This window comes from Lotus japonicus, chromosome 1, assembly GCF_012489685.1.
Source record: "Lotus japonicus ecotype B-129 chromosome 1, LjGifu_v1.2".
Lineage (NCBI taxonomy): Eukaryota > Viridiplantae > Streptophyta > Magnoliopsida > Fabales > Fabaceae > Lotus > Lotus japonicus.
The window spans coordinates 2,320,167-2,442,062 of NC_080041.1; the positions used below are offsets into that span (position 1 = coordinate 2,320,167).

A 121,896-nucleotide genomic window follows, 5' to 3' on the forward strand; every position below is an offset into this window, starting at 1 on the left:
GGCTTACTCACTATTCTTATTATTTATTATTTCACATCCCAAAGAGATTACGTTTATTGTCACCAACAAAACAAATCAAGCAAAGATAGTTCTTTTCTACTCCTCATGGTGAAAAGAAGCCAAACGCTTGAATAACTTTTTGGCACTCTCAGATTCTGGCTTTAACCAATGATAAATATGATCCTCATCTTCCTCTTCAAACAACTCCAGTTTCCCTTGCCATCCACTTTTCTTCACAGCTTCATAATACCAAATAGCTCTGTCCTTAAATCTATCCTTGCCAGCAACACACACAATGATTCTAGAGCATCCAAGTGTAGCCAGACTAGGTGCACCAGGACCCACAGGGTTGAGCTTGGGATTATCAACACCACCTGGTGCAGATGGATACACCAGATTCCAAATCTTGTGGTCAATGTTCTGTTCAGGCTCTATAATGGGTTCTGATCCAATTGGGTATGAACTGTTGAAGAAGGGATGAACTATAAATGCTCCTGAGAGTTTAACATCACCTGGTAAAACCTCAATCCCTGCACGCATGGCGATGTTATGCGCAATGTTACCACCAGCACTATCACCCCCTGTGGAAATTTTAAGTAAATAATGACATTAGTTCTTGAAACATGTGGTATCACTCATATTAAAATGTATGTGAAAGAGCTTATTTGAACTGATTAAACTCATAACAATAGCATATGAGTTAACTATTGTTGGTTATTTTAAAATTAAAGTATGGGTAGAAGAGAAGAACGATAGCAGAGAATTGGGAGCATAAAACATATTTTTATTCAGCAGCATAGCAACTGGTTTTATACAGCAGAATCACCAACATAAAATTCAAATTCAAAAACATAACAACTACTAGATGAAAGCCTAAAAAATAGAAGCTGAAACAGCTCTATCTTATCAGTCAATAAGACTGTTATTTTCCTAAATAATAGCATAAAATTAATCTTCTGCTGTTTGTTTATTTCAAAGTCAATCAATCAACTATTGGCATCAGAGCCCTCTTCTTGAGGGACCTGTAAAATGAATGCTGGATCAAGCTTCTCACATGTTGCTACTCCTGTCTTTGATGGGGAAAGCTATGACCTTTGGGCTGTGAGAATGGAGTCCTACCTAGATGCTTTAGATCTGTGGGAAGCCGTGGAAGAGGATTATGAAATACTTCCGCTGCCGAATAATCCTACCATGGCTCAGATCAAAAGTCACAAGGAGAGAAAAACAAGAAAGGCAAAGGCAAAAGCTTGTCTTTTTGCTGGCGTTTCAAAAACGATCTTCCCCAGAGTCATGACACTCAAAACTCCCAAAGAAATTTGGGACTACCTGAAGGAAGAATATGCAGGAGATGAGAGGATTCGAAGCATGCAGGTGTTGAACTTGATGAGGGAATTTGAGTTACAAAGAATGAAGGAGTCAGAGACAATTAAAGAGTACTCAAACAAATTGCTCACCATTGCCAACAAGGTAAGGTTGTTGGGCACTGAATTTCCTGATTTCAGGATTGTACAAAAAATCCTTGTAACTGTCACCGAGAAATATGAAGCTTCTATAGCAAGCATGGAGAACACAAAGGATCTTTCGCAGATCACTTTGGCAGAGGTGTTACATGCATTCCAAGCACAAGAGCAAAGAAGGCTTATGAGGCAAGAAGGAACTACAGAGGATGCCTTACAAGCCAAACTGCAAAACAACAACGGTGGAAGAAACAAGAAGAAGAAGCAGAACAATTTCAACAAGCCTGGAGGTTCTAACAAGTACCACCAGAAAAACAATACTCAGGTTTCTCCACCTTGTCCTCACTGCAAAAAGACAAATCATCAACCAAAATGGTGCTGGTGGAGGCCAGATGCAAAATGTCTCAAGTGTGGCCAGCAAGGACACATGGAAAAGGTATGCAAGTCTCATCAACAACAAGGAGAAGTCAAGGTTGCTGAGGATCAACAAGAAGAGGAACAATTGTTTGCAGCAACATGCTTTGCTGCCAAAAGCTCCACCAAATGGCTCATAGACAGCGGCTGCTCAAACCACATGACTTTTGACCTTGAACTCTTCAAAGAGTTTAAAGAAAAAAATTCTAAAGTCAAAATTGGTAATGGAGCTTATCTTGAAGGAAAAGGAAAAGGAACAGTGGCAATTCAAAGCCATACAGGTCTGAAATTAATTTCAGATGTTTTATATGTTCCTGAAATTGATCAAAACCTTTTGAGTGTTGCTCAGTTGCTGGAAAATAGCTATAAGGTGTTGTTTGAAGACTTGCACTGCCAGATCAAAGATCCAGAAGGCAAAGAAGTGTGCAAAGTTCAAATGAAAGACAAAAGGTTTGTCTTGGATCTCATGAACCTAGAACATGCTGCAGTGCACAAAGAAGTTAGCAACAATACAATATTTTGGCATAAGAGATTGGGTCATTTCCATCATGACGCTCTAATATTCATGAAGAAGAACAATCTTGCAAAAGGCTTACCGGAATTAGAAGAAGATCTTCCAACATGTGCTGCCTGTCAATATGGAAAGCAGTCAAGACTCCCATTTCCACAAAGTATGGCATGGAGGGCTTCACAAAAGTTACAATTAGTTCACACAGATGTTGGAGGACCCATAAACACACCATCATTGAATGGCAGTAAGTATTATATTGTTTTCATTGATGATAACACAAGGATGTGCTGGATTTATTTTATGAAGCTTAAATCTGAAGTTGCTGACATCTTTTGGAAGTTCAAAGCCTGGGTTGAAACTCAGAGCAAGTGCAAATTGCAGATGATCAGATCTGATAATGGATCTGAATATACCTCAGGAAAATTTAACAAGTTTTGTGAAGATGCAGGCATAGAACACCAGCTGATAGCACCTTACTCCCCCCAGCAGAATGGTGTTGCAGAAAGAAAGAATAGGGCAATTATGGAGATGGCTAGATGCTTACTTCATGACAAAGGGCTACCAAAGAAATTCTGGGCAGAAGCTGCAAATACTGCTGTATTTTTGCAAAACAGGCTGCCAACAAAAGCTTTACAAAGAAGAACACCGTTTGAAGCATGGTATGGTTACAAACCTGAATTGCTTAATTTGAAGACATTTGGCTGCTTGTGTTTCTCTCACATTCCTCATGTAAAGAGAGACAAACTAGACAAGAAAGCAGAATCTGGGATTTTTGTAGGCTATAGCTTAACTTCAAAGGCCTACAGGATCTATTTTCCACATCAGAATAAAATAATTGTTAGTAGGGATGTTAAATTCATGGAGTCAGATAGCTGGAGTTGGGAAGATGAAAATAAATCTGAATTCCAGGAGGAGAATGAAGATGTGGATGATGAACAAGTCAGAGGAACAAGATTACTTTCTAAAGTTTATCAAAGGTGCAATCTTGCTGTCATGGAGCCTGCTGGATATGAAGAAGCTGCAACTGATCAAAAGTGGATAAATGCAATGATGGAGGAGCTGAAAAAGATTGAAAAAAATCAGACATGGGAGTTGATGGACAGACCAAATCATAAGAAAGTCATTGGAGTCAAGTGGGTTTATAGAACCAAGCTTAATCCTGATGGTTTTGTGAACAAGCATAAGGCAAGACTTGTTGTCAAGGGTTATGCCCAAATGTTTGGGGTGGATTTCTCTGAAACATTTGCCCCAATTGCAAGGTTGGATACAATAAGGCTGCTGCTTGCACTTGCTGCACAAAATGATTGGATTGTACACCAATTGGATGTCAAATCAGCCTTTTTGAATGGATACTTAGAGGAAGAAATTTTTGTTGAACAACCAGAAGGATTTGTTCTTCAAGGACAAGAAGATAAGGTTTATCGATTAAAGAAGGCATTGTATGGCTTAAAACAAGCACCAAGGTCTTGGTACAGCAGAATTGATACACATTTAGAAAGCTTAGGCTTCGTGAAAAGTCTAAGTGAGTCTACCTTATATGTTAAAAAGGTGGATGAAGATATACTTGTGTTATCTCTATATGTTGATGATCTATTTGTTACAGGAAGTAGCAAGAAGATGATTGACAAGTTTAAAAAAGAAATGGAAGATGTCTTTGAAATGACCGATCTTGGAAAGATGACATTCTTTCTTGGTATGCAAGTGCAGCAAAAGCAACATGAAATATTTGTGTGTCAGGAAAAGTATGCAAAGGAAGTCCTCAAGAAGTTCAACATGGAAGAGTGCCATCCAACAGCTACTCCAATGAATCAAAAGGAGAAGTTTTGCAAAGAAGATGAAGCTGAAAAGATTGATGAAAAGCTGTACAGAAGCTTAATAGGATGCTTGATGTATTTAACAAGTATCAGGCCAGATATCATGCATTCAGTAAGTTTGCTATCAAGGTACATGCATTGTCCAAGTGAAATTCATTTTCAAGCAGCAAAAAGAATTCTTAGATATGTTAGAGGAACCACTGATTATGGAATAAGATACATGCAAGTAAAAAGTTTCAGCTTTCATGGTTATTCTGATAGTGATTGGGCAGGATGTGTTGATGACATGAGAAGCACCTCTGGTTATTGTTTTACTCTTGGTTCTGGAGTTTTTTCATGGTGTTCTAAAAAGCAAGAAATTATAGCTCAGTCTACAGCGGAAGCCGAGTATGTAGCTGCTGCTGCTGCTGTGAATCAAACTCTTTGGATTAGGAAAATCATGGCAGATTTGCATATGGAACAACATGGTAGCACTCAGATTTTGGTGGACAATCAGGCTGCAATTGCAATATCCAATGATCCAGTGTTTCATGGAAAAACAAAGCACTTCAAGATAAAGCTTTATTTTCTAAGAGAGGTTCAAAGGGAAGGAGAAGTGAAGCTAATCTACTGCAAGACAGAAAATCAAGTAGCTGATATCCTAACCAAGGCACTTCCAAAATCCAGATTTGAGTTCTTGAGGCAAAAGCTTGGAGTTTGCAGTTCCAAAGTCAAGGAGGAGTGTTGATTGATTGACTTTGAAATAAACAACTATAAGCTAGCTTCTTTCAGCTTATTTTGATATATTTCTTTAATTTACTTATGAATAAACGTTTATACCTTTGAGTTTATTTCACTGAACTTCTCAAATAAACTTATAAATCAATGTTTATGTGATAACTGATAAAATAACATAAGCACTTAATTAAGTCATGTACTCAAACACATTTAATCTTAGATTGTATATTTAAGGGACCAATCTAATTACTTACCGATGAAAATTCTGTTTAAATCACCATGGTCAATCAACCATGGCTCTGGATTGCTAAGGCTCTTGGTGGAATGGGAGGATACCCATTGGAGTGCAGCCCAGCAGTCATGGTAACAAGCAGGGAGAGGGTGCTCAGGAGCAAGCCTGTACTCCACACAGACGACCAAAACGTTTGTTTGTGGAACAAAGGTTTTGAAATGATCATGACATGACTTAGAGAAAGCAGATTCCAAGATGAAAGCACCACCATGAAAGTAGACCAAGATTGGTACTTTCTCAGTTACATGATGATCTTGGTTTAGCTTTTTTGGAAGGAAAAGGCGAGCTGAGATTGTGGGGTGGTGAGAGATGGTGATGTCTTTGGTTGAGAGCTCTGTTTGTGGATCATCAAGTGACGAACACACTGTCGCGGGTGCGTGTCAAAGTATTTTTGCTTTAAATGCAGTACAAGGTGATGAACACCAGGATCGTTCTCACAAGGACTTGATAGATTATTAATTGATATTAGAGTAAAACAAAAGCAAATAAAAAGAGGGTTTTTTTGATTGATTTGGTAGAAGGTAACAAGCAATAATTAAATAGATTAAACAGAAGAAAGAAAGTGTTAGTCCTCGGATTATAACATTCAAGTGGAACAAACCTTCATTGGTTACAAAAGATTAATTCTTCCTTATCAATTCCCTAATTCGTGAGAACTAATTAACTAAGCGGAAATTAATTCACAGTTTCCTAAACTAAGCGATTAAGAAACAGTTACGAACTAACATGAACTAAGCGAACATGCATCAACTCTTATTTCTAAAACTAAGAAATTAAGCAAACCCTAGATCAGAAATAGATATGAAGAGAATTAATAAAGAATGAATTTGCATTAAGAACAGAACCTCAAGTTTGCAAACACAAGAATATTAAAAATCCTAAGACTAACTATAGAGTTTAGCAACTCATATTAGAAAAGAGGGAAAGATATGAGAGGGGAGGAGGTGATGTGGTGTAATGGTGAGGTGGTGAGGTCTAACAAAAGCCTAAACTCACTTATTTATACTAATAAATAAACTTGTTCATCAAGTAACAATCTTTGTTATATAAATCTTTTCTAAATCTTCACAAAATCGTGCCCACATAAAGGAGTAAGCTGCTGAACAATCAGGAATTCGCGGGTCCCACAAGAAGTCTGAATCTTCAATTGAGGTAAACATGAGACTTGTAGCTCTTTAAGTCAGCTTCGTGGGTCTTCAATCGGATCCTAATTCGGAGTTCTGTAGCCCAAGATATGATCATTTTAGTGCAGACTGTTCCAGATTCGCAGGATTAGCGACAGCAACTTTGCAAGGAAATTATGACCAAGTTAGAGGCTGATTCTTGAATTATTCTGAACATGAAAGTTGTAGGGCATCGAGTTATCTTTCCAATGACATATTATTCGCCCAATTTGGATATTTGTAGCTCCAGGTTCAACCTGTTCTAGCAAAACAGTCACAGAAACTAAAAGTGTAGAATTAAGCACTTTTCCATGAATAATCCAAATAAACACTAATGGTCAAAACATGGCTAAGTTATAACAATTAAGCACAAAAATGTATATAATGAAGCTTAGAAAGACACACGTAAAGTGCATCAATTATGCGCTTATCAAATACCCCACACTTAGTCTTTTGCACTCCTGGGCAAAACTTAACTTCAAAGAAGATTCAGAAAATCAATTATGATAACAAGTACTTCCTAAAACATAAAAACTCAGCACACACTTATCTTTGAGAAGTAGAAATTCAGATTTATGAGCAAGAAAACAACCACTTCATTTTTCACAAAGATTAGACAAATTAGATTTCATCACCTACATTCCAAGTCAACAAGAAATTTCAAATTGAACATCAAAGTTGGATGCAAGTGTTATACTCTCTACTCTCAAGTGTTTGGGCTTGTGTTTAATCATGCTTAAGCAACTCTCATCATCTCATGAAAACATGCATCTATCATAGGCTTGATAAGATTCTAACACACCAATTAAATTGAACAAATGCATACAAAAATCAAAGGACTTTTGAAGGTTGTAATGAGGCTAAGGTCAAGGAAGGATTTATGAAAGATATTCAGAGTTAAAACCTTATGAAAAATAAGAGCAATGGGGAAAATTTCAAATTAATCTTACTCACAACCCCAAGAATTAACACATTCTTCCTTTTACAACTTCATTTTTTCAACTTCCACTTCCTTTTCTTTCTTTAGTACCTTTCTTCACTTTGTAACTTCTCTTTTTTTCTTTCTTTTTCTTTTTTGACATTTGCATATTTTTCCTTTTTTTTTTTCTTTCAACTTCTTTTCAACTTGCTTACAATTTATCCTCAAGGAAGGCACCTCTTTTGAGCAACTTAGACCATGCATTCAAATAAATCACCCCCGCACTTGTTGAATACTCATTCCCAAGTCAATTCCAAAGCTCTTACATTTCCTAAGGTAAGGTATCATCATTGTTTTTCACTTAGGCTTGTAATGAGCTACAAAAGAATAGAGATATTAGGCTCAAAGGGGTTAAAACAAAGGTTAAAACATGCAAGGTAAGCTTTTTAGGCCAATAGCTTATTGAAAAAGAATGCCTTATCACATCAAAGTATGAAAATGAACAACAATTTCAATCAGAATCAAGTCAAGTTCTGCAGTGCATATAAACATGAGGAAATCACACAAGAAAGAAGAGAATCATGGCAAAGATATTACCATTCAAGTGTTTGGTCCAAAATCTCACAAGGTAATCTCACATGACAAGCATATAACACAACAAATCCAACATATCAATTCTCAGTGCAAATCATGATGAACTCAAAATGCAAGCAACTTCATCCAAAAGAGACATGAAACTTAATAGAAAAGTGATTATATTGCTCACAAACTCAGCATCTCTAAAACTCATTGAAAAAGTGTGAACTCTTTTATTGAAAACAATAAAAACAAAGCAAATAAATTGAAATTGCAAACTATCCTAACTGAGGTTCTACTACTCTAAATAAGATTCCCACCCCCACACTTAAATCACACATGGTCCACAATGTGTGGCACAAATCATCAAATAAATTAGACAAGTGTAATAAAAGAGAAAGGTTAGGAAAAACCAGGGATCAAGGGAGCTGGCGATACATGAAACCTGGTAATGCTCTGAATCTGCTATCACCTGGGTCCGGTGGAGGCCTTGCATTAAGAGGAAGCTCATAGTCTTGAGGCACAACAACGACAATCCACAAGTCAGGTGGCTTTGGAGGGATCTCATCTGCAACAATCTTAACAAACTCAAACTGTTCTCTAGCACCTTCAGCATGACTCATGACAATGTTCAGTATGAGTGAAATTTTTTTCCAAGAATGTGTACCACCTGAAATAAGAGTAAATGAAAAATTAGTACATTCAACAATCAACTCTTTGTCTGGAGGCTTTGGCAAGGGTTTCAAAGAGTAGTCCTCCATGGAAATTGATTGGTTGCAATCAACAGACTCTCCAATAAGCACGACTTTTCAAAAATGTCTAGATTAATTAAAAGCGGCTTATGTGGAAAAATTGCTAATTTAGATCCACGTTCTACATCCATCTTCTTAACTTCATCCCTTGCAAAACATTTCTTGAAATCATCCAACAACTTATTTTCTTCTTCACCAGGGTACATCTTCTCACTCTCATAAGTTCTATGTGGAAGAGGGAGATGTATTTCTTGTTGGTTGGCTTCATCATTAGAATCTGCAAAATCAAAACACATTGGACTATCAACACTAGTATCAAAAGCAACATTGACTTCAAGCTCACTAACATCACTAGAACCATCAGTGTTAGCATCAAGATGAGTATCAACATAAGAATTAACTTCATCATCTATCTCCGCATAAGCTTCATGTTGCAATGTGGGAGCATGTGCAACTAGCTCGTTAACTGGAGCTTGTAAATATGCAGTATCTTGTAGGTGTTGATCGACATTTGCATTGAGATTTGCAGACATTTGGTTCAACATGTCTTGAATTTCTTGCAATATGGAAGGTTCCTCGTGTCGAGGTTGTTGAAACTGGGCTTGATTTGCTTCATATTGCTTTGAAAGGTCTTCCAAAAATTAGGGTGGATCATTCCAAGGTTGATGGAATTCCTCTTGAGAATTATGTAGATCATGAAAAGGATATTGAAAATCCTCTTGCGGATAGTAGCATGGTGGTGCATAAATAGGCTGTTGGAATTGCCCTTGTGGATGATAGCAAGGTGGGTCACACCAAAAATTTTCAAAATTCTCTTGTGGATAGCATTGAGGTGACTCAAACTGTTGTTGATAGCTCTTGAGCAACATTTGTGTAACAGAAAATTGTATCTCGTCGAGTTTGGCTTCTAGCTTATCAAGTTTAGCTTCCATCACTGCAAAAGCTTCATAAAATAACACTTGTTCCCTTACTTTCAAAAAATAATTCCACTAGAAACAAAGATAATAAAAAAACAAAAGGATAGAAAAAAAAACGTTAGTGGAAAAAGAAAAGAAAAGAAAATAAAAATAAAGTTAGTAACGAGATTATATAAAAGAAATAAAAGGAAAATGATAGAAAACGAGAAAAGAAAAATATTAGTTAGCAACTAACGGAAAAAGAGGGGAAAAAAAAAACATTACAAAAAAAAAGTAAGGAAAATCTAAACGAGATCTGAAACAAACAAAAAATGTTAGTAACAAAAGAAAAAAAACAATCTAGTAATAATAATAAGAAGAATAATAAAGGGAAAGAAGATAGATAAGATAGCACAATAAAATAAAAGAGAGAAAAGATAGAGAAATAAGAAAGAAGATAGTGATATAAAAATAGAAGATAGGAAAGAGAAATAGAAGATAGAGATAGAGATAAAAGATATGAGATAGAAATATAAGATATAGATATAAAATAAAAATACAAGCTAGAATCTAATAATTAAAAAAAATCAAGTGGTGTATATAATCCCTGGTTCCTATTTTTTTTTGTTTTTTTTTTGTTTTTTTGTTTTTTTTAAATAAAAACGAAAATAAAATAAATTAAACAAAAAAGGAAAAAAAATACTCTAAAAACAATTAATAATCAACGAAGTCCCCGGCAACGGCGCCAATTTGACGAACACACTGTCGCGGGTGCGTGTCAAAGTATTTTTGCTTTAAATGCAGTACAAGGTGATGAACACCAGGATCGTTCTCACAAGGACTTGATAGATTATTAATTGATATTAGAGTAAAACAAAAGCAAATAAAAAGAGGGTTTTTTTGATTGATTTGGTAGAAGATAACAAGCAATAATTAAATAGATTAAACAGAAGAAAGAAAGTGTTAGTCCTCGGATTATAACATTCAAGTGGAACAAACCTTCATTGGTTACAAAAGATTAATTCTTCCTTATCAATTCCCTAATTCGTGAGAACTAATTAACTAGCGGAAATTAATTCACAGTTTCCTAAACTAAGCGATTAAGAAACAGTTACGAACTAACATGAACTAAGCGAACATGCATCAACTCTTATTTCTAAAACTAAGGAATTAAGCAAACCCTAGATCAGAAATAGATATGAAGAGAATTAATAAAGAATGAATTTGCATTAAGAACAGAACCTCTAAAGTGCATCAATTATGCGCTTATCATCAAGCAAGGGTGGAACTGCTGGTGCTTGTAGCGGTCGCTCCACTGTGCCATCATTGAAGATTCTGAGAAAAGGGAGGTATCTCTGCAACAAGCTCTTTAGTAATGTTGGTGGTGGTGGAAGCCATTTCAATTATGGGACATAAGAGCTCGCTTTTTTGCATTATATATAATGCTTGATCATCTAGATGGTGATAAATTTTGTTAATCAATTGGTGTTTGAATCTTCCAAATAGAAAAATCAATTGTTAGATGTTTGAATATGGTTATTCAATGTTTGAATTGATGTTTGAATCTTCCAAATAAAAACAAGGCTCCACCTAATGTGGACTAGTAAAAAAGTAGTCCAATTTTGGACCCACACTTTTGACTGGCTATAGAAATTAACTTACTAATTAATATAGATTAAATAGATTAAACATTGGTTACTCCATCCTCACCCTTATCATCATGATCATAAATGCCCTCATCAGGCTCTAAATCTTCACCATTTGCAGAAGGCTTTGATATGTAAATAAGTAACACAAGAAAGGGGGGGTTTGAATTGTGTTCTTAAAAATTACTTGTTAAAACTTTAGTTCATGAAAAGAAGATAAGTTCTTAAGAAAATTGTTCTGGTGACTTTTCAAAAACTGTTTAGTGCAGCGGAAGTAAGTAAATGAAGCAGAACGATCAGCACACAGGAATTTATACTGGTTCACCCTAAACGATTGGGCTACGTCCAGTACTTGGCCACCACCAAGATTTTCACTAGCAAGTATCAAGGACTTCTCCAATACAAGTATTAGACAGGACTTCTCCAAGTATTATCACGGACTTCTCCAAGTATTGTACAGGACTCCTCCTAGTATTATCACGGACTTCTCCAAGTATTGTACAGGACTCCTCCCACAATCAACAAGATTGTTTGGCTCTACAAGAAATCTCTTCTCAAAAGAGTTGGTGTAGACAATTTATGGCACTGGAACTCTCAGGTGTTTTGGGTTCTGAAAGGACGTTGGAACACACAGGAGTTCAGAATCTAAAAGAGAAGTAAGAGAAGAGGTTTGACTCTTTTAAGTTTTGGTATTCTCTCTTGATTTAGCAGAGGTATGAGATCGGATTTGACTCTTAGGAAATCTGTTGTGAGCTTTTAATGCTTTGAAGAATGTTTTGATTAACTGCTCTGAGTTCTTTCTTTTCTTGCAATAAATTTTTCTCTTCTTCTTCTTCAATCTTCAGATATGTCCTTTATATATGATCTTGCTAGTTGTGTAGCCGTTGAGACACAAAATCTGGCCGTTGTTTGTAGCCGTTGTGAGTGTCATCTAACCATTGATTCAAATCTCCGGTTGGTAGCTTCATTAAATGCATGCTGCTGTTCAAAGCTATCCTTTAGCCAAAAAGGTGTACTTTGTCAGCTAGTAGGTGGTGATAGCTTTGGGCTACTTTGCAGAAGAGAGACATTTTGGAAAAGTGATGTTGACGTGTTGTCCTTTTTCCTCTTCATTGGTCATCGAGACTTCTCTCTTCAAAAGTAAATCAGTTTGCACGTGACCAGATTAGTTTCCTTCTGACTAAAGCATGGGGCAAATAGTTGAGATACAATTTTGACTTTCCCGCTCAAAGGCATCTTCTGAAATTCTGAGGTATGACGTGGCATGAAACGATACAGAATAAGTGTCTTCCTTGTTTACTGGACGATGCGGTCATATCTTGCGTAAACTTCTTTTTCCTTATAAGGCTTAGACATATTTGTTGAAGCATGCGACCTTATAATATATATTTCCTGAAAAATGTCATTAACATCTGGAATTAGATTTTAGTAGAGAAAAGTATTTATAAAAATTGTTAGGATCAAAATAAGATTGAAACACGTTGTAACACGTTTGAACTTAACAATCTCCCCTTTTTTGATAATGACAATTTTTATTGAAAAGGATAATGATCAAGAGTAAAAAGAATTTATGCTCCCCCTAAATTGGGTAAGATAAATGTTAAAAACAACTTATTCAAAACATATTACTCCCCCTGAGTTGTATAAAACTTTGGTGTTAGGTTAAGGAAACAACCTTGAACTTGATCTTAACTTTTCTATAATTCCTAATTCCTATTTTCTCCCCCTTTGGCATTATTAAAAAGAAAGGGAAAAGAATGTAGTAGAGAGGTATAATATGCATAGTAAACATGGCAAACGTTAGTTATAAAACGATAAGCATGATGGAACGATAAAATATGCATAATCAGTGAACAATTGTCTGAAAACATAAAAGTAAATGCGAATTGTTCAGGATAGAGAGTTGGCCATTAGCCAAAGCGTGTCAGCAGCTGATCGATTTTCTGGGCAAGAGTCATGAACTGCTGGTTGATGTGGTCACGGTGGTCTTCAAAGTCTTCTCTGGTGACAAATTGAGTCGCCAAGACTTGAGCACTTGAGCTTCCACCTTCAGTCTTGAAATCAGCTTGAAGTCCCTCAGATTCATCTTCTTCTTTTCCATCAGCAGAACTGTTCATTTGTGACTCTGTATCTTCTGCTTCTTCAAGCATCTTCTCCTTTCCTTTGTCAGCGTTGGCTTTCTTAGAATGAGAAACAACTTCAGGAATGTGAGTGGGTAGGAGTACAAACACCCAAGTTCCAAATTTCAGTGAGAGCGCGGAGGTCCGATTCATGAGAGAATATGGCAGAGTACCAACATATCCCTCAGAGACACTCAATTTCCAGAACTCTGGATCAGGAACTTTGCAAGCGTGAAGTTGGAACAAGTAGTTGTCACCCTCTTGTCGTTTCCATGTGGCGGTGAGCTGATTGCTTGAAGACTTGTGAATCTTTCTTACCAGAAGGTGCAGGTAGCTTTTGAACGATCCCTTGGTAGTCCTCAAGGTGCGTCTGCGTTGGATAGCAGAGGACACTTGCGTCTGAAGGCGCCTCTTTCTTGCTTGAGAAAAATAGAGAATAGTACCGGATCTGCTTGCCTTCTTAGTGCTTGCTTCCGTGAACGGTTTGAGAGTAGAAGTCATATGCTCATCAGCAATCAATGACTTAGGCAAAGATTGAGCAAGTTGGAATGCAGAGGCATTCTCTTGTGCAACGACAGTTTGGTCAGTGATGAAAGCAGTGTTCATGGTAGAGTTTGGTTGAGATGTGAGTGGTTCATTTGTTGTTTCAGTCAAGGGTTCATTGAGGTTTGTGTTTGGTGGGAGTTTTGGCAATGGTTCAGTGTGGTGTTGTGAATGTGTTGGAGAGGAGTGTGGTGTTTGAGTATTGTCAACAAACAGTGAATCCAGAAATTCTTTGTTGGACATTTCAGAAGGAATTTCTTGATAAGGTAAGAGAGAGTTTGCTAACCTTGTGTGAAGGACAATGTCCTCATCAAAGAAGGGCTCCTCAGGTTCAGCAGAGAGAATCTTTCTTTTCTGATATGCAGGTTGTGGTTCAACAGTAACTTGAGGTTCTTCAAATTGCTTCCTCAATCTCTTTAGCTTTTTGGGTTCAGCCTTCTTGATAGGCGGAGAACCTTTTCCTGATCTGGTTCTTGAAGCGATGGGGTTGGATTGAGACTGCAATGGTTCACCACTCTTCACAATCTTGATTCGAACAGACTGTTCTTCCTCGTCCTCAGGGAACGGTGCGATGCGGAGAGATGCAGGAACAGTTCTCTTGGACGGTTCCTTCTTTGACACATCGGACAGTTCTGTCAGATTTTTCTTCCTTGTCTGGACAGTCTGTTCAGCAGATACCTTTTCTTTTCCTTTGGTGGTTTTCCTTGTTCTGGGCAAGAATTCTTCAGGAACTTCAGAGGCATCAAAGGGAATGTTCATTTTTCTCACATCTCCCAGCCTGATCGGTGAAGGAAAGATCACATCTTCATTCAAGCGATCCTCTGATTCCAGAAACTCTTTGATAATACCTTTCTTTTCGAAAATGACGGTCAGCAGCGAGCCAAAAGGAAGGTATCCTTGGCTTTTCTCCAGATAGTTGATCAAGTAGTTCCACATCAAGTGTGCAGGGTTAATTTTCACTCTTTTCAAGATCTTGTACAATGCGTACCTTGCATGCGCATTTACATAATTTCTTGCACCATCCTTTGGTAAGATAACCTTGCTAATCACAGCATTGTTGAACTTTACATCATCAATGAGATTGCCCACTTCCACAGTCAGTGGTTCCTCTTGGTTCTTCCAGTCATCAACTTTTGCAAACCAATTTGGGGAATATTTTTCACCAACTTCCAACTTCACATTCAGTGCTTCAGCCATGTCGTTGAGAGTCACTGAGATGATCTTGTCATTTACTTTGGACTTAATGACTTGTCTGTGATTTATCACAACGGCACAGTCATAAAATTCCTTTACCAAAGGCACATACACTTCTCGCTGAGCCATGGTGTACACCGTCTCCCAGTCCTGATGAAGTAAGTCTGCAAGCCCAGCCATCTTCACGAAGGCAAACACCTTCAGATCAAAGTACCTTGGGGACACAAGAGAGTTGTCACCCAGTTTCTCAGTTTTCACGGCTCCAACCTCCTTGAGTTGAACAGAGCGTTGGCGGTTGATCCTCTTTGATCTCCTCTGGATGATCTCCATTTCTTCAACAGAGTAAGGTGTTTTACCACCTTTCTTGGATGGGGCCTTAGATTTGGAAGGGGCTTTGGAAGAGGTAGCAAGAACTCCGGCCATTTGGGAATGAGAGGAAGTTTCAGAGGAGGCTTAGGGTTTCTTTACTTGGAAGAGAGAGAGAGAGAGAGTGTCAAATGAAGTGAGGTGAAAGAGAGAGAAGGAAATCTTTTGGATATATTTGATTTGGAATAAGGAATGGCAGTTTTGGGTGGTGTGCAGATGGCGGTTTTCTTTTCATGAGAGAGAAACTATTAAACAATTGAGCAGTTGAGACCACGCGCGTTAAAAGTAAGAGAGATAACTGCTTCGCATTTAATGTGATGAGACCTTTCAAAGTTCACTGTTGTAGCACGTGCAAGAGTAATGATGCTTGAACTAAACAATGTCTTTGCCAGCTGTTAACCAAACGATATAGATTTCCTGAGAGCAACTTCATTGAACAGAGAGTTGTTGAACGATTTGATCTACTGGTTGAACAGTGAGGAGACAGAACAGTGCGGATGTTCTTCGAAGAACGAAACCTGCAAAATAGAAACCTTTGTTTCCATACCTTTTATTGAGCAGAGTGCATATTTATCCTTGTTCTTAGATCTGAGAATCTGCCTTCTAAAAGAGGTTTCGTGAGTATGTCAGCAAGTTGATCTTCTGTGTGTATATGAGATATATCAATGTTTCCCTTTGCCACAAGGTCTCTAATGAAATGATGTTTGATCTCAATGTGCTTTGTTCTTGAATGCTGAACTGGATTCTTGGCAATATTGATAGCACTTGTGTTATCACATAAAAGAGGTATCTTGTTTTCATGAATGTTGTAATCCTCAAGTTGATGCTTTATCCATAGGAGTTGTGTACAACAAGAGCTTGCTGCCACATATTCAGCTTCAGCAGTGGATAAGGAAATAGTGCTTTGACGTTTACTTGTCCAGGATACTAAACAGTTTCCCAGAAAGTGACATCCTCCACTAGTGCTTTTCCGTTCAACTCGATCACCAGCATAATCCGCATCACAAAATCCTTTCAACCTGAAATCTTCACCTTTCTCATATAATAGACCAAGATTAGCAGTACCAATTAAATATATAAAGATTCGCTTAACAGCACTAAGATGAGATTGCTGTGGGTTTACCTGAAACCTTGCACATAGACAAACACTAAACATTATGTCTGGTCTGCTGGACGTTAAATAAAGAAGTGAACCAATCATCCCTCTGTACGATGTTGGGTCAACTGGTGAGCTTTCATCACTTTTGTCCAGAACAGTGTTGGGATACATAGGAGTACTCATCTCATTTGACTTGTGCATGTTGTATTTCTTGAGCATGTCCTTTATGTACTTGGACTGATGTATGAAGATCTTGTCTTTCTCTTGCTTGATTTGAAGTCCCAGAAAGAATTTCAGTTCTCCCATCATACTCATTTCAAATTCACTTTGCATGAGAGTAGAAAATTCTTTACACAGTTTATCGCTAGTTGCACCGAAGATGATATCATCAACATACAATTGTACAAGGATGTAGTCGTCCTTCAATTGCTTCCTGAAGAGGGTGTTGTCAATCTTTCCTCTTGAAAAATCATTCATCATGAGAAAGTTGCTTAGACGATCATACCAAGCCCTTGGGGCTTGTTTTAAACCGTACAGAGCTTTCTTCAACCTGTACACGTAGTCTGGAGTGGATGGTTCTTCAAAGCCTGGAGGTTGCTTCACATAGACTTCCTCTTCAATTACTCCGTTCAGAAAGGCGCTTTTGACATCCATTTGATATAGCTTGATGGAATGTTGACATGCAAAAGCTAGGAGTATCCTTATTGCTTCAATTCTTGCAACTGGTGCGAACGTTTCAGTGTAGTCAATTCCTTCTTGTTGGTTGTAACCTTGTGCTACTAGTCTCGCTTTGTTTCTAGTGACTTTCCCGTTTTCATCCATCTTGTTTCTGAAGACCCATTTAGTACCAATGATAGATTTTCCAGTTGGTCTTGGAACTAGGGTCTATACTTGACTTCTTTCAAATTGATTTAGTTCTTCTTGCATAGCCAGAATCCATCCTTCATCTTGTAGAGCCTCTTCAACGTTCTTTGGTTCAATCTCTGAGATGAATGCGCTGTTTGATTCTTCTCTGAATGCTGATCTGGTCTTTACTCTTTCTGATACACTTCCAATGATTTGCTCTGGTGGATGATCACTTATGTACTTCCACTCCTTTGGAAGTGAGATTCCGCTTGAAGTCATGACTTGGTCAGACTGTTCTGGAATAGTACCAAGAGGTGACGGAGATTGATCTTCATGAACTGATTCTGATGGTTGAGCTCTTGTTGTGTCGTCATCTGCTTCATCATGATCTGATAGGTCTAGATTGAGAAAATCTCTTTCTAAACGGTCAACGGCCTTGATTGAACAATCATCGAACTTGACATTGAGAGATTCTTCAACAACTTTTGTTCTTGAGTTGTAAACTCTATAGGCTTTGGAGTGAGAAGAATATCCAAGGAGAATTCCTTGATCAGACTTATTGTCAAATTTTCCGATGTTGTCCTTGGTGTTGAGAATGTAACACTTGCATCCAAATGGATGAAAGTACGATACAGTTGGCTTTCTATCTTTCCATAGTTCATATGGAGTCTTTTTCAACATGGGTCGCATAGATATTCTATTCTGAATGTAGCATGCAGTTTCAATAGCTTCAGCCCAGAAATACTTTGGTAGGGAAGTTTCACTGAGCATTGTCCTTGCCATTTCTTGAAGTGATCTGTTCTTCCGTTCAGCTACACCGTTTTGCTGTGGTGTCCTTGGAGCTGAGAACTGATGGCTGATACCTTCTTGTGCACAGAATTTTTCAAAATCTTCATTCACAAACTCTCCTCCTCTGTCACTGCGAATGGCTGTGATGCAGTAGCCCTTTTCATTTTGAACTCTTTTACTGAAGATCTTGAATGCTTGGAATGTTTCATCCTTGCTTCTTAGGAAGTAGACCCAACAGAATCTTGTGTAGTCATCGATAATGACAAAACAAAATCTTTTTCCAGAAACACTAGCTACCCTAGTGGGACCAAACAAATCCATATGTAAGAGGTCCAGAGGTTTGCTAGTACTGACAAAGTTTTTAGCACGACAGGAGGTACGATGCTGTTTGCTTTGAGTACATGCAGAACATGTAGCATCAGATTTAATAGATAGTTTTGGCAAACCACGTACTAAGTCATTACTTATGATTTTAGTAATGGTCCTTAAGGATGCATGCCCTAGCTTCCTATGCCAAAGCCATGTATTATCCTCTGATGATACTAGACAAGTTACATTTTGATTTGCTAGGTTTTCCAAGTTCGTCTTATATAGATTCCCTTGTCTCTGAGCTTCAAAGATGATTTTGTCATCGGAATCAGTAACACTACACTTCACTTTATTAAAGGAAACAGTGAATCCACTATCACATAATTGACTTATGCTAAGTAGATTATGTTTTAACCCTTCAACTAATAAGACATTATTAATTACTGGAAGAGGTTCCTTACCAACAGTACCTTCTCCAACAATGAATCCTTTTTGATTTCCACCAAAGGTTACACATCCACCATCAGATCTAACTCGAATCTTGGGGAACATAGACTTTTCTCCCGTCATATGACGCGAGCATCCACTGTCCAGGTACCATTGTTGGCGTTTCCTTCGTTCTGTTAAGTAAATCTGCAACAGGAATTATTGATTTCTTAGGTACCCAGATTTTCTTGGGTCCTATAGGGTTAGTTGCACGCTTGGGAGGAATCTTCTTCTCATAGAAGATTTTCTTTCCTTCCCTTTCTATTGAACAGTTCACAACAAATTTAGATTCACTATCAATAGAAGAAGTAAACGATATATCAGACATGGTTTCATTAGACGGTTCACTGCTGTCAAAACCCAGACCACTTTTATCATATAAGTCTCTACTGTTTCCACATAGTTTAACTAAGTTGTCATGCCCTATTGTGAAGGTAGATAAATCATCAATCAAAACTTTGATTCTTTTCTTTAAAGCAGATACTTCCATTGTGGAGTCTTGTTTCTTTAAAAACTCATTTTCAAGAATAATGGAATCTTTTTCTTTTAAAACTTTCTCATGTTCTTTTTGCAACTTGGAAAACTGTTTCTTCAGGTTCTTGTATTTTTCAGATAAAGTGTAAGAATGTTCAAGCAGTTCATTAAACTCTTCTTCAAGGTTTTCAGATCTTACCTCATCATCTTCATCATCATCTGATCCATCTACTGAAGCCATGAGAGCGAATAGAGATTCTTCATCTTCTTCTTCCTCGTCATCTTCAGAGTTGTTCTCAGAATCATCCCAGCCAGTTACTAGAGCTTTCTTCTTCTTGTAGAATGGTTTCCTGACAGGCTTTTTAGCTAGTCTAGGACAGTCTGGTTTGATGTGACCTGGCTTTTTGCATTCGAAACATGTAATGTTGCTTTTGTCTGCAGTTGAGGTGCTTTCACCTTTGTGTGGAAAGGATTTCTTTTTCTGACTTGATTCTCTTTTGTTGTCCTTCTTCAGGCCTTTTCCTCTTTGTTGTTTGATCCACATCTTTTTGAACTTTCTGTTGAACAGTGCTTGCTCATCATCGGACAGTTCTTCTGAGGAATCTTCTTCATCAGACATTTCTTTCGTCTGACTGTTTTTGGAGATGTTAGCTTTGAAGGCGATGCTTTTCTGCTTCTTTAGGCTTTCATCTTGAGAAAGTTCAATCTCATGAACCTTCAGAGATCCCAGGAGATCTTCAAGTTTTAGTGTGCTAAGATCTCTTGCTTCTTGAATAGCAGTAACTTTGGGTCTCCATCTTTTAGGAAGGCACCTCAGTATTTTTGTGATTTGATCAATGTGTGCGTATGTGCGATCGAGATTTCGAAGACCATTGATAATGGTTTGAAATCTTGCGAACATTTCATCAATGGTTTCATTTTCCTTCATTTTGAAGGTTTCATATTCAGCCACTAGTAAACTTACTTTGGCTTGACGTACATTTGCTGTACCTTCATAGGCAAGCCCTAGAGCTTCCCATACTTCTTTGGCAGTTGCGAGTCCATCAACTTTGTCCAACTGAGCTTTGCTTAAGGCACATAAGAGAAATAGTTTTGCCTTTGAATTGAGTTGATAGTCTTTGCGTTGAGCTTCTGTCAGCTGATCTTTCTTGATGGGTTCACCAGCGTCATCTTTATAGACGATGTTGCCATTTTCAATGATATCCCACAACTTGTAGCTTGAGGATTCTATGAAAAGTTGCATGTGCGTCTTCCAGTAGGGATATTCGGTTCCATCAAAGAAAGGAGGCTTGTTGGTGGATGAGCCCGTAGCGATAGCTTGATCTTCTGCCATGGATCTTTACTCTACACCTGTTAAGATGTTAGTTCTAGAGCCTAAGCTCTGATGCCAATTGATATGTAAATAAGTAACACAAGAAAGGGGGGGTTTGAATTGTGTTCTTAAAAATTACTTGTTAAAACTTTAGTTAATGAAAAGAAGATAAGTTCTTAAGAAAATTGTTCTGGTGACTTTTCAAAAACTGTTTAGTGCAGCGGAAGTAAGTAAATGAAGCAGAACGATCAGCACACAGGAATTTATACTGGTTCACCCTAAACGATTGGGCTACGTCCAGTACTTGGCCACCACCAAGATTTTCACTAGCAAGTATCAAGGACTTCTCCAATACAAGTATTAGACAGGACTTCTCCAAGTATTATCACGGACTTCTCCAAGTATTGTACAGGACTCCTCCTAGTATTATCACGGACTTCTCCAAGTATTGTACAGGACTCCTCCCACAATCAACAAGATTGTTTGGCTCTACAAGAAATCTCTTCTCAAAAGAGTTGGTGTAGACAATTTATGGCACTGGAACTCTCAGGTGTTTTGGGTTCTGAAAGGACGTTGGAACACATAGGAGTTCAGAATCTAAAAGAGAAGTAAGAGAAGAGGTTTGACTCTTTTAAGGTTTGGTATTCTCTCTTGATTTAGCAGAGGTATGAGATCGGATTTGACTCTTAGGAAATCTGCTGTGAGCTTTTAATGCTTTGAAGAATGTTTTGATTAACTGCTCTGAGTTCTTTCTTTTCTTGCAATAAATTTTTCTCTTCTTCTTCTTCAATCTTCAGATATGTCCTTTATATATGATCTTGCTAGTTGTGTAGCCGTTGAGACACAAAATCTGGCCGTTGTTTGTAGCCGTTGTGAGTGTCATCTAACCATTGATTCAAATCTCCGGTTGGTAGCTTCATTAAATGCATGCTGCTGTTCAAGGCTATCCTTTAGCCAAAAAGGTGTACTTTGTCAGCTAGTAGGTGGTGATAGCTTTGGGCTACTTTGCAGAAGAGAGACATTTTGGAAAAGTGATGTTGACGTGTTGTCCTTTTTCCTCTTCATTGGTCATCGAGACTTCTCTCTTCAAAAGTAAATCAGTTTGCACGTGACCAGATTAGTTTCCTTCTGACTAAAGCATGGGGCAAATAGTTGAGATACAATTTTGACTTTCCCGCTCAAAGGCATCTTCTGAAATTCTGAGGTATGACGTGGCATGAAACGATACAGAATAAGTGTCTTCCTTGTTTACTGGACGATGCGGTCATATCTTGCGTAAACTTCTTTTTCCTTATAAGGCTTAGACATATTTGTTGAAGCATGCGACCTTATAATATATATTTCCTGAAAAATGTCATTAACATCTGGAATTAGATTTTAGTAGAGAAAAGTATTTATAAAAATTGTTAGGATCAAAATAAGATTGAAACACGTTGTAACACGTTTGAACTTAACAGGCTTACACAATTTGCTAATCCTCTCAACCCTCCCCCTCAAGTTCTGCATCAATTTCCTCTTTTCTTCATCACCTGCATTTCTAGGTTTTTGAACTGTCTGACCATACCTTGGATTCTTTACTGCTTTGACACAACGAAGATGCTTTTTCATAGCAACTTCTTCAATGGAGTCCAAAAACTGAACCAGATCTCTGCTAATCGACCTTTTCCCATCTAAAATCATTGGATCACAATCCTAAATATTGAAAATGTTTAACTGAATTTCCTCGATGATAGCAGATGCTAGCATCATGACCAAATTTGTGACAGATCTGGCACTGAACAGAGCCACGACCACCACGATTTGATCTGCCACCACGTCCACCAGAATTGTTGTAGCCACCGCGATCACCATAGCCACGAGAATCACCAGATCTACTGCGATCATCAGATGCTGATGAGGAGTCAACGTTGCTCGAAGCATAGTTGACTTAAGTGCTCACCGGTAACGGAGGCGCGATGGTCGCCGGAGACGGTGCAGTAGGTGTCGCCGGAGATGGAGAAACCATCGGCGACGGCGGTGGTGCAGTCGCATGAGCAAGGAGCGCCGCCGGTGCAGAAGCTTGAAGCTGACGTGCGCGCGAGCGATCCAAACGCGCTTCATGCGCGATGATCATCGCCACAACATGCGAGATCAAACACTGCTCACTACGATTGTAAACAATCGTCATCAGAGGACTATAGTCATCAGGAAGACCATCGAAGATCGCTTCCAGATGTTCACGATAAGAGATCAAATCACCAATCGCGATCAGTGCGTTCACGATCGACTTCACACGCTTGAGGAAATCCGAAGTACTCTTCGATCCTTTGGTGATGGTTCGAAGCTCAGATCGCAGTTGTGTAGATTGCGCATGTGACTGAGCTTGAAAGAAATCAAGAACAGCTTGCCAAACCTCCCATGCGTACTTGCAATTCACGACGGTGGGAAGCACAGAAGGCGATAGAGAAGAAAGAAGCCATGTGAACAAAGCAGAATCATGTTGCTCCCTGAGTTGATACGCAGGATTCTCAACAGCATTGACACGATCCTGTTCACTGAGAAAACGCAGTGGAATCTCTAGATCTACAAGAAAACTCTGCAAGCGATGTGTCCTGACAATTCCTTCAACATGTTGCTTCCATGAGAGGAAATTGGAGTCATCTAGCTTCAGTGTGAGCTTGTGAACCAGTGTAGATGCACTCGATTGTGACAGAGCCACTGAAACTGGTGCTGGAGTAGGTGTAGGAGTTGCAGGAGCAGAAGCTTCATCAGCCATGGTGATGAAGAAGAAGAAAAAAAAAGCCTAAGAAAAATCTGAGAGAGAAAGGCCTCAAGGACCGTACCCTGCTCTTGATACCATATTGAAAATGTTTAACTGAATTTCATTGATTGTAAAACTAAAGATTACAATTGAAGATCTCTCTATTTATAGAGAGTTACAAGCTTGCATAAGAAGCTAACTAATTCTGTTATGCCAGCTCAGCTTTGACAGCTAAGCTTAACAGCTAAGATAACTAACTTGACAGCTAAGCTAATTACTAGAGTAACTAACTCCATAACAGAAACTATATCTGACTATATATTATACTATAATACTAAACCCAAAGTTTGAAACTTTTTTGAGGGACTAAAAATAACAGATTAACACAAACCAGATCTGGAACCATTGTCACAAAACAACAGAACAACAGTACAAATGCTAGAAATCTCGAACACACTAATCCTTCGTTCTACCCCCTTCATCAATCATTACCTTCCCCTGAACCTCAACGGTGGCTCCTCAACGCGACGCGGCGGAGGGTGGCTTCGTGACGACGAAGACCCATGGCGATGCGGTTCAGCGGCGCAGGCAGCGACTCGGGTCAAGGCCAGAAGGCAACGAAGGAAGGTGGCTCGATCTGAAGCAACAGTGGCTCGATCTGGATCGACGACGGCTAGATCTTATTCTCAGTTTCAACATCTCTATTTCTTTCTTTTCTTCTCTAGCTTTGTTGTAGGTTCGATCTGAAATAGTTCCATCTGGAATAGGGTTTATGGGGAAGGTTTAGGGTTTCATAAATTGGAGAGTTTGGTGGGTGTGGAGGTTGAGGGAGGATTCGAGGGATTCGATGCGGTCGAGGAGGGAGGAGATAGTGGAATGGGTTTGGTGTTGAAGGTGATGGAGGTTGAGGTTGTCGCGTGTGTGAGGTTTGGGGTGGAGTTGAGTTGGAATAAGGTGTGGTTTGGAGATGAGGAGTGAGGCAATGGCTTGTACGAGGTGGTCGTGTGGTGGTGGTGGCGGCGACGGAGAAGGGTGTTGGGGTGGTGGTGCAGCAGTTGCTGTAAGAAAGGTTGCAGTTGCTATAGATTAAATAATTCATATAGATTAACTTACCCAATAATTAAACATTTATTAATTAGAAATAACAAAACTGGTTGGAACCGATTAAAACATGTTCCCTAAAATTAGACTAATTTAAAACTGCCCCACATTAGTGTTCTAGCAATGAACATTGAAGAAAGGTATAGTACCTAGAGAGTGGAGAATTGTGCTAGAGAGAGAATGAGAATGAGAGAGAATGCTGAATTTCATGAGTGATTTCATCAAATGAGCCCAAAGTCCTTTACAACTGATAACTACCTCCTATTTATAGAACTTGGGTACTACCTATTGGGCCTCCGAGATCAAGGCCCAATTTAAGGCCAGGGCCCCGCCTCGGGGCGGGCTACATGCTGGGCGTTGCCCCTCTAGGGGCTCGCCCAGTCCACTAGTCCACAAGACACCGAGCTCGAAGTATGAGAGCTAAGTGTGTCTTTCCTTTACATGTGCTATAATACACTGGGATTTGAGCTGCCAACATGGCTTAAGAAAAGAAAAGCAAACTACGTCGCCAACATGGCGTGAGCAAAAGGAAACTAGCATCTTTAGCCACCTAACCCACTGACTTGGCGAGCAACCCGAGCCGGCAAGTCCACAAGTCCACAAGTCCACAAGTCCACGAGTCCACGAGCGGCGAGAGCGATCGCTCCGTTCTGGCGATTAACTGGAGCAGGTACATGATCGTTCGCCGGCAGGAAGGGTGGCAGGCATTGGTCACGTGCTGATCATCCAACCATGGACCGGCAGTATTCCCGGTCGAGCGACTAAACTTTGTTGCTGGTATCACCTGTCAGGCGATGGCGTTTGGTTTCTTCAGTGGCGAGGCCTTTCGCGCTTTCCCTTATTTCAAAACCCTTTCAAATCCCTAACTGCCCCACGTGACTGCCCCACGTGATGTGTCAGTTACATCAATTTCCCTCTTTCTCCGGAACCGTCACTTCACTTTTCATAACCGTCCCATCGTGCGCAGTAACTCCCCATTACACGCGACCCACTTTCCCAAAACCATCATGACTTCCGACCTTCCACACGCGTCCAACACGCGTCACCCTTCCAGCTTCCCCCCTTTTCCTATAAAAACCCTTCTTCCCCACAATCACCCCTTTCCGAGACCTCTCTTTACTTCCCTAATCGCTTACCAAACCCCCTCTGCCCACTTCCGTTCCGGAGCCGTTGCTTACCACCCTTTCCGCTACCCACTCTTCACATCCTACTCCGGTGAGTCCTACTGTCCTTATCTTTGCATCATACACATACTCATCTTTTCCTTTCTTTCACTTCGCTGTCTTCTAAAAATGGCTTTAAACCCTACCTCCCCTAATCATTCCTCTTCCTCCTCCGGAAGCGACCCTGACGCTACCGCCGGCGGCGGCCTCCGTTTAGAGGTCCCGGAGATCCCTCCTTACCGACTAAAAACCTACGCCACTCTGCCCCTTCCAGTCCAAAAAGCCCCCACTCACGAGGCTATAGACCAACCCTCCATTTTCCAGGATAGTAATCTCATTGTGCAATTCGTGAACTCCCTAGGTGGTCTGTCCAATGATGATGAGTTTAACGCCAAACTCAGGATCTGGATCTGCAGTCCTGGGGATCGCCCCTGGCTTCATAAGCCAGACGGCGATGTAAAGAGATCCCACTTTTTCTTTGCGTATGAATACATGTTTAGCGAGCTTGGAATCAGGCTTCCTTTCTCGCCCTTTGTTCAAACCGTCCTCCGCGACATCAACGCGGCTCCCTGCCAACTCCACCCCAACGCCTGGGCCTTCATTCGGTGCTTTGAAATCTTAAGCGCCGCTGTTGGCATCGCCCCATCCCCCACCAATTTCTTCTACCTCTACGACGTCGACCCCAAGTCCATCAAAAACAAAGGATGGATTTCCTTAAAGGCCCGGGCCGGCCGGAAGTGCTTGCGTCCCCACAAAAGTAACGCGAAGTCCTCCTTCGCGCGGAAGTACTTCCGTGTGGCGGTTCATCCCGCCTACCCAGAGGCATTCACCCTTAGAGACGGGACCGCCCTTTTCCCTCTTTACTGGACGGAGAAGCCCAATGGGATCACCGATCCTTCAGAGGAATCTTTGTCCGCCAACGACAAAGCCTTTCTTAATCTCCTTGCCCCACTTCCCATCCTTGACTGCACAACAGTCCTTGAGGGCGCTGACCTCTCAAGAACTCTCAAATACTTAGGTTGTCCATAGCTTACTTTTATTATCAACATTTCCTTTCTCGTCCCCTATGTTGTCACTGATCCTCTTTTTTATTTTTGCAGAAGATATGAATTTCACGAACGCCGAGCTCCTGAAGGCCCGCGAGAGGAGAATGGCTCGCTTTTCCCCAAAGTTCAACACTGAGGGCGACGTGAAAAAGCGGGGCGGTGCCGAGAACCAAGCTGAGGGCGCCAAAGCTCCCAAAAGGAGAAAATTGGTCAAAGCCTCCTCCGGCGCCGGCACCTCCAACCCTGGCGCTCAGACCTCCACTGCTGCTGCGCCTAAAGGCAAAAATGTCGCTGAAGCCTCCGTCGCTGCGACCACCGAGACAACCACCGTCCCGGCTCCTACTTCTGCCACTGCCGCCGCCGAGTCCACTGCTGGCGCCACAATCGCCTCCTCCGGTGCCATAGCCACCTCCGCCGACACAAACACCAACATTTCCCAATCTCCGGCTGTTGAGAAACCCGCTGCCACCAAAGCTGCCGCGTCTTCCGATACTCCTGCTGGGGAGAAAGAAAAAGAAGATGAAACTCCGAAATCTCCCACCCGCCAGGACGCACCTCCTAGCCCACCCCCAACAAATGATGGGGGCTCCATGCCCTCCCCGCCTCATCAAGAGGAAAGATCCTGCCCTGGCGCCGCCATTACCTCTGAAGCAGCCCGGATTGAGCAAGCTCCTGCTCCTGAGGGCGGTTTTTCAAGTTATTACAATATGCTCCCCAACGCCATCGAACCTTCAGAATTCCTGCTCACTGGCCTCAATCGCGACGCCATAGAAAAAGAAGTGCTGAGCCGAGGCATCAACGAGACTAAGGAGGAAACCCTTGCCAGTCTTTTACGCGCTGGGTGCATCTTTGCCCACGCGTTTGAGAAGTTCAACGCCGCCACCGTTGAAGCTGAGCGGTTGAAGGCCGAAAGTGCTAAGCATCAAGAAGCCGCCGCTGCTTGGGAAAGGCGTTTCGACAAACTGGCGACGCAGGCATGAAAAGACAAGGTCTATGCCGACAAGATGATTGGCACGGCGGGAATTAAGATCGGCGAACTGGAGGATCAGCTGGCGCTGATGAAGGAGGAAGCGGATGATCTTGACGCAAGCCTTCAAGCTTGCAAAAAGGAAAAAGAGCAAGCTGAGAAGGACTTGATCGCCAGAGGCAAGCCGCTGGTTGCGAAGGAGTCAGAGCTCGCCACATTGCGCGCTGAGCTGGAGTTAGTGAGGAAGGCGTTGGCGGAGCAAGAGAAAAAGTCTGCGGAGTCCTTGGCCTTGGCGAAGTCTGACATGGAGGCGGTGATGCAGGCTACGTCCGAGGAGATCAAGAAAGCGACCGAAACTCATGCCGAGGCCCTCGCCACGAAAGATGCTGAGATTGCTTCCCAACTGGCAAAGATCAAAAGGCTAGAGGACGAGCTGGCGACGGAGAAGGCCAAAGCCACTGAGGCGAGGGAACAAGCCGCTGACAATTCCCTTGACAACCGCGAGCGCGGTTTCTACCTCGCCAAAGATCAGGCTCAACATTTGTACCCGAACTTTGACTTTAGCGCCATGGGAGTAATGAAAGAGATAACCGCTGAAGGACTGGTTGGTCCCGACGATCCTCCCCTGATTGACCAACACCTCTGGACAGCGACTGAAGAAGAAGAGGAAGAAGAAGAACAGGAGAAAGAGAAAGAAAACAATGAATAATGTAATTTTAACGTCACTTTAGCTTTTACTGTCACCTTGTAGTGTACTTTTCCGCCATTCATTTATGTTTAAGCAACCCCTCGCCATAACTTTTTATATCGCCGTTGGATATTTTGTAAATCATGTTGGAATGCTTTCGTCGTACATTTTTTGGTCGCCGTCCTCTTATTGCTTAAAAAATTTAAGAATGAGTTTCATAGTTTAACCCCCCAACACGCCGGAGTAGTAAAATACTCAACATCCTGAGTGACCAAGCACTCGCCTTCCACCTTATTCATTCGCCGACCTTATATCTTGCGCTATTTTTCACGCGTCATATGATTGAATTACGCCTAACGATTTCGTGCATTAACTTTAACTAGGACTTGTTGCTTGGTATTCCACCACCAAGACTTTAGACGTTTTTCCCCAAAGGAAGAAAACGGCCTCCATTCTCGAGGACTTCGCCCGGGGCTTTGCCCGCTCGGGGCTTACAATGCTTGGATCCCAATGGCCATTTGGGGTCCCAAGACTTTTGCCTAGTTAACGGCGCTCGTCGTGTTCTGGCGAGACTTACCCAGCACATCGTTTACGGGGCCGGCGATCACGTCAGACTTTCCGGGGGGTGATTCCTAGGCGTCGAAGGCCATTTGTGGAATCGCCGCCACCTTCAGGGTTCCAGCAAGCCCCTTTGGGGATCAAGCTTGTCCCACTTAGTGATCGCCGTAATTCTTTATGTCGATCGGCAATTCCGATCGTCAGGGAATCCCTGGAATTTTTGGACACGAATTTCGTGAATTTCCGTTTTATTTTATTGACGAAGCGCCTCATTAAAAAACTCCTTTCGGAGAAAAAGAGCACGCTTTGTTATTGCAATACATTGGGGAATTTGAAAACACTTCAGAAAATTTTAAAGATATCTGGCTCCGGCGACTCCGCCTTGTTCACTTTCTCGCCTGCGATCAACTATAATAGTAGGGCAAGCTCAAACCATTGAACGACCGAGGTAACCGCCTTCCATCAAGCTCTTCTAAGTGATAGGCCCCATTACCAAGAACTTTAATAATGCGGTAGGGCCCATCCCAGTTAGGAGTAAGCTTGTTCCCCGGGGCTCCCGATCGCCACTTGAGGACCAGGTCGCCGACCTGCATATCTCGGACGCGAACCCTGCTGTTGAACTTTGCCGCCACGCGCTGCTTCATCGCTGTTTCCCGAATGTGCGCCTCGTCGCGCGTTTCCGACAAAAGGTCCAGCTCCATCGCCATGTTGGCCTGATTTTCTCCTTCAAAACCTGGTTGAGTCCGCCATGTAAAGTTGTCAATCTCCACCGGCAACATGGCATCTACCCCATAGGTCATTCTAAAGGGGGTTTCCCTCGTAGTAGATTGCACAGTGGTGTTGTACGACCACAGCACCACCGGAAGTTCATCCAACCAAGCTCCCTTAGCCTCCGCAAGCCGTCGTCTTAGTCCTCGTAGGATTACCCTGTTCGCAGATTCCACCTGCCCGTTCGTCTGCGGATGCTCAACAGAGGCGAACTTCATCTGTATGCCCATTTCCATGCAAAACTCCCTTGTTTGGCTGCTTGAAAACTGGGTCCCGTTGTCAGATACGATCGCCCTTGGAATCCCGAACCTGCAAACAATACGCTTCCAGTAGAAATTGACTATCTTTGCAGAAGTAATCTTGGCCAGGGGCTCAGCCTCAATCCACTTAGTGAAGTAGTCCACCGCCACTAATATAAACTTCATTTGCGCCCTGGCGGTCGGAAAAGGTCCGACCAAGTCCACACCCCACATGGCGAAAGGCCATGGGGCGCTCATCGTTACCAACTCTTTTGGCGGTGCCTTAGACAAATCCGCGAACACCTGAATTTCTTGCACTGCTTCACGAAGTCCATACAATCTTTCCTGAGGGTGGGCCAGTAAAAACCCGCCCTCAACACCTTGCAAGCCAAAGCCCTTCCCCCGATGTGGCTCGCACACACTCCTTCATGTACTTCAGACATTATCGCCTCGTACTTCTCTGGCGGTACGCATTTTAACAATGGCGTTGAAAAACCACGGCGATACAAGTGTCCATCAATGAGAGTATAGTGGCTCGCCTCCCGCCGTTGTTCCTTCGTGCATTGCTCCACTTCCGCCGGGTCCCCCACCAAGATAGATATTATGGGACCCATCCATGTCTCCCCTCTGTTCACGCACGCCATGAGCTCGCCTTCGATGCTTGGGTACGCCAGCGTTTCCTGAATCACACTTTTGTTATTGCCGGGATTCCGCGTGCTCGCCAATTTGGCCAGCGCGTCCGCCCGCTGATTTTCTGCCCAAGGAACGTACTCTACCACGACCTCTTGGAAAAGTGTCATCAAATATCGTACCCGCTCAAGGTACTTGATCAGATTGGGATCTTCGACCTGGAAAGTTCCCTTCACTTGATTCTCCACCAATTGTGAGTCCGTTCTTATCAACAAACTCCCGATCTTCACTTCCCGCGCCAACTTCAATCCGGCGATGAGAGCTTCATACTCTGCCTGGTTGTTCGTTGCCTTGAACTCGAATTTCAACGATTGCTCCAATACTAGTTCCCCCGGCCCTTCTAACGTCACTCCCGCGCCGCTGCCACTACTATTGGAGGATCCATCCACGAAGAGAGTCCATTGAGTGTCCACTCTTTCAAACCGATCTGGAGTCAACTCGACCACAAAGTCAGCTAGTGACTGCGCACCAACCGTGCCCCGCTTATCATATTGTAACCCATACTCTGACAATTCAACCGACCAGGCGACCAATCTACCTGATAAATCCGGCTTTTGTAACACTTGTCTCAAGGGAAAATCCGCCCGCACTTTCACTGGGAAACTCTGAAAATAAGGTCTCAACCGCCGGGCGGTGACGAGGACCGCCAACGCCGCCTTCTCAATCTTCTGGTATCTGACCTCTGCGCCCTGGAGTGTGTGACTAACAAAATAGACAATTCGATGCTCGCCATCTATCTCCTGTAGCACCACCGAGCTCAGAGCGCTATCGCTCACAGCAAAGTACAAGTGCAGCGGGTGTCCCTGTATTGGTTTCGACAAGATTGGTGGTGACGATAGGAGTTCCTTGAGGCGAACAAAAGCTTCCTCACACTCCGTCGTCCACTCAAATGCGACATTCTTGCGAAGACACTTGAAAAAAGGGAAAGATCTGTCACCAGACTTAGGAAGAAAACGAGATAATGCTGCTATTCGCCCTGTTAAACGTTGGACCTCTTTCACATTAGAAGGGCTTTTCATCTGCTGAATCGCCTTGCATTTATCCAGGTTTATCTCTATCCCTCTGGATGTGATCATGAATCCCAAAAACTTGCCACCCTGAACACCAAAAGAGCATTTCTCCGGGTTGAGGCGCATATTGTGCTTCCTTATCTCGCCAAATGCTTCCTCCAGATCTTGATGATGGTCCAAACCACGTACTGATTTAACAATCATATCATCAACGTAAAGCTCCATGTTTCTTCCCACCTGCCCAGCAAAAACCCTATCCATCAATCTCTGGTAGGTCGCCCCAGCGTTCTTTAGTCCAAACGGCATGGTGCGATAGCAATAGTTGACTCTGGCGGTCATGAAAGCTGTTTTGTCCTCGTCTGCCGGGTGCATGCGGATTTGATGGTAGCCAGAATAAGCATCCATCAAGCTAAGCAGTTCATTGCCCGAGGCACCATCAACAAGGCTATCGATGCTAGGAAGGGGATACGAATCTTTTGGACATGCTTTGTTTAAATCTGTGTAATCTACACACATTCGCCATTTCCCGTTTGCCTTCTTCACCATTACGACGTTCGCCAACCACGTCGGAAACTTCACTTCCCTGATGAACTCTGCCGCCAGCAACTTGTCAACTTCCTGTTGCACCGCCTTCCCTTTGTCGCCACCCAAGCGCCTCCTGAGTTGTGAAACTGGCTTGACACTTGGATTCAATGCTAATCGATGGCAGATGAAGTTTGGATCAATTCCAGGCATGTCTTTGCAGCTCCAAGCAAACAAGTCTAAGTTCTCCCCAAGCAGTTTTGTCAGGCGCGTCTCCTGCTCTTCCGTCAGTCTGGTCCCAATCTTCAAAGTGCGATCGCCAAACTTTAGCTCCTTCGTTTCCTCAATTGGCGTGGGCCTATTTACTCGCCCCTCGCTCCGGGGGTCAAGATTTTCATCCGAAGCTTCGATTTCATAACATCTATGACCGACCAACGCACTCTTCTTGCCGTACAAGTTAAGGCAATTATTGTAACACTCCCTCGCCATCTTCTGGTCCACCTTCAGCTTTCCCACCTTTCCACTGCTTAGCGGATACTTGACCGCCAAGTGGGCTGTTGAAATTACAGCAAAAAGGCGATTCAATGTATTTCGCCCAATGATGACATTGTAAGATGCCCCCACGTGGAGAACCAGATACCTTACCTTCAAAACCCTGGCACACTCATCTTCCCCAAATATTGTGTCTAGATCAATGTATCCTCGCACCATTACTTGCTCCCCCGCGAAACCTACCAAGGTTCCCGCATATGGAGTCAGATCATTGTCAGTTAGTCCCAACTTGTCAAATGCATCACCATAGATAATATCAGCCGAACTACCCTGATCCAGGAGTACCCTTCTAACGTTGAAACTGTTCATCATTAGCTGCACCACGATCGGGTCATCCTTATGAGGCTTTATCCCCTCAAAGTCTGCCATCGAGATTGTTATGTCAGGGTGTACGAATCCAAAAGCGACCTCATGAACGGAATTAACGGCACGAACATGGCGTTTCCGCGCCGCATGGGTGTCGCCACCGCCGCCAAATCCTCCGGCGATGGTGTTTATGGTCCCGACGGGCGGTCCTGAGTGTTGAGCGAACGTGTCATCAGCCCCTCTTGTGGCGATAGCCGCTGATTCTTGCTTTTTCTTGCCCTTAGTGTCCGCTCGCTCCTCCTCCCGCTTATGCGCTTTGTTTTGATCGCCACCGTTGCGCCACGGACCTTGGCGATTCCCTTGATATCCCGCCCGAATCAACTTATCAATCTCCCGCTGCAAAGTCCAACAGTCATCCGTATCGTGCCCGGCGGACCGGTGGAACTCACACCACTTCTTGGGATTGGCGTCCCGTGGCTGATATTTTGGGGCCTCCGGTTCATCCACTAGATTTGTGTCCCTCGGCCCTCGGAGCATATCCGATAAATCTGTGTTCATCACCATATCAGTTTCCTCCCGCTGGCGATGAGACTTAGATTGCCAAGGCCGACGTTGTTCATAATCATCGCGTCGTGGATACAACTGTTCCTTGGTCGGTTTGAATACCGCCTTCCCCTTATCTAGTCTCTGCTGCTTGCCATCCCCCTTATCTTCGCCACTCCTATCTTTTTTCGCGCGCTTGGGCGACGTGTCGCCCTTTTCCAACTTCGCGCGCTTTCGTTTGAAAGCGTCGTCCTCCTCATCAAGAATATAAGTGCTGGCGCGAGCACGCATCTCTTCCATCGAGCGCGCCGGCTTACGTGTCAATTTGTTGTTCAACCCACCCGGTAGCAAACCGTTTTTAAATGCTAGAGCACAAGCTCGAGGCTCCTCGTCCTCTACCTTGACCGACGCCGCATTGTACCTTGCCATGTACTCTTTCAGTGACTCCCCTTCTTGCTGGCGAATATTGTATAGGTCATTGATCGTCACCGGCTGATTCTTATTCGCCGAGAATTGCACTAGAAACTTGGATGAGAAGTCTCTGAAATTTGAAATCGATCCGCGCGGCAAAGTTGTGAACCACGCCATCGCCGTCGATTTGAACGTCGATGGAAACATCCTGCACGTCACCGCATCTGACGCCGCAATTATCACCATCTTCGTATTGAAATACAGAAGATGATCCTTCGGATCGGAATCTCCGCTGTAAGAATCCAGAACTAACGTTTTCATATTATCCGGAATCGCCACACTCTCAACATCCTCCGAGAACGGACGGAACTCAGCCACGGAATCTGCTTCTCTGCTTCCATCATCTCGCTGCTCGCGACGGTAGAAATCTAACTGAGCCTGTAGATGCTCATTCCGCTGCTGGATGTTGCCAATGCTGCGCATCAAATGGCGCCATTGCTCCTGTGTTACCGCCGGTTGTTGCTCCGGAGCAGGTGAATTCTCTGGTGAGCGCTCCGGAGATCCAACCTGTGAAGGCGATGGAGGAGGTGGTGGTGATGGAGGAGGAGAAGGCGGCTGTACTCCCGCCGTTCGTATCGGAGAATCCAGGACCACACGATGAGGCCGCCGAGGCGGCGAAATTCGCTATCGCGTTGGTGAATGATTCTGCCTCCTGCGTCGAGTCTCCATCCAAACTAGGAATGACGCAAACTCGATCGGAAAACGAACACCGGTCACAGAATCAAAATCAGAAAACCAGAGAATTGCCTGATCGCAATCAGAGATAACTTCCTGCACAATCAATCCACGTGAATGGGAGTAGAAAGTTTACAGTCCCCACAGACGGCGCCAAATGTTCTAGCAATGAACATTGAAGAAAGGTATAGTACCTAGAGAGTGGAGAATTGTGCTAGAGAGAGAATGAGAATGAGAGAGAGAATGCTGAATTTCATGCGTGATTTCATCAAATGAGCCCAAAGTCCTTTACAACTGATAACTACCTCCTATTTATAGAGCTTGGGTACTACCTATTGGGCCAATTGGGCCTCCGAGATCAAGGCCCAATTTAAGGCCAGGGCCCCGCCTCGGGGCGGGCTACATGCTGGGCGTTGCCCCTCTAGGGGCTTGCCCAGTCCAATTAGGCATCACCTAAAAACAAACAATTAGTGGAAGTTTGGTTGGATTGTTATTTCATAATTAATTTTAGTGATTATTCATTATTATAAATTTCATGTCATGATAATTAATGGAGTTTTAAAGTTTGTAGTTTAGCGATTAATAATGGGAGGACAACACAACTTTCTTGATTATAGAGTGCACGAGAAAGTTCCTCGGTTTAGTTTCATAATTTGCAAAAAATTAATGTTTTACTCGGAAGCTAAGACCGGTACTTTCTACTAATCCATAATATATACATTCAGGGGTTTTTCTAGGTCCAATCATCGCCTGCGTGGCACCTCATGATTGGATAAATTCAATAAAAATCCTACATGGCCTTCATTCATTCTTTCCTCTTAATGTACACCATTTTCCTTAACCTACACTCCTCTCACTTTAAAAGCTTATATAAGACTCTTATTCTTCATTCATCTCTCCATTATTTAAATTTCTCCATCATCTTATTTGCACAACTCTCAACCTTTCTTGGTCTCCGGAACTTTCAGCCATCTCCTGCGTGTTGTGATTTTTTGAGTCTTTCTACATGACTTCAAGATCTCCTTTTGTGGTTCTTCATGACTATCCAAAGGTATGTCATTATTCTCCTCTGAAATCAATTTTTCTTGTCTTTGGTGTGTTTTATTGTAATCCAATATCATTTCTTCAAAATTCATGTATTACTGACCCTGATATGTGTTTCTCCTCATTCCCTTTCAATTTTTTTTTACAAGATTATGGTGTCATTAGACCTATAGACGCAAAAAATAACAATTTCATGGATATGGATCAAGGGTATTTTTTTTATTATTGATCCCGTGAGTGTTCATAACACAATTGATTTCGTGGTTTTTTTTTTCCAGGTATTACCTTCTCAAATCGTTCCATTTGTTTAAGTTTTGGAACATCTCCCGTTCAACTTTGTACTGGTGTGATAGACGACATCCCCTACAACGTGCTTTCGTCAAAACCTACTGATGCGCGTATAGGATCTGCTTGGCGAAAATTCTGCAAGAGAATGGAAATTAGAGCCGTTGACATAGTTTGTTTTAGATTTGAAAAAATAGCAAATAGAATTACTGAAGTTAAGGTGGTTTATGGAAATATTTAATCAGTTGTTATTCATTCCAAAATTTAATTAGTTGTTGTTTTGTCTTGGATCACTTTTCGTTATTTTTTTTCTCAATCTACATGAGAGGATTGTTCTCATGATTTACTTTATTTATCAATAAAATTCATTTCAACAATAAAGTACAAGATTAATTGTTATATGCAATTACAGATTTCTTTGTTGTATTAAGTTTATTTTTTTTCAGTAATATAAACATACGTCATCTAAAATTTATATTCAATTAGTCATTCGCTATTTTCGTAATTCATTCTGGAATTTTTTTTTTCAAATTTATATATAAAAAAAACTTTAGTCAAATACCAAAAACACGTTTTTACCTTACCTTTTTTAAAATATAAAACCGTTTTTAATTACCTATTTAAAGTTAGTCTAATATCAATAACATTAACTGCTAAATAATTCTCTTTTATAAATTGAAAAAAAAAAGTTTTTATAGTGAGCAATTAAATGCATAATTAGTCAATGTTAAAAGCAATTAATTACATTTCCCGTTTTGTTTCTTTTTAAAATTTACGTGATTTGTACAATTATTAAATAGTTTTTTCATTCATTATAAAATGCTTTAAATTATTGACGTAATTTGTATTCAAATCATAAAAGACATTAAATGCTATAAACAATAAATGATATAGTCAAATATTTAGAAAAAAACATACCGAATTAATTTTTTTTTTTGTTACAAGAGGAAATCAATTAATTACTTCTTTCCTTTAATTTCCTCATCTAATTATTTATTTAAAAAATTAAAATTCGAACTTAAATAATTATTTCCTTTAATTTCCTTATATAAAAAATTAATAACATTTTCCCGTTTTGTTTCTTTTTTAAAATTTACATGATTCATTCATTAAAAAATAATTTAAATTAGCAATAACATTAACTGCGAAATAATTTCCTTTTATAAATTGAAAAAAAAAACGTTTTTTATAATCAACAATTAAATGCATAATTAGTCAATGGTAAAACCAATTAATGACATTTTCCAGTTTTGTTTCTTTTTAAAATTTACGTGATTTGTACACTAATTAAATAGGATATTCTTGCATTAAATAATGCTTTAAATTATTGACGTAATTTGTAATTAAATCATAAAAGACATTAAATGATATATGTAATAAATGCTAAAGTCAATTTTTCAAAAAAAAAACTGCGCAATTAATGACTAACTTAATTATTTTTTGGTTATAAGAGTAAATCAGTTAATTACTAATTTAATTCATCTAATTATTTATTAAAAAAATTAAAATTTGAAATTAATTAATTATATCCATTAATTTCCTTATATAAAAAACTAATGACATTTTCCCATTTTGTTTCTTTTTAAAATTTACGTGATTTGTGCACTTAGTAAATACTTTTTCATTAATTAAAAAATGCTTTAAATTAGCAATAACATTAACTGCTAAATCATTTCCTTTTATAAATTGAAAAAAAAAACGTTTTTTATAGTCAGCAATTAAATGCATAATTAGCCTATGGTAAAAGCAATCAATGACATTTTCCCGTTTTGTTTTTTTTTTAAATTACGTGATTTATACACTTATTAAATAGTTTTTTCATTCATTAAATAATGCTTTAAATGACTGACGTAATTTGTAATTAAATCATAAAAGACATTAAATGCTATATGCAATAAATGCTAAAGTCAATTTTTAAAAAAAAAAACCTGCCGAAGAATTAATGACTAACTTAATTATTTTTTGATTAAAAGAGTAAATCAGTTAATTACTCATTTAATCCATCTAATTATTTATATAAAAAATTAAAATTCGAAATTAATTAATTATTTCCATTAATTTCCTTATATAAAAAATTAATGACATTCTCCCGTTTTTGTTTTTTTTTTTAATTTACGTGATTTGTGCACTTAGTAAATACTTTTTCATTAATTAAAAAATGCTTTAAATTAGCAATAACATTAACTGCTAAATCATTTCCTTTTATAAATTGAAAAAAAAAACGTTTTTTATAGTCAGCAATTAAATGCATAATTAGCTGATGGTAAAAGCAATTAATGAAATTTTTCCGTTTTGTTCCTTTTTAAAAATTATGTGATTTGTACACTAATTAAATAGGTTTTTCATTCATTAAAAATTGCTTTAAATTATTGACGAAATTTGTAATCAAATCATAAAAGACATTAAATGCTATATACAAAAAATGCTATAGTCAATTTTAAAAAAAAAACTGCTGAATTTATTAATTACTTTTTTTTGTTACAAGAGGAAATCAATTAATTACTTATTTAATTCAACTAATTATTTACTTAAAAAAATAAAATTGAAATTAATTAGTTACCTCCTTTAATTTTCTTATATAAAAAATTAATGACATTTTCCCGTTTTGTTTCTTTTTAAACTTTACGTGATTTGTGCACTTATTAAATAGTTTTTTCATTCACTAAAAAATGCTTTAAATAAGCAATAACATTAACTGCTAAATAATTTCCTTTTATAAATTGAAAAAAAAAATTTATAGTGAGCAATTAAATGCATAATTGATCAATGGTAAAAGCTATTCATTACATTTTCCCGTTTTGTTTCTTTTTAAAATTTACGTGATTTGTGCACTTAGCAAATATTTTTTTCATTCATTAAAAAATGCTTTAAATTACAAATTACATTAACTGCTAAAAAAGACATTAAATACTAATTATAATAAATGCTATTTTCGATGGTAAAAATAATTAATGGCATTTCCCCGTTTTTAAATACATTAATTTGTAATCAATTCATAAAAGACATTAAATGCTAATTATAATAAATGCTATATTCGATTAAAAACCCTTTTTAAATTATTAATTACTTATTTAATTCATTAATTATTTATTTAAGGAAATTAATACATTATTTTGGAGTCAATTAATAAAAGAAATTAAATGATAATTATAATAAATGTTGTATTCGATTTAAATAAAAAACCCTTTTTAAAATAATTAATAACTTATTTAATTCATTAATTATTTATTTAAGGAAATTAATTACTTATTTAATTCATTTTCTTTTATGAATTATAGAAAAAAGTTTTTAATATGTGTTTTAGTCATTATTTCAAAATTAATGTGAGTCAAATATCAATAACATTAACAGCTGAAATCATTTCTTTTTATAAATCTAAAGAAAAAACGTTTTAAAATAAATTCATAATTAATCAATGGTAAAAACAATGACTACTATTTATTTAATGATTTTTTAATTAATTTTAAAATTTCTAAATTTTCATTACTTATTTAGATCAAAATACGACATGTATTACACGATGATTAATGAATGATCGTTGTATTAAATTAATTTTGTTATTTATAGTATATTATTAAAAACATTAATAATTTTATTTGATTAAGATATATTTTATTCAATTACTAAATAACATTAAATAATATTAAAAATTATTTCAATATCATTTATTATTTAAAAAATTAAAGTTTGTCAAATATCATTAAAAGTTAGTCAAATATCAATAAAATTAATTGTTGAACTCATTTCCTTTTACATTAATTGTCAGAAAATACAAAAATATAACGGCTTGTGTTTCTTTTACTTTTTTAAAAAATGTTTTCAATAAACCAAATTAAGGTATCTAAAATAATTAATTTCGTGTCAATGATCAAAACATTAAGTATTATATTCTTTTGATTTTTAATAACTTTTTTTGCAATACACCTATTTAATGGTTTTAAAATTTATTAATTATTGGTCAATTAATAATAAAAACCATTAACTACAAATTTTTGTTCCTTAAAAAGAAAACGTTTTTTGCACACCAATTTAATGTATTTTAAATAGCTTAATTTTTGTCAATGATGACAAAATTAACTATGACATATCCTCTCCGTTTATTAAAAATATCGGTTTTTGTTCTCAAAAAAAAATATATCGGTTCAAATACACAAATTTTAATGGTTTTGAATGCAAAATTATTATAACTTTTAAATGCTATATTAATTTCTTTTTAAAAAACGTGTTTAGAATTCAATGTCTTTTAGTGTTAGTAAATGCATTAATTTTTATTCAAGGAAAAAAGCCGTAAAATTTAATATCCAATTTAGTTTTAGAAAAAGTGATTAAATAAACTTATTTAATTGTTTTCTAATAAATGAATGCCAATCAATCAATATTAACATTAACTACCATGAAAAAAACTACCACAGTCATTTCCCTTTTTATAAATAAAACTCATATTTAGTATACATGTTCAACGGTTTTTCAAATAATTTGATTTTTAGTCATTGATTTTCAGACAATGAAAAAAACATTAATTACTATATCTCATTCATTTAAACAAAATTTTAATATACAAATTTAAGGATTTTTTGCTACAATACTTTTTAGTGAATTGATAATTGATAATTACACGCATATTATAATTTTTTTATAAATTAATGATAAATGGTTTCAAATTAAAATTTAACTTTGTCAATTTTTTCAGATCTATATATTGAAGGTGACAAGTTGCAAAATTTGTGTTTGGCTGAGATAGAAAAAATACTACAACGAAATGACAAATTTCTAAAGGATCATAGTTGCCTGCCCTACCCGATATTTGATAATTTGGAACAGTTTCAAAACAAGTTCATAGTAGATGAGCTTAACTACAACAAACAAGAAATGACAGCTAAACAAGCATCCTACCTAACAATGATGACAGCAGAACATAATGGTGTATATTACAACATAATGCAGTCGGTGTTGTCTGACAGTGGCAGATTTTTCTTTTTGTATGGATATGGAAGAACTAGCAAAACTTTTTTCTAGAATACTTTATCTGCAGCCATTCGTTCAATGAGTATGATTGTTCTGAATGCTGCTTCAAGTGGTATTGCTTCTTTGTTGTTGCCCGGTGGTAGAACAACACATTCCAGATTTTGCATTACATTGCAGACTGATGAAACAACTACTTGCAACATCAAACAAGGTAGTTTAAGAGCAAATTTACTGATGTGTGCCAAATTGATCATTTGGGATGAAGCTCCAATGTTAAATATGAATTGTTTCGATGCACTTGATAGGATTTTGCGCGATATCATGAGACAGGAAGATGAAAGCAACATGGATAAGCCATTTGGCGGTAAGGTAGTAGTTCTTGGTGGTGATTTCAGGCAAATTATTCCTGTCATTCCAAAAGGTGGAAGGCAAATTCTTTACATTAATTCACGAATATACATTGATATGAAACTTCTTCATTTATAGGGACAACCAATCCATGCACAGTGTAGGCGCAACCTTCCGAACGCTTTGTAAAAAGAATCAGCGAAGGTTTGGTATATTGTTTTGAATATTTCTGGTTATGGCATAATTACCGAGGTCTTAGTGCATCTAGGCATATCTACAAGATACACTTGCAAAATCAAACAAGAATGGTTCAATATAATGAAAATTTGATTCCTATGCGTGATAGGATGTTTGACAACGTGCATGATGTTTGACGAGCGGTTCTTGGTTGACAAGTAAAGACCTTCATTTAAATAATTTCACATACACCAACACTTACAGGTGTTTACATCACCATTAAAACAGATGTGACAGGGTGCTGACGAAAAGCAAAGAGATTGAAATCGAATCTCAAGGGTAACTTTGCTATTAGCATTAACAAATTAAAAATATTACTTTCTCTAAATAGCGAGGAAAAAATTTAATCACTATTATTAAATTTCTTTTTTTCCAGCAAAAATTTAAATGTTTTTTATACAGTTACATCGTCGACAAATTGGATGCAATTCTAAATTGAGAAGACAACAAACATGTTGTTATTATCGTATTATTGGGAGTAGTAACAAAGCATCAAGGTACATTTAATTATTTTGGTCAACAACCAAACATAAACTTTTATACAATAAACTAACATGTACAAACTCTGAATAACAATCGACGACTAAATTTTTTTCCAGGGAATATAAGCTAACTGTTGGGTTAAACTGCACTACAGTAATGTTCAATCCTAACATTCCACAAGTAGTGTGTTATAGACACAGGTATGTATGTAGTGAGGATTTCATATTACTTTGAACAAGTTTAGTGGACAATAACAACATAGTTTTTGTTTGTGATTATTTGAGTGTGAAGCAGTTCCTACTCAAGTAATGAACGTTTTGATTGAAAGATTAAAAGTTGTTGAAGAAGGTGAGTTCCTAAAGCTTTTTCCAAGCACAAAGATTAAAAATTTTGTTTCTTGCAGATCAGTATGTTTTCCTCACTTTTAATTTAATTTATTAGACATTGATTTTCATTCAACAATTGAATTAATTAAACCATTAACTATTATATTATTTAATTAGTATTAATGATACATTTATTAATTTAGTAAAAAACTTATAATGTTAGCATTACATGTATTAAATAAAAAAAATGGGGATATAAATTTAGATACACTAACTACAAAATTAAATAATTATTAAATAAAATTAATAATGAGCTGTTTTTTTTGACGTATAATCACCTATTCAATACTTTTAAAAATGCATTAAATTGATAATTTATTAAAGGAAAGTAATCACACATTAAAATTGAGATAAAATACGAATAATTTATATCATAAACTCTTATAATCTTTCATTATTTTTAATTGCTTTAAAATCATAACATTATAATAGGAATAAAAAGATTTTGATACACGTCTTGAACGGATTTAAAATAGATTAATTTTTACTCAATGGGAGAAATGATTAACTACTGTATTTATTTCTTAAAATAAAAGTTTCTAAAACGGTATTTAATGGTTTTTTAAGACATTAAATTATTACCAATTTAAAAAAAGGTTTTTAGAAATAAATAACGTATTTAAAAAATTGAAATTCAGCTATTTAACAATTATTAAACACTTATATTTAAACCATTAATTTATTATTACAACGTACTATATCTATTGTACATGCCGCAATTAAGGAAATTGTGAGCACAGATGATTGATATTATCATGATTGCGAATGTCACACATCAACATACTCCGACGGAGCACGGTATTATTTTCCAAAATGCAACAAGCGCATAACTTTTGCCACACGGTAAACTCCAAATTGCATGAATTAATTAATTTGATCAATATTCAGTCTATTTTATTATTTCTGTTTACATTAGGTACAAGTTGTTGATAAATGGTGCTGATAATACTGGCTCTGCAACTTTGATCATTTTTTTTATCGCGAAGGTTGTTATTTGATCAAAAAAAAAGCAATGATATAGTGGAAAAAAGGGAAAAGGAAAACCAAAAGAGAAGGCTAACCCAAACTATGAAAAAAAAATACTTTTACATTGCTCCATTAATTCATAATATATATTTTTTCATTTTATATAAAATACAATCTAGAATGGCTACATGGAACACCCCCCAAGAGAAATTGTTGATTTAGTCCACAAGGAATTTCTTTTCAAAGTAGAGGGGAAGGATAGATGCGGATGATGGTTTAAATCAGCATTTAACGTCCTGAAAATTTGCAATGACCCGCAAATAATTTCAAAATTCAAATCAAAGGTATAACTTTAAAACTTTTATTGCTAAATCATAGTTGTTTATATCTACTTCATGATTTCTGATATTTTTGTTTCACATGTGAAATCTCTGACTGAGTTGTTGGTTGTAATTATTGTAATATAGGTTTGTTTAAGTCAGTGGACTACTCATTGAATCTTACTATAACTGATCGAATGCAAATACCAACAATTAAAAGGAATATCAATGCATACAAATATTTGCATTTGAATTAATACCAACAAATAATTATCATTAAAGAATAATTAACATTATGCATATTTAAAAAAAACTTTGCATGTCATAAATGTGATATAAAAAAAATTAAAGTCTTTAATGAAACATTATAAATTAGATATTACCAATTGTAGTAATAAATTAATACTGAAAATGCTCAAATTTAAATTTTTTAATGAAGTTGTTGAACATATCCAAAGAGATGGTCACACTGACGTTGACTCAATTGTTGATATACCACTTAAGATTGCCTCAGATTCCCGGAACCAAAAACTTGCGATGGATGCTATTGCAAACAACGTTTCTGATTCCAACAAAGCCAATAATCGCCGCTCCGACGAAGGTTCCATACCAGAAGATGTTGGAAATACAGATGCAAAAATGTAATGTTGAAGAGGATGAAGGTGGAGAAGATTTAGTATCATTTCCTTAAGATTACTTACAAATAAATAGCCTCTGTGCTAAACTTTTCCTTATTCGTCTTTAGCAACAATGACAATTTGTTTTTTTTTTTTTTGAATATTTACCTATGTGGTCAATTTCAATAATTTAAACAATTTTTCTTATTTCGTATATTGACCGTGATTATCAAATATTCAATAAATTGTTCCATATTTGTAAATCTACGTGCATAAATCTATTTATATGTGTTTTACACCCTAAACCACATTACTTTGCAAAAAAAAAACGCTGACAATGGCCTATTTTTAGAACAATATTCTTTAAAACACACTAAAAAAGAGACAAACACAAATGTGCAAAAAAATATTAAAAAGAGCACATAACTCTAATTAATAAAAATAGTATAAAATATTTATTCAAAAAATTTAAACAAAAATTCGAAATTAAACTCCCCGTGGCACGGGTCATAAACTAGTTATAAGTATTCCTTAGTTGACATCAAATATTTTTTAGTTTTAACCACATGTATCCTCACTAGAAGCATGTTCAAGCTCCTCTCCTTAAACCAGAACAATTAAGGCCAGTCGATCTATGCGCTTGTTCGCAACAAGTAAAACTTCTACGTACCACTAATCTAAAAAAAAAGTGCTTTCATTGATTTTTGTATAAACTTTGTTATTTAGTTGTAATTATTTCAAGAAGCGCTTCTATAAAGTAACTACAATGGAGATATAACTCACAACCTAAAATGCGGATTAATGATTATCAGGTTGATTCAAATTAATCAGTGATCTGATAAAGAATATACTCGGCCCAAATAAAATTATATCTTTGTAAATATACATATAATTCTTTAAAAAAAAGAAGATCTACAAGTAAAAACATCAACGTGCCGTAAGGGAAATGTAATTAGAAATTAAACAAGAGTCCAGTTGGTGTCATCAAAGCAGAAGTGAGAAAAATTGATTAATTTGACCAAAATTGTAATTTGACAAAAAATCAGTAACAAAAACGGTGATTGAAAGTAACATACCAGAAACCTGCTTTTATTATAGAAGAGAAAATGCAAATAGATGACAGTAAACAAGATTGATATTTTACATTTTACAACATAAACCTCCATCCAATACAAACTCCAGTTACTAATTTGCAGAAAAAGTTTGGATAATCCCACAAAAACATCATAGCCTTCAATAATTTGCAAAGAAAGTTTGGATAATCCCACAAAAACATCATACATTCTAGTTTTACAAAATTATTTGACCCTAAGAAAATTACCTTACAGGATCATAACCTCAACCAACCACAGGTTTGCTATCAAATGCCTCTCTTGCTTCCACTAAGTCAGGGCGATATCTCTTTGAAAGAATTTCCACCTGCTCAGCAAAAGACTTCCCCGCATATTCTCTAATATTTCTGACCATTTGGTGCCATCGTTTTCTACATACATCACCAGACCTGTGCTCAAGCAGATTGTCCCAGTCTACCTCCTCCATGGAGCAAGCATCCAAAGCATATAAAGCATTCACCAGGCGGTAGTCATCAGTATCACTCCATATACCATCAGCAACCATTGGTGATGTTAATTGCTGATACCACTTCATGCAGCACAATGCACTAGCTCTAGAGCCAAACTCATCACTGATTGCCTCCCAACTAACATTATCTCGCAACATACCGTGTTTATTTTTTCTACAATCCTCTGCAGCTCTTGCGCATAGATCTTTGTTTACTAAATCAAATAACCTTTGATACTCATCTTGGGACCAACGTCCTGTGTTTGCATTGGTTCGTCTTATTCTCCGCCATGTATCCTTCACATGAAGACGATGTTTATTTAAAGCTTCTGCAATTAATTTCCAATCACTTCCATGTTGATCCTGGGCCTTGAGTAAAAAATCGAGCTCTTCAGGTGTCCACTTACGCGCCTCATCCCTTTCATAAATAATATGAGCACGATAATAAACACTCTGATGAGGCCTATGAGGCAAGGCTTCTCCAATTTCCTTCCAACAACCTCTAACTTCAGGATGTGACATGCAATGGAGAATCATTTTTAGACCTTCATCTCCCAAACCATGAGACTCTATATAGTCAGAAACAGCCTCTTTGATCTTCTCATCTTCTTCTGGTGTAAACCTTTTCCCACGCACTAAATCATCATCACCACAAACCTCCACTTGATCACCACAAACCTCCACTTGATCACCATAAACCTCCACTTGATCAGAAAAAGTTACTCGTTTGGGTTTGGATGTTTCGCCATGTGCTGCAGGAATAGTAGATTCATCAGTACCTGCCTTGGCTTTCTTTTTTGTCTTCTTTTTCTTGCTTTGATCATCAACTTCAGTGACATCGCCACAAGCTTTAGCATCTCCTTCCTCAACACTAGCCAAAGAGGGATCACCTTCATTGCTATTAAACTCACTGATCTTACTTTTGCTCTTATCACTCAGCTTCTTTTTCTTCATCTTCTCGCCATGTGCTGCAGGAATAGTAGATTCATCAGTACCTGCCTTGGCTTTCTTTTTTGTCTTCTTTTTCTTGCTTTGATCATCAACTTCAGTGACATCGCCACAAGCTTTAGCATCTCCTTCCTCAACACTAGCCAAAGAGGATCCGCCATCATTGCTATTAAACTCACTGTTCTTACTTTTGCTCTTGTCACTCAGCTTCTTTTTCTTCATCTTCTTGCCTTGGTCACCATCTTCACCTTCATTGCTTCTCAACTGGTTATGCTCTTCCTCACTTTTGCTTTCTTCAATTGATTTTTTCTTCTTATTCTTTTTCATCTCCTTGCCTCGGTCATTGTCTTCGCCTTCATTGCTATTAAACTCACTGTTCTTACTTTTGCTCTTGTCACTCAGCTTCTTTTTCTTCTTCATCTTCTTGCCTTGGTCACCATCTTCACCTTCATTGCTTCTCAACTGGTTATACTCTTCCTCACTTTTGCTTTCTTCAATTAGTTTCTCCTTCTTATTCTTTTTCTTCTTCTTGCCTTGGTCACCATCTTCACCTTCATTGCTTCTCAACTTGTTATACTCTTCCTCACTTTTGCTTTCTTCAATTAGTTTCTCCTTCTTATTCTTTTTCATCTCCTTGCCTCGGTCATCTGGTTTGGTTTCTTCACTCAGCTTCTTTTTCTTCTTCATCTTCTTACCTTGGTCATGATCTTCATCTTCAGTTCTACCATCTTCCTTGCTGAATACCTTGTCCAACTTCATCTTCTTGCCTTGCCTTTCTTCCGTGACCACCGAATCATCACCTCCATTGCTGGTTTCACAGTCTCTTGGCCTTTTACTTTTCTTGTGTAGTTTCTTCTTCTCCAACTTGTTCCCTTGACTATCACTTTCCTCTGTCATTTCACCTTATTTTCCAATAACAACAGAATCACAACTTGCAGCCTGTAGATTCACAGGATCACCATATCAACAGAATTAAAATTAAAATTGGTACACATAAATTACTGTAACAAACTAACAACAGAGTCAAAATTCTCCTAATTATAAAACACATAACATGTTCTAAACATCCATTTGTGAAAGCCAAAATTTCAGTAATGAATCTGCAGACCCAAAATATGTAAAAATGAATGAATACAGCAAGGTTTCAGAGCAAAAACAGCTAATTGAAGAGTAAGGTTTCATGAGAATTATGTGGTAGGCTTCACTTAATCAAAGTCAGTCAGATTATTCGTTATTCACAAAAATGAACGGTGAAGAAAAAAGGGATTCGCTACATCTTCCATGATTGAAGAAAACGAGTTGTGAATTCAATGAAACCGGAGAAAATGAAACGACGAAAACTGGTGAATGATTCAACTTAACGATCGATCCGTGAATGGGAAAAAGAGAGAAAACGATTCTTCACATGTGCAGATAGTGAGTGGCGGAGAAAGAGATGGGGAACTTACCGGCGGTGGCTATCGGGCGATTGCGGCGGCGTGAGAGAATCGTGAATGTTGAAACCCTAATCCCTGTGTCTTTGATTTTGAATCGTGAACTGAGAGAGTTCGAGAAGAGTGTGTTGGTAAAATTTAAATTAAAATTGTTGGAATTTTATTTTACAGTACATCACAAATGTCATATATATCAAATGTTTTTAATTCAATAAGCTAGGTTGAGAACTTTCGACTCAAAACTAGTCAAAACTAGTCTTTCAGTTTTCAAGTAACTTATTAATGATTATTACATATTGTAAAAAAAAATCAATAAAATAACTCAATCAACGGTGATTTACTTTATCATTTGAAAGAATTTAATTACTATGCACTAATAATGTGGGTTCTTGGAGCTGCTGGGTTTAAGGTTTATTCAGGCCAGAACCATAGCTCTCACTTGTCTCATGTGGTGCAATTGATCAATGAGGGATCCCGTACTTGGAATTATTCTCTGCTACGGCAAGTGTTTGGCCATCATGAAACTGATCTTATCTTGCAGATTCCGTTGTCACAATTTGAAGCTCCTAATCGGTTGGTTTGGCGGGGAGAGGAGTCTGGTTGGTACACTACGAAATCAGGGTATGAGTTTATTCTCAAGAGTAATGATTCAGGGAGGTCTAGTTCTGAGGCCGGGGCAGGTGCATGGACAGCGTTATGAAAAACAAAAGCTCTCCCTAGGTGCAAGGAGTTTGCTTGGCGGGCTTGTCATGGCGTGGTTCCCGTGCAAGCATCTTTGGTTCATCGGGGTATTGATGCGGACCCTATCTGCCCTCTATGCGGGGAGGAAGAAGAGACCATGGAACATGCTTTGTTTTCATGCAAGGAGGTGGTTCCTACCTGGTTTGGCTCTCAGCTGTCTTTAGACTTCAGGGAGCTGCAACTTGGTTTCTCCGTGTATGGGTGGTTGTCCCAGATGTTGACTTTGAGGGATGATTAGGTTATGGACCAGGTTCTCACTCTATTGTGGGCAATCTAGGAGCGTCGGAATAAATGGTGCATGGAGGAGCGTTGGTTTACATACGACATGGTTCTGCAGCGCGCTTCATATATGGTTTCAGTCCCATCGTCGTCGGTTGGAGGTGAGCAGTTGGGCCACCGAGGTGAGCAGCGAGACAAAAGGCAATCGGGTGGTTGGCGTGCACCAAGGCCAGGGAGAATCAAGGTAAACATAGATGCATTTGTTCCTAATGGAAGATTGATGGGTTTTGGCTACATTGCATGGAACTCGCGTGGACAGGTTCTTGCCACAACATCCTCAAAATGGCCCCGGACGGTGTCGGTGGCTACAACGGAAGCTATGGCGTTGCGGTGGGGCTTGCAACTTTCCTTGGAGCTGGGATTCTTTGAGGTTGAAGTTGAACTTGATAACCAGGTGGTGGTCACCTCGTGGAAGGGAGCTAAGAAGCATGTTTCTTATTTAGCTGATGTTATATCTGATACTGTTAGAGTTTCTCAATGTTCTCGTTTCTTTTCTTTAGATTATGTGCCTAGACTAAGCAATTTAGCGGCAGACTATCTTGCCAAATTTGCTTTGAGCGATTACTGTTTTGTTGGGATTGAGGAACACCCAGCCGATTTGGCCAGTGTTCTCTCCGCTGATTTAATTTCGATGCATTAATGAAAGTTCATTTTCCCGTAAAAAAATGTGATTGTTTTTACATAATCATCAAACTATAAATCATCAATATGCTAGGTTATAATTAAGTTTGAATTTTAAAATATTAAAAATAAAAAATGGAGTGCTATGTATGCATGCATAAAACTTCTTACAAGCCATGAATTGACACAACTGACTTCAGGTTCCGGGTTTAGCTGCTCTTCTAAGAGTGAGCCTCTGCTAGCCTCCCCAGCATACCACCAGCACCCTACCCGGTAGTCTGGAGGTACTTTCTCTCCGTTCTACCATTTTCTAAAAACGAAACCTTCTTACTATACCTGAAATTAATTTATGTTAAAAAAAATTAATTTGTCAAAAAATTAAAGTTAAAATAAATATTTTATATATCTTTTTTTTAAAATACTGAAATGTCATAGACTATTGTTAGAGTATCGACACTCCCATCCAACTCTACCTTCTGCGCCGAACCGAGAGAGCATCTGCAAGTTGCATGGTCCTTCCAACTCTACTCTGCGCCTTCTCAACACACCCAATTCCCTTTTCAAAACCCTAATTTCTTCACACAATTTCAATTTTGGTTCTTCAAGAAAAACCAAACATTCATTCCTGTACATACGATTTTGTCTTCTTTGTTCGGTTGTTCCTTTTCATCTAAAGTTATGACTTTGTGATACCCATTTGTAAGAAAACTAGTTATCTTGCTTCAAAATTTGATTTTGACTAGGTGGGTATTCTGTTCTGTTATGATTTTGATTTTCTGGTGATGGCACTTGAATCATGGGTTCTGGGTCACAAAGTGTTCAGTTCCGGGTCCAGATTGCTTCACCCTGCGCATGAGAATCGGCCTAGGAGAATGCCAATCAAGGTTTTGGGTAGGAACAGTAGATACCCATTTCCTGTTGTGTCTAATTTTGTTAGCCCCTCCAGTTTTTCAAGCTTTCAGGTTTCAAGTTATGGAGTAGAAGCTGCAGTAGGTACCACTACCAGGTTACTTGGTAGAGCTCGGTTGAGGTGCTTAGGTAGTAGCACTAGCACTAGCAGTGATTGTTTGCATCATGAGAAGAATGGTGGTTCAAATGGCAATTTGAAATTTATACAGGAGTTGTTGTTGAAGAGGGGAGTTATTTTGGCTGCAACTGTTTGTGGGGTGCTGGTGTTTGCGTGTCCGCGAGTTTTGGCTATTGAAGGTGTGGTCAATGCAGGTTATGGTGTAATTGGGCAGAGTATACTTTTGCTCAGGAATACATGGCCTACAGTGTTGCAAATTCTTCGTTTATTTAAGGAGCAAGGGCTGATATTGGCAGTGCTTTTGGGACTTTCAGCTTTTTTCTCAATGGCAGAGACTTCAATTACCACACTTTGGCCTTGGAAGGTATCATGTTTATCTTCCTTATATGAATGATACATTTGATACATAAAGTTCTATAAGAGGTGGAGCCATGCCTAGGAAAAAAGTGACTTTTTAAGCCCCCCATTATGGCATTATTCAGTATAGACTTAATGAATTTAGTCTAGCTGACCAAAGGATAGTAGACGGGGTTGGAGGTTAAATTTGTGGTAATAGGGTCACTGTTCCTGATCATATGGTAACATGGTTGACAATGAATTTTGTTTTTGTATCCAATTGCTTTAAGTTTCTCATCTTTGAAGAAATGAAGTTTGCATCTTAACTGAGATCATACTGACCTGAATTTCATATGCTATCTAAGCGTTCGTGACACGAAAATTTCTTTGGTTTCTTTATGCAATCTTCATTTCTCATGTTATTGAGATCTAGGTTAATCAAGATTTGATAAACTAGCATAATATAAGATATATGTTGCTATATATACATGTAGTTGTGTCAATGTCTAAATTATGCTTTAGGTAAGGGTGGGAGTCGAGGGGAGCTTTAGTAACTTGGATCATGTAGGCTCTGGAATTAAACACTATATATTTTATATAAACACATAAAGATGATATTGGTATTTCTTGTTCATGTATAACCATATAAGCTGATGATGATCACAATTCACAAAAAGATACCCGTGATCATTAAAAAAAGCATTGACATATGACCGCATGTATTTCCCTTGTCCATAGCAAAATATTATCTTCCCCCCATTAAACACGTAGCTTTTAACAAAACGTCACATTTTTATTGTGATACTAATAGCAGTTTGACTGTAGAGTATATGAATGACTAAAATGCCTCTTACATCACTTAAGCTATAAATTCTGTAATTTTACTGACTTGTTTTGTAAAGAGATTAAATGTTGCTCATTTGAGCATAGGTTGTTATATTTCCTCTTTAATAAATATTTTGGTTCCTATTATATGCATGCCTTTTCTTTTTTATGTATTAGCGATCTGTAATTTCTTATGATTAATTTAGCTGATGATAGTTGGAACTTTGAAGTCTAATCACTGTTGTTAACAACGTGCAAGGTTCGTGAATTGGCTGAAAAGGAGTCTGAAAATGGTGTCTTCAGACTGCTCCGAAGTGATGTTACTCGATTCCTTACGACTATACTCATTGGCACAACGTATTATCCTTTCATTGGTTTCATTATTGAAATTATTATTTTTTCAATTTGATTATAGATGTTTCTCATGTTACTATTCTGCTGTACAGTGTGGTCAATATTGGGGCAACTGCTCTGGTCACAGAAGCTGCAACTGCAATATTTGGTGAAGCTGGTGTTAGTGCAGCAACAGGAGTGATGACGGTATGATTTGATTTTCGTGTTCTAGTGTTTGTCAAAATCTTCTATTTCTTGGACATTAAAACATGCTGAAATGGTTTATGCATATATTTAATTGTCCAAAATTCAGATCAATTACCCACTTATTATGATTAATTTGGAACGTTTAATCTTTCAGTATTTGAACATGCTGTCCCATTAAACTTGCAAACTCCTGATGTGGTGGGAACAAAAATTTGAATTGTAAAGCTTGCTAGCTTTATCACCAGTTTGTGAAAAAGGTGCCTGAGCTAACCTTTGAGTGGGTACAAGGAGGGGGGGGGAGGTTGATATGATATTTTAATTTTATTTCTACCTTTAAAGGCTGTTCAGAGGTCAGCAGTTTACGCAGCATCATAGGAAATAGAATGTGCCTCAGTATCTCATTTTGTGCTACATTTTTACTTCTTTTCTTTTCTATAATATTTAGGATACGAGTATTATCTTATTAAATAGAATGGTTGATCAGATTGGTCACCGAACATTGCACATTTGCACTGTGTTTTTTTGTTGACCCAGGGACATGTTGTCCGGGACCTCATGCATGACCTTTATTTTCTCTAAAATATATTGTCACAAATGCAACTCAACCAAGTTTGGTTTGATTAATTGAAGCTTAAAATTTCTTAGGATATCCTAGTCTCTTCGTCAGTACTTGGTTCCTAGGCTTATTGCCTTATCCCCAGCAAAAGCATACAACAGTAACAACATTGTGTGACTGTATCCTTTTGTGCTTCCTCCTTTACCTCCTCCTTTTGGTGCTCAGATGCTGACCTTTTGAACTGGAAAAAAGTTTTCTCCTCAAGTCTCCCTAAACTTTCAACAAAAGGTGTGCACTGTATGATGCAAAAGGTTTTTGGCTTGATTCAGTTTTTTTAATGAAAAAACTATATTTTTTATTTTTTCAAAAAATTTCTTTTAAAAATTTCAATTTCGTTTGGTTCAACATATGAAATAAATCAAATTTGTGATTATTTTGAAAGGCTACTTTATGTAGTTTCTGGAAATAATTCGAAATTAAAAGTTGTTTTCATAATTGTAACCAAATGAAAATTAACTTCTGCTTTATATAAAATCTTTGGTAAATAAATCACTTACTTAAAAGCTTACGAAACAGGCCCTTATTTATCCTCTTAATTTTCATGCATGCTTTAATATCTTTTTATTAGTTTCTGATTATGATCTACTTTTTTTAAAGCAAAATCAGGATGCTATGTTTTACATAATTTCATAATTCTATGTTTCCTCTCCCTCACACTGCCAGTGTAATTTGTGCAGATTTATAAGTTTACATCAAAGCTTATTTCTCATAATTTCTGATTTTCCTTTTCTCTCCATAATCAAACAAGGTTGTCATTTTGCTTCTCACGGAAATTACTCCAAAAAGTATAGCGGTTCATAATGCCACTGAGGTGGCTCGATTTGTGGTAAGTTTTAAATTTCTTCCTTTTCTTTTATATTATTTGGAAAAAGAAATGATGCTGAGTAAAGCATTTTTGATTATTTTCATGTCATTCATATTTACGTGATGTTGCTTCAACTTCGTTTTGTAACAAATATTGATATTGATTTCAATGCCTCTAGGTCAGGCCAGTGGCATGGCTTTCCCTGGTTTTGTATCCTGTAGGGAGAATTGTTACTTATCTTTCAATGGGGATGCTGAAATTGCTTGGCTTAAAGGGAAGAAGGTCTGCTTAATCTTCCCTTATCATATTTAACATACTGCTTTTGATTCTTTATGAATGTTTTGTGAAATATTATTACAATCTGTGATGCAAACTGTCCATTTTCTAATGTTAAGTTCTTGCCTAGAAGTTATGTCAAATAGAACAAATGAAGAATTGAAGTAAATTTATTGATCATGAGTGGTTTGTATGTGGTCTATTTTCTAATGTGAAGTTTTAAGATGTTTACTGTAAATATGTCGATAATATTTATACGGAAAGTGGCACCTGATTGTTGAAGCATTGAATTTGTGATGTTCTCATTGATTTATTAGAAATTCAATACTAAAGTCACTGTTTTCTTTGCCAGTGAGCCATATGTAACTGAAGAGGAGCTTAAATTGATGCTAAGGGGTGCAGAATTAAGTGGGGCAATAGAGGAAGAAGAACAGGTGATGAATATTGGGTTTAACATTCTATTAGTCGCATCATTTATCTGTGTTTAAATCGTAAATAGAATTTTATAGATATGCTTCATAATCATCACAAAATTGTGTCTTGTTTGAATGACATTATTGTTTTTAACAAAACGGGAACAGATTCATCTGAATAACATGAATAGATTTCAATTTTCCACCTGGAAATACACCTCTCTTTCTTTTAGTAATAATTAGATATATTTATTGTTGTGATTTTTCATAACACTTACAAAAGCCCTATCTGTATATGTTTTTTAGTCTATTTTAAATTGTTTGTTTTCTGATTAGTATCTGAATATGTATATTACAGGATATGATTGAAAATGTGTTGGAGATAAAAGATACACATGTCAGAGAGGTTATGACACCTCTTGTTGATGTTGTTGCAATTGATGCCAGTTCAAGCCTTGTAGATTTTCATCACTTGTGGGTCACACATCAATATTCAAGGTATTTAAAGATTCCCTTGCTTCAACTTATATATATTTTTTTTTCCAATGCACTAACTGCATCAAGACTTGTTTCCCAGGGTACCTGTTTTTGAGCAACGCGTTGATAATATAATGGGTATAGCATATGCAATGGATCTGCTTGATTATGTTCAGAAGGTTGGGAGATTTTATTTCTCTTATCTATTATGAATTATAAGTGCTTTACCTATTAATTGCATCCTCCAATCTCATAGTTTGCAGAATTATTATCTGTTTGATTTTGAAGGGCGAGTTGCTAGAAAGTACAACAGTTGGAGATATGGCTCACAAGCCTGCATATTTTGTACCTGGTAACTTATTCTTAATCTTGGATTCACCTTTGTTTGTGTAATTACTTACTGTATGGCTGGTATTGTATTGTTGAATCATTTGTTATAGCAACAGATTTATATCTGTTTAACTTATTGCAGAATGTTGGAGGAATAAATTCTTATGACTGATTTTGCAGATTCAATGTCTGTTTGGAATCTTCTTAGAGAGTTCCGAATCAGGAAGGTTCACATGGCTGTCGTTCTTAATGAATACGGTGGAACTGTGGGAGTATGTATACCATACCAGAATACAACCAACTCAGAGCTCTTTGTCTGCCATAAATATGGATATATGAAGCTCTAAATCTATGATTTTCTGATGATATATATACCATGCTAATTACAACCATTGACCCGAATGAAATAGAAAGATATCAATTAGAACATGCCATAAACCTATCACTATCAGTGTCTGTTTCTTTCGACATCTTCTGTAATTATATACCAACCTCTTTTTTTAGTTATGTTAATTTGAAAAAGCCAGTTGAATCAACATTCAAATCATACCAGTCATGAACTATTGCTAGAATTTTCATAAATAATCCGGGAAATAAATTAGCTTTGTATTAGTATAGATACACCCTTTGAATTTATTTTGACTATAGTTTTCACGGTCATCCTTTCATGTGCTTGTTACATGCTTTCACCAACAACTTAAGTTTTTGGGATAGTTGGTGCATGAGAGAGAGGCTTACTTCTTTAGTGAAACTGAAGTTTAGAAGATTGTTACTACACTCTTCAAGTCTTCTGAAATCCAGTCTGTGTGATCTGCATATAAGTTGTAACTATTTTCACAAGGTGATGTATTAAATCTAGATGTCTCATTTATATTTCCATTTAACAGGTTGTAACTCTTGAAGATGTTGTGGAGGAAATTGTTGGTGAAATCTTTGATGAAAATGACTCAAAGGTAAAGGCTAAGTATAAATATTTGTATCTTGAATTTGTTTCTTTCAACTGCATTTTTAAATAGCTGAAACAAAGCATATATTGAATTCGTCTTTATTCTATTTCAGCCGAAAAAGAAAAACAAAGGGAAAAAATATCGGCACTCTGCACTCTTTGTTCAACAGTAGTTTTGTAATGAATATTTATATTTATTTTGTATGTTCTTTGTATACCTTGCTCATTTGTTTTTGTTGCCTTATTTTAATTCTAATTGCTTAGATTCTGACAAGTGACAACTCTACTATTTTTAGTAGCCTTACTTAAAGTCCATCTTGTCTTTTAGGCTCTCTATTTGCATTCAGGACTTCCAACTTTAACATTGGAGGAGTTATGGCTTCAGATTGATAAAATTCATAGCTGTTAAAAAGGTTCATATTTTTCAGAGCACAACAATTTGTGCTGAAATTCATAGTGTAGCAACATAATATTGTATTGTTCAGAATGGCAAGCTGTAATGTAACAGTATCTCCAGAAATAAAGGAAGAGATTAGACTATTGAGATGGATCAATGTTTAATTATATACAATCCAAGAGCATGTTCTATGTTACTTCAGAAGCAGGCGTGGTCTGTTGGATAAAACATTAAAAATGAAATGCAGTTGTTTGTACATCTTAGGCATGTTCTATGTTCAAATACAAACTCTTCAAAATAGGAGTATAAATATGTGAGTATGATGTGTAAACGAGAGGGGAACAAGCTATGATGTGTAAAAGTGATAAGGATGCTTGTAAGAACGGTTTTGCAGGAATGCTTGTGCTACTCTGTGATTCCTGCAAATATAATGCCCATGATATGTTCATAACGTTTGACTGTTTTGCTATTAGTGGCTGATTATGTATTTCTGAATATAAAAATATTTTATCTGTTATGTTTTGTAGCCTTTGATTTTTTATTTTGGCAACTATTTGCTACTTTAATGATTGACATGCTGATTTTTCAATAACCTTTCTACAATCTTTTGGGGTTATTCAACAGGAGGAGATTCAGAAAAAGACCGGCTACGTAGTAATGCGAGCAGAGGGTATATTTGACGTGGATGCGAACACATCCATTGATCAGCTCTCTGATGATTTGAACATCAAGATGCCAGAGGTCACCACTTTTTCATATACGCACCTAACATATTGGTCTTCTCATGGCAGTACTTGTAATCACTGTCAAGAATCTTTTATTAGTTGCATGGAGTTAGTATGATTTATTTTGTTGCACCACGTCAGTTTTTCCTTTTAATATATATATATATATATATATATATATATATATATAATTATATAATTATATACTATCCAAGAGCATGATTTGTCATTAGTTCTAGAACCAATAAATAAGTTGTTTGTGAATTTGTCCTTCAAAACCATTGTAGCTTTGTAATGTAGAGTTGTAGACGGTCAGCATCTTTGCATCTCAATACATTCTTGTGCTAGCTTACAATGCTATAAGTCTGTTGAAGAAGTTCGGGCTTCTTAATAGTAGGTTGCGTCTGCAATTCCAGGGTATTCAATATGAGACAGTATCAGGCTTTGTGTGTGAAGCATTTGGATACATCCCAAGGACAGGCGAGTCCATCAAAGTTGTACTTGAAAGGGAAGATGAAGATGATAACGAAGAATCTGATGCTGACCGCCAGGATCAGAAAGAGAAGAACCAGATTTTCAAACTTGAGGTAATCAGTTTGTCATTCTTCGCCAGTATCTAAAATTTGTCACATATGATAGTCTTATTTATTTTAGCTTATGTATCCAAAAGTTGGAGCCTGGAGAGAATGGTTAACATCACTAATATCAGAAAGTGTAATGATAGGTAACATTTGACACACAAATAGAATGATAGGTACCACTTTTTCCCTATGTTCTGTTCTGCTTACATAGTTACCCGCACCAAACATATAACAGAATTCATATATTCTGTTCTGTCCTATTCAATCTTGTTTACAGAACACTCCCATATTTTAACACACTGACTAAGTGACCATGCATTAATGCATATACCTAATTTTCAATTTTGTTACTCCACTATTACTAATGCTACATTAAAGACATCAATGTGATGTTCCTTGAGAAGCATGTTCAACAAATTTGTGCTTTTGATTTCTGTTTTTTGAATTTATGGTTAAGGAAGCAACGTCATCTTATTAGCTCATCAATATCGAGTTTTTCCAAATTTATGCTATTTTGTTTTTTGTTTGCAAAGTCCTTGTGCCTTTTCAACTCGCATAAGCATCAACTGTTTATTTTTAAACTTGCATAAAGTAATAAAGCTGAATCTAGACCTTCTCCTTTGTCTTCGGTGCAGATACTAGCAGGAAATGCCAGAAAAGTGAGCGCTGTTCGGTTTGAAAGGGTAAATAATGGGGATGAAATGTCGGAGACTAAAGAAGTCACTCGCTTGGTCCCGAAAATCATGAAAAGAAGAAAATGGAGCAGTGATGAGGACTCAGAGGATGATGCAGAATATGATGGAGAAGCTGCATTGGCAAAGAGACTACATGATGATGCAATTTCTAGTGAATTTGTAGTTGATCAGGAAAGTTCTCATACAAAAAGTTGAGTTGTTTCTTTCTTCATTTTTTTTTCTCCTTTCTTTCTCTCTGTTTGGCATGCTTTTGTGCCATTTTTTTGCCACAACATATAAAATGGCAAAATTGAGATACGTGTACAAAATGAGGACCAGTCAGTTAACATGTAGAACCTTTCAAACAAAAAGGCTTCTATGTCGATGAAAGTCTTCTAGCGTGTTTGGTTGTGCAGCAGAAAGCCACATAATCACTTATGAGAAGAAGTTACAAAGTGTAGCTTCTTGACTCATCGTGATTTGGTCTTCACCAGTCCAAACATGCTAGAAGGGTTGTGAAATTGTAATAAAGATCGCAGTGATTTGATTTTTTTTGCATTCTACCTCTTTTCTTAGACAGACACTTGAACAGTTGAACCCCTCTTTGCTCTTCAGTTCACACTAGAATTTGAGACTTCTTTTATTAATAACTTAGGTCAAATTTAACAACTAAAATCACCCTTCTACTTGTGAATTTTAGAAATACATTCGAACGTACTATTATACAAGGTTCATAATCAAATTATTTTGACAACTAAATATACATCAATAATGATTTGTTCACACCTCTAAATGAGGTGGAAAGAGGTGGAGGAGGAGAGAGATAGGTAGAAAAGAAAAAAGTAAGAGAGAGAAAGTATAAGATGTGATAGATAAGATGAGAGAGATAGAAATAAAAATAGGTGGAAATGAAGTGTATAAATAAGGTGTGTATATATCACTACTCAATAACCAATAATAACAGGGTTCAAGCTAACTAAGGTTGGTAATGGAGTCAACTCTATTCATCCTTGGCCACACTAAGTAGCTTAGCATGCCTATTCACCTTCTGCCTTAAACATTCTGTTATCCTGGCTGAATCCACTTTTTCTCCTTTAATCATCACTTGATCCTTGCCCTCCCTTTGAAAAGTAACCGATGTAACACCTGATGATCAACAAACAATTAGTTAATTATCTAAGTGCATGTTTGGAAATCTTTTTATAATTAATTTTGGAACCAGAATCAATTCTGAGGAGAAACTTTGGTGGGTAGTTTCTGAGTTTTAGAATTGATTATGAGGAAAGAAAAAGTTATAGAAACATGCTATCAGTATAAATATCAATCAGCTTATATACCATCTGATGTTGTGCATATGGCCAGGATCTTCTTTCTGCATTTGGCACAGTGAAGTGGCACCTCAATCACAATCTTTTGCTGCACCATTTATGAGTAAAACATCTTCAGTAATTAGTGAACCATGCATATGCATGTGTATCTAGAATTAGCTGAAATATATTCATCAAGTGAGAAATTAAATAGTTATGGAATTGTAGCTTCTAGGAGAGTTAAGTACTGAAAGAAACTGAAATTAATTCAATGAAGCAAAAGGCTTACCCTCATAATACTCAGCAAGAACCAGCTTAAGTGTCAAGATATGTCTTAATTGATGACAAATCATAGCTACCATCCCACACACATATATAAGAACATTTGTGCCACCTATGTTCAATTAATTTACAACTCAAAGGTACGCCAATTGAAGAATTTTAGTTGGGCGATCCACCTTTTATGGATTCAACACGGTTGCCGTGTGGTATTAACAAAAGAATTAACAAACAAAGTCAGCAACTTATATCAAAAGTCAATATTTAAGGAATCAGATTAAGATGAATCTGATCATAGCAGCCTGGTTTAATGAGCTATCAAAATAACAATAGAATCAGCTTGAACTAATATCTTACTGAAAAAAAATTAAAGTCAAAGTAATTTTTCAAATGAAAGTTCGGGGAAATAATGAAAAAAATAAAATAATCAAATTACGTGAGTTCATTTTTACTCCTCACATTATTAGTCTTAGAAAGTTGGGGGAATAATGAAAAAATATTATGTGGACTTTTAGTATGATGACGTTATTGCTTAAGTCATGTTCTTATCAATTGGTGATGTCATGTTATCATTGACTTTCATTGTCATTTTTTTTTATAATACCCTGCAATGTCACTGAGTTATTCTTCTTCCTTAAGCAAATGATTGTAGGTCTGAATTGCATGTCTAAGAGCAACTCCAACCCCAAAATTCTTATTTGGTTTCTTAACACACTATTCAGCACTATTCAGCACTATTTCTGTGGGCCCTGTCTGCCACATCAGACTTAAGAAACTCCTAAGAAACTGAAGCAGATTTTGCTCCAACCCATGGTTTCTTAAATTACTATTTGAAGGGTCCCACCCGTGTCCCACCATACAACATAAATTAATAATATTTATTTTCACCCAATTTAGATTTAAAATTTAATACTAAATCAATACTTCAACTTAAAAATAATTTAATTAAAATTAATACGAATTTAATTTAAATTTAATTTTACTTAATATTTAAAACAATTAAATTTAAATATCGGCATGTTAACTTGAAACAAAAATAAAAAAGTACATTGTGTTATTTCTAGCAAAAACAATTTTATTGAATGATAGAAATAAAGACGAAAGAAAATACATGACAATGAAAAATAAGCAACAATACATTTGAAATGAAATACATAATAACACTTGAAGGTTAATTTTCATTATTCTCGTTTTCGGGAAGCTGCCAAATATGCTCCACCAAGTCTGCTTGAAGCTGGTGATGAATTGACCTATCAATTTGATGTGCTCTTCTTTCCAAGATATTTCTAAAAGCGGGAATAGGACCACTTACTACTTCAGCATCCAATATGTCATTATTGACCTGATCATAAACAAAATTACCTCGGTACGTGTTGCGCTCATCTTCAACAATCATGTTGTGCAATATGATGCAAGCATACATTATTGACTTCATCTCATTCGGATGCCAAAAGCGTGATGGACCACGAACTATTGCAAATCGAGATTGGAGAACGCCGAATGCACGTTCAACGTCCTTTCTTGCTCCTTCTTGTCTTTTCGCAAATTTTTGCCTTTTTTCTCCTTGCGGCATTGGGATGGTCTTCACAAATGTAGCCCACGGGGGATAGATACCGTCTGCTAGATAGTATCCCATGTTATACATTGTTCCATTCACGCTAAAGTTCACCATGGGAGCATTTCCACTCAAAACCTCATTGAAAACCGGAGATTGATTTAGCACATTAATGTCATTGTTAGAACCTGCAATGCCAAAAAATGCATGCCAAATCCACAAGTCTTGTGATGCCACTGCTTCAAGCATGATTGTGGGCTTTCCATGATCACCTCGGGTGAATTGACCTTTCCACGCAACTGGACAATTCTTCCATTCCCAATGCATACAATCAATAGAACCCAACATACCTGGAAATCCACGAGACTCGCCCCATTGAAGTAAGCGGGTAATGTCTTCCTGGTTCGGGCGCCTCAAGTATGTTTCACCAAATACTGCACACACACCTTCCACAAAATTCTTTAAGCACTCAATTGCAGTACTTTCACCAATTCGAACGTACTCGTCAACACTGTCAGCAGGTGATCCGTACGCCAACATACGAATAGCGGCGGTGCACTTTTGTAATGGTGACAGGCCTTGTCTTCCAACTGCATCGACAGACATTAAAAAGTACGGGTCATGAGACCCAAGGGCCCCTACAATTCTGAGGAACACATGCTTTCGCATTCGAAACCTTCGTCGGAAAAGCTCTTCCGTGTACACAGGATTTTCGGAGAAGTAGTCATTCCACAACCGCTCGTTCCCAGCTTCACGATCTCTCTCTATCACCTTTCTTGTTCGCTTGGGCCTAACGGTGTTGGCACGTCGTTGATAAAACTCCATCTCCTCCTGCATCATATCTTCTATAGTCGTGTCATTGATAAGTTCGTCAATGACAACGTCGTAAATGTCCAAGTCGGCCATATTGTTTGGATCCATTCTATGACACAATGAGAAACTATCAGTGTAATTGGATAGGAGGAAGAAAATATGAGAGGACAAAACAACTCTTGAATGTTGAGATGAATGAAATATGACATGTATAAATAAGAGAAACAACAACGGCTATATTCTCCAACGGCTATATTCCACAACGGCTATATTCCCCAACGGCTATATTCCCCAACGACTATATTCCCCAACGGCTATATTCTCCAACGGCTATATTCCACAACGGCTATATTCCCCAACGGCTATATTCCACAACGGCTATATTCCCCAACGGCTATATTCCCCAACGGCTATATAGAACACATAAGTAGAAACGCAGTACACATTAAGAAAAATTCGAATACTGAAATTACAACACTGATGCAATACACATAAGTAGAAATGCTAAAATTACAACACTGATGCAATACACATAAGTAGAAATGCTAAAATTACAACACTAATGCAGAATCAATAAGTAGAAATGCTAAAATCACAACATTGGCACACGCTAAGAAAGACAACAACAAGAATTAAGACATTCCTAGTTCTTTCATGGCGAATTCAACTAGGCGCTGATGCGTTGCTAACTGCACCTCGTTCATTTGTGATGTGTCCTCCATAAGGATATCTTTGTATTCCTTCAATAACCGCGCCTTTTGAAGTTTGTTTTTTTCCTTTTTCACCTCCAGTTCTTCAGTCTTGAGCTTCTCAAAACTCGCAAGGAATCCCAGTTTAGCTTTCCCGATGGCTATCATCTCGGAGTTAGGAACATAATCGAGATCACTTGAAGCTGTGTCTCCTACTTTGGCCTTCCTTTTCTGGTTCTTTTTTCCCAACGGGCGGGTTGCTGGTTGTGTGGCCTCATATTCGTCGCCCTCGATTGATGCACTCCGGTCAGACGATGTTGCATACACCCCATCTACTGACTTCTTCTGCCTCGTTGAACTGGTTGTCATAAATGTTCCCTTCCACTTTGGTTCATCCTTCACCAACCGCCATTCATTCTCATGTTTGAAATCTTTACCTGTATCTACATGATATAATTGATGCGCCGTAGCCATGATGTCCTTATCTGAGTGTCCACTTTTCCAATGATTGACGGCTTTAGTGTGGCAACCGACAAATTTTTGAAGATCAGCATTCAATTTATTAAAATGAGATTTCAGGGATAACCATGTCCTCGAAGGAGAGGCATCGTCGCGGTACTCCTCATATTGGGCTCGAATCTTATTCCAAAACAAATCTGACTTTTGCTCATTTCCCACGACCCGATCGGTAGAAACGTTGAGCCATGATTGAAGAAGAAGTATATTATCTTTACCACTCCATTTGGTGCGTTTCTTTCCGGATTCTTCAAGATCAATATCATCTAGACCCCGTTGAGTAGAAAATTCAGGCTCATCGGGCATAGCCTCACATTGTGTACTTGAGACTTTTGAACTACTGCTGCTACCAGTAGGAGGTGCTTGGTATTGTGGTGGATACATGCAATATTGTGGATTGTTTGGATAAGACATTTGTGATGGATATGATCCCATTTGACCCTGAGGTTGGTTTTGATGGTAGAACGATTGTGGAAACATTTGATACGAAGGATTTTGAACATTACCACCGGTGTGAGGAGGTTGGTTTTGAGGGTGACACATCTGCGGATGTTGGCTTTGTGGTTGATACATTTGCGGATGTGGGTTTTGTTGTTGGAACATCAGCATAGGTTGGCTTTGCGGGCGAATCACCTGCGAATGTTGGTTTTGTTGTTGGAACACCATCATAGGTTGGCTTTGCAGGTGAATCATCTGCGGAGGTTGGTTTTGTGGCGGAAACATAGGCGAAGGTTGCAAACCTTCACTTGTAGGAGGTGTTTCATTGTCGAGCAGTGGATAATATTGCTCATAAGGATTAGACATTGTGAGAAATTTGAGAATTTTTGGACAAGAGAGAAATTGTGGGAGTAAATGTTGGTGTTTCAAATGGTCTACTGCACTATATATAAGGTAAAGAATCTGAGAATTGAAAAAACGGTCGGAGAATTGAAAAAACGGTCAGAAAACGGGCAGAAAAACCGGTCAAACCGGTCAATTTAAAAAAATTCAAAAAAAAAAAAGCCCAAACGGGCAGAAAACCGGCACCAGCCGGTGGGATGACCGGCTCAGCCGGTCACCCACTATATAATCTACTTTTCCTCCCTCACTCTCCATTCTAACCCTAGCCGCTCCTCTCTTCTTCCTCTCTTCTCTCACGCAGCTTCTCCTTCGTCCTCTTCTTCTCCTTCGTCCTCTTCTTCTCCAACCTCACCAACCGATCACCAACCGATCACCTGCGTCCTCTTCTCCTTCGTCCTCTTCTTCTCCTTCGTCCTCTTCTCCTTCGTCCTCTTCTTCTCCTTCGTCCTCTTCTCCTTCGTCCTCTTCTTCTTCCTCACCAAACCCTCCTCACCGCCACCTCACGGCCTCCTCACCCTCACCACCGCCACCTCACGGCCTCCTCACCCTCACCACCCTCCTCACCGCCACCTAACACCCACAACCTCAAACAAAACCCACCTCTCTGCCACCAAACACCCACAACCACAACCAAAACCACCTCACCGCCACTGACCCGCCACCAAACAACCTTCACCGCCACCAAAACCGCCCCCTCACCGCAACCAAAACACACCCCAGCCGCCACCAAAGCTTCAATCTCGACCCAAATCGCCCCTCAAGCACTGGATCGGAGACATGCAAGCCTTCCTCAAGGGCCACCCTCTGCCACCGCCACCAGATCAGAGAAAATGAGCGGATCGGAGCTCCTGTTCTTCCCTTTCAGCTTCTGTGTTTTTTTATTTTTTTTCTATGTAAAAAAATTTATCTTCTGTTGTAAATAAATTTGTACATCTTCTTTCTTCTAAAACATTTCATTATAATTTTGTATTTATTTTATTGTTGAATAAAATTTCTGGAATTCTGGTTTAAGAGCAAGCACTGTGTTGATTTCCTTCATTCTGTTTCGTTTCCCTCTGGATTCAGTTGAAGCAAGTGAGAGAAAATATTACTTTTTAATGTTAAGGAACCAAAAAGCAGAGTTCCTTGCACAAGGAACTCTGCACTGTAGTTAAGAAACTAAAACTGCCACATAGATCAGCTCCAATGCTGCAAAAAATAAGAAACGGTTCCTTAGCAACTCCAACTGGTCTAAGAAACCAGCGTTGGAGTTGCTCTAACGAATGGAAAATAATTCTTTGATCAGCGTCCAGCTCCCTACAGCTTACTACAGCGATTGTGAGACGAGAAATTAGTCTCACGGCTACCCGCTGTGTAGGTACATTGGTTAAGTAAATGAAAACATAACTATTTATTTTTTACACTTCTAAGCTACCAACTAGATTAACTTTAATTCTTTCTTCATTTGGTATTCAGAGGATTTGTAAGATGAAGTATGAAGATAAACCATTGAACAATTCCTTCACCGTTCTCCTTAGCTACTCTATAGCACTTGACTGAAAGTGTCCTCCCTTATTATGCATCCGTATTTCTGTCTTGCCCTGTAGATCAACTTACAGGAGTTTGAAAAAATTGATGTTTTGTTTGGGTGGAGGTATAAAAATGAGAGGAATGAGTATGAGTGGAGATAATAAAGATAAAATGAGATGATTTTGAAGTTTTTGAGATTTGAAGAAAAATATGAGAAAAAATAAGAGTCCAGGGGATATTATTACAATTTTACCTTTGTATACATTTATATAAACTTTTAAAATATTAGTATAGATTTTTAATTTGTTTCATTCAGTAAGTTTCCAATAAATAATAAAAATATATAATATTATAAACTTGTTCTTGATAATTTATTCTTAAACTATATAGTTTTTTTTGTAAAAATTAAAATAAATATATTTTTCTTAAAAATGGCAAAATTTTGAAAAGATAGAAAAATTGACATAATAGGAAAAGAGATTGGATTTCCACCTTTTATTCATTTTCATGGCACCATTTGCTTGGGAAAAAACATGGTGGGTCCCACTGTCATTCCTTTGTTTTGTTTTGGTTGCTTATTTTTAAAAAAGTTAAAGGTGTGTTTGATATCTATTTTATTTTTATGTATTTTTTTTTGGTATTTACATCCAGGAACTGATCACCCTTTGGATGTCATCAGATTCGAGATTTAGTTACAGTTAAGGCTCCTCATCCCTCACCCAGTGTGTATTATGTGGGGATCGAACCCGAGAGCTCTTCTCACACACTCAGCCTGCGTTGCCAACTGAGCTAGAAACAACTTTTAAATTTTTTATTGAAGAGAAATTTTTTTTAGTTAATATTTTGCAACGTTAAAAAATCATAATTTGAAAATTAAAAATAGAACAAAAAAAATTGACTAGAAATAAGAGTCTTATTTTTTCTTTAAGATTAAACTTTTACTTAACGATTGTGAGAGACTAATCTTTTAAAGGCATTAAGTTCAATTAAAGTAAGGTTTGCTTCTCTTGATAAATTTTTTCTAGATACATTGCCAATGTTGAAACCATTGCTAGCACACTTAAAAGTTCCAGGCCAATTGGCCAAACTTTGTTGGTATCAAGTTTTTTTTTTTTTTGACATAACTTTGTTGGTATCAAGTTGGGTGTGTGACAATGAATTTTATGCAATTTCTGTATTTAAGCCATCTGCTACAACCTTGTAATGTCTTCCAGTATAAAATTAGGTGCCTAAGCTGCATTGTCAACAAGAAGAGAGTAAGTATAACAGGGAGTCACTACAAAGCTTACAAGTTACAAGTAATATAACTCTTGGATGTTGTGGCCCCTCCTAGAATTGCAATGGCCCCCTTTTACCATGACAAAGAACTAATTAGAACCCATGGAGGCCTAAGGGTGGACTTCTCAGTTCTCAACAAGTTGGCCATGTTTTTTTATGTGTGAACTAAAATTTCACCTGCCTAAAGTCAGAGTCTAATCTTGTAAAGATATAAAATCAACCAAAATAATTTTTACTCCTCTAACAAATATTTTTCTATACACACTACTAATGTAGTAATGTTCGAACCATCATCAACAGGCTTAAAAGATCCAGGTCATACTTTGTTGGTGTCAAGTTGGCTGTGTGACAAAGGATTTATGCAATTTCAGTATTTAAAGATGTGAGGCATTGTCCTATTGTGTGGTTGTGTTCCCTCCCAAACAAATTGAAATGTTCCACCACAAGCAAGCCTTACCCTATTTCCAAGGTCTACATTTTCCCTCCCACGGTCCCCGCTCTAACATGTTTGTTTTGGTCTACCCGCTCCACAATATTTGAGTTGCTGAATCTAAAGGATCATATCTAATGGTGCAGATTCCAACAGGGCCCCTTTTTTCCCTCAACAATCATTTTTATATATCTTTTTAAATTGAGGTTGATTACAAAGTATTAAGTATTCACCAATATGTGCTCATCCAAGTGTAACAGGATCAATTATTCTCTTGAGTATATGTTCTTTAAAAAAAAAAATTATTCTCTTGAGTATATGTGGTTCCAATTCAATCATTGGATTTATATATCTATGTGTAACATATTACTGGGAGAGTCAATGTTTTACTGTGTGATTATATATAGAAATTCCAATGGCTAGTTACATAGTTAAAAGTATATGTTTAAATCTCTAACGTTAAAAGTTTGACTTAAGATAACAATTTTAAGTATATCTTTAACTTTCATCACAAATGATTAAAATTGTAAGAATAATTTAGTACACAAAATACATATAAGAAATTAATTTCTTACCCATTAAATGAAATGTTATTTTGAGAAAAAAGTCAACAATGAATCTTTACAATAATGTAATTTTAAGATAAATCTTCATTTCCAACTTACCTTATAAAACATTTTTCTTATATTTTTTAAATAGGAATGTCTAAATCATTTAATATAAATATTGAGTAAAATCACCTATAATATAAGTGACTTAATAATATTTTTACAAGTGCCTTAAAAATTCTAAATATTATTGGAATATCTGATATTTGAGTGATTTTACACTTGAGAAAAACAAATCTACCTTTATGCCACTCAAAACTGAAAAGACAGATAGATATACACACTGACATTGCCGACTTTGCTGTTCAGTTGAAGAGTTACACAATCCTAATTCTAGCACGTTTGCTTTTCCAATTACCAACAAATCACTAATTTAATTAATTAATTATTTATTTATTTTATGAAAATGTTGAAGGGTGTTTTAACTTTTAATTAATTATTAATTAATAATTAATAGAGGAAGTTCCAAGCAGTTATGATCCTTCGAGCATTAAGCAAAATATTTTGCCTCAAATCTGTGACTCTTTGACAGCTGTGAATGATTTTATCAAAAAGTTTTAAACTTTGAAGCCCAAAACAACAAATTTCACAACACTGAACACAGTCACATACATATTCAGTAGTGTACTTGCTTCAGTTACCGAGTTCAACTCAACCATTTCACTTTCTTCAACAGAACTCCGAAAACAGAGAGAGTTTGAGAGAGATAACAACTACCCATTTTTCCTTTTTACTCTCTCAATGCACTGGAACTAGAAAGATTTGATTTTTGTTCTTGTTGAGACATAAAGACTGGTTCTTTAAACCCTTGCAGCATTGTTCATCTCCTTCTCTTTGATGGGTAAGCAAGAAACTTTGAAAAGTTTGTTTCTTTATCTCATACTCTCTTAGATTGTTGTTGATTTTGCAAATGTGGGTGTGTTTGGTTGTGACAATTTCTTTCTTTCTTTCTTTCTTGTATTTTTTTTTTGTTTTTGATTTTGTTGGCTTTGGAATTTTTGTTGTGTGATTTGCTTTGAGTCTTGGAGAGAACGTTTATGGTAATTTCTGAATGTGTTTCCTTATTTTTCTACATTTGGAGAGAGGCCCATTTTCATTTTGCATTAAAAATACTTCCTTTTTGGGTGGTGACAGAGAAAATTGAGGAAAATAAAGTGCAAAATGGAGTAAATTTTTTGTTTTGTCAATTATAAAAATCTTACCCTCTTCGTGTGTTGTTGCTAGGTTATTCATAACTTGGTTTATGGAATAGGGTACCTTTTTGTAGAAGAACATAGCCTTTTGTGTTTCTGTTAGGTTTGTAGAATCTTTTCCCCAGAACTAGTACTTTTTTTGGTCAGTCATTTCTTAGGGTTTGTTTTCTCTGCAAGTTTCCTTGTAAAGTGAAGATTGTTTTTTTCTTTTCATTTTGTTGTTTTCCATGAGTTTTGTGCTAAATCTTTAATGATGCGGAGTTGAGATTCTTTTTACTAGTTTTCTGATCAAGTGTTCACTCAGTTTTGTTAATTTTGTTTTAACTTTTCGCAGTGGTGAGATAAAAGCTATGGATATTTCAGACTACACAAGGATTGTATTTGACAAAATTCAGAAATTTGAGCCTGAGCATGCTTCAAAGATAATTGGCTATCTTCTTCTGCAAGACAATGGTGAGCAGAAAATGGCGAAATTGGCTTCGTGCCCGGACCAATTCATCGGCGAAGTCGCGTTTAAGGTGAAAACCGATCTTCAAAGGTTGGCTATTAAATCAGCCGTAATTCCAATTTTGCCTAACCCTCAGCAAGGTTTAAGCCATTTAGCAGTAATCTCTCCCAGAAATCTTCCTTCGCCACCAAACTTCCAGGTTCCCTCTCCCTATTGGGATCCACTGTCTGCTAGAAATACCAATACTAATCCAGAATATAGGGCAATGAATTACTTGGATTCTATGATAGAACTTCAGAAACAGACACAGTTGTTGAGTTTAGAGGATCATATAGAACCTGCAAATACTGGAACTGGAGGAATTGGAATTCCCAGTGATTACTTTGGCTTAGATGCTTCTGCAGCTAATGTGGGTGGAAAATCTGGCAGAAGGTTTTCGAGCCTGTCAGAATTTCCGTTGAAGATCTGTCACTATTTTAACAAAGGATACTGTAAGCATGGAACTAACTGTAGATACTATCATGGACATGTACTCCCTGAGAATTTCTCTCAGATGTATGGAAATGACACTAATAGTGAGGATCAAGTGTTTTCACAAGGGTCACTAGCACAGTTGGAGTCAGAAATTATTGAGCTCCTGAAACAGAAAAGAGGCCATCCAATGTCAATTGCTTCACTGCCAATGGCGTACTACGATAGATATAAGAAGGTATTGCAAGCAGATGGTTATTTGACTGAGAGCCAGAGACATGGTAAGTCTGGCTATAATTTGACAAAGCTTCTTGAGCAACTGAATGGCAGTATTCGGCTAATCAGCAGGTGACCTCTATAAACTTCTATGAGCCCGTTCGGTTATAGACCAAAGAGCATTTATTGGAGGTTATATGGTATTTTTTCTAGTATAGAAGCTCCTATAAGTGCTATTTGGTGCATTTTCAAACAGGCTCATATGTTCTTACATATTGAATTGAATGTCTCTTACTCTAGTTTGAATTTTATCATGGTTGATTTACAGGCCTCATGGGCAGCATGCGGTGGTTCTGGCAGAAGATGCCCCAAAATACATTAGAGAGGGTGATTCTGCTCAAAATATTAGTGCATCGCGACAAATATATTTGACATTTCCAGCTGACAGCACTTTCACAGAGGAAGATGTCTCAGACTACTTCAAGTATTTTTTTGGTTTAACTACCTCAGCATATTCTCTTCTTTGCAGCTAATTGTTTGTGTTGATGAATTTCCTTTACATATTTGGCTTTGTAGCACATTTGGGTGTGTTGAAGATGTTAGGATCCCGTGCCAGCAGAGAAGGATGTTTGGATTTGTGACTTTTGCTGACCCAGAAACTGTTAAAATGATTTTGGAAAAGGGGAATCCCCACTATGTTCGTGGGTCTCGGGTGCTTGTGAAACCTTACAAGGAGAAGGCTAAGACTTTAGAAAGGTGAATTCCTTGTCTTTTCCTTTCATATGGATTTATTTATAAGCTCTTTATGGCTTCAAATTCTCATTTAATATTTAGATAAGCTTGAAATGACTATTTAATTGTCAATTTGTCATCAATCTTGACAAGAGTTAGTATAATTTAGTGAAAGCTTATTCCTTGTTGTGATTCTCTAGTTCTTAGTTCTTCCTCTGTCCTCAATCCCCCTATTTATAGTACTATTCAAACTTCAGGGGTATATCTTAGTCTTTATAAAATGTTTTTGCGCAAGGTTTTCCTTCTAGAGATAAGCTATTATTTCTCAGAACGTTTTCCTTAGTCCTAGAGGAATACACATTTTTTTCTGCTTCAGAGGGTACACAAAACACAAAACTTATGATTAGTATATAGTTATCTGAAGTTTCAAAATTTGTCTATATACTAGTATATAGTTATACATGCATTTTGAAAAAGTTTCTATATTGAATATCTTTTTCCCCATTAATAATTTCTGTATCTTCCAATTTGGATGCAGGAAGTACGGAGACAGAGGAGAGCACTCTGTTTATTGTTCACCACACTATGTAGACTTGGACTCTGAACTTGACTCAAGTATGACATAATCTACTTTGAAACCTAATTATCTCTTATGGTTAACATATTACAACAGCTTATTTTATGCCTTTATGATTAGCATTCTAATGTTATTTAGCTGTTTCAATTGAGCCTATTTGAATGCGAACCCAAGAGCACTTTTTAGAGCTTATCTAGTTTTTTTTTTCTGGTAGATAAGATCCAATAAGTTCTCTTTAGTTTGTATCCAAACATGATCAATTATTTGCGATGTGTTTGTGCTTCGCTTTCTTTCTTTTTTGTGGAAGACGCCATTGAAAAACCCAATGCAAAATTCATGTAGTGCCAATAAGTACTGGGAACCATAGATCTATAAGGAGGCAGCTGATTGAAGAGCAGGAGCAAGCCCTTGAATTTCAAAGGAGACGGCTTGCACAGTTGCAGTTTCTCCAACAACCTTTGTCCACTTCGCCTCATTTTGGTGTCTCCATTGATGAATTAAGAGTTCCAGATGGTGTGTAATAATACAGATTACATTTTTGCTTATCAAGTTTCAGTGTGTTCTTCCTATCCTTCTTTGTTATGCTAATTGAAGTAATTTCTCTTGCAGATAATTTCAATCTCCAGCCTTCAGAATCTTTAAGTTCTGCTCCGAATGATAGACCCAAGCAGGCAGACACCGATTCCTCTGATGAGAACAGGCATGCTTCAATTTCTAATAGATTTCTATTGCTCTTCCACAATCGTCTGCTATGCCTTTTTATATATTTTGTAATTACTCCAGTGTATTCTTTATAGTTATACCCATAGTTAGTAACTTGACTTGTGATATATTACTTGGAAATGGAATGTACATTTCAAGTCCTATGGTTAAGTGGTTTTGTCAATTCCTTATTTAAAATCCCTAATTCAAACACCTATTCATCATTTTTATGACGGCCATACTTTTCCTGTCACAATTCATGTTTTGTTAACTATGGATGATATTATTGTTTATTGATTTATTTTATTTGTAATTTTTTACAGCCATCAAGGATTCGATCTCCCGGACAGTCCATTTTCTTTTGCCAACATATAAAGTGAGATTTAGGCAGTCATGTAGTTTCAGAAACACACAGGAGAAATAGAGTTACAACAGATCCAGGCCTAAGGCAGAAGCTTTTTTTTGGTACATAATACAAGAACTATTTTCTCAACTAGCTCAGCAGTATAGTCAAATTCAGCAACTACATACAAGCAAGTGACATTTGAAGAATTTCCTCTTCACAACTGGGATTGCTGGAATTATAACATTTAATGATACATGTAAGAAGGTTATAGTTTTCATCAGACTTGGTTTTTAGCATAATCATGTAGTTACTAGTTAGGACTTTTCCAAAGTTATAGTGAATGAAAAAAATCAGGTATATGGGTTATTACAGTTTTAGGTGAAGTTTGAAGAACCTTTTTTGAATCTATGGTTATGGTCTGAGGAGCTAGTTTACTCAGTATGAACAACTTCAATAGCAGTTTATGGTAAGCCAATTTGAAGTATTTTGCATTCTTTATTAACTTTTGGATGCCTCTTCTTTGTCCTGATAAAATGGTTCAAGTGCTTAAGTCATAATCAAAATGATTTGGTTTCGATTTGGAACACCTTAATGCAAATAACTTGCTTCCCAGCCATAAGTGTGTGGTGTTTATTTCTTTATTTGTCCTGTTTTTTTGGCTTTGTTTGGCATAGATTTTTGTGGTAGTGAGAGGAATATTTGTCGTTCTACATGAGTTTTCAATCTTGAATATGAACGACGGGAATTGAGTGATGCGGGCCATCATTGACAAAGACATTGGTGAATGCATTCGTTTGTGGAAAGTGACATTCATGGATGATATGATCTTAGAGTTGAGACACATAAGTTGTACTATATTTTGAATTGAATATATCCTAATGAAAATGAATAAACATCTGTTCTACCGAACCAATTCTACTTGGTTAAAATTAATTTTAGTTAGTTTAAAACTTTTGGGGGTAATGGGAAAATTGATTTCATTGGTCAATAATTGGTTTCATTTGCCACAACATTTTGAGATTTTACATTCAAATTTCGTAACATTACTCCAAAAAGCCACTTTGTTATAAAGATTTTCAAAGGGGATTGGTTTTGATATCATCCCTTCTTAGTTTTAGTGCCATCCCTTATTTATCATAAATCCAAAATATCTTTTATTAAAATAAAAATTTACACTTATAAGTGAGAAATCACGGTGAGAATTTTATGTTGCATTTGTGATCCTTGCAGCAACACTTATAAGTTTGAATTTAAGTTGATTTTCACACTTTTAAGTGAGAACTCATGGTGATTTTCGCACTTAAAAGTGAGAAAATTTATTAGACATAAAAAAAAGTGCATTTCGCACCTACTACGAGTGCGGAAAAAAGACGATGTATCCAATAAAAAACTTTGAAAAACACCAAAAAAAAAAAAAGAGAAGTGATTGCAAGTCCAACCTCGATGGTGAATATTTGAAGAGCTGATGGTGATGGGTAAGATGAAAAATGAAGAGGATAGATGGTGGTGACAATGGTGGGGTTTGAAGAAAAAGAAGAGGGTGGATTGTGAAGGATAGAAAGAGGATAGCGGGATCATTAGATTTGGCACCCCAATCATTAGAAATGTCACCCCACTTACGGAAACTCAGTTTCCGAAATATTTCAGAAATAAGGTTTCCGAAGCAGTTTTTTACTCAAAAGTGTGGTTTTTTACTCAAAAGTGTGGTGTTAGATGTATTTTGAACTAAAAATCACGAATTAATTTCGGAATCTAAGATTCCGAAATAATTCGGAACTTGAAAATCCGAAAATTGGGGGTGTGAAATCTAATGGTTGGGATGGCAAATCTAGCTCTCGGATAGCGGTTGTGAGGTTGGTGAAAGATAAGAAGATGATAGGTAAGGGATGAAATTTGTTTTTAAGGGTATTTTAGTAAAATGTGAAAAAAGGTATGACATGAGAATCAATTGAGGTGTCACCAAAATAAATGCCCATCTTCAAACGTCATTTTAACTCATATTTATCAGATGTAATTTTAGTTAAATCAATTATGTTTGGAATCAATTCCGCAAATGTTGATCCAAACATACTTCGGGGTGTGTTTTGATACAAATGAAAAATTACAGTGAACCAAAATCAAGGTGGACATAAACAATTTTCCTTAGCTTATGAAAAATATGCACTAGTGCGCTTGAGTTTCAATTTAGCTCATGTATTCAAATATATATTGTACTTGAATTTCTATTGAACTTAGACCAAATTAATTTGGTAAACTTTTATTTCTCCATTCATTCATTAGAATGTGTTTTTTTATTGGATTGCAGCTAGAATGAAACCAAATATATACACATACATACATATATATATATGATAAAGATATTTTTATATGAGAATACTAGTATTTTTTACCCGTGCGATGCACGGGGATATTCATTTTGTTGTTTGTGTGATATCTGTATTATTTTTTAAAGATAATTTTTGAAATTAAATAACAAAAATTATTTTAGATATACGAATTATAAATTTATAAGTTTTCCTTTTCGCAACAAATGTGTTTGTTTTTTTTTGTTGACGCGCAATTATTGTATTTATTTGTGTTTATTTTGTATTTGTTTATCTTAATGGTACGTTGTTTACTTTTTTTTATGTAACAAATTAATAGTTTTTCATAAAATAAATTTAATAGTTTATTAAAAAGAGTTGAAGTAACCTATAAGAGCTAATAATAGACATTGAGAATTTTTATTTTTGGCAAGGAGAATAATTACATTGGGAATAAAACTTAGAATAATTAATTGATTCATATTAACTACTCCGTCCCCATTTATAAGTCACATTTTTTGAGTTTTTTTTTGTCCCTAATTATAAGTCACTTTGTAATACCAATGCAACATTTAATATTTGTTTCCAATACTAACCTCATATTTAAGATGAAAGAGGTAGTTATATTTGAAAAGTTTTAATTTGGAGAGAGAAATTCTAAGGGTGACATTGGAAACGCTATGTTTTTGTCTTACAAATTTATTGCTTTTAACTATTTTTCTTAATCTAAGATAAGTAGTTAAAAGTGACTTATAATAGGGTACGGAGGGAGTATTGTTTATTGTCATGGAAAATAAGAGTGTTATAGGAAACTATCATCTTTGTAATTTAAAAGAAATTCTCCTATCTAATGGAGTAAATAATAATCTTGTTATCAACACCCTATTTCCAATATTGGCTTAATTGCACTTTTGGTCCCTGATGTTTGACCTTTGTGCACTTTTGATCCCCTTTGTTTTAATTGCGCGATTTTAGTCCCCTTTATTCCAATTTGTGACAATTGGGGTTTTCCGTCAAATCTCAGTTAAATCCGTGACGCCGTTAGCTTACACATACAGATGACTTGGATTTTACTATTTTAAATAATAAAAATAGTTTCAGTAATTTAAAAGAAAAACCTAAATGATTCATCATCATCATCTCTAAACAACATCATCTCCCAACATCATCATCTACACATTCCAACAGATTAATCAGTGTTTCTTAGAAGTGTACCGTTAACTATCAGACGTGTACCGTTGGAATTGTGTATTCGAAAACCCCATTTGACGTAAAATCCAAGTCATCTGTATTCGAAGTACAATTGGGGTTACACAATTCTTAGAATCTAGGTATCACATTTGCTTCGAATACATATGTTCTCATTCAGCTAACTATCAGACGTGTACCGTTACACATTCCAACAGATTGATCAGTGTTTCTTAGAAGTATTAATGGAACACCAATTTTTAGCTATAATTGATTATTAGGTAAATCCGAAGAGTTTATTGTATTCAAAAACTCATGTGTGTGAACATCACCCGAATTGTCATGATTTTTGTCTGATGTAAATGTGCTATCTGTACTCAGATAAATTGTCTCTTCTTCAGACAACAATAACATCATATATTCATATACAATGTTGAAAAACTGTGAATTTGTGTAAGTTTATAGGAAAAACGAATAAGTAACTAAACTTTAGAAGTCATTGGATGAGATAAATGTGGGATAAGAAATTCATGAGAAATGTCCACACTCTCAATTTATATTATGTTTGCTATTTCTTGTTTGATATTAATTTGAGAAAGGAGACGACTAAGTATATATAATTGTTCTGTTTCCTTCTTGTTGTTTCTGTTTTGCTTTGGTTTGTTGTTCTTGTTTTTTTTTTTTTTTTTGGCTGTATCAGACCTTTGGGTTTTTGTCCCTTATTTATATATATTTGGTTTTTCTATAAAAAAAAATTAACTATTTAACTATTTTTTGTTTGTTACTATTTTTGTAATTTATATGCCTATAAAAAAACATGTAAATTCTAATGTTCTTGAAGTTGAATGCTTCTATTTTCCAGCCCCTTGAACCCATCCTTATTTTCTAATTCTGCACCTTTGCCTCTCAATCTTTCCCAACCACTTGTTTGTTTTACGTAGCGAACCACTGGCTCATGAATGAAAACTGTTGTTACACCATTAAGTGATGGCACTAAAGCATCCTTTGCTGAACTTTAGTGGCTCATTCCTGTTATAGAATTTCTAGAGTCAGAAAAATATCACAACACTAAATGGGCAGTCACTGACCCATGCTTGAAAACTATTATTACACCACTAAATGCACCCTTACCCATGACACTAAAGCATCCTTGAACTTTAATGGCTCAATTCTGTAGCACAATTTCTAGAGCCAGGAAATATTACAACACTAAATGACACTAAATTGCATGATTTGCAGAAACTCAAGCCAAAAGAGGATTTGAAAGTAGGGCATACCTAAAAGTTGTAGTGGTAATGAAGGCAACATGGAAAAGAGAAAACAGAAGGGGAAGGATCAGAATGTGAACCTCGCTCCTGTACTTTCTCACACTTGATATATTTTCACCATTCCCCCTGAAATTTGTATAATTTTTTTAAAAGTTTAATATGGGAACCTAATCTGAATGAACACACATGTGGTTCTGTGCTATCCTAGACGGACGGAATGATGTTGGAAGTTATAGAACAACATTAGTGTAGCAGAAAGAGATCAAGATGGGATTAGAAGTGAAATGAGATGATTGTGAAAAAGAAAGCAATGAAAAGCAAGTTCCCATTATGTAGTACTCAATTCCCATTATGTACTCTCTGGTTGTTGTGACACCTAAAAGCAAGTTCCACGTATTAAAAGTGTAGAAACACCATTTGTCAAAATTCATGAAACAATATACATTAGAATATAATGCAACACCCAACTTAGCAAGTAATGGATAAACTGATAAGAAAATTTGATAGAAAAAAAGGAAGAGGGGGCTGGTCATGCCATCACGGATGAGCATGGAGGAATCTCCTCTGGAAAGATTAAGTGAAATAATATGTAACCAAGCCATAACAGATAAAAAAAATCTCTTATGAAAAGAACCATTTCTCTAGCTATTTTTCCTTTGAATTTCCAGCAGAAGGCGTCAAGCTCCTAATTCTTCTTTCCCCTAATCTCTGTTAACCTTTAAGCCAATGCATATCTCTGCATCAGGTGGAGCTATCAGCATGATTCTTTCGTCGAAATCATTAAGTTTTTCCTAGTAATCTCAGCCATTTCCAGCTTCAAACTGCTTCTGATCTAGCAAATGCAGATTCCTGCTTTGGTTTGAACATTGGTGTTTCCCTGTAGGAATCCTGACCATTGTGACATACATTCTAGATATGAGAAGTATCAGATGAGTCATTAATAAATAAATATGAAATTAAATTCAGAATTACACAACTATAGTGTGACCTATTTCCATTAAGTAGTTAATGGAAATATAAAGTTTTATTGATATAGTTGCTTTTATACATCAAAGTTCAAACATTGCATGAACTATGCAGAAAGGAGAGATGGCTAGGAAACCAAAGTGACATTTTCTCATAGTCAGTGGATTTTTTAATCTCAATCTTATGATGTGTGATGTGTAGAATTAATGATTGGTCAATTCTAAAGCAAGTGGATAAAGACCTCATTCTAAGAACTGCAGCATGAGTACTCACTCTAATGTTTGAGATAAAAAAAAAATAGACACATATGATTTAGGATATATATGGCAACAATATACTTTAGTTGAAACCAATGGAGCTCGTTCACCAAGTATCTTCACATTTGGTAGGAAACTGAAATCAGAAGCAATCAAAGACATCTTTGGTAAATGAACCTCAAGTAATTTATGGGAAAAATTGGCATATGACAAATGCAAAAAAGTGGGAAAAAACATTTTTCATATCAGTCTTGAGGCATATCTAAGAGACTCTTACCAAGCAACGGGTTTGAAACCAACACATGTGTGGTTTTTGGTGACCTTTAGACTAAATGCTTTTGAGTGCAAATACTATAGTGGCTTCAGTTGTTCTGGTCTTATCCAACTAATGTAAAATGAAACTAAATTGGCAAGAAAAGGAAAGTTCCTAATAAGAAGTGCAACTACATAAGCACAAACGACACCAAATGCTCAATTGATTTAAACATTAAAAATATATCATAATTCAAGAGTATCCTGAAGCTTTACATCACTGAGAATACATACCAAAGCAAATACATCAAAACCCTTCATGATTTTCAGCCTTTTGCAACTCTCAGTGAACATCCTGCAAAAAGGTAAAATTTTCAGGAATTAAATATGAGACATTAAAACCAATTTTACAATCAAAACTGAAGAAGTATAGATCATGATAATGGAATTATAACAATTCATGGACCTTTTATTTCTCGAGTATTCCTTCATGGGCGACGACGAACGTGGTGGGTGCGGGAACCCATCGAGAGTCTCCGAGCTTTTGATATTTTGATCTTGCTACACTTTACCTCTTCCATGCTTTTGATTCCTTCAAGATTATATCCACCAAGTCTTTCAACTGTTGCTCCATAGTATATTCTGCTTCCCAATCTGCGAGAAATCCATTTCCCACTGAATATGGAACTCTCCCTGTTATCAATTCAAACAACATTACACCAAAGCAACAGATATTGCACTATATATGTGTAGAACTCTACCTTCCATTTTATAGAGTTTATAGATATGAGGGATCAAATCATTAAGATTAAAATTTGAAGTCATGTAACTTTCTTTCTAATAAATCACATCACATTTTAAGTGGTCATGTGACCATTAAATATTTTATCTTCATCATTCATGGCCTAATTTAACGGTCGTGATTTATTTCTAGGGTTTCAACTAAAAACATGTCTCACATATACTTAAATAGCAAATATTGGATATTTAGTTAACTGAGCAGTTGAGGTGTCAATATAATAATTTTTTATTTAGTTTATATATTGATTTATATAGTTGTTTTAGAATTATGTAACGGTTTTGTGGGCCGCAATAAATTGTTATTTTATTTTGTGAAAAACAGGTTGATTCATCTACAATACTCTCATCGTCTTCATCGCCATTAACATCTTCACTGGAAAGAAATTCTACCAAGATGTTCTCTTCTTCACCTGAAATTGCCAAAATGTTACTTTCAAAACTGAGAATCCAATCACCAATGTGAAGTTGATTAGAGTAGCACAAGAAGGGGGATGTTTGAATTGTGCCAACCAAAAACTTGGATTTCCAAATGATTGAAGGATTTATCATCCTTGTTGAAATCGTTTGGTGCGGCAGAAATATATGGCAGGGAAGTAGACGATGCACACCAACAATTTTATCCTGTTTCACCCCCAGAACGATAGGGCTACATCTAGTCCTTGACATCGCCAAGATTTCACTATCAAGTATCAATGACTTCTCCATACAAGTATTATTTGATCCCTGCCTCTTCAGGTAAAACAAGTATTCTTTGTCCCTGCCTCTTCAGGTAAAACAAGTATTCTTTGTCCCTGCCTCTTCAGGAAAACCAAGTATTCTTTGTCCTTGCCTATTCAGGCATACAAGTATTCTTTGGTCACTGCCTCTCCAGGCATTGTTGAGTATTCTTTGGACCCTGCCTCTCAAGGAAATACAAGTATTATCAGGACTCCTCCTCTACAACAATTTAAAGGACTTCTCCTCAAGCGATCATTCTCAAGATCATTTCATCTACAAATAGTCTCTTCTAATAAGAGTGATGATAGATACATTTAAGTTCATGAATCATAACGTATTTTGGATGAGGTTTTACTCTAAGTGTATACTTTATGTTCAGTTACATGAAAGAGTTACAAAGAATTTGACTTTTAAGAAAATCTACTTTCCATGTCGAAGCAGACGATATTGATGATCATCTCCGAGTGATGAGCTCTGAGGCTTCTTATTACGCTTAATTGAGTTGAGCATGCTCAATATTTGTGAACATAAGCACTTCTTCTTAAAGTCTTCACTTCTTCCCTTTATACTCTGAATCCTCTGTGTGGTATATTATAGCCGTTGAAGCTTGTTCTTCATGAAGATTCTAACTGTTGGATCAAACGGTACAAAGCGTACTTGCGTCAGAGTGTGGTACTGTTTGATTGAGACCTTATGCAAAAGAGATGTAATCTGTCATGTAGCAGGTAGCTTAGGTCCGAGCTTCTATCTGTTGGTGTACAAATATGACAATTTGATAGTGACACCATAGTTCCTTTATCTTCATCATAACATTGTGTTAGAACTTGTGATTTCTTCTTTGAGACTTCTGCACAAAGCTTACTTGGTTTCTTCTTCAACGCGAAGTTTACTTGATTTGACTTTGTAGCTTTCTTCAAGTGTAAGCTTTAATTTATTCTTCAGATGATCATTTGCTTCTGTCGTCTTCATTCTGCTTCAGACATTCTGCTTCAGACGATCTTTGTTCATCGTTCTCTTGATCTTCAGACGATGATTCTTTGCTTCGTTCATTCTGTTTCCTTTCAGATAATTTGGCTATGAAGTTTGTTCTTCTTTTCTTTCCTTCTGAAGCTACAAACTTTGTTTCATGATAGATGTTGCTCATTTCTGAAGTTCTGCTTCCATCGTTCATCTACTTATCAGACGATAAGCCTTTACTTTGGCCATTCTTCTTTCATAAGATTTATCACTTCAGCACATGCTTTATTCTTCCTTTCAAATGGTCGTTCAGATTGTGAGTGATAGCTCTAACCAAATCTTCTTCTTCTTCTTTACAAATGGATTGTCTTGAGTTACCTGAATAAGGTAGATGCTTGTAAGTGTAAGATTTGCTCTATTTCTTCATTTCTTCATTGCTTCATGAGAGAGAGAGAGAGAGAGAGAGAGAGAGAGAGAGAGAGAGAGAGAGAGAGAGAGAGAGAGAGAGAGAGAAAGAGAAAGAGAGAGGAAACTTTTGATGTTGACATCTTTGCATTGGTTTCCTTGGTCAACGTGCCAAAAAGGATATCACGTGATTTCTCAGCACTTGACCTTTTCAAGAATGTCAAAGATATTTTCATTTGAATATGTCGCTCTTTTCTCTTGACATTGCTTTCCATGATCAGCCTTGAGATAAACGATGTAGTAGACATTGAGTACGGTCTTCTCAAACGATCAGATAGCTTGGACTATTTTCAGAAGGAGTGTCCTTGAAGCTTGAATCTTCTTCTATAGACGAGCTTGAATCATTGCTTGATCTTGCATGCTTAGTTCTGAAGTTTTGATAGCTTGAAGCTTTATCTTCTTCTTCATGGTCTCTCTTCTTCTTCCTTCGAATAGACGATCTGATAGATTTTGCATCCCCTTTCTTGTATCGTCTCCCTTTGAAGCCTTTGACTCTTCTTTGCTAGAACTTGATAGTTGATGCTTTGGTTTCTCCTTAGATGATCTTGAGGATTCGACTCTGTTTGCTCAGGTTGTTTTATCTTGATCTTTTTCAGTTTGTGCGAACTAGCTGATTTGACATTTCTTTGCTAGTGTAGTTTGTAACACCCCGTTTTTAATTAAAATAATGTTGGTATTTTATTTTAATTAAGATTATATTGTATGGGGGTTTAATAGGTGATATATTAATACTTTAATGAAAAAAATAATTTTTTTGTGATGCTGAGTGTGTTTTATGAAATGGAAGAGAGCTAGGGGGTGAAAGTTAGGATTAAAAATAGAGACAAGGACTAGGAGAGATTTTAGGATTTTTAGTTTAGCCCTTGAGGAATTAGGTTTAGATGGTTTAATAAGGATGGGGAAGCAGCTAAAGAAAAAAAAAATAAGAAAGAAGAGGACGCGTGAAAGAAGGAGAAAAAAAAAAAAGAAGAAGGTTGTGCGTGAAGTAGCAGGAAGAGAGGGAGAGCGGATCGGCTTCGGAGAATTCGATCGGGAACGGGGAGCTGCACTCAATCCAAAGGTAAGGGTGGGATTTTGAGTTTCTAATGGAATTATGGTGAATGATATTAGGGATTTGGGAGATGTAGAATTGTTTCTGTTAATGATGTTCTGGAAATCTGATTTGAAATCCATTGATTTTGGGATTTTCTTTTGTGTGATTGAACGGGGTGAGGGCAGAACCATAGTATGCTAGGAGTTTTGGGTTGAGGTTCCCTTTTGATTTTCTTTATGATCACGCACATAAGGACTGTTAGGTAGCATGCTTGTTAGGTTTTGTGTCTTGTTTGATGAGAAACAACTTTAATCACTTATTTTGGAACATAAAACGGACTGGTCATTTTCCTGGTATGAACCGTGACTTTCGAAGCCTTTTAGAGCCTGTTTAGAGTGCTCGAATAATGTTGCGTTGAACTGAGAAAGTGTAGGCCTTTGAAAGAGCTTTCTGGAATGATATGGTACATAATTTTTGGTTGAGAGACGAGGTCTGTAAGTTCAGTTTAGTAAACCATGTTTTTCTGCGCTCTGTATCTGCTATCTCTGCCAGTGAACTTCAACGTGATTTTTCACCTTGTTAATGTGCCCAGAAAATTCTTTGATGAACTAGAAAGAGGTAGAGTTTTCTGTTAGCTTTTCAAATTGAGGTCATTTGTAATTTTTGAACAAGTAACAAATCCTGTAGGTTATCTCTACTGAAATATGTTTCTGCTGTGAGCGTAATTCCTGAACTGCTATATGATTTATGCACGGATTTGATGATGCTGTGCTGCTGTCCAAAATTTCCTGGGCTGGACAGTACACTTCGAGACCTGTTTTCGCCCAGTTAGAGTGCTCAAATGAAGATGTGATCAACTAAGAAATTGTAGGACTTTAAGTTAGCTTTCTAGGCATATAAAATACATGATTTTTGGTTCAGTAACGAATTCAGGAGACCGCTTTTAGTGGCTGGTGTTCCTGCTGTTTTTCCAGATTACGGAAATTCTGATTGTTTTGGAAATATAATTAGATTTAGCTTACATGTTGTATGAAAGTTAGTGTCTTTATGTTCCATGTATTAGCTATGAGAATGATGCATGTGGCTGAACACCTTTAGCATGAAATCCATAATTTATTTACCATATGTGATAGCTTCTTCCATGATTGCATGCTTAAGTGAGTTGTTTCATTGATTTGGTGCCAAAATTGCCTAAGATGTCAGGGTAATTGTATAGTTGATAAAAATGCATGTGTGCTGAATTGTGTTGTTTTAAGCGATGTTAGTGATGTAGTGATATAGGCGCAATGCCTCATGTTGAAGTGATGATTATGAGATGTATACGTCCTTTTGAGTCGCATAGCATCTGCATACTCTGTGATGGCCTGTATTGGCGATTTGTGATGAAGGCTTATGCCTTGTGCCTCCAATAATTGGCAATTCGTGATGAGGGCTGAAGCCCTGTTGGTACCACATACATATGCATAGTCATTGTTGTGTTCGAATTGTATCCGAGTCGATGACGTTATTTGTGACTGTTTTAGTAACTGAGCTATATGAATATAAAAAGAAGTGGTGTGGCATTAATCTAGCATATTTATTGCCATTCTTATATTTATGATACTCGATATCTCACCCCTTCTGTTTGAATGTTACCCTTGTTGGTAACGTGCAGGTAATTAGGAGGAGTAGTCTATAGCCTTTATTTCGAGTTGGAGTCCTTGCTCTGATACGTAGCACTCGGGGGGGAAATGGACGCTTGTTTTCCTTCTGTTATAATTTGAATTAAGTTGTTATTTGAGAAGTTGTTTCTGTTTTAAGTTGTGGGCAAGATATTATGTTTTCTTTAAGTTTTAAAGACACTGGATTCGCTGCATAACTATTTGTCAAAGTGAACTAGTTCAAAGACTAATTAACTGTCACAAGAGCATTTAAGTTTATTTATGAGTTCATCTCAAAGTTTATGTGCTATGTATCTGTTACAGGAGCATTATGATAATGTTTTAAGTGATTATGTAATGCCCCGTGAGTGTTAGAATTTTTATCACTCTGATATTTGCAATACATATACCGTTTAGAATTGGGGTGTTACATTAGTGGTATCAGAGCAATGGTTGGTCAGTGACCAAGTTTTTAGTATAATATATATTCTAATACTTACTGATACTCGATATGTGTAAGTAGCACTATCGAGCTGTTGTTTGATAAGAGTTGTTGGCTGTTTGGAGATTCAGGAAAATGGTTGCCGGAAGGAATGATGAAGCTATCGCTGAGGCATTGGCAATGTTGGTTGGCGCCATTGGGCAAGGTCAGCAAGCGAACCTTGGGAACCATAATCAGGATGAATTCCGTGCTTTGGGAAAGTTTCAGAGGAACAATCCGCCAACCTTTGAAGGAGCATACGACCCTGACAAAGCACAGGCATGGCTGAAAGCAATTGAGAAGATCTTTCGAGTCATGAATTGTACTGACGCGCAGAAGGTGCAGTTTGGCACCCATATGCTTGAGAAAGAAGCTGAAGATTGGTGGGACAACACTGTTCAGAGGTTTGAAGGTGATGGGATGGAGATTACTTGGGATCTTTTCAAGGGTGCATTTCTGGAGAAGTACTATCCAGAAGATGTGCGTGGAAAGAAGGAAATTGAGTTTCTTGAACTCAAGCAGGGTAATGGAACCGTGGCGGAGTATGCTACAAAGTTTGAGGAATTGATTAAGTTTTGTCCCCACTACAATACTGCCGAAGCTGAGAGATCTAAGTGTAACAAGTTTGTGAATGGTTTGAGACCTGAGATCAAGAAGGTTGTGGGATATCAACAGTTTATCCGATTTTCTGACCTGGTTAACAGGAGTAGGATATATGATGAGGATAGCAGGGAAAGTGCTGCTCACTACAAGTCTTTGAAAGAGAAGAAAGAAAAGGGGCAATTCAGAGGGAAACCGTATGGGAATCCTGTTGATAACGGTAAACAAGAAGCTGGTAATGACAAGAAGCCGAGTGGGGGAGGAGCTCCTAATCCGGTTAGGTGCTACAAGTGTGGTGTTGAAGGACATCGTTCTCCTGAATGTCCCAATTCAGAAGCAACATGATTTAAGTGTGGCAAGCTGGGCCACAAATCCTTTGAGTGCCTAGAAGGTAAAACTGTGGCATGCTACAGATGTGGAGAGCAAGGTCACATCAGTACTAATTGTGACAAACCCAAGAAGGATCCTGCAAGGGGGAAGGTGTTTGCTTTATCTGGTGCTGAGACTACTGCTGAGGATAGACTAATTCGAAGTACGTGCTTTATTAATGGCACATCTTTGATTGCCATTATTATTATGGGTGTGATGCATTCTTTATTTCATAGGAGCTTGAGAGTCAGATGAGAGAGTCCTACCCCGAATTGTTCGTTTAAGGAAATTTTCGAGGGCGAAAATTCTTAAGTGGAGGAGAGTTGTAACACCCCGTTTTTAATTAAAATAATGTTGGTATTTTATTTTAATTAAGATTATATTGTATGGGGGTTTAATAGGTGATATATTAATACTTTAATGAAAAAAATAATTTTTTTGTGATGCTGAGTGTGTTTTATGAAATGGAAGAGAGCTAGGGGGTGAAAGTTAGGATTAAAAATAGAGACAAGGACTAGGAGAGATTTTAGGATTTTTAGTTTAGCCCTTGAGGAATTAGGTTTAGATGGTTTAATAAGGATGGGGAAGCAGCTAAAGAAAAAAAAAATAAGAAAGAAGAGGACGCGTGAAAGAAGGAGAAAAAAAAAGAAGAAGGTTGTGCGTGAAGTAGCAGGAAGAGAGGGAGAGCGGATCGGCTTCGGAGAATTCGATCGGGAACGGGGAGCTGCACTCAATCCAAAGGTAAGGGTGGGATTTTGAGTTTCTAATGGAATTATGGTGAATGATATTAGGGATTTGGGAGATGTAGAATTGTTTCTGTTAATGATGTTCTGGAAATCTGATTTGAAATCCATTGATTTTGGGATTTTCTTTTGTGTGATTGAACGGGGTGAGGGCAGAACCATAGTATGCTAGGAGTTTTGGGTTGAGGTTCCCTTTTGATTTTCTTTATGATCACGCACATAAGGACTGTTAGGTAGCATGCTTGTTAGGTTTTGTGTCTTGTTTGATGAGAAACAACTTTAATCACTTATTTTGGAACATAAAACGGACTGGTCATTTTCCTGGTATGAACCGTGACTTTCGAAGCCTTTTAGAGCCTGTTTAGAGTGCTCGAATAATGTTGCGTTGAACTGAGAAAGTGTAGGCCTTTGAAAGAGCTTTCTGGAATGATATGGTACATAATTTTTGGTTGAGAGACGAGGTCTGTAAGTTCAGTTTAGTAAACCATGTTTTTCTGCGCTCTGTATCTGCTATCTCTGCCAGTGAACTTCAACGTGATTTTTCACCTTGTTAATGTGCCCAGAAAATTCTTTGATGAACTAGAAAGAGGTAGAGTTTTCTGTTAGCTTTTCAAATTGAGGTCATTTGTAATTTTTGAACAAGTAACGAATCCTGTAGGTTATCTCTACTAAAATATGTTTCTGCTGTGAGCGTAATTCCTGAACTGCTATATGATTTATGCACGGATTTGATGATGCTGTGCTACTGTCCAAAATTTCCTGGGCTGGACAGTACACTTCGAGACCTGTTTTCGCCCAGTTAGAGTGCTCAAATGAAGATGTGATCAACTAAGAAATTGTAGGACTTTAAGTTAGCTTTCTAGGCATATAAAATACATGATTTTTGGTTCAGTAACGAATTCAGGAGACCGCTTTTAGTGGCTGGTGTTCCTGCTGTTTTTCCAGATTACGGAAATTCTGATTGTTTTGGAAATATAATTAGATTTAGCTTACATGTTGTATTAAAGTTAGTGTCTTTATGTTCCATGTATTAGCTATGAGAATGATGCATGTGGCTGAACACCTTTAGCATGAAATCCATAATTTATTTACCATATGTGATAGCTTCTTCCATGATTGCATGCTTAAGTGAGTTGTTTCATTGATTTGGTGCCAAAATTGCCTAAGATGTCAGGGTAATTGTATAGTTGATAAAAATGCATGTGTGCTGAATTGTGTTGTTTTAAGCGATGTTAGTGATGTAGTGATATAGGCGCAATGCCTCATGTTGAAGTGATGATTATGAGATGTATACGTCCTTTTGAGTCGCATAGCATCTGCATACTCTGTGATGGCCTGTATTGGCGATTTGTGATGAAGGCTTATGCCTTGTGCCTCCAATAATTGGCAATTCGTGATGAGGGCTGAAGCCCTGTTGGTACCACATACATATGCATAGTCATTGTTGTGTTCGAATTGTATCCGAGTCGATGACGTTATTTGTGACTGTTTTAGTAACTGAGCTATATGAATATAAAAAAAAGTGGTGTGGCATTAATCTAGCATATTTATTGCCATTCTTATATTTATGATACTCGATATCTCACCCCTTCTGTTTGAATGTTACCCTTGTTGGTAACGTGCAGGTAATTAGGAGGAGTAGTCTATAGCCTTTATTTCGAGTTGGAGTCCTTGCTCTGATACGTAGCACTCGGGGGGGAAATGGACGCTTGTTTTCCTTCTGTTATAATTTGAATTAAGTTGTTATTTGAGAAGTTGTTTCTGTTTTAAGTTGTGGGCAAGATACTATGTTTTCTTTAAGTTTTAAAGACACTGGATTCGCTGCATAACTATTTGTCAAAGTGAACTAGTTCAAAGACTAATTAACTGTCACAAGAGCATTTAAGTTTATTTATGAGTTCATCTCAAAGTTTATGTGCTATGTATCTGTTACAGGAGCATTATGATAATGTTTTAAGTGATTATGTAATGCCCCGTGAGTGTTAGAATTTTTATCACTCTGATATTTGCAATACATATACCGTTTAGAATTGGGGTGTTACATAGTTGCTTTGTAGCTCTGATCATTTTTTTCTTTTCTTTGGTCAGACGATCTGGTGGAGTTGACATTTTTTTTGCTTGTAGTCTGCCCTTGTAGCTCTGGAAACTTCTTTCTTTTCTTGGTTGGACCATTTAGCATATTCTGCATTCCTTTGGTTGTCTAGCTTGTCTTGCCACTTTGATCAGTCTCTTCTATGTAGATGTTGTCTTCATGTCATCATCTTGCACTCCTTCTTTAGATATTGGAGCGTACGGGGTATAAGTGTGATTTACTGAAATACATTTCACATGATATATTTAATCAGTTCACTTATACTTTTGAAAATTGTTATCATTCAAAACATGATAGACAATATAACTATCGTTTGAAACATAATTGTCGCAACCGGGGTCGCGGCGGGACGACGCATAAAAAGTTTTTAAATCAGAAGAGTCGCCACCAATTTATTAAGGGAAATTCGAACACTCAAAACAAATAGAAAGCTGGTCTGCGACATAGTTCTTGGTTCTGGAGTCATTTACGTATAAGGAAGGTATTAGCACCCAACGACGTCCGTAAAAAAACGGTTACCTTTGATTGATTGTGCAAAATTAAATAACTTTAAAAATGTTCATTTTACCCCAAAAAAGAAGATTTAAATTTAATATCTTATGATTTAATATTTACACTTGAGAGAAAATGATTATTAACATGGAACCCTAAGGTTTTCTATTTTTTAGTGTCTGTCGGGAATTAAATCCCGGCCTACGTATTCTCTGTGAGGAGACATCAAGGCTATGTAGTTCTAACGATTAAAAAGAGGATTTTTTAAAGAGATGTTGATCTTGATTTTTTTTGTATTTTATGAGATTTTTGGATTTTGAAATTTTAATAATAAATGAAAGTAAATGAAAGCATATTTTTTGGTTTTTTATGTCTAAGATTTGAACACATAACACACATTATATTATAATTAGACCCAACACACAAAGAAAATAAAACGCACACACATATAAAAAACATAAAAAAGGTTGTTTTTAAAACAAACAAAACAACAATAAAAAAACAATGGGCCGTGAACCCAATACATTTATTTACCCTGATTTTAATTCACACACATGACACTAACCTAATCACATATTCACACACCCTAATACAAACTAACACACACATACGGCCACACACACGCACAACACAAATCACTCACACACCGCAGTACAGAAAAATAACGAGAAGAGCAAGAGTTCCAATTTGAATTAGCCATTTTCCAAAATTAGGGAACATGCTATGGAGAGGGAGAAAGCATAACATACAGGTTCAAATCACATGTGTTGACAGCATATTACAGTATGAAGTTTTTAGAGGAAGAAGAAAGTGTGCTAGTCTAATGGAACCTGGTACTGAATATTTCCTCTCACTTCTTCAGGTTCTGGTGTTGATTGGTGAAAACGGCTCTGTACCTTATGAATTTCGGCTCTCCATATGCTCTATTTTCACTGTCACAGCAAGTGGTTTTGTTTCCTTTCTCTTTTTACAATAATGATTACATTCACTCATTCTATCACCTCATCAAGCAGACAATGGCCATCAAAATTCTCTTTAAGCACAACCATCCTGGTATTGGAGTCATAAGTTGGATCTGTCATCCTCTTTCCTTCTGAAAGTCAATTGATTTCCTTCATGTTATCAAAGCCAGATGAGAAATACCTGTTTGTAGATTCACTAGAGATTCACAATAGTTTTTTTAATTCTCAATCTACTTGATTCATCTTTTCCTGAAATCTTCCTATACACAACAAATCATTTCAGAGCGCCACGAACCACTAGACTCATTCTCATCTTCCTTTTTCTTCTCTTCTCCATTCTTGGCTTCCTCTAATTTTTTCTACTTAGGTTCCTCACTAGCACCAGCTTAGAGTCCTCTTTCTTTTCTTCTAAATTTTTGGGTTCATCTTGTTTTGTTATATTTTATGTTTTTTGATTTTTTTTATTTATAAAAGTAATGATTTTTAGTTGACTAAATAAAAAATGTTAGTTTCATAAAATTGAAGATAATCAACCACTGATTTTTAATTGATAACAAATAAAATTCATTTTATCATCTTCTCTGCCATCACCTATAAAATTGATTTCACTGTTTTGGTAGCAATAATTTCCTAAAGAGTTGAAGCAAACATATTAAAAAAATTAAATTCTTTTTTTTTATACATCAGAAAATGACAAGAAAAACAGAAAAGCTAAACGACCCCTAAAGAGTCTTGGAGCTTATAAAATTAAATTCTTTATAACTAAATAAAGTGATAAAAAAATAATATATAAAAAAATGCACTTTGAAACAATCATCTTTTATTACTACGAAATGTATTTTTATTTGATAAAAGGCTAAAATTTGAAAAAAGTAGTAAATGTAATTTTAAAATTCCTTTGTATTTATATTTAATTTATAGTTAATTATTTTATCTTCTATTTATTTTTATATTTCTAATACATTTAGTGGAGTGCTTTTAAAAATTACATTTGAATTAATTAAAAATACTTTACAGTGCACTTAAATCATTTTACACAAACATTCAATTATTTTTCGCAATATCAGAAAATAAAGTATAATAATTTAATTAAAATCGAACTATATTTGTTAGTCCTATGTAGTAAAATTATTATACATTAAGGTAAGACTCTTTTTACAATGATATTTCATATACGCTAAATATTTACTTTGTTAGTCCTAGAGTGTCAATGTTTTGACCAACAACTTTCTAATTTACCTTAAAAATGTCTCTTTTATATAAACTCAATATGTTAGATGAAATGTAACAATATTGCAATAAATACAATTAAATATTTTAATTATATATATATATGTATAAATATGCTGAAATATTAATTGTAGAAGTTGGAATATGTACCCTAAATGGTGCACATTGGCGTCTGACCTATGTTCACCCTTCAGTTGAAAGGTGCACACAATTGAAAGGTGCACACAACTAAAGGGTGCACATAGGTCAGACACCAATGCCACAAGTATTAGCTAATCCAAAATCTGATAATTTAGGACATAATCCATTGAGAAGATATATATTTATAGGAGGCAATAAAAGGAAATGGAAGAAGAGGCTAAAGGAAGAGGGATGGAGGGTTGGAGGCCATGGTCGCCCGAGGAAAGGAAAAGAGGGAATGGATGGTGAAATTGGGAGGGGAAGGGAGCAATATAAGTGTGATATGAAGCAGTATGTTTGGATACAAAAAGATTTCTTGGTTTTATAGGATAAGAAAGTTTGTTACCTCACCTCACATTCTCACGATTTTCTCGGCTTACACTAAAAATGTCAAGGAGGGACGAAGGAACCGGTCAACGAGGCTTGGAATGAAACAGTTAAATAATTAATGGTTGTGGGTTATACGGTGGAGGAAATAATGGATTTAAAGGAGGGACAACAAACATTAAAACAAGAGAAATTGGTGGGGGAATCAAAGGAGGTGGTTACGGGGTGAAATTCTCTTTCAAATTCAAATGGGTGGCTACATAGATTACATCAATTTAGCAGTGACATATTAGGAGACCGAAGTTGGTATATGATAGAACTAGAATTTTCTACCGTGTTGCACGGTGAAATTTACTGGTATATAGATTATATTGCTCAATTCATTGGTTATATACAAAGCATAAAAATTTAAAATAAATCAAAATTATATAATGAGAAATAACACTAATGAAGAAATAAATTTAAATCAGTCAAGCCAATGTTTTGCTTTTGAAAAAAACATGAAAGACTATTCAAAAAAAAAACATGAAAGAAAAATATATCATTTATCTTCCATAGTTTACATAATTCATTGTTGAATCAAAATATAAAATAAAGAGGAAGCAATCAGCCTTCACATTTTTTTGTTGCCATGTGCAGTCAACGAATTTTATTTGAACACAAAAGTCATTATATATAAATAGGTAAAAAGCTTGGGATTAATCTCTCCCAAGTGAGAAAAGAGTACTGTTACCATACATGAATTGAAAAAAAAAAAAGTAAGACAACTATATCAACTACATAGGAGAGAAAAAAAAATACAGAATTGCAACTAAAAAGACAGCATCCAGAAATAAGAATAAGCCACCAAGTCATGAGGGGATACAGCACTGTCACCAACATTCCCCACAACAATTAATCAACAATCAACAACCAAAAAATTGCTCAATCTAAGGGCCTCGTAGCAATGTTTAAAGAGGTTTTGGGTGATCAGCTATATCCTATCAAAACTCTTGTAATTTTTATGGATCCTCGGCTTCAAGGCAATTGACCACGTTTGCAAGATGGCACAGCTTGCCAAAGTGTACACAGAGCATGAACCAAAGTGACGTCCAAGTATGAGACAGTCAAAGATATAGAAACAATTTATTCCTACCTGCAAGTTTTATGTAAAATGATTCAGATGAAGAACGATAAGAGATCTATGACAGAAAAACTAATGGAATAGAAAAACATAAAACTTACTGAATATAAAATCAAAGACATGAATGCTATCTCAATCTTCAATTGGTCCATTAAGATCCAGACATGAATGCTATCCCAATCTTCAATTGGTCCATTAAGATCCAGCCTGTATCCAAAAAGTGTAGGTTATGTTAATTTCTTGCTCTTTCACATTTAAAATAGAATTTACGGATGAAGGAGAGCATTTAACTAACCTGTTATAAGTTATTAAAAACTTCATCAGATACAACGTTCCGTGTACGGTTTGAAACCATCCCATGACCGTCGATAATAAGAATTTTTAAACCTTTTCTAGATTTCACTCTTGAAAGAGTAACATATAGTTGTCCATGAGTAAACACTGGTCTTGGTAGATATAATCCAACATGGGATAATGACTGCCCTTGGCTATTTTTATTGGAAATTTCCTCCATTGGAATTTGAAAGGAAGTTCAGGGTCAGAAGGAGTTAATGACATCCTAGCAATGAAATTTTTTTCTCCTGGTTTTGATCCTGTTAACAAAGAAGCTACAATAATATTGGGAGTCAGATCTGTAATAATCAGTCGAGTTCCATTACACAATCCAACAGCCTGATCTATATTACGAAGAAGCATTATGGGGACCCCAACTTTCAATATTAGTCTATGGTTTGGAATTCGAGAGCATTTGACATCATTAAAAATCCGGAAGTGAACCATTCTGAATCAATCTCTGAATCCTCATCTGACTTGAATGGCGTATCATAACTCAAGTACTCTGTCTCTTGCATGTGCAGGGATTATTGACAACATGTAGTTGTTGACGTGTTCTACACTCTCAAGCGTAGGAGCTAGAATTGCCCTTTCTTCAAAAAATGAATAATGTTTCAAATTTCCCACAAAGTTTGGATTGGCAAAATTAACTAAATCAAGCAAAGGATCATCACATTGGCAGAGGCATATTAGGAGACCCAAGTTGGTATATGATAGAATGGCGGTTTAGCTTGCACACCAAGTTTTGGTACCAATTTGTGGGATTTTGTTTTCTTCAAAATTGGTCTTTCTTCCTTAGGTGGGTGACATGGTGGTATTTTTTATCCCTTGGAAGGTTTGTTTTAAAGGTCTCTTAGGTGTGGTGTACTTTTTTTCCCAATTAAATTTTTTTTATTAAGGTTTTAATGAGATACTTTCTGTAAGTTTGGCCTTTCAAAGGGGTGAGAGCTTTGTTTGTGGTGTTTGATCCTCATTTCTTGTTCTCATGAGGTTTTCTCAATTAATAAATTCTTTTTTCTGTAAAAAAAACATTATATACATTTTTAGTCTATTGTAGGTCAATGCAACAATGATAAACCTCAAATGATGTTAGCATGATTTTTCCTAATATATATGTAAAAATGCAATTACATTTCCTAGATTTATCATACTATTAATTATATACTATTTAATAACTCATTTTTTATATAATTTTTTTTTGTAAAAAATAAATTTAACTGATATAAGTTAACGCACAGGTTTCATTTATAGTAAATAGTATAACCTGATAAAGATTGAGATAGAGAAAAGAAAATTAAGTAAACAAGAGGTGGAGTTACTCTTAAAATGTCTTAAAAAGGTTTAAGGAAAGAGTACAGATTAAGCATTTATTTGTTTCAATTTTTGAAAACTATATTGATGAACTTATATTTAATAAAAGGCTTAAATACTCTAAGGGTCCTTGAAATTGTGCCCCGTACGAAAATAAGTCTCTGAATTTTTTTTCCAATTCCGAATCCCTGATATTGTTTTTTTAATCAGAATAAGTCTCTGCTCGTGTTTTATGCTTATCTGACATATTTTTTGCTGACTCAATATTTACACGTGGCTTTTTCCTTTATTTCAAATACACATGGAATTAAAAAAAAACAATTAAATGTAAAAATTTGGTCGATTTCTAGTTGGATGGGTCGGATCTAGTGCTATTGCTGAAACCACAAATGATGGTCTGGGCTAGGGTTATGGAGGAGGAGAAGAGATTTGAGGAGGGGTGTTGAAGAGGAAGTGCTCCACGCTATCCCAAAGCGCAATGTTTGAGAACAGATCTATGCTTGGGCAGGCTGGGTTTGATGATGACGGTGGACAACGACAGAGCAATGGTGACGGGGTCCGATGGCTGGGTTCGCCGCTCTGAAGTCCTTGATTCCACCACCACCCTCGGTGTCATTCCTCCCAGGTACGGCTGAGCCGATGATCAAGTGGTTCGACACCAACTAGAAAGTGATTAGTGCTTGATGATGCTTTTGTTGTGGTTTGATGATCTGATTGTGAAACCATTGTGTGTGTTGGTACTTGTCGTGAATCTTGTGAGTTGTGATTGTCAGATGACAGCAATTTCAATTTGGTACCCTTGGAGTTCTTCCTTAATTTAAGCAAGGGAATATAATCTCATAATCTGAGAAGCAAATCATTCAGTCTTTAATAGCCAAACTGCTAAAGTCATGTTACATTTCCAGATTTGGCAATCACAATTGTTTGACCCTTAATTGTGTGATTTTCCTTATGCTGCTATTGGTCATCAATGAATAATTAGGTAAATAAGGTTTTATATTTACATTTAATTGTTTTTTTTAGTTCCATGTGTATTTAAAATAAAGGAAAAAGCCACGTGTATATATTGAGTCAGCAAAAAAATATGTCAGATAGGCTTAAAACACGAGCAGGAACTTATTTTGATTAAAAAAACAATTTCAGGGATCCGGAATCGGAAAAAAAAATTTCAGGGACTTATTTTCGTACGGAGCACAATTTCAGGGACCCTTAGAGTATTTAAGCCTTAATAAAATTATATTTGTTAAAATTCAGTTTGAGATGTGGTGAATTATATTTGACACTACTTATATAGGTGAAAATTTTAACATGATAGAATCCATTTTTTAAATTTTAAGAGAATCGAGAACCAGGTAGTTGATTTTATGATATATTTTTTTAAGCTAAATGAAAATCATTTATTCATTCAAAATACCAACTACATCGGCTGACAAAATACCTCCCGAACCGGGCGGGTAATCGTAAATCCACACAAAACATGGATAAGAAATAGCGTATTTAGCCATAAAGTCGGCTAAATTACCAGTCCTACGAAAATGTGGATACACATTTTTTCCCAAAAATCTTGAAACCATGATATATATAATACCCATAACTCCACTATTAAAACAAATATAACATAAACATTGTATACTACCTCTCTTTAGTCTATTGTAGGTCAATGCAACAATGATAAACCTCAAAGAATGTTAGCACAGTTTCCCTAACATATGTATAAATGCAATTACATTTCCTAGATTTATCATACTCCCTCCGGTCCTATTTATAAGCAGCAAAAAAAAAATTCACATAGTTTAAGAAATGTAGTTAAACTAGATAAAATGCATTAAATATGTCTTGAATCAAAATAAACTTCCAAAATTACCCTTTATTATTAGTGTTGGAAAGTGGGAAAGAGAAAGAATAATTAATGAGACACATTTTACAAGTGATAATTAATAAGGGCATCATTGGAAAAAAATAATTAATATTGCTCAAATTTTCATTTGGTTCTTATAAAAAGGACCAAGATTTTTCTTCTCTTTCATGCTTATAAATAGGACCGGAGGGAGTACTATTTAATAACTCTTTTTTTACATGAATTTTTTACATATAATAAATTTAACTGATATAACTTAAAAACAAACCCGTGCGTTGCACGGGTTTAATTTCTAGTATACAGAAATAGATAACTTAGTGAGTGTGAAATAAGTATGTTCATGCTATTAATCAAAGAATATTCAATTTCCATAAAGTATATAGTTGCTAAAGTAGAGAAGTGTGTTTTGTGAGTTGTGCCAACTGCCTAAGAAAAACACAGATTATTGGTTCAATATTAAGATCTAAAATATATGAAGCTTGTTGAAGTTTTCCTCAGGACTTGTTTGGCTTCATTAAAACTTTGGAATAATAAGACTTTAATTTTTGCACCATTTTCTTTACGACCTCTTGAAAATAGAAAGTTAAATTTTCATTTTCATGAATACAAAAGAATATACTGACAGAAAATATAAAGAATAAATAAATCAAATACTACCCAAGTGTACTTAATAATTTCTCATTATTTCCTCCCTCTAATCAGTAAAAACAGTTTCATCAATATTCTAGTATGAGATATGCCTATCTTCAACCATTCTTTCTGATGAATCTGCCAATATTTGAGAGAAAAGTTTTTTTCCCTGAGTATGAGTTGTAGTTTCTCATGAATCTACCAGTACGAGCTAAAACTTCTAGTTATATTTCATCTTAGCCAATTGAAATCCGAAAAAAAACTAAAAAAATCCAGAAGTAGGAATTTAGTTGCAAGTAATACTCTGAAGATAATACAAAATGTTATTTCAACTCTTACATGTGAATATGTGATACAAATTGCAGCAGGGTAAAATATAATTGTGTATAAGTCCTATTTGATTTGAGATGCACAAAAATGAATATATGCTATAATTAATCATTGATGGTAAAAAGGAACAAAAAGAAAGAATGATGACAGAATCCATGATCTAGATCTTATGTTGATACAACTTGTTCTTCTATTTATACCAATACAAATTTGCAACATGGTACACAACCTGCAATAAGAAAGGGGTTAATGACATCACACTGAACATATAATTTTTTTTTGAAATCAAACACATGAATTATTAAAAGTTAAAGGAGCTAACCTTACGGTGACAGACTGCACCATGATGTGTTGTGCCTTTCAGGCCACAAGCACTTTGCAAACAACTGTGTGACTCCAACATAAAACAAAAACAATAAATTTCACAAAAGAAGTTGAGCAGCTTCTGCCGAGAATAATTGTGTTCAGATTTGAAGTGAGCATACAATCCAAAGCACGATAACTTCAAAAGCTACACTTCGTAGCTTCTCCCAAAAATTGATTGAGACTTTACTACAAAACCAAATACGCTATAGCTGACTAACTTGGTATAATTGAGCTTTGGCCACAATGCTGACCAAAGGTTAACATTTTAAAGCACCAACCACATTGCATGAGACTGGTATTACAAGAGAGTTCTCTTTCAGTACTCACACAATTCGACTGACACAATTGATTATGATCTTTCACATCTTTCTTTCATATTTCTCAGCAAACTTTTTGAGTAACAATCTCTGACGAAATGCCAAATATGTATCCAAACTAGTGTCCCACCGTTGACAAAAGGATTCATCGGTCGGAACTAGATATCCAAGAGGAAATGGTCCTTTTGGAGCTTTCTTCAGGGAAACCAAGAACTTATGACGAGGACGAATTCTCTGGTCCAAAGACAAGCTAAGGTACATAGGGTATTTGGTCAAGGACTTTACCTCATTGCGAAGTTCATTTACCAAGTACAAATACTTGGGTTTTAGATTATCCTCCAAGGACAGAGATAATACCTGCAGGCACAGGAGTCAACAAGCATTATAAGAAGGATTAATCTGAAAAGATAAAAAAATGATAGTATCACATTAGTTCATTTTCCTTGTTCATTTTGAGCAAATATAAGGCTAGTCATGATATTATTCATAAATCAATAATGAGGAAAATAAGCGAGAAAATAAGCGCAAAATGACCTGTGTAAGGCTAGTCAAGACTTTCAAGATATCTGGATTTTTCATTCCTATGCTCCTTAGGAAATTTATTCTAGGGAGTAATCCATCATCTATGCTGTAATGTAGAAGCTGAGGGTGTTTTTTGACCATCTTCACAACACTATCTCTGGGTGCACCCAACTCTTTGCTAAGAAACATATATCGAGTATTCCATGAAATGTCAATGCGCTGGACCAGAATTTGGGGACTCAGCTGAATGACTTTACCCAAATCTTTTTCATTAATGCCAACTTCCTCAACTAAATATCTTGCTGTCGGTTTTAGCGAATTATCAACACTATAAGAAAACAGGGACGGAGCAGCCGCGATGATTTGCCCGATTCTGGAATTAGGTATACCCAAGCCCCTCAAGAAATCAACATGAGCCTTCAAATTGTTTTCTATTGTATATTCCAAAATTTGTGGCTGCCTCAACAGGATTTTTCTTACATCTCTATGTTTAACACCAACACTCATTAAGTAATCCAACCTTTCCTGTGCAGAACATACATTAATTTGAAGTGACGGCATGTGCCTCTCATACATTTGGAGAAAGTGCGATTCCTTAATTTCAAAAGTGCTTAAGTAATCAAGAAGTGGTAACCATTTCACATCCATAACAATCTCTTCAGACAACCGAGGATACTTTTTCTCCTTTGAATTTCTACCAAACTGCAACTGAAAAAATAATATAAGATTCCAGAGCACCACAAATGCATCAAATGGCATGATCTCACACTTTACAGCTTACTGTATCACCATTCGGTACCTTTCCACTGTCATTTTGTTGGAAGGATGCCAATCTCTCACTCTTGGGCATTCTATTACTTTGTCCATCGTCAAAAGACCTTAAACCCCGCTCCTTTTCCCGTTCTCTATTTCTTTCTGCACCACAGACAAGATTATGTAATTTTCATATTTCCACTTAATCTTAAAAAGTAGTTAGTATAACTTTATCAAGCTTACCTGCAACTGTCCGAGACTTACGTCTTTTGTTATTAACATCTAAGTCAGCGGGCTCAGCAAATTCATCCTGGGAACAAGATCCGCAACGAAAAGGAAAATTAACAACAAATCTGCAAACATCAATATCATATTTCAACAGAAAAACTAAAATTAAGGCACCTCCTAGACAATAAGCAGGGAAAACGATGTAGAAGTACACGACAAAACACAAAATTGCACACTCCCGTTATGTAGTTAAGAAGTGCAGAGCTTGTCCACAACAATCCAAGCATAAACTATCAAATAGCTAGTTTATAGAAGCTTCTCAACATTGATTGGTAAAAAAAAGCAAAATTGAAAATGATCCTATAACAACTGAGTCTTCTACTCTTCTAAATAACATCTTCCAGACCCCAACATTTTCAACAGCTACCTCATCTAACTTCTGCAAAATCCTACCCATTTGGATGCAAACCAAAGAGCACCTATTGAAGCTTATTTAGTGCATTTTCTAGTAGATAAGCTCCAATAAGTGTATATCCAAACGACTCTATCATCCATGAACTAATAAGGACTCTTCTGTAAGCTAAAATCAATCAAATACTTATCCAAGTTGAGAACATCCATAAAATATAAGCTAATCCAAACTGGAACTCACTCAGCACCACTAATTTTTCAAACTAGAAAAACACCCTCAACTCAAAGAGAGCTTTCCAAAGCTCAATATTTCAGCATCAAACATCTATAGAGCAGAAAATAAAAAAGTTTCAACCTTTTCATACACACTTAAACACCCACTTAATTTTTTCTAGCTAAAATTAAAAAATATAGTAATTCATCACAGAATTTGACCATGAAACACTGAAATTCCACCATGGGCAGTGAGGAAGAATTATAGAACTCACATCAGACAGCAAACCATCATCTTCTTCATCATCATCGTCGTCATCTTCATCTTCTTCATCATCTTCATCACTGTCGTACATCGACAGAGCTCGTCCATACTTTGACATTCTGTTGGTCTTGAGAATCTTGGGATTGGAATGCGCAGCAAGCACCACCAACTTGCTGCCTCTCCGGAATGAAGAACCGCAGCTAGGAGAAGAAGAAGGAGGAGCTGGAATGTGGAAAAAGGGATTGTAAGGGTAGAGAGAGTGAATAGTAGCAGCCATTTCCAGCTCAAAGAGATAGAATAGAAACAGAAGTGAATATACTGCAAAACCCTTCCCCTATCCAGAATCTATTCTCTGCACAGTTGTTACTGTTACAAGTTACAACTACCACAAGGACAGGGTTTATCTTCTTTCAAAATGTTGTCTTTTTAGGTTGAACTAGTAAGTTACCCGTGCAAACGGGTCGCGGTCCGGACCGCGATCAATTTAACCAAACAATTCATATTTAAAATTATTTAAATATAAAGATAAATTGCTTTTTTGAATAAAGCAATTACAATATATGTTTTAAAAATTATGCTGGAATTTTTAAAAAATTATTACTTTTGTTAGCATAGATATTTTCCCCGTTGATTAATTAATTATTTATTTAAACATTAAAAAAATAATTTAATAGTTATGAATATAATTAAAATTATAATGAAATTGTTTATAGAATCATTGACAAATAATTATATATTAAAATTTAATGTAAATTAATATTGTATAATTGAAGATATAATTAATCTCTATATAATATAAAAATTTACTATGTAAGGTTTTTTTAAATTATAGGTTTTATTAGCATAGATATTTTTCCCCATAGATTAATGAAATTGTTTATTTTTTTGAAACTGAAATTTTTTGTTTAAACATTGAAAAATAATTTATTAGTTAACCATAATAATTTAAATGATAGTGAAATTAGTTATTTAAGATTTGAAAATTTATTTTTTAATAAAAGTTAATGTAAATTAGCTCCTAATTAGAAATGAAGATATAACTAATCACTATATAATATGAAAATTCACTATGTAAGAAATATCTAAAAAATATAATTTTTCTTAGCATAGATATATACCCCGTTGATTAATGAAATTAATTATTTAAACATTGAAAATTAATTAATTTAAATAATTTATTAGTTAACCAACATAATTTAAATTATAATGAAATTATATATATATACATTTTTCAACATTAATTTTATAATAAAATTTAAGTAGTTTAAATCTTTATGAATGAAGATATATCAATCTCGATATAATATAAAAATTTACCATGTAAGGATTTTGAAAATTATAATTTTTGTTAGCATAGATATTTTTCCCCTTGACTAATGAAATCGTTTATTACTTTATTTCAACATTTAAAAGTAATTTGTTTAAATAATATTTAGTTAACCAAAATATTTTAAATGATACTGAATTTTTTTTTTTCAAAAAAATGACAATGAAATCATTTTTAAAATTACGTGGCTTGTTGGCAAAAGACGTGGGGTTAGAGTTTGAGGGAAATGATATTGATGTTATTCGGGGTTTGGAAAAGTTGTATGAGGATCATTTCGAGACTTGATTTTCGTTTGTTTCTCTCGGGCTTTGTTTTTTGCTTTTGTTCGGGTTGGGATTTTTTCGGCTTAGAGAGGTTTCTTTTGTTCGTCGGGTGTCTCTTTTATTGGGGTCTCTCGCCCCCTAAGAGCTTGTTCTTAGGGGTTTTTTTGTGGATAATAATATATAATCCTATATTTAAAAAAAAATCATTTTTAAAAATTTATTGTTTCATTTAGCATATATATATCTTCCCAATTGATTGAATAAATGATTTATTTGAAAAATGAAAAACATACTATTGAAATAATTTATTAGTTTTGTTTTGAAAAAAAAAATATTAGTTATGAAACATAATTTAAATTGTAATGAAATATTTAATGATTGAAAAAAAAATTCAAAAAAATCTATTGTAAATTAACTTTATGTTAATCATGATGTATCTAATCTATATATAAAATAAGATTTCATTAAGTAAGATTGTTTTTTAAGAGAAAAAGTGTTTAGTCACTACTTCAATTCACTTTATTTTATTTTGCCCACTTTGTACAAAAGGCTTTTATTTTCCCAATTTGTACAAATTTATCAAAAAAAAAATACAAATTTAAAATTACATGAGAGTTTCATACCAAATAGCGCAACTCCTAGAAAAATCACTATAAACCAGATAATACACAACTTTAACCAAGACGATAGGACTTGACTAAATAAATGGAATATTGCATTTAGAGTGATGGGCTGTATCAAAACAATATATGGAATGTAAAAATTAAAACTCAAACAACAAAATTAAGCATTTAAAGATGTTAAATGCTATACATAAGGTTGTAGCCTTTGCCTATAATAGGTCTTGTTTTACGAAAGCAAAGTGGTCAATCAACTGCTTTAATAGGTCTTGCCCAGTGATAAAAGTTAAGCTTAGTCTAACTTCTAGTGAAGACACATCTAAGGGTGTTAAAGCATAAATATTCCTGAGATCAGAGATAAAGTCACCTAGTCCAACAAAGAAAGCAAGTCAAAGAATATATCAGTAATAAATTACAACATAGATGAAAGCAATCCAGGCTGATTTTTCTCATCCTTGAAAATACTCTTACAACAAAACTACCCAACTAAAGTATATAAAAACAGTTTGAAATTTGTATAAAACTTTCAGTGGACAATTTACAAATGCTCTGAAGCCAGCAATTAGATAGTAACAGTATGCTTTGTATAAAAGTGTTGCAAATGTCATAGCTATAGTAGGTATATTTACCTAGAAACTTGTGAAAGAAATTGTTACAATTTAGACTTCCATTTGCAACTAAATAAGGTCACAAACTGTAACTATAATTGCTATTAAGAATAGGATGAAACTTGATCAATTATAGTGAAGAAATAGCAAGTAATTTAAATGGGTTAGGAAATAGAGAACCCTCTTTGAATTTGATATTCAACTCCATCATCTGCCACTTTGAAAACAACATAAGCTCCAAATCGTTTATTAACTTTGTTAAGAATTAAGATAAATCAATTAAATTCTCTCAATCTTTCAAGCATTACATTAAATAGTTGTTAAGATCGTTCTTGTCAAAGATAGTTTGAAATGTATCATAAGCACTTCAATCACAAAATGGTTAAATCTGGAAAGGATCACATCAATATACAGACATATGCACAAAATAGTGAGACTGAAGAAGCTTTGTCTGAAATAGGTCAAATCTGAAATAGAACAAAAAAAATCAAAGCTTTGTCTTCAAAATCTGATAGTACACAAAAAAGGTCAAAGCTTTGTTATCAAAGAAAGCAATAAGTCAAGACACAAAAGAAGAACGCAAAAGAAATAGCAGATCTAGCTAAAGATCTAACAGTTGTGCTGGAATATTGGATATCCATGGAAACAATTTATGAAAGAGGAATTGCAAACATACTCTTTTTTACGCTCTTTAACACACTCCTTACTATTGATATAGTTTATGAAAGTCAACATCTTTATCATGTCATTGACCACATGCCAAACATTTTGTTGAAATTTTTCAAAAATTTAATCATAATCATAAAGAGGGAAATGATTACATTTCCCCGTTTCTGAAGCCATATTTGTTAGTACTTAATAGAGGAAAAAAGAAGAATGGTGGCAGTAGAAAGCGAAAGAATGAGGAAGAACAACAACAGAGGAAGAACAAAAGAAAAATAGCAGGGAAAAAAATAAAAATCAAACCTTGATGTGTTACCTCTTATGGAGAAGACAGAGGAAGAACAACAACAGCTTGATTTTTGTTTTCCTGTCAAATGGTTAGCCTAATTTGAGAATGAGATAGATTACAGAGGAAGTAAAAATAAAAGCGTTGAAGCAAGCTACTTCAAACAAATGAGTGTAGAAGAGGAGCAGTGAAACATGATGAGAATGAGAGTATACTAAATTGGGAAGATGAACTCCACACCACAGCTCAAGGAAAAGAAAGGCAGAGAGAGAGAAGGAGGGAAATACAGAAATAGGAGTAGCAAGATTTGAGGGATTAGGACAATTTTGAATTTTGAAAAAGAAAGAAATGTGAAAAGCTAAAATGAGCGGGATTTTAAATTGTAGTAACTTTTTCAACTTTTTCTAAGTAAAGGAGAGCATGACACGTGGCCAGTAAGGTCTTCTTTTCTTAGAGTATATTGATTTCCTCCTATGAAACGATGTCGTTTGGGTATACTTGGGGATCAAAAGGGGTGTACTTGACCCGACCCGACCCGACCCAAGTTCATAAGGTCAGGTTGATCTCAGCCTGATTCAAGAAAAAATTAAGCTTTTTATCGAATTATAAAACTAGCTTCGAGTAAGAATGAATTATAGTTGACCTCTGGTCATCCGACATAGCTGAGCATATGTAATAGTATAAAAAAAAAAAAAAATGACAACACATTTGTGAACTCTACCAATTGCTAAACTTAGTAACAGTGCAGTTCGCTCGCGCTAGACCATGTTGTGCATCACTTTCTAAACAAAAATACTGCCATAGCATTGGTCTTTTCTAGTTATATAAATTTACGTTTGCTCTTGTATTCTTATAGTTCGTCTCTCACTATCATTAGCGCCTTTGTGGTCTTCCTTGATCAAATCAAGTTGGAGATAGACTAAATAAGGTTGGACTTGACCCTTTTTTTTAAAAAAAAGCTGAAACTTATAGTTTAACTATGAAACTGTCTTCGGGTATAGATGAGTCTAAGTTAGCCCTTGGGTAACCCAACCTATATGAACACATGTAACTATATACTATCATAAAATTGCCCTTTTCTAGTTATAGTAATTTACGTTTTCACTTTGTATTTTCATCGTTCGTCACTCACTTTGCTAGCACTCTTGTGACCTTCCTTAATCAACGCCAAACTAGATATAGGCTAAATAAGATTAAGTTTTACTACTAGAGGGAAAAGTTTTATAGGCACATAGTTCCTTCCATTATTATCGCAAATTCTTGTGGGGAAGGTGGACATTTATTTATTTCATCTATCTCTTTATTTATTTGACAATCTCACACTTAAAACCACATAAAAAGCCATGCTATTGGTGCTCCACCAGCCATATTTTGACAATCCCTCACTTAAAGCCAATTTTGTTACTTTAGAAAAATTTCTCCACCTTATCAATTCCACAAGGGCTTAAAGGCACTTTAAAATTTGAGGTGCTGTGGTTAGACATCACATTAGGGACTAGGGTGGTTCAAATATTAATACCCTTAGGGCCTGTTTGGTGGCCATGACATGATAGGATAAGACAGGATGGATAATAATCATATCCTGTTGTTATCTGTTGTTTGTTGCGCTAGCAGGATAGGATAACACTATCCTGTCTCTTATCCTATTCTGTCAATCATGTGTAAAAGTTATCCTGAGGGGGAGCTAGGATAGAACAAGATAGGATACAAGTTATATAATTTCTTTCAGTATCCTAACTCCAAGTTAATTTATTTTAATATTATATAATATATAATAATATTAATTAATAAATATAAAAATATTAATTTAACTAAGATAAAAAATAAATAAAATTATTATTCATAAATAGTAAAATAGACTACTCACTTACAAATATTGATTTATAATAATAATAGAGTAATTTAATATTTTCATCTCCTATTATTTAAAAATTATTTATCTACTTATATAATAATTTAAATTTAAATTATTTTTGACATAATAATACTTTTAATTTAGTTAATTTTTATTGTTTATCAAGTGTCACAACTAAGTGAAAACTATTAATTACAAATATTGATTTTTAAATAGTAGTAGATTAATTTTCTAATTTTATCTCCTATTATTTAAAACTACTTATCTACTTATATAATAGTTTATAATTTAAATATAAAGTACTTTTGAAATAATAATATTTTTAATTTAGTTAACTTTTATTGTTAATTATCACGTGTTACGACTAAGTGAAAACCAATTGGTTAACTGCATAATTTTATTTAAAATATAGGCTATCTTCAAAACAATAAAAAGACTAATTAATAAAATTTAAATTAATTTTATTTATTTTAAAATATAGACTCATTCATGAAAATGTAAAGAAATTAAATTTAATAGAATGATAAATTTTAAATGTATTTTTTATTTAAATATAAATCTGATACATTTTTCCTTATCATATCATGTACTTATGATGTGCATCTCAAATACAGGATATGATAAGAGTCTATCATGCTCTTGTCCTATCTTGTTGCTATCATGATCACATATCATATCTTAAATTTTTCTTTCCTGTTTCCAAATGGTTGTCTTTTGGGCTTTTTTATTAGTGAGCCTGTAGGCCCAATTACAGCCCTGCAGTGGTATAATTTAGTCCACAACAATATCTGAAACATGAGCCACACAAATAATTTGTGGGGGCGGGAACCTGTGGGCTGAAAATGCCCACGTAGTGGTTGTTAATAACGGTTGGGTATTGTGAGCTGAAACTCTGAAACCGGGTTCGTTGTTTGCCATGGAAGCTGCAGTATTTTCTTCTTGTTCTGTACTTTCCTTAACCACTGAAAAAACAAGGAACACAGTCACACACAATTGTTCATTGAGTGTGAGAAAATGTTGTAATGTTGGGGCTAAGAATGAAGGAACAAGAAGAAGAAGAAGAACAAGGGTGGTGGCTTCTTTGAATGATGTAACCACAGTGCTTGACCCTGCTCCAGCAGAAATCACATGGCAAATTGTGGTTGGAACCATAGGTATGAGTATGACATGAATGTATATAGCTTATGCGTGTCGGAATTGATTCTGATGAAAGAGAAGCCGATACAAACATGTTGTATTGTGTACTTGTTTCATCATTTGGGTTTTGACTTTGATGTGTGTTTGTTGGTCTCTTGAATTTTGTAGCTGGGGTTACACCTTTTGTGGTGGCAGGGGTTGAGTTTAGCAAGAGAATTGTAAGTAACTCTTTTGATTCATAACATGTTTGGATCAACTTCTCTTTCTCATATAAGGATCAATTCTAAAACCCAGAAGCTACTCAAAGAAGCTTCTCTGCATTTTAGCTTCAGAATCAATTGTAAATTATGAATCTCATGAGCTTGGTGGCTTCACTTGTGTATTTTGTCACAGATGGCTCAAAGAAGATGTGAGGTGTGTGGAGGGTCAGGGCTTGTTCTTAGGGAAAAGGAAAAGGACTATATCCGTTGCCCAGAATGTGGTATCATTGCATTGCATTCCCTTCTTCTCAATTTTGTTTGCTGTGTATCAATAACATGTTACCTCTCATTGTTTTTCTTGTTTTTTCACCATATATGATTTTGTTGATATACGTTTGAGTAAGTTCTTTGTGTAAATTTGATGATTACCTTACAATCCTTCATATGGTGTGTATATTGCAGGTGGATTTCTTCCATGGCAGTCCTGGAAAAGATTCTTTTCTGGTTAATGTCTTTGTACATCATTGTATAAACATACTTCAAAATTAGCAACTCTATTTTGGCTAAGATTCTATGTGTGACTAATGTAAACATTATACAACATAGTAAAGCTATTTGCTGTTATACAAACTTCATTGGAATGATCATAATTCCCTCATGGAAAAATGGGATTTGCTACCTTATTGACATACTCTGGGGAAAATTTCTGTGCACCAGAGATGAAAAATAAGAGTTAGGATTTCCTTTTGGGCTCTGATCAAGATGTTTCACATGCATCTGCATAGTATAGAACTGTAATTCAGTTATGGATGTTCTTGCATGAAAAGAAATTGTAATCCATTCCATTTGAGAAGATTATATACTAGTGAAAATTTTCTCTGTTGTAATAGATATTTGTTGTCAAGGTAGCCTAGGTATTCTTTTGATGAATAAGGGGTATGGAATTGGATTAGCCTTGGCCTTTGGCATCAAATGATCTGATATATATATGCTAACTCAGCATATTAAAAAATATAACAAACTATAAAAACTTGATAAAATGCAGACTTAGTCCTTGATCCTAAAAACAAAATCAAATGTTTGTTGGAGCTATCTCCAAACTCATTTGTTGGTAGCTCATACATAAACTTCTTGCCATTTAATCTTGACTTTGAAGAGTCAAGAGTACTGGTATTGATCACATTATTATTATTATTATTTTGCTAAAAGGAAAAACTAAAAATCAAAATTATAGATAATAATTGAAAATCTATGACACATGGCTGACAAGAAATTCATGTCATCCTATACTACCGCATATGACATCAATAATCAAGTTATCAAGGCGTAGAGCACGTCCCTATTGAATACAATCAGAAAACACAGAGTTTGGGGATAAGCTTCTCTAAGCAACTTTTAAGTGCGAGAATTGATTATGAGTAATTGATCCAAACATTTATTAGTACATGTTTGATTTCAATAGAGACAAGTTGATCTAAACATGCTAGTAGTGCATGTTTGGTTTCACGATTTGACTATTTGCAGAGAATCCAAAACACGTTTACTCAGAAGCTAAGACTTGTAGCTGTTAATCAGAAATGATTCTAGAGTATTTCACGTGAAACTAAAAATGTTATTAGTACTTCCAAACATATAAAGCTACATTAATGTATGTAGGTGTGATTGCAAATAAAAGTGGTTGAGGCCAAAAGTGACACATTGATGGCTAAGTCTAATTTAGACAAAGGTTGGGTGAACTTTATGTGTCATGCTGATTATTGCAGTTATAATTAATTATGCTGCCCAAAAGTGTTAGAAAAAAAAGGGATAAGGTTGGAGTTCTCTGATTGATAAGTAATTTTCATATGAAGAAAAAATCTATTAATATCTTGAAATGGCTGAAACCGTGTGGGGCAGGCAACAACAGCGGTTTTACCGACACACTATCTCTATGCCTTTATTATCTTCTTTTTCTTTTTCAAACAACGCACATAATTTTGTGATATATTTTTATAAGGACTCAAATTCAACTTTGAAGTCAAGTTTATTAGCTGCAGAAAAACGACAAATACTTGGTATAAGGAACGTGTTTAGTGCCTTCAGAATAATTTTAGGAAAAGAAAGACTTTTGGTTTAGTGTTGCATCTGGTTTAACTTCTAACATTAAATAAAACCAAACAAAGCCTCTATATTATATAGCATATGCATAGTTGCATACCAACTCCTCATTAGTTGTAGCTGCAATGGAGATGAGTCCGTGCACTAGTTCTGTATTGTTTTGGCTTCAAAGTTGAGATCATACTTCCATTTCATTTAAGGTGAGTCTCTGATATTGTTGACCTGATATTGTTTTCTTAGTTTGAATCAGTGCATGTTTAGAAAATTTTCTATAATTGATTTTGAGGCTAAAATGAATTCTGGTGAGAAGCTTTGGTGAGTAGTTTCTGGGTGTCATAATTGATGATTCTAAGGAAGAAAAAAAACGGTTAATCTAAACATGCTTTCAGTGTGTGTGTGATTTTACCATATATAGTCTGTGCTTGTTAAGATGAAGTTGAAGGACATGTTGTTTAAGTTATCAGAGCTGGAAAAAAACAACTTTTCATGGCAGTTATTGAGTTTGTGATGAAACTTTTAATAATGGCATGTTTAGCTTGAAGAAATGATTTGCAGGTTTCAACCCCTTCAGGTTTATATTTTAATAATTTTTTTTAGAAAAAAAAGGCTTTTCAGTTTTCATGGGGGGGGGGGACTTTGTGGGTGAATGATCAGAATTTCTATGTCTTGGTGTTGTGTAATGTAGCATGTACTGAATCTTGAAAACTTAGACTATATGTTGTGTGCAATTTTGCTTGTCTAGTTTTGAAATGCCTTACTCCTTCAATAATTAATCCAACTCTGTTCTTACTGGTTTGCAGCGTTTAATGCGTGTATATGTTCGGATATCAGTTGAGTGCAACGTGAACGGACTTTTATCCAATACATAAGAGTTTCGTTCCATTTTTGTCTCTAAGTGAGTGCTAATATCCGTTTGCAGTACTAACTGGTATCCAGACATAGTTGCTACATCCATCACATAAGTACTTAGGATTTTGTTATCTATCTTTATTGATTTGATTGTTGGGTTACCCCTTCTGCAGAACATTTCAGATTTTGAGTACACTGCTGAAATTGGATCAAAATGAGGACAATGATCACAAGCTTAAAAATTAGAAGCTACTGACACCTATTGTCCAACAAATACAGCAATCAGAATTTTTTTGAAGTTTTTGTATCAGAAAAACATTTTGGTGCTATTTAGAATACATTCAGTGAGCCAGATACTTACCAATGCAAACATCTCTGAAACATAAAATGCCATATGGCTCCAGCAGGTTCAGCATTGAGCCTGAGCAAAATCTGGAGTCATTTTTCTTCTTGCCAAATGAGAACCTAGACAACTACTCATCCTCTGGTAACAGTGTTCTTTTTTATGATTTAGAACAATATTGGACCCCTGAATCTTCAATAAATAACAGTTTTCCTGGTCAAAATTCTCCATCTACTGTCATTTTTTCACCTGAAAATAGCCCAGTCTCAAAGCTGAATTCCAAATCTGATGTGTTGAGGTCAGAGCATTCTCTTGAAATTATTAACGATTCGCTAGAGAATGACTCTTGTGTGACACACAACCACAATGAACTTAGTCTCAAGATAAGAGAGCTTGAAATTGCTATGCTAGGACATGATGCAGATGTTCTGGACATATATGATAGTGTGATTCCAGAAGAGTATGATTCATCATTTATGTTAGAGGCAGAGAATTTGAAGACAATGATGGAGATGGTAGCTAGAGGGGACTTGAAAGAGATGCTTTGCACTTGTGCAAAAGCCATGGAAAGGAATGATGTGGAGACAACCGAATGGCTGATGTCAGAGTTGCGCGAAATGGTGTCGGTTACCGGCGATCCGATCCAACGGCTCGGAGCATACATGTTGGAGGCTCTTGTTGCAAGGATTTCCTCCTCTGGAAGCACAATCTACAAGGCCTTGAAGTGTAAAGAGCCTAGTGGTAGTGAACTCCTTTCATACATGCATGTACTTTATGAAATATGCCCTTACCTCAAATTTGGGTACATGTCAGCAAATGGTGTAATTGCAGAAGCTTTGAATGATGAAAGTAAAGTACACATCATTGATTTTCAAATTAACCAGGGAATTCAATGGCAAAGCCTAATCCAAGCTCTTGCTGAAAGACCTGGAGGACCACCAAAGATTAGAATAACAGGTGTTGATGACTCCACTTCAGCTTATGCAAGAGGAGGAGGGCTTGATATCATTGGAGAAAGATTAAACAAAATTGCAAAGTCTTGTAATGTTCCATTTGAGTTCCATGCTATAGGAACTTCTCCTTCTGAGGTGCAACTTCAAGACCTTGAAATTAGACCGGAGGAAGCTATTGCTGTGAATTTTGCCATGATGCTGCACCATGTGCCAGATGAAAGTGTAGACACTCAGAATCAAGGATGGAGCCAGGTACAACTAAATTTAGCCAATCGTCCCCCAGGATTTTTTTTTAATAGAGTAATATATTCCCCCCCCCCCCCCCAATTTTTTTTATATTATTCACTTCAATTATCAATGTTGATATTGCTTAGTATGTGTTATTTTTTCGCCCTCCTAACCCCTTTTTCTGGTTCCATCCCTATGCAGAATCACCGCAACCGGTTGTTGAGATTGGCAAAGTGCTTGTCTCCTAAGGTAGTGACACTGGTTGAGCAAGAATCAAACACCAATAACCTCCCATTCTTGCCGCGTTTCGTCGAGACAATGAACTACTACTTGGCAGTTTTTGAGTCAATTGATGCCGCTCTTCCAAGGGAGCATAAAGAAAGGATCAATGTGGAACAACATTGCTTGGCACGAGAAGTTGTCAACTTAGTGGCATGTGAAGGAGCAGAAAGAGTGGAACGCCATGAGCTTCTGAAGAAGTGGAGATCACGTTTCGAAATGGCTGGATTCACACCATATCCATTGAGCTCCTTTATTAATTGTTCAATAAAGAATCTTCAGGAAAGCTACCAAGGACATTACACTCTAGAAGAGAGAGATGGTGCTCTATGTCTAGGGTGGAGGAATCATGTTCTTGTTTCCTCTTGTGCTTGGAGATGACAATCCAATGACAACAACAAAACAGCAACAACAACACAGGTTTTATCCCACTAAGTGTGATCAGCTGTATGAATCACTTGATCCATATTAAAGATACAACCAGTTTTACGCTGCCGCAGGCCTAACACACATTCCTCCTTCACTAAGGCTTAGTTGTCATTGCAGGCTTTTAGTTAGTTTATGTATCATAATTATATCTCGTTCCCCAAAATTCATCATGTCATACTCAAATTACTCTCTAATTTGTCACAGAGCATATTAAGTTTTATTTCATAATGTCAATACAAGAAGGACTATCTATTCTGAATTTTGCTATGCAACTTGCTTTACAGTTACCAAATATAAAAATAATCATGACAAATTACACCTGCAAAAAACTCAGCTGAACATGATAAAAAAACAAGGAAGAATAGAACTTGGATTTTTTACTACACAATTTTCTAAGCTAAATTGCATTTCTCCTAGCCTAGTTGAGTCTGACCCTACACATTCACCCTCAACTTCATTCACTGCAGTTCCAGCAATTATCCTGCAAACTATAGCAACTCTTTTCACACTCCTAACTCTTGCATTCGCGGTTGTTCTGCTACTCAACTCTTTGTCACTCGTATTCAACTGAATCCCGGCATGTTCTGTGTTGAACTTGAATTGAACTATTTGACAAAGACAACAAAATGGATCTTTACAAAGATCATAAACTTTTTTGGCATGTTTCCCTTGGAAACATCTCATTGTAGTGACATAGAACCGCAACAATTCATTTCCATCCACTGTGCTCCTCGGATGCCATGGATGTTGCTCGCATGCGTTCTTCTTCACTTTTTCCCTGTACTTCTCAAACCTTTCAAGCACTCCTGCTGAGTAACTCACCCTGAAGACTGTTCTAACCTTCCTCATTGGCTTTGAGGTGTTCATTATCTCAACAATTTTTCTTGATGGCTCTCCACTGCTTAGCTCTGCCAAATAAATTATAACGGCCAATAACTAGTTAGTTTCTATATGCATTATACATAAGTACTTGGTAGTGAAGGAAATGATAAAATAAGTTTGAAAATTGAAAATTATACTTGAACTTCTGATAAATCATAATTCTTGTGTATCTTGACATGTTGAGGTATAGTATTGAAGGTTTGAATTTTGAAGGTTCATTCCGAAGTGTATGTTTTGGAAATCTTTCTACAATTGATTATGAAGTCAGAATCAATTCTGCAGAGAAACTTTTGTTAGTAGATACTGGGTTTCATAATTGATTCTGGCTAAAGAGAAGCTAACTCAAAGATGCTATGTTGTGTTAATGCAAATAGGAGCATCAAAGAAGTTACCATAAAGCTGTCCAAGAGTGTTTCTAGGCTTGGAAACTACAAAGCTAACTGGTGTTCCCAATAGAGGACTTCTACTATCTTCATCTTCATTCATTCTCTTCTCCTTTTCTGAAATGTATCTGTTTCCTTTGCTGCATTTTGTTGACTGCTTGATTACATCGGTGAGCTTGTTTCCACACTTGACATTATCCTTCAAGGACACCCAAAAGGCTTGCATCTTTTTCTGTGTTAGTGTGCGCTCGTGTGGATTGAAATATTTGAGCACAACAAGGAAATGGCTTCTTGTGAACTAGTTTATCATGCAAAATTTATAGAGTGGCACAAATGAAGACACATTAGATAGATTTTTGAAAAATATTTATTGTTAGACTCTTATACATGACATCCATTTCTTGAATTTTATTCTTATCTAAAGAATTTTCAATTTCATACCTATACATGGAATTATAATGAACAAATGGTGGCTGATTCTAGTAGTACATGTTTGACTCTCTTAAGTAAGTTTCAAGCTCAAGTTTTGTAAATGAAAAAAAAAAACTCTACTTGGAGAGCTAATCCCACATGAATACAAATGTTTCCAACTTTATCAGAATTACCTCTAGCGGACGATAACTATCTTACACCAAAGATACACATGGAATTATAAAGAGATGTTCTCACTTAAGTTTGTGTGTGTGTGTGAAGGCATACACTTACATTTTTAACTTCATTCTTCAGTAGAGACTGTAATAAAAAGGTAACAATCGAGTGGATTGTCTCCATTCTCTTTCTTTCTTGTTTTTTTGGTAGAAAAATTGTCTGTATTCATTTATAGTCATTTATTATTCTTTTGTCAAATTTTGGCCGGGGCCACAAGTTATTTGGTTTAAATTTAGTCACGTTGTCAATATCACATGCCTAGCTAATCAAAATGTTACAAAAGCAAAGTGAACTACGCCTGTTTCCATCACCAAAAATTATGCCCCCTACCTAATCTTTTTATTTTGGCTTTACCTTACGAATAATGTTTAGTTAACATACCAAATCCACCTCCACCTCGTGAGATTAAGTAGGAATGAGAGAGAAATGAATGATACAATTTGTGATTGATAGGAAATGCAGAGAGAAATAAAAAGAAAAATAGGTGGAAATGAGATAGAAGAGAAAATGAGGTGTGTATATATATTACTCTTACCTTACCTATTTTGGAAAAAAGAAGGGCAAAAAAAGAGCTCCAAATACACGAATTATGATGTGGAAACATGGCCCAAGGGTCATGTCACTAACATTTACTCTCTTTACATAGTGAATAGAGGCAAATTGACTATATATATATCAATCTCCTTATGTACATACGTCAATGGAAGCACTAGGAAGATGCAATTGCATTGCAAAAGAGAACTATGAAACTAACCAAGGTAAATTTCATCCATTATATATGTCCTATTCTCTCTATGATCAATTTTTACTTTAAAATTAAATGCGAGAAATTAAAATGGCTTGATACAAACAAGTATATTTACTTTATATTATTGTTTACTTTATGAATTTGTTTAAAATTATACACATTGAGAGTTGAGACTTTTAACACTTATTCAGATGATTTATGAATTTATTAAATGCATGCTCGAAATTTGTAAATAAATATATGAAACTTCTTCATGAAATATAATATGCGAATTTATTGTGAAATTTAATGTAATAACTAATATGTGCTTTGTCCATGAGACCATGGTAACGACTCCTTGTGTCGAAAGTCTTCCTACAATGTGGCTAGGCGGCGAGTTCCGTTGACGAACGACGGTACAAGGGTGGATAGCTTCCGCAAAGGGCCGGGGGTCATGATAATGTGGTGATGACTCACACTTGAGGAGGAGATTGTTTAGAATCAAGTGTGAGTTTGGAGTCCCACGTTGGTTAAGTATGAGTGATGAGAAGACTTTATAAGAGATGTGACCCATAATCCTAATGCCTTAAGGTTTTGAGTTAAGATGTGGCGTTGATATCTCTTGGTGTCTTGCTCCTCGACACATGAGCTCCCCTATTTCCCCCAACAAGTGGTATCAGAGCCGATGGTTCGTGGGACCATGGTAACGACTTCTTGTGTCGAAAGTCTTCCTAGCAATGTGGCTAGACGGCGTGTTCTGTTGACGCAGCAAATGGCAGTACAAGGGTGGATAGCTTCCGCGGAGGGGGCCATGATAATGTGGTGGTGACTCGCACTTGGGGTAGATTGTTGAGAATTCAAATGCGGAATTGAAGTCCCACGTACATTGGTTAAATATGTGTGAGGAGAAAACTTTATAAGAGATGTAACTTATAAACCTAATTCATTAAGGTTTTAGGTTAAGATGTGACGTCGATATCTCTTGGTGTCTTGCTCCTCAGCCCATGTGCTCCTCCGTCTCACTCAATGAATTGTTGTTAAATGATAAAACTTTTACATAAACGTATGAATTTTGTGTGAGACATTTTGACATACACAATTTTTAACTGCCACAATTTGAGGCAGCAAAAAATAACCATTAAAGTATATGTGTAAAATGTGACATTCAGGGCCAACGAGGGCGAGAGTGATCGCAGGTGTAATAAGGCATGGATAATGAGCGGCTCCTAACAAGGCTTCTAGACGGAGGTCAGGATATATGAATGGATTGAACAGATCTCACATCCGAAAAAAGGTATTTCATGATAGTATAAGTATGAGATCGACAATGGAAGATGACATAGAATATTTGATTGATACTACTCATGACATAATATGCATATTCTTTTCAAGAGCTCGACTCATAAAAACTTTAAGATTAAGTGTGCTTGTCTTGGAGCAATATTGAAATGGTTAACACCCTAAAAGATTTTCTCAGAAAACACATAAGTGATAACAAAACCTTATGAAAAACTTGTATTGTTACCGTAAAATTAAATTTAGTCGCCGTGTCTGAATGTTACATAAAAGACATCGCTGAAATATATGTCTAACAATAGGGTAAAGTTTAGAAGTCACACTTTGTATGTAGCTTCTCGTTATATGTAATTATGAGATTTTCCACTGTAAAACTCAACATGCTAGATAATATATATAGAAGTAGAACTGCATATGGGTGGCTCATCTAATTGCGATCGAGGGAGAAGGATAACCCAGCAGGACCCATACCATAGCTCACAATAAATTTGCCAAGACGTGGCTGCATGATTGTTCAGTCCTGTGACTCCTGTCCTAGCTAAGACAAACAAATGAATTTGATTAACGTTGTACTTTACTTGAGCTGCAATTAAAGACCAACGTGGCAACGTGAACATGTCAGAATGGTTCAAGAATAAAGCCAAGAGTATCCAATCTTCAAGGATTCATTCCAATATTCCCAGTAGTTTATACATGCAGTAGTATATGCAATTATATATCCCTATGGTGGTGGATTATTATATATGCAAGTAGTAATCATCCTAAATCTAAGAAAAATGTCAAAAAGAACTCATCAAGGTGTACATTTAGCTTTAGGGACTCTTTAGTAGTTTTGATAAAGTAATTTAGTAAAAATAAATTAAAAATTGAGTAATTTATGTTTAGATATATTTGATGAAAAAGTAATTTTTATTGGGTTACATTGTGAATTGTGAAGTTTAGTTCTAAAATTTCTCAAATGATTATTCACGTAAAAGCTATTTTCTCTTGCTTCTATAAGAATAAATTTTGAATCTTAAATCTCTAAAATGTCCCCCAAATATCAATATTTCTATCCTGATCAATTGATTTAAATATCAGAAGGGATTATGAGGTCTCTCAATGAGAAACCAATTACTCTAACATGTTTGGATCAGCATTTAAACAATATTTTGTTTGTACTTTAATTTTTCACAAAGCTTAAATACGTTTATGTTTACAATAAAATACATCATTTTTTGTTTTTCCTCCACTTTATAGCGCGTAGATTTGGTTTCTCTAATTACAAACCCACATAATTTTAAGAAAATTAAATTTAAATATATAGTAAATAATGCATAGTTCATTTACGTACTATCTTTTAATATTTCCTCAAGATGTGATTGATAATTGATATTTATTTAATTAATTTATGCAATCAATTAAATGTAACCAAAAAAATTAAATGTTTAATTATATTTAGTACAACTGACAATATTCTTTACAAACTCAAGCTAATTTTTCCATTCTCACAATATTCTTTTTGGAATGGGTTCGACTCCCCTTTAAATCATTTGTCCATTTTCAAATATTTTTTCGTTAAAAAAATATAAAATTGGGAGATTAAGGATTTAAATCAAGGACCCATACAATAATGCCAGCAGTGCTTGCCAATGCACCACTATGTAATTTAAGATTCTTACTAACTTTTACTTTCTATTATCTTTACTAAGTGGTTAGGAATTTTTTTAACATAGTATATATTGTTAGAATTTTGGGTCACAAATGTAACTTTTAATTGTGTTAGGGCCATTATTTAATTAGCCAAAACTAAAGTGGTCTATTTAATATTGATCTTATGGCTAAGGGCATATGTGTTATGAAAAGATATTGTGCAGATACCATAAGGCAATATTCTAATTTGATGAGGGGCAAAATTAGAAATATTGAAAACAGAATTGTAACTGATGCAGTTACATATAGGGTTATGGTCCCCAATTGTAGACACAACACAGTAACGTGAAAAGTTTCTCCTCATCCCTATCAGAGAAGAACATCAGGAAACCCTAAGGGTGATCTACAATTGGAAGATCACAACCCCAGATCCTTCAACGATTCTCATGGCTCATTCAGGTACGCTTCCGCTCTAGATCTTCATCATGTTTTTCGAGTATGGGTTAATCAAGTGTGGTTTCGGATTATGCTCCTATTTTCTATATGGGTAGAAAAGCATGTGGTTAGGAACAAATCCTTATTTGTTAGAAACCTACAAGTGGTATCAGAGCCACCCATACCTGATTCATGTATGAAATTGGGTAGTTCTTGAAATATTAGGGTTTCTGTTTTTGAGTTTATTGGGTTATTGATTCAGGTTTTCAGTTTCGTTTTTGAATAAATATTGGGTTATAATTTCGTGATTGCCGTTATCGGTGAATTATTTATCGGTTATCCATGTGTGTCAAGATTTTGATATTCACGTTGTTGAATGAATGTAAAACGAAACTGTTGGATGAATGTATTTTCTAAACCAGATCTTTGTTGAATTTTTCGATTTGGATACTCACGAACTATACATGCTGGATTTGTTATTGATCATATATAATTCGTTTTTTTTTTTTTTGAAATTCACGAATCATATATGCTGGTTTTAGTATGAAAATTTCTATTTTCTGGGTTCATGTGAATCATGAATTCTTTTGTTTTATTCGTATATATATATAAAAGAGATAACACAATTGTGAATCATGTTATTGATCAAAAGCTGTTTGGTTGATAATTCAGTTACATATACTCGTTTGAATATATGGAAAATTCAGTGTGTGTTCAAAATTTTGGCTTGGTATATATTTTTTATACAATTGTTTAATATTTTAAATGAGTCAATTAAAATAAGAAAGTCACAAAAGTGACCTCTTTTTATGGAGATTACTCATAAGAAATATTAAAAGTTTGTGCGTGTATATGTTTATCCATACGAGTATTAATGGACCCCAAAGGAAAAGTTAATGCTTGGCCGGATTTCATACACACCTGTGATGATAAACATGTGATAATTTTAAAGGCTTACATGTGAATGATAAATCAATCCAAAGAAGGATTTGTTATTTGACATGATTTATTATCAATGTTTGATCATTACAACAAGAGTACCACTAGCAATTAGTATTACTGTCAAAAGACATGATATTGATGGTGCACTAGGTATCTTGAGATGGGTTATGCCATTATTTGAACATATTAATGATTCAATTTTTCTTAATGTGAGTATATTTACAGCATTTGTTTTTGTTCTACTTTCAGCAACTATTGGTTCGATATCTGCTAATCTGAGTTCGGTTCCGATCCTTGATGGAACAAATTTTAAGGATTGGAAAGAGAACATGGAAATTGTTCTTGGCTGCATGGATCTTGACCTTGCACTAAGGGTGGAGAAACCCGCTTCTCCTACGGAATCTAGTACCTCTGAACAGAGGAAAGATTATGAGAAGTGGGATCGCTCCAATCGCATGAGTCTTATGATCATTAAGCGCGGCATTCCTGAGGTCTTTAGGGGTACTATCTCGGAAGAGATAAAAGGTGCCAAAGAATTCCTTGCTGAAATTGAAAAGCGCTTTGCAAAAAGCGATAAGGCGGAAACAAGTACTCTTCTTCAGAACTTGATTTCCATGAAATATCAGGGCAAAGGAAATATAAGGGAATACATTATGGGCATGTCAAATATTGCTTCAAAACTTAAGGCGCTAAAGCTTGAGCTGTCGGATGACTTGCTCATTCATTTAGTATTGCTTTCTCTTCCTGCACAATTCAGTCAGTTTAAGATATCTTATAACTGTCAAAAGGAGAAATGGTCTCTTAACGAGCTCATTTCATTTTGTGTGCAAGAAGAGGAAAGGTTGAAGCAAGAAAGGAAAGAAAGTGCTCATTTTGTTAGCACCTCTAAAGACAAGGGCAAAAGAAAGAAAACTGTTGAGCCCAAGAATGAAGCTGCAGATGCTCCAGCACAAAAGAAACAGAAAGAGGATGATACCTGTTACTTTTGCAATGTGTCTGGGCATATGAAAAAGAAATGTACTAAATATCACGCTTGACGTGCAAGGAAAGGTACATTTTTTGCTTTGGTCTGTTCTGAGGTCAATTTAGCTTCAGTACCTAGAAACACTTGGTGGTTAGACTCTGGTGCAACTACTAACATCAGTGTTTCAATGCAGGGTTGCCTAAGCTACCGGAAGCCAAATGATGTTGAAAGATACATCTATGTTGGAGATGGCAAGACGGTGGAGGTGGAAGCTATAGGGCATTTTAGATTATTATTGTGTACTGGATTTTATTTGGATTTAAAAGACACTTTTGTGGTACCGTCATTTAGACGGAATTTAATTTCAGTTTCTAATTTGGACAAATCAGGTTATTCATGTTCATTTGGAAACAGTAAAGCCGA

At 36.1% G+C, this 121,896-nt stretch overlaps 11 protein-coding genes and 1 long non-coding RNA gene across 20 annotated transcripts; 7 read left to right on the forward strand and 5 right to left on the reverse strand.

Moving 5' to 3' along the window:
- Window positions 1-96: 96 nt before the first annotated feature.
- LOC130732786 (2-hydroxyisoflavanone dehydratase-like) lies at window positions 97-9,148 on the reverse strand. Its single transcript, XM_057584774.1, has 4 exons — window positions 8,653-9,148; window positions 8,531-8,533; window positions 5,168-5,569; window positions 97-581 (listed from the first exon to the last, which is right to left on the reverse strand). The coding sequence occupies exons 1-4, from the start codon at window positions 9,146-9,148 to the stop codon at window positions 97-99; spliced, it is 1,386 nt and encodes a 461-aa protein (XP_057440757.1).
- A 36,354-nt stretch (window positions 9,149-45,502) lies between these two features.
- Window positions 45,503-48,483, reverse strand: LOC130733018 (RNA polymerase I termination factor-like). The gene is made up of 2 exons (XM_057585054.1): window positions 48,342-48,483; window positions 45,503-47,832 (listed from the first exon to the last, which is right to left on the reverse strand). Exon 2 carries the CDS (start codon window positions 47,788-47,790, stop codon window positions 45,724-45,726), a length of 2,067 nt encoding a protein of 688 aa, XP_057441037.1. The 5' UTR covers window positions 47,791-47,832; window positions 48,342-48,483; the 3' UTR covers window positions 45,503-45,723.
- Window positions 48,484-49,392: 909 nt separating this feature from the next.
- Window positions 49,393-49,986, forward strand: LOC130732787 (uncharacterized). The gene has a single exon (XM_057584776.1). The coding sequence runs from the start codon at window positions 49,393-49,395 to the stop codon at window positions 49,984-49,986; it is 594 nt and encodes a 197-aa protein (XP_057440759.1).
- Window positions 49,987-50,406: 420 nt separating this feature from the next.
- Window positions 50,407-59,493, forward strand: LOC130733019 (putative DUF21 domain-containing protein At3g13070, chloroplastic). Its single transcript, XM_057585055.1, has 14 exons — window positions 50,407-51,358; window positions 52,415-52,512; window positions 52,602-52,695; window positions 54,060-54,137; window positions 54,295-54,398; window positions 54,745-54,826; window positions 55,164-55,303; window positions 55,383-55,461; window positions 55,571-55,634; window positions 55,793-55,884; window positions 56,500-56,565; window positions 57,580-57,696; window positions 58,097-58,267; window positions 58,897-59,493. The coding sequence occupies exons 1-14, from the start codon at window positions 50,750-50,752 to the stop codon at window positions 59,149-59,151; spliced, it is 2,049 nt and encodes a 682-aa protein (XP_057441038.1). The 5' UTR covers window positions 50,407-50,749; the 3' UTR covers window positions 59,152-59,493.
- A 136-nt stretch (window positions 59,494-59,629) lies between these two features.
- LOC130733020 (heavy metal-associated isoprenylated plant protein 47-like) lies at window positions 59,630-60,713 on the reverse strand. Of its 2 annotated transcripts, none has more exons than XM_057585056.1 (3): window positions 60,532-60,713; window positions 60,273-60,422; window positions 59,630-60,081 (listed from the first exon to the last, which is right to left on the reverse strand). In XM_057585056.1, the coding sequence occupies exons 2-3, from the start codon at window positions 60,358-60,360 to the stop codon at window positions 59,936-59,938; spliced, it is 234 nt and encodes a 77-aa protein (XP_057441039.1). In that variant the 5' UTR covers window positions 60,361-60,422; window positions 60,532-60,713; the 3' UTR covers window positions 59,630-59,935. The 2 variants fall into 2 exon arrangements, with proteins under 2 accessions (XP_057441039.1, XP_057441040.1); XM_057585057.1 differs by having other exon boundaries at window positions 60,273-60,351; window positions 60,532-60,704.
- Window positions 60,714-69,266: 8,553 nt separating this feature from the next.
- LOC130733021 (zinc finger CCCH domain-containing protein 18-like) lies at window positions 69,267-73,942 on the forward strand. 3 transcript variants are annotated; one of them, XM_057585059.1, is made up of 8 exons: window positions 69,267-69,600; window positions 70,287-71,219; window positions 71,416-71,571; window positions 71,664-71,843; window positions 72,358-72,434; window positions 72,739-72,909; window positions 73,006-73,096; window positions 73,422-73,942. In XM_057585059.1, exons 2-8 carry the CDS (start codon window positions 70,303-70,305, stop codon window positions 73,471-73,473), a joined length of 1,644 nt encoding a protein of 547 aa, XP_057441042.1. In that variant the 5' UTR covers window positions 69,267-69,600; window positions 70,287-70,302; the 3' UTR covers window positions 73,474-73,942. The 3 variants fall into 3 exon arrangements, with proteins under 3 accessions (XP_057441042.1, XP_057441041.1, XP_057441043.1); XM_057585058.1 differs by having other exon boundaries at window positions 70,301-71,219; XM_057585060.1 differs by having other exon boundaries at window positions 70,316-71,219.
- A 4,601-nt stretch (window positions 73,943-78,543) lies between these two features.
- On the reverse strand, window positions 78,544-80,425 carry LOC130731507 (uncharacterized). The gene is made up of 3 exons (XR_009016705.1): window positions 80,145-80,425; window positions 79,973-80,033; window positions 78,544-79,091 (listed from the first exon to the last, which is right to left on the reverse strand). It is a non-coding gene; the product is annotated as an uncharacterized LOC130731507 (long non-coding RNA).
- Window positions 80,426-83,371: 2,946 nt separating this feature from the next.
- On the forward strand, window positions 83,372-87,107 carry LOC130733023 (uncharacterized). Of its 3 annotated transcripts, none has more exons than XM_057585061.1 (2): window positions 83,372-83,678; window positions 85,306-87,107. In XM_057585061.1, the coding sequence occupies exon 2, from the start codon at window positions 85,869-85,871 to the stop codon at window positions 86,715-86,717; it is 849 nt and encodes a 282-aa protein (XP_057441044.1). In that variant the 5' UTR covers window positions 83,372-83,678; window positions 85,306-85,868; the 3' UTR covers window positions 86,718-87,107. The 3 variants fall into 3 exon arrangements, with proteins under 3 accessions (XP_057441044.1, XP_057441045.1, XP_057441046.1); XM_057585062.1 differs by lacking the exon at window positions 83,372-83,678 and adding an exon at window positions 83,685-84,269; XM_057585063.1 differs by lacking the exon at window positions 83,372-83,678 and adding an exon at window positions 83,685-84,141.
- Window positions 87,108-98,307: 11,200 nt separating this feature from the next.
- Window positions 98,308-101,789, reverse strand: LOC130733024 (transcription termination factor MTERF9, chloroplastic). Of its 2 annotated transcripts, none has more exons than XM_057585064.1 (6): window positions 101,438-101,789; window positions 100,554-100,620; window positions 100,357-100,472; window positions 99,570-100,265; window positions 98,675-99,392; window positions 98,308-98,581 (listed from the first exon to the last, which is right to left on the reverse strand). In XM_057585064.1, the coding sequence occupies exons 1-5, from the start codon at window positions 101,702-101,704 to the stop codon at window positions 99,078-99,080; spliced, it is 1,461 nt and encodes a 486-aa protein (XP_057441047.1). In that variant the 5' UTR covers window positions 101,705-101,789; the 3' UTR covers window positions 98,308-98,581; window positions 98,675-99,077. The 2 variants fall into 2 exon arrangements, with proteins under 2 accessions (XP_057441047.1, XP_057441048.1); XM_057585065.1 differs by having other exon boundaries at window positions 100,554-100,663; window positions 101,438-101,677.
- A 6,117-nt stretch (window positions 101,790-107,906) lies between these two features.
- On the forward strand, window positions 107,907-109,275 carry LOC130731508 (uncharacterized). Its single transcript, XM_057583816.1, has 4 exons — window positions 107,907-108,203; window positions 108,355-108,404; window positions 108,580-108,667; window positions 108,849-109,275. The coding sequence occupies exons 1-4, from the start codon at window positions 107,966-107,968 to the stop codon at window positions 108,893-108,895; spliced, it is 423 nt and encodes a 140-aa protein (XP_057439799.1). The 5' UTR covers window positions 107,907-107,965; the 3' UTR covers window positions 108,896-109,275.
- Window positions 109,276-110,425: 1,150 nt separating this feature from the next.
- On the forward strand, window positions 110,426-113,823 carry LOC130733025 (scarecrow-like protein 21). 3 transcript variants are annotated; one of them, XM_057585068.1, is made up of 4 exons: window positions 110,426-110,683; window positions 111,284-111,411; window positions 111,506-112,880; window positions 113,058-113,823. In XM_057585068.1, exons 3-4 carry the CDS (start codon window positions 111,696-111,698, stop codon window positions 113,514-113,516), a joined length of 1,644 nt encoding a protein of 547 aa, XP_057441051.1. In that variant the 5' UTR covers window positions 110,426-110,683; window positions 111,284-111,411; window positions 111,506-111,695; the 3' UTR covers window positions 113,517-113,823. The 3 variants fall into 3 exon arrangements, with proteins under 3 accessions (XP_057441051.1, XP_057441050.1, XP_057441049.1); XM_057585067.1 differs by having other exon boundaries at window positions 111,284-111,378; XM_057585066.1 differs by lacking the exon at window positions 111,284-111,411.
- Window positions 113,824-116,177: 2,354 nt separating this feature from the next.
- Window positions 116,178-121,546, forward strand: LOC130732788 (uncharacterized). The gene is made up of 2 exons (XM_057584777.1): window positions 116,178-116,235; window positions 120,735-121,546. Exons 1-2 carry the CDS (start codon window positions 116,178-116,180, stop codon window positions 121,544-121,546), a joined length of 870 nt encoding a protein of 289 aa, XP_057440760.1.
- Window positions 121,547-121,896: the final 350 nt, after the last annotated feature.

Bases quoted from the DNA above. Each gene is read 5' to 3' on its own strand.
- LOC130732786 (XM_057584774.1), bottom strand. From the start codon at position 9,148: ATGTCTGCAAATCTCAATGCAAATGTCGATCAACACCTACAAGATACT. The intron at 582-5,167 runs GTAAGTAATTAG...AAATTTCCACAG, and splicing joins TTTAAACAGAATTTTCATCG to GGGGTGATAGTGCTGGTGGT.
- LOC130733018 (XM_057585054.1), bottom strand. From the start codon at position 47,790: ATGACAGAGGAAAGTGATAGTCAAGGGAACAAGTTGGAGAAGAAGAAA.
- LOC130732787 (XM_057584776.1), top strand. From the start codon at position 49,393: ATGGTTCTGCAGCGCGCTTCATATATGGTTTCAGTCCCATCGTCGTCG.
- LOC130733019 (XM_057585055.1), top strand. From the start codon at position 50,750: ATGGCACTTGAATCATGGGTTCTGGGTCACAAAGTGTTCAGTTCCGGG. The intron at 56,566-57,579 runs GTAAAGGCTAAG...GTTATTCAACAG, and splicing joins TTGATGAAAATGACTCAAAG to GAGGAGATTCAGAAAAAGAC. The intron at 58,268-58,896 runs GTAATCAGTTTG...TCTTCGGTGCAG, and splicing joins ACCAGATTTTCAAACTTGAG to ATACTAGCAGGAAATGCCAG.
- LOC130733020 (XM_057585056.1), bottom strand. From the start codon at position 60,360: ATGGTGCAGCAAAAGATTGTGATTGAGGTGCCACTTCACTGTGCCAAA. The intron at 60,082-60,272 runs GTATATAAGCTG...GTTGATCATCAG, and splicing joins CATATGCACAACATCAGATG to GTGTTACATCGGTTACTTTT.
- LOC130733021 (XM_057585058.1), top strand. The intron at 71,844-72,357 runs GTGAATTCCTTG...ATTTGGATGCAG, and splicing joins AAGGCTAAGACTTTAGAAAG to GAAGTACGGAGACAGAGGAG. The intron at 73,097-73,421 runs GCATGCTTCAAT...AATTTTTTACAG, and splicing joins GATTCCTCTGATGAGAACAG to CCATCAAGGATTCGATCTCC.
- LOC130733023 (XM_057585061.1), top strand. From the start codon at position 85,869: ATGGTTGCCGGAAGGAATGATGAAGCTATCGCTGAGGCATTGGCAATG.
- LOC130733024 (XM_057585064.1), bottom strand. From the start codon at position 101,704: ATGGCTGCTACTATTCACTCTCTCTACCCTTACAATCCCTTTTTCCAC. The intron at 100,473-100,553 runs GTAAGCTTGATA...TCTGTGGTGCAG, and splicing joins TAAGTCTCGGACAGTTGCAG to AAAGAAATAGAGAACGGGAA. The intron at 99,393-99,569 runs GTCATTTTGCGC...CTGTGCCTGCAG, and splicing joins TCTTGACTAGCCTTACACAG to GTATTATCTCTGTCCTTGGA.
- LOC130731508 (XM_057583816.1), top strand. From the start codon at position 107,966: ATGGAAGCTGCAGTATTTTCTTCTTGTTCTGTACTTTCCTTAACCACT. The intron at 108,204-108,354 runs GTATGAGTATGA...TGAATTTTGTAG, and splicing joins AATTGTGGTTGGAACCATAG to CTGGGGTTACACCTTTTGTG. The intron at 108,668-108,848 runs GTATCATTGCAT...TGTATATTGCAG, and splicing joins TATCCGTTGCCCAGAATGTG to GTGGATTTCTTCCATGGCAG.
- LOC130733025 (XM_057585068.1), top strand. From the start codon at position 111,696: ATGCAAACATCTCTGAAACATAAAATGCCATATGGCTCCAGCAGGTTC. The intron at 112,881-113,057 runs GTACAACTAAAT...ATCCCTATGCAG, and splicing joins AGAATCAAGGATGGAGCCAG to AATCACCGCAACCGGTTGTT.
- LOC130732788 (XM_057584777.1), top strand. From the start codon at position 116,178: ATGGAAGCACTAGGAAGATGCAATTGCATTGCAAAAGAGAACTATGAA. The intron at 116,236-120,734 runs GTAAATTTCATC...GTATATTTACAG, and splicing joins GAACTATGAAACTAACCAAG to CATTTGTTTTTGTTCTACTT.